We start from the raw sequence: 144179 nt of genomic DNA on the forward strand, positions 1-144179 counted from the left end.
ACCTGCAGAGGATTAATGCATGGTGCGACAGCTGGCAGCTTTCCCTAAACGTAGATAAATGTAATATAATGCGCATACATAGGGGCAGAAATCCATTCCAGTACGATTATGCCATAGGTGGTAAATCATTGGAAGCGGTAACGACCGTAAAATACTTAGGAGTTACTATCCGGAGCGATCTGAAGTGGAATGATCACATAAAACAAATAGTGGGAAAAGCAGGCGCCAGGTTGAGATTCATAGGAAGAATTCTAAGAAAATGTGACTCATCGACGAAAGAAGTAGCTTACAAAACGCTTGTTCGTCCGATTCTTGAGTATTGCTCATGAGTATGGGACCCTTACCAGGTTGGATTAATAGAAGAGATAGACATGATCCAGCGAAAAGCAGCGCGATTCGTCATGGGGACATTTAGTCAGCGCGAGAGCGTTACGGAGATGCTGAACAAGCTCCAGTGGCGGACACTTCAAGAAAGGCGTTACGCAATACGGAGAGGTTTATTATCGAAATTACGAGAGAGCACATTCCGGGAAGAGATGGGCAACATATTACTACCGCCCACATATATCTCGCGTAATGATCACAACGAAAAGATCCGAGAAATTAGAGCAAATACGGAGACTTACAAGCAGTCGTTCTTCCCACGCACAATTCGTGAATGGAACAGGGAAGGGGGGATCAGATAGTGGTACAATAAGTACCCTCCGCCACACACCGTAAGGTGGCTCGCGGAGTATAGATGTAGATGTAGATGTAGATGTAGAAAAAGAGGATGGAAACAATGTAAATGTGGATACACAGAAGAATGACGAAAACAAGCTGGGTAGATAGAAAAAGTAATGAACAGGTCTTAAGAGAAGTGAATGAGAACAGAACGCTGCTAAATTATATAGGAAGAAGAAAATCAAAAATGCTAGGGCACATAATGAGACACAAGCAGTTTCTGAACAATGTATTTCAAGGAAAAGTTTTAGGGAAAAAACCAAGAGGCAGGGCTAGAGCAACGCATTTTAATAACATCAAAGAAGATATGGGGATAAAATCCTATGAAGAATTGCAGAGGATGACAATGGAGAGAGGGACGTGGCTAAATCGACGAGACATAACCTTTAGTTTATGACGATGATGATATTTGAAATGGAATTCTTTTAAGCCAAAGTCCTTATTATTTGGACACCATACTTTCCTTTTTGCTTTAAAACATATCCATGGATATTGACTTTTTTATTTATGTATACTAAAGACAATAGTTGTTTCTATCATGCACTGTAATCAGTAACACCTGCTGTGTATACATGAATTTAAATTACATTCCTATCACTTTTAGTTTGGGAGCTACAACCCTTCAAAGTTTCAGGGGCAGACACCACACGCTGTATATAACACATGGCTGTGTGATGGGTGATGGATATTCTGGCGGTGGGAAGTTGATTTAAATGAGATGTTCAAATGTGTGTCCATGTTCCTGAATGCACAATGCAGTACGCCTTCTAAAGGATCCGCAGACGAGATGTAACATCGCCGGTGTCACAAAGCAACATGCGTCCTCGATGCACCGTATTAGACCATCTGGGGATGCGGGCTCAGTGATATAAACAGGATCCTTTGGATATCCCCACAAAAAGAAATGTAATGGTGCTAAATCGGGCAATCTTGCGAGCCATGAATGAGGACAATGGCGCCCCAGCCACCTTCCTGCAAACCTGTTGTTTAGTTCTTCCACAACAGCACGCGCAGAATGGGCTGGGTGACCATCGTGCTGCATCCACATATGGACTCCCGTGTGTAAACACACATTTTCAAGGAGACCATCCAAACTAAATGGTTCAAATGGCTCTGAGCACTATGGGACTTAACATCTATGGTCATCAGTCCCCTAGAACTTAGAACTACTTAAACCTAACTAACCTAAGGACACCACACAACACCCAGTCATCACGAGGCAGAGAAAATCCCTGACCCCGCCGGGAATCGAACCTGGGAACCCTGGCGCGGGAAGCGAGAACGCTACTGCACGACCACGAGCTGCGGACCCACCCCAACTGTCGACTATAAATGCGTGATATAACTCACCTGTCAGCCTGCCTGGGAAATAGTGTGGACCGATGATTTCATCCCCAAGGATTCAACACCACACATTAATAGACCACCTACGTAGACAGTCAACAGGTCGCACCCACCGAGGATTGTCTGCGGCCCAGTAGTACACGCTATGGCGATTCACTGCACCATAATTTGTAAACGTAGACTCATCAGAGAACATAACTCCTTGTAAAGACTCCAGCGCAAAATTACGCATGGCCCATTCACAGACTGTAACTCTCGCACGGAAACTGTTCCCATGCAGCTCCCGGGTCAGTGACAGGCGGTACGGGTGTAACCTGTGACTGTGTACAATGCGCCACACAGATGTGAGACTGACACCAGCGACTGCAGCAACGGCTCGTAAGCTGACATGAGGATCTTTAGTGTACTGCAGCTAAAACAAACACTTCTGTCTCGTCACTTCTTGCAGTTCTTCCAGTTCTTCGTCTGTTACTGCGGCGCATTACCAAGCTGCCTGTTTCCCGAAGTCGTCGTTCGGCACGTAAGAACGTAATGACTGCCAGTGCTCATCACCCAGGATATCTTACAGCGTACGCCATGGCTGGTTCAGTGGCATCGCGTTGGCTCTCGCCGAAGATCAGCAACATGTCAACGTACTCGTTCTTTGTGTGTGCCATCTTCACCCCATGTCAGTAACTGTGGTGTGTTGAGCCCCGTTTGTTTGTGTGGCTCGAACTGTCGGTTATACAGCCGTGTGCGGTGGCAGTTGGCAGTCTAACAGCGCATCGAGGAAGCTTCTTGCCCTGTGTCACCGGCGACGTTACAACTCGGCCGCACCACATTTAGAAGGTGCATTGCATATTGTGCAGCGTGTGTGGTATCTGCCCCTGAAACTTTGAAGGGTTGCAGTTCCCGAACTAAAAGTAATAGGAATGTAATTTAAACTGATGTATACACAGCATGATAGAAACAACTTTTGTTCCACTTAAAAAATTGTTTCTTTTTGCTGTAACTCTTTGGATAATAGCACAGTAAACTATGTTCATAGCTCCGCAGACAGTGTAACGTTTCTTATGGTGACGTACTGCAATAAATATTTCCGTCGTCTATTACTTCGTAACTTACGAGTACAGAGGCAAACACATTTAGTGAAACATCCTGTATGTAAGTACAATCTAACTTCTGCGTCATTTCAGTGCAGTAATGTGTTCATTGTAAATACGTATTGTAGCAGTTCTATTATATGTTTGTTAACTTATAAATAAAAAACATTTTTTTAATTTTAAATTCAGTGCATTAATATGATCTTAGTAAATGAGTGCTTATAAAATGATTCTTTCATGTAGTATTTGTAGTGTTGGCAGAAGAGCCAACACTGTGTTTCTAGAGGAGGCCGAAATACACGCGTTTAATTACACGCTGACTGGCGTGAGGTCTGGAACAGGACAATATCTTGAGAATTGCAAATAAAGTACGTAGTTGATATAATACTTAGCTTTAATCCACAATTGTAGAACATCTCTCGTTACGGTACATGCTTCATAATATTAATTATCAATTGAATACGGCACCTTGCTAGGTCGTAGCAAATGTAGCTGAAGGCTATGCTAACTATCGTCTCGGCAAATGAGAGCGTATCGGTCAGTGTAGCTTCGCTAGCAAAGTCGGCTGTACAACTGGGGCGAGTGCTAGTACGTCTCTCTAGACCTGCCGTGTGGTGGCGCTCGGTCTGCTATCACTGACAGTGGCGACACGCGGGTCCGCCGTATACTAACGGACCACGGCCAATTTAAAGGCTACCACCTAGCAAGTGTGGTGTCTGGCGGTGACACCACAGTATTCATTAAAAAAATGACGATCATTCCACTTGGAATCTGTGGAAGGTACATTAGCTTATTTGTTTCAGTTGTAAATTTTGTCATGTATTATTGTTTTTCTGACATGTTCTACATCCTGCAGGACCTCTTCACTATGGATCAATTGAAATGAAAATAAATCTAATCTAATCTATCCATGATTTGGAAATTAATAAATCTAAGTGAATTATCTACTCGAAGGGGTTGTCTTGGTTGTCGAAGACTGACATTATATTAACAAGGTTCTGTTTGGACAAACATGTCTTCATAGGTTATCGTGCCATTCACTTGCCAGATAGCTAGACAAGCGCCACCTTCGTTTGCTTGTTACTCCAAGACTCAATAAAATGAGAACTATGTTACAGTGCCGTCTTACAAACACCAGTGCGGAATGTTTATCCCATTTCATGTGGCGTCAACAGACACAAGACTGACGATTAGTTAGTGATACGAGGCTTCAGTCTCCTGTGCCACAGGCCTCTCCATTTCGGAAGTGAGCAGTTGTGTGAGTGTTGACTATAGCATTCTCTCTGTAGGGATGGAGAAAGACTGTCACAACAGCGAAATGCAAACACTAAAGGTACATACAATGTTCTTATCGCTTATTGTGAGTGGCGTGGGTGCTATTCTGTCATTCTGCACAACGTATTAATCTGAGATGTACCCTTTACCCTGTGGCTCCTGCAATCGCTTATTGTGAGTGGCGTGGGTGCTATTCTGTCATTCTGCGCAACGTATTAATCTGAGATGTACCCTTTACCCTGTGGCTCCTGCAAGATGCAATTTCCACCCCCACACTACTACAGAAGTCAGACAGACGCTCCTAACGTTCTAAAGAGAAATGCCTGAAAAACTTTCAGCAATGAATATCTTCTGGAGTCGTCCGCTGTAAGGAAATTACACAAAAATTCACAAAATTTCTTATGTAACTAGTGAGATACTTGGGTACTGGAGTAGTGCTAGTTAGTGTAAGAAAAACTAACGAAAATTATTATTTATTTTGCAAAAATTCTGAGAAATCACAATGGCACTTTTAGTTATGAACTGAACAAATTATTTCCGGGTTCTTTTCGGAACGTGAAGTTACCTCTTAAGGATAGGATTCGCTAATGAAATTTCTATACAAACTTTAAGATTGTTATTGACTTGGCAGAATAGCTAGGAGCCGCACCTACTCAACTTGAATAATTATCCGTTAGAATGTTGCTAGGTACGATCGAGGCTGTTGCGTGTGAAATGCAGTGAAGTGTACTGTTGTGGGGGAAATATGGGGCTCACAAGAGCTGTAGCGCACAATACCGTAAGCTGCGATGATTGCTGTCTGGGCCGCTCGCTGCTGACAAATAAGATAACTCTCGTTCTATCTGGATTGACCTTCGCCAATCAAACTCTCCCTACGCCTTGATGAAGTCAAGGACTCCTGTTCGCCCCTAGTCTAACTATTGGCGTGGTACACCAGCCAGATAACCACTCCACCGCGATGCCACTCAAAAATTCGCTCACAGGCGTTTAGCTATAACTCTGTCCGGTCACACCACGCAATAAGTGCGGTGGCCAACACAGTGAACAATGCTTAATTGCAAGGACTCAATATAGAGTCGCACTCTGATTCGCTCTCAACAGAGGTGCTCTCCCAGTTAAGTACTGAGGAGAGACTTGTTCCTCGCTCTTTGAGTACACGTACGAGCGCGCACGCTCTCGTTACGTGTTCTCACTCCAAGAGCGACAACGGAACGGCCCCTCTCCACGCCAGATGTTAAGGGGTATATCTTTCAGTCTCTTCCATTACTCCTTCAGCTGAAGGCGTCAGAAATATGTCTGACAATCAGCATTGCTCTTCTAAAATGGGAGAATGACATTTAGTTTAAGGCGACCAATCCGGAAATCTGTATCATCGGCATTTGGTGTTTGCTGTCTCCATGTGAAAATCTCTGAAACTGTGTGCTATGTTGTAAAGAATGCGTAGGCTGGGTGCTCCCACACAATGTAGCGGAATTTGCTATTAAGCCGAACACGGGGTCGTTCTTCCTTTCACTTGGGCAAATGCTGTCTGCTCTATGGGCGGTCACTGGCCGACATAGATAGGCTAAGTCGTCCTCTGAAGGGACCAGCCCCCCGGCATGCAGTTTGCGTCTCCCGAACTAAAAGTCCCTGCGACCATCGTTTCTTGAATGTGTGTGCCAGCCTCAAGTATTTCAAACAAAAAACCTCTGTGACCGTCTTGTCTTGAATGTGTGTGTGTATGCCAGCCTCGAGTATTTCAATCTCGGAGCGCATTTGCGATTTATTAGTTATTTGCATATCGTTTTCATGAATTCATACATTGACTTTATCTTATCGAGTTTGGGTTCGAATGAAGCATCTTGATGTGCGGAATATGATTGTGAGGGCGGAATATGTAAGCAATGAAGGTTAGGAGACCGCGACGTCTTACATTATGTCTAAAAGCGCACTTCCATTTTACAAGCGCTTTTGCAAATTCTGCACGTGTGACGCGTTAGCCACCTGAAGCGGATGTGCATTAGCTGTACTCTACGTTTCACATCGTTTTCGTGAGATATTCTGAAGCTGCAGTGCTCATCTTTGGCACGTTCGTGGAAAAAGGAACGAAAAACCAGCTAAGTTGCAAAATCTGTGGAATTCGCATGGCCGTTTAAATGTACTTACCTTTATACGCTGACTCCGGGAATTTCCTTTCCCTTAATCACTTGCGTCACATAAATTCATTTCGAAAACTTGGGTACAAAAACTTGATGTAAAATTTAAACGTGTTTTCCGTGTTGATTATAGCAAAACTCGTGTGGGTATCGTGATATGACGAGTAGTATTTGTACGTCGATTGTAAACTTAACCTGTTCTTTTCAGGAACGTGATATATTGTGTAGTACTATATCGCCCACTGTAACTTCAGCTGTTCTCTTCATGCACTCTGGCCACAGTATCCTCATTCACAATTAACAGTTTCCAAATTCCATCACATATTTACGTGAAAAAGACATATTTTTGAGAAGTTCTGGGATGCTTGCAAAGATTTTCCTAATTTACGAGTGTGCTGTTTAACCTGTTCCACAATGAATCGGTGTCTGTGATTTAGAGTTACTGCAAATAAGTAACAAATGGTTTCACATTGTTCTCTATTTTAATAGGAGTGTATATTGCCCGCATTTATCGTACATTGCTGCCGTATTGTCTCAGCGTCCATAACGCGAAAAACGTTGAAGAGAAACAATAAAACTTGTACCAATTTTTCAGTTGTTGAAGAGAAACAATAAAACTTGTACCCATTTCAGTTGTGGAAGATATCTCGTTTTTGGCTATAAATCACTTTAGTTCCAAAACGCCACTGGGAAAACTTGTAGCATATCAGACGCACAAATTAAAAGAGAATCGGCAATCCTAGTATAAAGTTTTTTGTTTATTATTCTGCAAAACACTGCACTAGGCATAAGTTATTTGTTTACTGTTCCTTAAGATATTGCAGCAGGTATAATACAGCCCCACTGTGTTTGCTGAGTTGACGGCTGGAAATCGCCCTCACTAACTGCCAGGTGTTCACAGGCTACTTTGGATGGGTGTGTTGGGAGGGCTGCCAAGAGTTGTGTATCAGAAACACCAAAGGTATCTGAAGTACCTCTGCTGTGCATATTGTCTCTCCTGGTGTAAATACAGCACGCATCGCTAAGCGGCTCTGCGAATTGAGTCTTATGATATACTTATAAGCAGTTGGTAGTCCTTAAACAATTCGGAATTTCTCTCCCACTCTTCACCCAGTTTGATGTTTCAGCCATTGCGTCTTCAATTACTTGACTCTGTTACTTGCTGAGATGAGGAACGTTTTAGGCCAGAGGTCCTCCACCTCGCTTAAGGTTGTGACAAGAGAGGTGGCCCTGTACTCTAAAAATATAAAAGAATTTCTTTTCAGAAAAGAGGTCAGCCACTTCTCATGAAACTCTAAGTTGTTTATATATTGCTGACTTCTGGGAGTGCCCAAAACAAACTTCCTGTGAAGCCTGCTTGAACCCGATACCACGATACCTCTTCTTGTAAGAATTACTACGCTCTCCAAGCGATCTTTCCGACACGAACTTCAAGCCTGTACAGCTTCGGTGACTCTGTAAGTGTCCAGCAGCGCAATTCCAGTAACCTGAGAGTGACAGTGATACGACGCTGTTGACTGATACCTCAGAAATCGCAGAAACAACAGCTGAACACTTCACTAGCAGCAATTTGATCCAATCAGGGACGTAAGAAATGCCATAAACTTCATTATAGAGGCTTGCATCAGGCAGAAACGGAGTAAATAAGCACAAGCTGTTATTAAAAAGGAAAAGCACAATAAATTACCGTGAAAGTAAACAAGTGCGAATATGTATTTATTATGCTGATTAAAATTAAAAATATACGAAAATCTGATCATCCTCATTGCATACATTCATGCTGTCTGCAAATACAAGGCCTGATGTATCACTGTTATGTTAGAGATTTTTGATGATAAATAAAAATCGTTTATACAGGATCACGCTATCTGGCCCCTAACAAACCACATAGCAGGTTATATCAAATAAATTATGTGACAGGTCGCATGTCTATTTCACACTTTATTAGTCATTTTTTGTTTGTATTATCTCGTTGATAAGCAAGTTACTTTAATAAAATCTTTAAACTGCTTCGCATACGTCACTGCAGACTTTAAAAACTACTTCATTTGAAGCAGGTACTGAAATGCAAAACAATGACTATCGTAAATGTCTGCTGTTGCTAATAACCAGAGTATTAATGCTAGTCGTTTTAAGGTTATGTCACTCGCCAGTAATTACTGTTCTGCTTTTAAATTTCCTTCTCAGTTGTAATTAGAACCCAGCAAAAAGTGTCAACATACTTGTGTTGAATGCTAAGCTCTAACTTCAGTTCAGTGCTCAGTGTGTTACCTCCACATTTTTCACCTTCAGTACATTTCCCGACATTTTAGCAGAACAAACCGTACCGATACTACAGAATGAAGCGTTTTCCAGTGATCTTTAATGAGGTGTATCACTAAAACGGCGTATTTTGGTAATTCGTAAGCGTAAATACGGAAACCTCCAAATATGGCACATTAGCTTCGCACAAGTACGAATACATTGTGAATGTTAGTCCCAGTTTCAGAGGCAGAATTCTTGGAACCCAAAATATCTTGGTGTCAGCATGGAGCGTACACTATTCTTCAAACAACACCTTCTTAAGTTAGCTCAAAAGTTGAGGACTCGAAACAACATCATCCATAAGCTATGACGAACTACCTGGGCATCTTCAGCAACCATACTGCGATTTCCAGCTCTGGGTTTGGTGCACTCAAGTGCTGAGTATTTTGCACCTGTTTGGACGAACAGTCATCATACAAGGCTTGTTGACACCCAGCTGAAAACGACAATGCGCATAATATCTGGCGCAATCAGATCTACTCCAGTTTATTGGCAACTGTACTGTCCTTACGAGGGAACTCCACAAGATCTCCAGGAATTCTAACCTACCCGTGCATAGCGATCTGCCAGTTTTAAATCGTAAGAGACTGAAATCACGCCATCCAACTCTGTGCGATGCTGCTGACATGGATGCTAAGGATTTCAAACTCCTTAAAGAATGGAAAGTTTGGTGGGAAGCCGTGACAGATGCTAAACTTCCAAGCGGATGCGACCTACCACGCAAGACCTGGACTACTCTCAACAGTATCCGTACTGGCCATGGCTGATGCAGGGATGCTCTCTTTAAGTGGAAGAAGCTGCCTGATCCAGCCTGTGACTGCGGGGCTCCATACCAGACTGTCCACCACATTGTCAGTGAATGCAGGATTCGATCTACCACGGAGCCGAAGACGACTTCCTGCTAGCAACTCCAGATGCAATGCGCTGGATTGAAGGACTGGATATTCAGTTGCAAAGCCAACCTTAAGTTTCTTGTGTGTAAATCTGTACATATGTATACGTAATCTAATTTCATGATATGTCTGTTTTAGCCATACGCTAAATAAGAAAGTCCCAGAATCTGTTATAAAAGGTGAAGATGAAAAAAAAAAAAAAAAAAAAATTACATACAGACTGTTCGGAAATTCCCGTGGCAAACTTCTAGGACTTGCAGAGGGGAGTTAGTACATAATATTTTGAATAAGAACCCATGTCCGGAAAAGTCATCCAACGACGCTGCAGAGCATCAAAGTTACAGCCGCCGGCGCCTGTAAATGAATATGTTTACAGGGTGATTGCGTCATGATGTTACAGACTCATAAAGATGATGGTGACGGATAAATGTATTAATTTGTTGTAAGGGTTCCTGATGTGGAAACGAACGAGTAGGAAGTTACAAGCGAAAATCATCTTGTTACCTCTGTCAGCGGAATACGTGTACCGGTACTATTGTTGCTAATAATGTATGGTAGGCAACTTTCAGATGTGGTAGTACGGAACGAAACAAGAAAAAATGTCCAGCAAACATGGGATCTAAAATGCATCCTTTAGAACCTATGACAACTTGCTCATCTCCAATAGTGTGAAACACCATCTCCTCGATTGAACAGGCGCTCATAGCTCGAAAAGCATTACCATTCGTGAAAGCTGCCAACCCTACAATCTTAGCAGCAACAGTACTGGTACATGTATTCCACTATCAGAGGTAGCAGAACGGTTTTCGCTCGCAACTTTCGACTCATTCGTTTCTGGTACAAGGAATCTAATCTCAAATTCATAAATTTATTCTTCTGCATCAGCTCTGAAAGTTTGTAGCGTCATGACGGAATCACCCTCTACATACATTTACAGGCGCTAACGCCTGTAACTTCATCTACATCTATATGATCACTCTGCAATTCACATTTAAGTGCTTGGCAGAGGGTTCATCGAACCACAATCATACTATCTCTCTACCATTCCACTCCCGAACAGCGCGCGGGAAAAACGAACACCTGTTCTGTTCGAGCTCTGATTTCTCTTATTTTACTTTGATGATCATTCCTACCTATGTAGTTTGGGCTCAATAAAATATTTTCGCATTCGGAAGAGAAAGTTGGTGACTGAAATTTCGTAAACTTCGAGGTTTTGTAGCTCGTTGGATGACGTTCCCACACATGGGATCATATTCAAACTATCATGTATTCTCTCTTCTCTATAAGTCCTAGAAGTTTGTAACGGGAATTACCGAGCATACAGTATAGCTGGACGCGTAGCTACGTCTTTCGATACAATATCTCAACGTCCTTAGTCACATGGCCACTGTGAGCACTTTGGATTTCCAACATTATTGTTTATCTTAAGATGTCCTGAAGCCTTTTATTGCCAATGCGTCATTAATTGACATTTTATTACGAGAAGTTGGTTCATGGGTGATGGGCCTGAGTATAAATCTTCAATGGGCTATTCCCCTGAAACGGCGTACTGCAAGTTATAATACAAAACAGCAAAACACCGTGAAACTAGTATGGCGAATGTCGCATCGAGTATCTTTCCATAGCAGCGTGGCGTACGATAAATACAGGCCTAAACGCACGTCTGAGTGGCGTCAGTAAGGTAGTGTTAACAGCTGGCCGATACAAATGCACGCTTTGTCAAAGATTTCGTGAAACTTCTTTGATAGAACTAATTCAGTGGAGCTATTACACGATCGTAAAATATTTCGTCATAGTTGTTCTGGAACGGATGCCAAACATTTAACAACGCCATAATCTGATGGCGAGCACGTTGCTGGAAAAGAGAGAAATGGAAACGATTGTGGGCGAAACCGTGGATAGGGAGTGTAGGAACTCGAAGTGTTCAGAAGAATTTGCTTCGTGAGCTACAGTGTGAGGACGTAAGCAATAGCGAAACTTATTTGACAATGGGCGAACATACATTTCAATTTGCCTTCATGAAAGTGGCCCCTCATGTTTCTGTACACGATATTAGTTTAAGAAATGCCATTCCTCAATTTCATTCATCATAATCGATGTTTTTGGATAGCCTGGAACAATGTCATTCACAGTTTAAATAACGGAACACAGCACTAGTTCCGCATTTTCTCATGCTTCATATCATGCTTTTCGAGAATTTATTCTCGTTATCAAAAGGAAATTTTCACTCAGGCATTTTATCTGGCGTTCGTATGTGTGATGTTCTGCCTTTCTGGCAGTGCAGTTATTTGATTATGATCAACAGCAATCGGACCGATTTGTTTTCAACGAGTTTCCGAAATATCGCATAAAATACCTATGCAAATATTTGTATTTTATCGAGAGAACGAACTCTCGCAAACCATAATGCAAATTGTGAAAAACTATATATATGATGTTGTGTTTCATTCTTTAACACATTGACTGCCATGGTGAAATTCGGATCATGCATTGCTATACCACATTGAAATCTCGAATATTACGTCTGAAGCCAAATTGATTTTTTGCATCAGATGTCTTCTTTAGAACATGTAGGATTAAGTTACTTGATAAAATGTCAATTTATGACTGATCCGGACTGATAACAGATGTGAGCCATACATGGCTCACGTGGCCCAACAACTACATTTTAACACAATTATAACCTAAGTCCTTTGTTTGACAAGTTGTACAGCGCTGGAGTATTTACAACAGATGTTCCAAAAACGATTTCAGAAACGATCTTTGTGTACCATTAACCATACGCCCTAGTTAGACATCACCATGGCTACCAATTGTAAAAATATTGAGTGCTACGAACATGAGAGTGTTCAGTGGAGCCACAACTCTTAAACCCATAGTTGAAACGCATTATATGTGAGCCCTATGAGGCTCACGAGGCCTCTAATACAACTCTGCATGAGAGCCAGTTATGGATCACGCAGCCCACAGTACAATGTATACGTAAACAAATATGGCTTACGTGGAGTCACAGCCTGAGTAACTGGGGCCAACATTGGCTCACGTGGCAGTCAGTGTGTTAAACCATGAATGCTATTACTGCTAATGAATGTCCCATGGCTAATTTAAGATTTTTAGCTATATGTGAAAGCTATTCCAGCTTTCAACATAGTACTCGAATCGCACAATGTACCATTTTACGTTTTATTCCAGAAACATGTGAACCAATATATCTAAATCACTTAATGAGGAATTTATGAAGATTATGTCAGGTCATTTGGAGTACAAATAAAGACATTTACTTCCCTTAAGTATACTCTGAACACACTTCACATCTCCATCTCCTTCCACATCCTTTCTTTTTATATGTAAGCTTAACGTCACTGGCAGTACACCAAATTCGAATGCAGCTGATTGCTGCAACTATTTCTTCGTAAGGCCGCAACAGCTTATTACGGTTTTTGTAGTCAGCGTCCTTTGTGGTATGAAGACTTTCGTATTTTTCATACTTCGCAACGATCACCGTGGTGGCCGCCATGCACCAAATATACTTCGTCATTTTATAGATTAAATGCACCAACGCAGGCGAAGGAAGTGACATATAAACAATGACCTCACTTTAACTTTTATCAAAGATCTTTGCTAAAAGCTTCTCTACTACATTGTCAAAAGATTTGATCAAAGGGCTTTGACACAGACATACATATGTCTGTGGACTTTGAATGAGTGATTATCATGGGCTACGAACACAACATTGCTGACGTGACACAGGCCTGTATTTATCGTTGGCCACACCAAAGCAGCTGTTGGAAGGCGTGAGGAGTGGGGAGAGCCGCACAGGCTTCAGTGTTTGCTGTCGTTTCTCACATTGTGTTACTGGCCTAGCACATCCAGCTTGACTCAGTATACACTCAGCTGAGCTGCAGAGAAAGCTGCATGCGGAACCTCCTATAGTAAAGAGAAGGAATCAGTATAGAGGAAGACCTCTTACTTCTGGCAATCACTGACTATTCATTACCCATTTTATAAAGCGATGGGAACTATGCACGGGCAGTTATGACTATGAATCCAATTATGATAAGTCTATGAGACGTGGCAGTCGAGAAACAGACTCCCATGCACCTTCACAGCTATCTCTAGTGAAAAATTTGTGCAGACGTAGTTGCAATGGGACTAATCATTGTGACTACATCCAGGAAATTTTTGTCACAGCTTAACACTCATAGCATCCACTCTTTATGAAAGCCACCACATCCATTCACTCCAGATGTTGATGTAAGGGGGCTGAAAACTTGATTTTAGGCAGAACCAGCTTACAAACTTCATTCATCCCATTTACGAAACTTTACAACGTTTATAATATAGACATCTCCCACACTCATCCTTAGATACTCTTACTAATGTGCGTATCTTGCTGTGTCTGACTCGTTCTCCCTCTCACTCCAGTGACGGATACTTGACTACTTACATTCAGTCTTTATTAGAGCAATTATTAACAAATCACTTTCACTCCTTACTTAAAAAGTTTACTCTCTCTACCAAGATTCACGCACATTCCCACTGCACAAGATAAGGCAAATAACATAAGCAGCTATTGGAACTGAGACCTTTAAAAATTCAATTACAGATAAAGTATTGTCAATACATAGTTTCGCCACAAGAAACTGGAAATACAGTCTGAGCTTCATTTTCTCGATGAAACAGAAAACAATTACAAAAGAATGAAACATACTCAACATCAGGATGACATATTGAAAAAAATCGTAAAAAATAGATAATTTTAAACATAATGACAATTAAGTGGCATATCAAACCATCTACATGAAATAAAGGCATTTAGCTAATTGTTTGGTGTGCCCAAAAAGTAAAAATACATAGTTGTAAATCAAATTACGAATGGGAAGTAAAAACATGTGAGAATCAACATAAAAGGTTTTAATGTTATGGAACATGAATTACATTCTCACCATCGGAAGACTTGACATAAAATACACAACAAAGATACCAGACTATACAGTCAATAAACGGCTTATACAGGAATAAAATAATGACTCTAAAATCACACCACAGGCGATGTTGGCAAGAATGTCTTACCAGACTGGTAATCATAATAGTGTCAACAATCACAAAGTAAATCATATACATATACATGTGTCAATGTTAATTACCAAGATGTAGATGTCAGCTCTAGAAATATAAGCAACACACATTATGAATCACCTATTCTAGGTGGCGTTTTCATTATATTCAAGGCCTCTCTTAGTTTGTCACACAAGGGTAGTTCATCGTATTTCACTTTGCATGAGACGACGACACAGTGATCACTTCGATGGGGAGAATTTCACTTTCAGTGTCTAACAGATGAAATTTAGTACAAAATGATTTTCCCAAGGCTCAGTTCTGTTCAATGTTTGTCTAGCTTACTCCCACTGGAGAACAACACCAAGTCATTCAGCACATAGTCTTCACTCTGTATATGGTTATTCAGAATGATCAAGATACATTTAAGTGCCTGTAAAAAATTTTGGTATGGAGGTAAGGTATTATCAGATTATGTGTGCGGGAACAGCAACTCAACACGTCTTCCTACGTTACAGTGACTTCCATCAACATGACTGCTAGACCACTGGCGAAGGCATTTAACAAGGTTACATCTACCAGACAATCCATTTACGAATGGGAAAGACGAAAGCAGAGGGCGGATAGAGGTTCCTCAGAAGTCCACAAAAGTCCAAATCAATGTCTCGTGCCAGTCGCAAACTAGGAATACCATAGTCAGCTGTTTGGAGAGTGCTGAGAAAATTCCTGCAAACGAAACCGTGTCAGATTCAGTTCCAAGCCACTACAAGTAGCGAGACACATTTGCAGAAACAGTTTTGCATTTTTATACTGTCATTGGCTCACTCTTACAGAATTTGATGGCACAAAATGCCTTCTCCATTGGCCTAGCAACCCTGTTGCTGGATATTACAGCAACAAAAAAATTTTTTATTTCTGTTTGAATTTTTTAATTTCTGTTTCCATAGATATAATCACCCAGTACCGTACCTAAATGAAAACTGTTTTTTCAATAACTTGAATATGTCTAGATCATTTTGAATAACCTTGAAGAATACCACAACACCATATGAATGTTATGGAGTTAAAGACAATTTCTGGCATCACTCATCTTTAATACATATACCAAACGTGTGTACATGTGAACAGCACCACAAGGTTTATGAACAGCTCAAGCGAGACATAGTCTTTTCACTTTCTCGAGTTGTACAGCTCGAATTACTACCTCATCTTGAAATGTGTACATGAAATGTTCTCTTAAGTGACAGACCTCTATAGCTTGATCTCTTAATGTCACTAATACTATTCACAGATGCCTTCTTATTGGGTAACAATTGCCTTAAAATGCTCCCCTCGCTATCCCACGAAGTGCACTAGCTTTATCTAGGATTTCCTGTGCAGGAGCAAGATACATTCAATTTACTGAGTCACTGAACAACAACAAAATGTCAGCTGTCCAGTTGAAAGCTGTCATGTAGACATCATAGTTTGAATGAACGTGTCTGGCATTGTCCGTTGTTACTTTCACTTTAGTGCACAGGTGAGTGCGCGGAATGTGATACTCCGTGGTCAACTTCTCCTGACGGTTTTTCCCTCGGGAGTCGCCCATCGCTGGCAACGTGCAGTCTGCTAGTGCTGCCTCAGTGATGCCCAAGAGAAAGACACGTACGTCACAGCACATGATACTCCAGGTCGTATGAGCTGCAGGGACAGTCTCCAACAGCAAACGAGTTGCTATTTGAGACCACTGTAATACTTCGTAGTTGGGCGTTTAAACAGACTCACGTTCTCGATCGTATATGACAAATTTAAACCCGTCGACAAGTGGACCGTGCATCCGAACGTTGAGCGCATCGAGTTTCTGCACTCACAGCGTGGAATACCACGTAGGGGAGTCTTTCAGAACGGCGCATCCATACCACAGCATATCACCGGCAAAGTAACGGGCTAGTTGAGCGCTGGCACCGCACTTTCAAGGCGGCTCTTCGATGCCACGACTCTCTTTGGACGGAGGCCCTTCCCCTTGTGCTACTCGGCACTCGTGCCATCTATAAGGAAGACCTCAAAGGCACAATAGCCGAGTTCATATATGGCCAGAACATTGTTCTCCCTGGCGAACTTGTGAGCCCTTCCGCTTCTCTCCCTCAGTCTGACTTACCATCCTTCGTGGACCGCGTCAGGCGCCACTTCATCAACCTCCAGTCCCTCCGCCCGCCAGCCACGCCCGCCCTAAGGCTCACGTCCCGAAATCTCTGAACAATTGCGAGTTCGTCATGCTCCAAGATGACAATGTCCGTGCTCCCCTGCAACCCCCATATAATGGCCCGTACCGTGTTCTCCGGCGCTCAGCCATCACCCATAACATCCAGATAAAAGATTCAGCTGTTACAGTCTCTCTCAATAGACTTAAGCCTGCCCATGTCGAGCCCGGTTCTACCCCACTTCACACTCCGACCACTCCCTCCACGTCGGACTTACACACTCTTGATTGAGTGACTTCCGGCTCCAATCGTCGATCTCTTCTCCGACCTCGCCTTCTACTCCAGTCTCACGCACTCCGTCGAGTGAGCACATGCTCCCCATGTCGAGCTTACCTAGTTCTGTGTGCGTGAGGAAATGGTAATGTTATTTATTTGACTTCTAAATACTACGGTATTCTCCAACAATACATGAGAGTTGCAAGTCATTGTAATTTGAATTGTACAATATTTGGATGCAGTTTAGAGTGGCATGATTCAATAAACAAAAAGCATTACACATGTATCGTTTATTGACACTAGTACAGTTGAGATAATGAGAAGTTTGCTGATCACAGATTGCATACATTTTATCAGAATGACTTATATTAGCACCTAACACTATTGCTTGGCAAATATCTAATTTTTTAAACCATGTATCTTACTTTTAACCATTTTTTGATTATTCTCTCTGGCCGTATCAGCTGTGCGAAATGTACTGCTTCTGACACATATACAACTGACTGTTTTGGAGAAGAGTTAACACACCCTGAAGAGAGAGGAGTCTGGAGATTCTGTCTGCTCGATTGCTGCTCATATCTCATTGCTGTGGCGTGGAAGACAAGGTCTACCTACGCTGATTCATCAGGCTAGCCCAGTATCTATATCTGCCAACTGTGAGCTTCTGTCATAGTTCTACGGCTTAATGTTTTACATTTTACCATCACACATTTATTATTATATTATTATTATTATTATTATTACTATTATTATTGTAAATAAACAAATACACTCTTGCTATAAAGTGCAATTGGGTGACATTAAAATTTATTTTCGTCCATTAGTACACATACTGGTGCGTTGAGGGATGCTACGCAACAAGAAAAATCACGCCAACCCTACCCCGGGTCCTAGGGTACCCACGTCATGGCATACAGTCAGACAAAATCGTGTAACTGTAATACAATTAAATCTGCACTTAGAGGATATGACTGAAAATGCTGTCATCTTGTGGCTGTACTCACAGTTTTTACTATCCATACAAATAATCGACTAAATTGTGTTTACTGGTGGTGGCTTATTGCAACATATTATCTATCTACTTATAATTTTAACTATTTAATTTGAAACGTATGGTGTTGGTGTACTTGTATAAAATACCATAGAATGATTTATAAACACTCCTTGCAGAGTGCTATTGGTCAAAAATCATTCAAGTTTTTATCATGTTTTTAACACATGCCAGAGGCTAGTGATGTCTTGATAACAGCTGAGCGCCTCTACCTCCAGTCAGCGAGCCAGGCAAGTGCACTACTGGATGCTGCACAGTTCTAAGGTGTCATCTTGCTGACAGTGCGAAAAATTGCCCGCATCTCGTGGTCGTGCGGTAGCGTTCTCGCTTCCCACCCCCGGGTTCCAGGGTTCGATTCCCGGCGCGGTCAGCGATTTTCTCTGCCTCGTGATGGCTGGGTGTTGTGTGCTGTCCTTAGGTTAGTTAGGTTTAAGTAGTTCTAAGTTCTAGGGGACTGATGACCTAAGATGTTAAGTCCCATAGTGCTCAGAGCCATTTGAACCATTTTTTGTGAAAAATTGTTCTGGCTGCCTTTTGTTACTACTATTGCAGACTCAGTGCACAATGTGATAGGTACTGGACTCTGGGCGTCACCAGATGCTTAAAAATGATACTGGTGGCTTCTGAGCTAGTAATCACCTGCAAAAGGCGCGTTTTTAAAATACGTTTGGCATTCTTTGAACAGAGCCAAGGTGGCGTGTGGTGTGTGGATAGTAATCTGCAGATAATTGTCATTGTGTGCTGCAATTCTCAAAGCATCAGAAAATTGTTCTTCTATTTTGTAACTGAGTATGTTGCATTCCACCACTATCCATATGATGGACTAGTTACAATATATGACATAGCTCCATTCAGCAATACTAAACAGTCCTCCAAAGTAGTACGTTCAGTCAACGATTTAACAATTGCAAATTTCAGGGAAAGCCTACAGCAGTTAGACTGGGATGAGGTGTACTGTGAACCTGATGCCAATTTAAAATATAATTTATTTCATGACATTTTTGTAAATGCATTTGAAAACTGCTTCCCCAAGAAAATAGTTAAATATACTTGTAAGAAACCTTGTAACAAACCATGGCTTACTAAGGGTATAAAAATATCTTGTAACCGGAAAAGGGAAATGTATCTGACAGCAAGAAAGAGTAGTGACCCAGAAACTATCAAAAATTATAAAAACTACTGTGTTATATTAAGAAAAGTTATTAAAAAATCCAGGAGTATGTGTATCATGTCTGAAATCAGCAACTCTGATAATAAAATTAAAACAATTTGGAATATTATTAAAAGAGAAACAGGTCAACCAAGAGCAGAGGAAGACAGTATTACCATCAAATTGAATGAAAACTTTACGAACAAAAAGTCAGAAGTTGAAAATATTTTTAATAATCATTTTCTAAATGTTGTGGATATAGTAGGATCCAGGTGTTCATTAGAAGATGCTAGGCTGTTAATGGAAGAGGCCATACCTATGCAATTTGATACAATTGAAATCTCACCCACTTCTCCCTCTGAAATTAGGAAAATAATAAACTTGCTTGAAAGCAAAAACTCACATGGAATTGATGGCATTTCCAGCAAAATACTAAAAGCTTGTTCTCAACAGATAAGTAAGATTCTCAGCCACCTGTGTAATAGCTCTCTGGAACAGGGCATTTTCCCTGATAGACTGAAATATGCTATTGTTATACCTTTGCATAAAAAGGGGGATAGATCTGATGTCAACAATTACCGTCCAATCTCTCTTCTAACAGCTTTATCCAAAATTTTTGAGAAAGTAATGTATTCAAGAATAGCTTCACATATCTGTAAAAATGAAGTACTAACAAAATGTCAGTTTGGTTTCCAGAAAGGTTTTTCAACAGAAAATGCCATATATGCTTTCACCAGTCAAATTTTGAATGATCTGAATAACCGAACACCACCCATTGGGATTTTTTGTGATCTCTCAAAGGCTTTTGATTGTGTAAATCATGAAATTCTGCTAGACAAGCTCAAGTATTGTGGCATGAGTGGGACAGTGCACAAATGGTTTAATTCGTACCTAACTGGAAGAGTGCAGAAAGTTGAAATAAGTAGTTCTCGTAACATGCAAAGATCAGCACATTCCTCAAACTGGGGAACTATCAAGAATGGGGTTCCACAAGGGTCAGTCTTGGGTCCTTTGTTGTTCTTATTATATATTAATGACTTGCCATTCTATATTCATGAAGAGGCAAAGTTAGTTCTCTTCGCTGATGATACAAGTATAGTAATCACACCTGAGAAACAAGAATTAACTGATGAAATTGTCAATACTGTCTTTCAGAAAATTACTAAGTGGTTCCTTGTAAACGGACTCTCACTGAATTTTGATAAGACACAGTACATACAGTTCCATACAGTGAATGGTATGACGCCATTAATAAATATAGACCTTAATCAGAAGCATATAGCTAAGGTAGAATATTCCAAATTTTTAGGTATGTCCATTGATGAGAGATTAAATTGGAAGAAACACATTGATGATCTGCTGAAACGTTTGAGTTCAGCTACTTATGCAATAAGGGTAATTGCAAATTTTGGTGATAAACATCTTAGTAAATTAGCTTACTATGCCTATTTTCACTCATTGCTTTCATATGGCATCATATTTTGGGGTAATTCATCACTGAGGAATAAGGTATTTATTGCACAAAAACGTGTAATCAGAATAATAGCTGGAGTCCACCCAAGATCATCCTGCAGACATTTATTTAAGGATCTAGGGATATTCACAGTAGCTTCTCAGTATATATACTCTCTTATGAAATTTGTTATTAACAACCAAACCCAATTCAAAAGTAATAGCAGTGTGCATAACTACAATACTAGGAGAAAGGACGATCTTCACTATTCAAGATTAAATCTAACTTTGGCACAGAAAGGGGTGAATTATACTGGCACTAAAGTCTTTGGTCACTTACCAAATAGTATCAAAATTCTGACAGATAACCAACAAGTATTTAAGAAGAAATTAAAAGAATTTCTGAATGACAACTCCTTCTACTCCATAGAGGAATTTTTAGATATAAATTAAGAAAAAAAAAGAAAAAAAAACAAAAATATTAAAAAAATAATAAAAAAATAAAAATAAAAAATAAAGAAAAACAACAAACACAAAAAAAATTGTTTTATTAACTTAAGTATGTTGTTAAATTAACCTAATTATGTCATGTATTGGAAAATTCGACTCGTTCCACATCATTACGAAATATCGTATTCATGATCCATGGAACTAGTATTAATCTAATCTAATCTAATCTAGCACATGCAACTGCACTGAAATTAATGTGTTGTAACTCTGGGTCAACTGTGGTAAAATAGTACTGTCTACACACAGATGGGAGCCTGTGCTATCTTGTCTAATACCATGTGAGTAGAGATAAGCGTATTCCTATTTGTTTAAGTAAGAAAAGGAATGTACTGTTCAGCCATAAATATGAGTCATTTCAACAAGAAAAGTCATTCTGGTCTAAGATCTGCCAGCAGCAACTTCAACAGTGTCGACAGAATCAGGAGAAATGAAGCATCATAATGGAAATTTTATGATTACGGTTCATCAAAGCTAATAAACGACACCAATTTGACTCTAGTGACCCTACAGGTATTATTAAGGTGGGGTTTTTCGATATTTGTATGTGTGTGTTCACTGCAGCTCTGATCTGAGGACTAAATTCTTCTTCCTCTGTTGCAGACAGCCTGGTTTGTCAATGATGTATTTGCTGTACCTGTTAGCATCATCAAAGTGGTAAATGCTGATGACACCAGCCTATCTGTTAATGCAGTCATGCTTTCTATCACCTGGATCATTTCACAACCATCATGGATGTTCACGGCATCAGGCATCGTTTCAACATCACTATGTACCTAGCAGCGTCAGCTCCACAGCCCACTCTATTAGGGATCTTCTGGTAAATCACACAGCTGCACTGGACTACCATGTGTTTGCTGGCGTTTTGGGGACAGGACCTCAAAGGGCTGTGTTAACGACATGAATGTGGACAACCGAGATCCTGCAACTTTTCTCAATGCATGCCCAGGGTATTCTGGAAAGGATATGCCCTGAAGCAGTCAACGACCAGCAGTATCCCACCATTAAGTGTAAATCAGTTCTGTATTGTGGGCTGGCACATCCTCTTATGGTGGGCAGTGATGCCACTTCTCCCTCAAATTTAGATAATGTACTTCTGCTGTTTAGCAAAGGGACACTGTCCAAATTTGAGGGAGAAATGGCGTGATATACAGAGCAAGTCAATTGCACAGTGGTATGGAAATTGTGGCAAGAATATCATAATGGGCAATTTTTCTGAAACGAAGGAAATAGGGCCAGTGAATTCGCTGGTTAGCACACTAAACTTGTAAATTTGTTGCTATTCACTGTGAGTGAGAAGCAACCTATATGTGTATGAAAAGCCTACTTTCCTCCCAATCAAGCACAAAAAATGAGCAAGATAGTTGTTCCATAAATGCCTCAACCCTTTTACAAGGAGGGAGGTTCTAGAAAAGCACCTCATTGAATACTAAAGCTAGGAATTGGTACCTGTGGAAATGCCACCAACGATACAAAACTCTTAAAGTTTAAGAACGGTCATGAACAGCAGTGATGTCCTTTCATTGTATATGCAGACTTCGAGTACCACCTGGTTCCTGAGGTGCATTGTGAAAGTGGCACCAATGCCTCTTGTACTACCTTCACAGAATGGCAAGTACCATACCCAGCATCGTATCATGACCTATGTTCGTATGATTCCGATTGTAACAGAATCGAATCATATGTTGGAGGCAATCATATGGGAGAAGTTGATGAGGTTTATTGCAACAATCTTCCTATGAATGAGTCGCAGGAGAATGCTGCATTATACAAGTGGGCAGCTGATAGTTATATCTGTGGACTGCCACTGGACAGAAAAGTGGAAACTCCACAAAGAGACCACTCTAATCTAAGAAGGAGGTTCTGCACGCAGCCCACAATGCATGCAAGTTGAAGTTCCAACTGCCAGGACACATAGCCGTCTACTTTCAGAATCGGAGCATGTTCGACGGTTACTTCCTTGTTGAGCACTTGGGTGGTTCCGGCTTGAAAGATGATAGCATCAGCGTCATTTGTAACACCTCCGTTTTTGTCCCGACCTGATCTGATCGAATAGCAGCCCAATATTTATTATTAACATGACCGTGAACATAATAGGGCTGGTAATTGGAATTGACTGCTACGGAAGTTGTTACTTTCCAGTTCGTTCTGTTCAATACCATCATACTGAATGTATGTTAATTAGGAACACCAACACAGTTTTACTAATTACGAACTTATATTCTTCTCAAAACAACAAAAAGGAGATAGCCACTGCCTTCGTCATACATATCTAACTACGGCTAATCTCAGCACAGGCTTTCTTCATTTTCCATTATCGTCACACGCTAATCCATCACTGCATCCAACACTGCAATCCAAGGTTAGGCTGGCGCGGTAGACGCGAAACCAAATATCGGCACTAGTAACGTCACTGATCACTTTCATAATGATACTTCATCACTTCCCGTTATTAATTTATTATTTAGGGGTCTAACCACGGCGATGGTGACACCCTTTTTGGTTAAAGACCCAGTATTTCAATAATGGCCTCCACACACACACCACTCCCGCCAACCACTCTGGCGCATCTCCACACTCGCTCTCGCAACATGTCACAATCGATTGTTCATCCTATCGACCTGTGCCGAGTGCAAAGTTATAGTAAGGGCCTACGGACCCCTTACACATTCCATTTTATTTTCCGAGTTGATCCATGCCAAAATTAAATCTCCACTTCTGCTTCAAGAATGCGTTTCTTCAGAAACTCACTGAGACAGTGCATCATGAGGATGTGCATATCACCAGAGCTGCATATGCCAATGATGCAAATTTTCAGCTTGTGAATTTGTGGTCTTTCTGTATGACTGCCTGGCAACAGCCTTACTGGACTGGATTCACATATTAAAGATGAATCTGTTTGTGAATCATAGTTTATTTATTGAGAGCTTCTTTTTTTTGTTATGTCTTTTCCTTTAACTTATGAGAAATACATTCTCATGGTTTGTTTACCAAACTACTGTATTTGGCTCCAAATGCCACTTCACTTTATTAAGATGCGCGCTTGCAGTAATTATGACTTTGAACTAAATTTAGTAGTGTGATTAAAACCGAATTTCAATTAACTGTCACCATACTTACTGCATGCTCATTTACTCATGATTTTAGAATTGCATGATACATCTGAAATAAAGTACTGTGCTTACATTTAAAAATTTATGTATTCTGACAGAAGAGTACAAATTACAGAAGACACACAACAAACAATCTGCATTTGAAGAATCTCTAATTTCACAGTGATTGTTACTGAATAAAACAAAATAATTATGTCTTATGATTTGACTGCCATATGCTGCACTGCCATAGTTATAGAACTTGCTAGACAACCGGCTAGATATTACTACAAGGATGCATGTTGTTATTTAACTCAGAATGCAAATAAACCAAATAATTATTTTTATGTAACCACAGTGACACCCATACTGTAAGGCCATGAACCCTTAGGAAACTGTGATGGAGACTTTGAAAACCCCTGCAGTAGACAATGCTACTGCTATGTAAGTCAATAGGTGCAGAAAATAAGTGTACACATTTTTTGAGCTCACTATTTTTTTCCCTTAGGGTAACTTGCCTTAACAGCAATTTGCATGATTCAGTTGCAGGAAAACAACTCTAAGGTGAAGGGTGCTCTGGCATTTGAGGAAGTTCTGGACTCAATTGGTTCCAGAGGGAAATTCCAGATGAGACTGAATGTTGTCTTCGTTTGTTTTGCATCATGTTTCAACCTGATGAGCGTCAATATGTTCTACATTGCTATGCAGACTCCTGATCACTGGTGCCATGTACCTGGTCGAGAACACACCAACCTGTCACTCGAGGAGTGGAAGAACTTCACTGTTCCCAGGTTTGCAGTAGGGACTATGTTTAATTTTTAACTTTCCTCTGTTACAAGTTGTCCTACTGGTTTACAAAAGATGAAACATGCCATAAATATCAAACAAATCGTAAATTGGATCCTAGAACCTACATACCAGAAAAGGAAAGAAAATAATCAGAGATGTACCTGCATTCAGTAGTACCACTAAGAGAAGTTTTTGAAAACAACTATTATTATGTTCTCATTATCAATGAGAATTTAGAGCAACTGCGGAAATGGTAAATCATACATCAATAATACGGCCTGTTTGTGTAGCCTACGAAAATTCAGCCAGATCTTGAAAAAAATCTATCACAAGGCCCTGGTAATTCGTAAAGTCAATGGACAAACCTAACTGCTCAGTTCAAGCTTTATATCAATCTAGTGTTGAAACAGAAGACAATGGATAGAAGTCCAGTACATTAAACTCCATACTTAAAAATACACCCACACTTGTGAATATTATAATATTACGATGTTGCAGTGCCTGTGTTATTCCAAATTATGATGCAAAATTCCCTTGGACATGCTTGCATATTTATTAAAGTATCCTTCATTTCGCTAAAATTCTTCAGTTTGCTTAAGTGATCAAGAATGTTTAGAAAATTATTATTTCAACAGCCAACTTGGAACTATAGCACCCAAATTTATTTATAAAACAAAACTGAACACACAAATACTATCAACTACAGTTTTGGGGTTTTAACATTGGTTCACACATTAATTTCAATTACTCTTCTAAAGCATGTAATGTCATAAATGATTTTATAATTGTCCATCATGATATGACTATACAGACTTTGATGTTAATAAACTCCTCTGTGATGTTCGACATACATTGTCATTCACATGATGTTTATTTACAAATACGTTAGAGTTGTACAGTTGGGCTCACTGTCCCAAGGTTATTACAAATAAGACATTTCACAGTAGAACATCGTTGTTGTAGTAAAACTTGAAGACATGATATATAGTCATTCTACAAGTGAGCCATCTTTGTGTACAGATCCGAGTGCACAGTAAAAAATGGCGATTGCTAGCTCCCTTCCAATATACGGTTTTTATTGCTGGGATCTGGGAATCTCCAAAAGGATGTTCGACTCACCTTCAATGCAGCTCTTTTTGTTTAAGTGGAGAGACTGCATCTATAAAGTAACTGTAATCTGTCAGAAAGAAAGGAATTGGCTGTGTTCCTATATTAATGGACCAAACATGACATCTGCCTAAATCGGAAATGAGAAACCATAGAACATCATTTTCAAGGTTGCTAGCAGATGGATCAAACCACCTCACCTCCCAAAGTAAGTCGGTGGAAAATTTGGAAAAACTTGTCGTAAATTGTTTTGAAATAAAACAGAATGCATCAGAAAAAAATGGAACACAGATATTGCATGTTTTTCCTTTGATTGTGCATGATTCTTCATTTGATAGTGCATAAATTCTATCGCTATTTGAGTGATGATTTTGTTGATCAACACAATTTTTGGGTAACACAGGCAAATCGAAGTCTATTTTTATGCCCTGACTTTAATTTAGTATGATTTGTAATAATTCTGAAGGAAAGACCAATGACAGCTGCAATCGGAAATTGAAATACACTCCTGGAAATGGAAAAAAGAACACATTGACACCGGTGTGTCAGACCCACCATACTTGCTCCGGACACTGCGAGAGAGCTGTACAAGCAATGATCACACGCACGGCACGGCGGACACACCAGGAACCGCGGTGTTGGCCGTCGAATGGCGCTAGCTGCGCAGCATTTGTGCACCGCCGCCGTCAGTGTCAGCCAGTTTGCCGTGGCATACGGAGCTCCATCGCAGTCTTTAACACTGGTAGCATGCTGCGACAGTGTGGACGTGAACCGTATGTGCAGTTGACGGTCTTTGAGCGAGGGCGTATAGTGGGCATGCCGGAGGCCGGGTGGACGTACCCCCGAATTGCTCAACACGTGGGGCGTGAGGTCTCCACAGTACATTGATGTTGTCGCCAGTGGTCGGCGGAAGGTGCACGTGCCCGTCGACCTGGGACCGGACCGCAGCAACGCACGGATGCACGCCAAGACCGTAGGATCCTACGCAGTGCCGTAGGGGACCGCACCGCCACTTCCCAGCAAATTAGGGACACTGTTGCTCCTGGGGTATCGGCGAGGACCATTCGCAACCGTCTCCATGAAGCTGGGCTACGGTCCCGCACGCCGTTAGGCCGTCTTCCGCTCACGCCCCAACATCGTGCAGCCCGCCTCCAGTGGTGTCGCGACAGGCGTGAATGGAGGGACGAATGGAGACGTGTCGTCTTCAGCGATGAGAGTCGCTTCTGCCTTGGTGCCAATGATGGTCGTATGCGTGTTTGGCGCCGTGCAGGTGAGCGCCACAATCAGGACTGCATACGACCGAGGCACACAGGGCCAACACCCGGCATCATGGTGTGGGGAGCGATCTCCTACACTGGCCGTACACCACTGGTGATCGTCGAGGGGACACTGAATAGTGCACGGTACATCCAAACCGTCATCAAACCCATCGTTCTACCATTCCTAGGCCGGCAAGGGAACTTGCTGTTCCAACAGGACAATGCACATCCGCATGTATCCCGTGCCACCCAACGTGCTCTAGAAGGTGTAAGTCAACTACCCTGGCCAGCAAGATCTCCGGATCTGTCCCCCATTGAGCATGTTTGGGACTGGATGAAGCGTCGTCTCACGCGGTCTGCACGTCCAGCACGAACGCTGGTCCAACTGAGGCGCCAGGTGGAAATGGCATGGCAAGCCGTTCCACAGGACTACATCCAGCATCTCTACGATCGTCTCCGTGGGAGAATAGCAGCCTGCATTGCTGCGAAAGGTGGATATACACTGTAGTAGTGCCGACATTGTGCATGCTCTGTTGCCTGTGTCTATGTGCCTGTGGTTCTGTCAGTGTGATCATGTGATGTATCTGACCCCAGGAATGTGTCAATAAAGTTTCCCCTTCCTGGGACAATGAATTCACGGTGTTCTTATTTCAATTTCCAGGAGTGTAGTTTGATGGTAAAAGGCGATTATTTCTGCCAAACTAGTACACACTTCACACGAGCAGTTGAATTAACTGCCTTGGTCATCCAGACATGCTTCCTGGGTGACCGATACTCTCTACTTGTCACACGCTAGTAGCATCCACTGTGCATTCGCCTACTTGCTCGCACTGAGTCCTGTATCCCTGCAAGACGCTCAGACCCTGTTGTGCATCTGTACTGAAATTATCAAGGCAGTCACACCTACAAATATGCTATACACTATTCAGTCAGAACATTATGACTACTGTCCTCCTATCAATATAAGCCTGTCCAGGCCATAGGGCAGCTCTGGTGAGGAATGAATGCTAGTCAGACACACATATGGTGCGTTAGTATAAGTGAGCATACTGTCTGTATGTAGGAAGAGGAAGACGCACAGTCTATCTGAGTTTGACTGTGGGCATATTGTGATGGTCCAGAGGCTCAGTTCTAGCATTTTGGAAACTGCACGATTGGTCAGGAATTTGAGGAGTGCTGTGGTAAGTGTCTTCAAGATGTGGTAAGGTCAAGGTGACACCACATCCAGACATCGTGGGGTTGGGTAACCGTGCCTCATTAAAGATCTCGGACAACGTAGGCTGGGCAGCCTGGTAACACGAGACAGGTGATGAACTGTGGCAGAACAAACATCAGACTTTAATGATAGGCGGAGTACAAGTGTGTCTAAACACACAGTGCTCCATACGCTCCTAATGACACGCCCCGCAGCTGATGACTCCTGTATGTGCTTATGTTAATGCCACAACATCGGCAACTACATCTGAAATGGACACATGACCATAGGCACTGGATGTTGGCGTCATGGCATGACGTATGGTCTGAAGAATGCTCTGCATCATGCCGATGAGAGGGTGCAAATCTGTTGTCTCCCAAGTGAACAGCTCGTTGACACCTGTACTGTTCTCTTTTTTTCTATGTTCTTGTCATACATTGTTTTGTACTATGTATTGACGTAAATAAATTGATTCACATTTGCACCATAATTTTCAATATGTTACTATACATGTCAACATATTATCTTTGTTCTCTTATCTTTGCATGTTCGTATTCCATATATGCACCGTATTCTTTAAGTGTTGTATGACATGATTGATGACAGAAGCAGCGGTGTAACCTAAAATCCAAATGGCGACATCTTGCTTCCTGCGGGTTATGGTATTTTTTGTGGCCTGGTTAATTCCGTGATGTCGACGTTGTGCGGAACTGTGCAGTCAGTTATCGAAAGTCTACTTCGCATACGATCAGTCCAGCTGTACCACAGGTGAAGCTGTGAATTAAGGTGTCCATGTGGCTGCATACTGTACAGGCAGGAGTGGCGCTCAGGTGTTGGTTGGAACTTTGTCGTTGGTTATTAAATACCATGTAGACCGGATGCTTGATGGCAGTACAAAGTTATGGATATTTCGCTAGATGGTATTCCACTTAGTTTGCGAATATTTTTGAATGAGTCTGTTTTCTCTATCATCTGTTCTGAGAAAACTATAGATTTTCGCATCGGTATTAGGTGGATTTTGTCAGTTTGTCGTATGTAACTGAGCTCACTGTAGTAGAGTCTAACATAGCGAAAGGTTATTGGTATCACAGCTTCATTAATTAGGAGCATTACACTGCATGGCCTTAAATTTAGTGTTAAGTTTTTAATTAATCTCGGTGTGTCATTGGTGATAGTTTTATGCATGCGGCTGATCAGAAAGATCCGAGACATGTCGGGCACTGATGAGTAGCTTCCGCCTCGTGAGGCTGGTAAGGCCAACATTTCAAAGCTTGCTTTGAAACTGTGACCTCTGAGGACATACCAACAGAAGGCTTTCTGTATGCTGTCTGCTAGCTGATTTCAGAGTGGTAGGATTTGGCCCAGATAGTACACTCTGCTCGCTGCGGATATTCTGACTGTGTGTAATCTTTGCAGGAGCCTCGTGAGGCTGGTAAGGCCAACATTTCAAAGCTTGCTTTGAAAGTGTGACCTCTGAGGACATACCAACAGAAGGCTTTCTGTATGCTGTCTGCTAGCTGATTTCAGAGTGGTAGGATTTGGCCCAGATAGTACACTCTGCTTGCTGCGGATATTCTGACTGTGTGTAATCTTTGCAGGAGATCTAATTCCCTGTGTGACGAAATGCATGTTGTGGCTCTGACCTTGTGCAGCATGTCTGTCCAGTTTTTTGTCACCATAATGTCTCTGTCTCGTATTGCACCCCAGTATACTCCGAGAGATTTGTGCTGTGCCCTTATTTCACACCAGTTGAGATGGATAGCATCACCAATGCTTCTTCCTACATAAACCTAAGTTGTCTTTCTCTTGTTTAGTTTTGCACCAATGACCGCGATGAAGTCGCTGACGAGGTTCCCCATTTCCGTCAAATTTACTAAGATTGTATCACTAACCACACATCGTCAGCATAAGCAATGCAAGCCACATTCTCCGTTCTGATGGTGATTCCAAGTGACTGCTGGGTTAAGCGTACAAGTAAGGGTTCTACCACGATGGCATACAACGCCACTGATAGAAGGCAACCTTGCCTGCTAGACGTCCTAATTAAAATTTTGTCAGAAGGGTGGCCATTAATCAAAATACGTGATATGGCATTGGAAATGAAGTGCTGCATAGTTTGACAAAACGTTGGTAGAAACACTTATTCGTCAGTACCTTAATCATAAATTCATGGTTCATGTGGTCATATGCTTTTTCGAAGTCTAAAAATAGTAGTGCATCGGGGTCGTTATTGTCTGCCAGAGTACAGATGACATCCCATAGGTTGCAGGAAGCTGATACTACACTCTGTTCAGGTACAGCACCATGTTGGTACTTTCCTAGTATTTTATGTAACAACAGTTGCATTCGCTGTTTCGTAGTCGGTGATATGATTTTAAAGTCTGAATTAAGTAGGGTAATAGGTCGCATTTCATGTATCCTTTTGATGTTTCCTTTTCTGGGTAAAGGCACAACGAAGCCTTCTTTGAGTTCCTCTGGTACCGATTCAAGCTGCCACAATTCATTAGCAAATTGAGTTAATGTTAGGGCCAAGATATTCCAGTAATGTTGATAAAATTCCCTGCCAAGACCGTCGGGTTCAGGAGATTTTCGTTTCGTGGAGCTGAACACAGCCTATTTAACATCGTCTTCACTGGATGGGACCTCAAGCGCATCATTTTCGTGAAACTATTTAATTGAGTACTTCAGTGGAAAGCGCGTCATTGATCTCCTGCCTGCCGTAAAGTTCTCTGTAGTGTTATACACATGTGATGGGATATCGCATTGTCTTGTAACTACAGTCCCTGTCCCATCAACAATGAGATATCGCGTTGTCTTGTAACTACAGTCCCTGTCCCATCAACTACCTCTTCAATTAGCTTCACTTTCTGTCGCCGCATTGTTCGTAAAGTGTGGTACAGTGAGGCTGTTTCCTCTGATTCGAAGTCCTTTGGTTCAGATTTCTTTGCTATACAGGTTCATAATTTTCGCCTTGTACTTCTTTATGCAGTGATAAGCGCCATCAGCTTTGATGTTGGCGGTTCGGTATGGTTCACAGAGACATGAGAAGTAAAATTCTCTCTTTTGTTTGAACCAACAGCGTAACTTTTTACTGTTGATCTAAGTTTCAGTTCAGCTCTGTGTAGCCACCACTCAATAGTCGATCTGTATTGGGTTTTGGAGTGCTTTACTTGATCACACACCCGTTGGATGTCCACATCCAGCTGCTTGCCTTGCAACAGGGTGACGTTCGTTCCCCAGTGGCCTCTCCTACGGAACATTTCTGGGCGTTCGAGGTTACGTAGCATTGATGAGCACTGTGGTCAGAAAAGCTGACGGGAGCAATATCGCTGTTCATTACATTACGGTCAAGAGCGGCAGAGACGTATATGCGTTCTATCTGACTGGCGGAATTGCGGGCTATATGTATGAAAGCGACGTGGTCCCCATGTATTTTTTCCCAAGTGTCAAGTAGTGTCAATCCAGAGACAAGGTGGTAGAGTTCCATCCATTTATTAAAATTCGATGTTTGGTCTTATAATGAGATAACACAGTTAAAATCTTCCCCTACGATAAAATTCACAGCATATCCATTAATTAAACAAGGCAAATCATTTTTATAATAGTAAGAATGTTTCTGTCAGCGGTGACTGCTGGATGGTGCATATAAGTTAACAATCTGAGTGCCATTGATTAAACGGGATATGCCTGTCCATTTGTCAGTCGTATTATGTTCAGGGTGGAAACCATCTCGTAGCAGGATTGCAGTTCCTGTATGATCCTCTTTTCTGATGTTCATTATGGCTACAAATCCCGCTGCGTTTGGTTCTACACACAAACTTCTTCTAACAGCCCGTTGCTTACATTAGTGGTGTATGGGAAATCTGTGACTGCTCTGAATTTTCTATCACTCTGAATTCCGTTAATATTAATTGTTGTTCTGTTGTACGTCAAAGTATCAGTCCTTAAGAAGGAGATATAGCCGACCTGCTAAATGCCGCTCTGTCCATACACACACATTCACACTAAGATTTCAGTATAAAGCTGCCATTGGCCCTCATTTCTGTCCCTTTCATCGTCCATCCATCAAGGACCAACCGGTGGTATGTTTAGATTGTTGCCGGAGTCCATGGGTTCTAATGAGGCAGTTCACAACGTTGCCGTTGTTTCAGGTTGACTGTTTTTCAGTTTTGCAGCCTAACTGGACTACTGGCCTCAATTTTTGTGCTGCCTCAATAGCTTCTCCGTGAGCAATGCAAAGTTTCTTTTTGTCAGGCGGCATTTGAAATCTTTCTGGGACTCCGATACGAACTTTTTAGATTTTTTTAAAGTAGGAATTGTTTGTACAGTGGTGTCCGAATGTTCGTCACGCGTATCAGTGTATCTGTGACGTTGTCTGTAAGGTGTAACGTCATTTATCGGTCGTTGTCGTTAGTGCTATTACATTTATTCAAAGAGTCAGTTGCCAGAATGTTGCATATGACAGTAGTGTTGTCCAACTGTGAACAAGATGTGCCTTCTTCCCCTGCGACAGATTCTTTCAGAACTGAATCATACACGAAGCTGCGTGAGGACAGAGTAAGTTCAGGAACTACATTAGACTGCGCTGTCATTGCAACGTCTGTTTGAGTGTGGGAGATTTCCTCGTCAGTGCTCAAAGGGGGTGCACTGGTTGGCGACACTTCAGTTGTTGCTGCTGTGGCAGTGAGTGCTACGTCATCGGCAGGGTACACAACACTGTCGCTGCACGTAAACAAACAGCTGACGACTGTGGCATACTGCGCCCTAGGCCTACCTTCCACATCTACCTCGGCAGAGAGCTGTATCGGTCGTCTTCGCAGACATTCCTCCCTAAGGTGACCAGGTATGGTACAGGCAGAACAAGTACTTGGTTGCCTCTCGTAAACTACGAGAGCTTCGAAGTCATTGATAAAAGACAATATGTGACATTGTAAATCAATTTTAGCGGTTTTCACGCCATTATTATCGACTTTGTAGCGCATGTTACCCCCCCCCCCCCCCCCCCCCCCCCGCGATTGCCAGTAACTGTGTACACGGTACCATATTTACCAAAGGGCCCGACCGAAACCAGTGTAGGTCATAGTAACACGGCTCAACCTCTCCTGTGCTTGTCTTGTACTCCGCACTGCCGTTCGTCATGTACATAATCCTTTGGCAGATTTCCTCGTTCCTCAATTTCACAGTGTATACGTTATTCAGGAAGTCATATGCCATTCCAAAAAGTCTTTTTCTGGTTCTTCAAACGTTCCACAGAACCAATCATCAAATTCGTAAATTTTTGGATGCTCAATACCAAAAATGAAACTGAACTTCAATTTATACTTTCGCTCTTGACACTCCATTTCAAATTAGACAGCAAATATCAAGTTTAAATCTATCAATGGTCTAGTTGACTATTGATATGACATTTCCCCTTCCCATCATATGACTGGAAATCAAAATATAGGAGGGGATGAAAAATTTTCTGTTTGATTGCCATACAGTCCAGACTCGATACGCCACTCAGGAAAAACTACCAACGCCACTGAGGCAATCATCCGATCGCCGCACTAGGCTGAAGGTACTCGTTTGGTAAAACAATGGCTCCTGCTGCATGAAGAAATCTGTAACTGCTTGCCACACATCCACATCCCACAAAAATTGTTGACCCTTCAAGGGCTTTTTTAACGGACAGAAGCATGATAATTGCATGGGAAGAGATTAGGACTATAGCGTGGGTGCTCATGTGTCTTTCATCTTAGTCGGCTTAATTTCTGAGTTACATTCGCGATATGCCGACATGTGCTATCATGAAGCAACAGCACTCCTTGTCGCACCATTCACCAACGGTGCTTTTTGACAGATATACTGCCCCATACACATACATGGAAGAAGCCTGGAGATACTGGAAGATCTCAGATAGATTATATAATGGCAAGACAGAGATTCAGGAACCAAGACATTTATTTGTAAGACATTTCCAGGGGCAGATGTGGACTCTCACCACAATCTATTGGTTATGAACTGTGGTTAAAACTAAAGAAACTGCAAAAAGGTGGGAATTTGAGCAGATGGGGCCTGGATAAACTGAAAGAACCAGAGGTTATAGAGATTCAGGGAGAGTATTAGGGAACATTTGACAAGAATGGGGAAAAGAAATACAGTAGAAGAAGAATGGATAGCTTTGAGAGATGAAATAGTAAAGGTAGCAGAAGATCAAGTAGGTAAAAAGATGGGGGCTAATAGAAATCCTTGGGTAACAGAAGAAATATTGAATTTAATTGATGAAAAGAAGAAAATACAAAAATGCAATAAATGAAGCATGCAAAAAGGAATACAAACGTCTCAAAAATGATATCGACAGGAAGTACAAAGTGGCTAAGCAGGGATGGCTAGAGGACAAATGTAAGGATGTAGGGTCACATATCACTAGGGGTAAGATAGATACTGCCTACAGGAAAATTAGAGAGACCTTTGGAGAAAAGAAAACCTCTTGCAGGAATATCAAGAGCTCAGATGGAAACCCATTTCTAAGCAAAGAAGGGAAAGCAGAAAGGTGGAAGGAATATATAGAGGGTCTGAATGTAGATGAAGATGAAATAGGAGATATGATACTGCGTGAAGAGTTTGACAGAGCACTGAAAGACCTAAGTCGAAACAAAGCCCCGGGAGTAGACAACATTCCATTAGAACTACTGACAGCCTTGGGAGAGCCAGGCCTAACATAACTCTACCATCTAGTGAGCAACATGTGTGAGACAGGTGAAATACCCTCAGACTTCAAGAAGAATATAACAATTCCAATCCCAATAAAAGCAGATGTTGACAGATGTGAAAATTCCCAAACTATCAGTTTAATAAGCCACGGCTGCAAAATACTGACACGAGTTCTTTACAGATGAATGGAAAAACTGGTAGAAGCTGACCTCGGGGAAGATGAGCTTGGATTCCGTAGAAATGTTGGAACACGTGAGGCAATAATGACCCTATGACTTATCTTAGAAAATAGATTAAGGAAAGGCAAACCTACATTTCTAGCATTTGTAGACTTAGAAAAAGCTTTTGACGATGTTGAGTGGAATACTCTTTCAAATTCTAAAGGTGGCAGGGGTAAACAACTGGGAGCGAAAGGCTATTTATAATTTGTACAGAAACCAGACGGCAGTTATAAAGAGTCGAGGGGCATGGAAGGGAAGCAGTGGTTGGGAAGGGAGTGAGACAGGGCTATAACCCCTCCCTGATGTTATTCAATCTGCATATTGAGCAAGCAGGAAAGGAAACAAAAGAAAAATTCGGAGTAGGAATTAAAATCCATGGAGAAGAAATAAAAACTTTCAAGTTCGCCAATGACATTGTAATTCTGTCAGAGACAGCTGAAGATTAGATGGGTAGATCACATAACTAATGAGGAGGTACTGAATAGAACTGGAGAAAAGAGAAATTCGTGGCACAACTTGAGTAGAAGAAGGGATGGGTTGGAAGGGCATATTCTGTGGCATCAAGGGATCACCAATTTAGTATTGGAGGGCAGCGTGGAAGGTAAAAATTGTAGAGGGAGACCAAGAGATGAATACACTAAGCAGATTCAGAAGGATATCAGTTGCAGTAGGTATTAGGAGATGAGGAAGCTTGCACAGGATAGAGTAGCAAGGAGAGCTGCATCAAACCAGTCTCTGGACTGAAGACCACAACAACAAACAACACATTCTCCATTCTCCTATGAATGTAACCTGATGTTTGCCTTTTGGCAGCCAAGAAAAATATAACCCCACATTGATCCTGTTTTGACGCATTGTGTAATGCCATTGCCACAGTTCACACTTCCGCATTTGCCACACGCTCATCGGAAAGACATGAGTGTCATACTAACCCCTGTCATATGTCGATTCTTATAGTCCTGCAATGTAACCGCGCTGCATTGCATTTCCATTGCAGCAACACGCTTAAACGGAAACTTTTTGATTGTCCCTTATATCTTTCAATTTCACTAAAAGGCATCCAGTTCATGCGTAATTTTATTTAGGTTATTGGTGGTTGTCAGAGCACTGAAAGACCTGAGTTGAAACAAGGCCCCCGGAGTAGACAACATTCCATTGGAACTACTGACGGCCTTGGGAGAGCCAGTCCTGACAAAACTCTACCATCTGATGAGCAAGATGTATGAAACAGGCGAAATACCCTCAGACTTCAAGAAGAATATAATAATTCCAATCCCAAAGAAAGCAGGTGTTGACAGATGTGAAAATTACTGAACAATCAGTTTAATAAGCCACAGCTGCAAAATACTAACACAAATTCTTTACAGACAAATGGAAAAACTAGGAGACGGCGACCTCGGGGAAGATCAGTTTGGATTCCATAGAAATACTGGAACACGTGAGGCAATACTGACCTTACGACTTAGACTTAGATTAAGGAAAGGCAAACCTACGTTTCTAGCATTTGTAGACTTAGAGAAAGCTTTTGACAATGTTGACTGGAATACTCTCTTTCAAATTCTAAAGGTGGCAGGGGTAAAATACAGGGAGTGAAAGGCTATTTACAATTTGTACAGAAACCAGATGGCAGTTATAAGAGTCGAGGGACATGAAAGGGAAGCAGTGGTTGGGAAGGGAGTGAGACAGGGCTATAACCCCTCCCTGATGTTATTCAATCTGTATATTGAGCAAGCAGTAAAGGAAACAAAAGAAAAATTCGGAGTAGGTATTAAAATCCATGGAGAAGAAATAAAAACTTTGGGGTTCGCCGATGACATTGTAATTCTGTCAGAGACAGCAAAGGACTTGGAATGGACAGTGTCTTGAAAGGAGGATATAAGATGAACATCAACAAAAGCAAAACAAGGATGATGGAATGTAGTCGAATTAAGTCGGGTGATGCTGAGGGAATTAGATTAGGAAATGAGAGACTTAAAGTAGTAAAGGAGTTTTGCTATTTGGGGAGCAAAATAACTGATGATGGTCGAAGTAGAGAGGATATAAAATGTAGACTTGCAATGGCAAGGAAAGCGTTTCTGAAGAAGAGAAATTTGTTAACATCGAGTATAGATTTAAGTGTCAGGAAGTCATTTCTGAAAGTATTTGTACGGAGTGTAGCCATGTATGAAAGTGAAACATGGACGATAAATAGTTTGGACGAGAAGAGAATAGAAGCTTTCGAAATGTGGTGCTACAGAAGAATGCTGAAGATTAGATGGGTAGATCACATAACTAATGAGGAAGTATTGAATAGGATTGGGGAGAAGAGAAGTTTGTGGCACAACTTGACCAGAAGAAGGGATCAGTTGGTAGGACATGTTCTGAGGCATCAGGGGATCACCAATTTAGTATTGGAGGGCAGTGTGGAGGGTAAAAATCATAGAGGGAGACCAAGAGATGAATACATTAAGCAGATTCAGAAGGATGTAGGTTGCAGTAGGTACAGGGAGATGAAGAAGCTTGCACAGGATAGAGTAGCATGGAGAGCTGCATCAAACCAGTCTCAGGACTGAACACCACAACAACAACAACAATTGGTGGTGGTGGGGGGGGGGGGGGGGGGGGGGGGGGAGGGGTGTCCGGACCCCCTGAACAGCCCCTTTGGCTACGTACTTGATCCATCGCAATGAAATATCAGTAAGTTTGTTAATATTTTCTTAGAACCCAGTCTCACTAAATGCAGTCATGCCACTATTATGAAATTCTCTCTTTCTTCAATAGGCCAGTCTGAAGATGCCTAAATAAAGATTATATGAGTCATTGGGAAATAATAAAAAAAAAAAAGGTTCTAACACTGGAAACAAGACTGCTTGTTTCTTCATATCATGCATACTTATTGCTGCACCACCCCCATTGTGAACTAGAAAGAGCTTTACTTTTAGTGTCTCATGTCCTAATCTAAATCCCTCGATATCACCTGATTTAATTCGACTACATCCCATTATTCCAGTTTTTCTACTGTTGATATTATATATGGCTAATTTTTTGGCGATAAGTACCAATAAAATTCTCTCAAGCTTCCAACTGCATCAAGTGGTTTAAAATATATGGATTTTAAACCACTTGATGCGGCTGAAAGCTCGAGAGAATTTTATTGTTGATATTACTTTTTTTCAAAAAAATGCCATCCATTCTGTCCAACTGCTCTTTGAAGTCCTTTGTAGTCTCAGACAGAATTACAATATCATCAGTCAACCTCAAAGTTTCGTACCTCTTCTCCTTAAACATTTATTCCCTCTTGAAATTTTCCCTTGGTTTCTTTTACTGGTTGCCCAATGTACAGATTGAACAACACCGGTGATAGGCTACAACCATGTCTCACCCCATTCTGAACCGTGCTTCCTTTCATATCCTTCATCTCCTGTAACTACAGTCTGGTTTCAGTACAAGTTTCAAAGATCCTATTCCTCCCTGTATTTTATCACTGCCTCTTTTCAGTACTTTGCGAGAATGTACTCCAGTCAACATTGTCAAAAGCTTTGATTAAATGCTATAAACAAAGGTTTGTTTGCTATTATTTAACCTATCTTCAATGAGAAGTCGTAGGATCAGTGTTGTCTCACGTGATACTACATACCTCCAGGAACCATACAGATGTCCCCCAAGGTCGGTTAAAATCAGTTATTTTATTCGTGTGTAAACAATTTGTGTAAGCATTTTGTAACCATGAATTATTAAACTGATAGTCCAGTACTATTCCACTTGTCAGCACTTGGCTTCTTTGGAACTGTAATTATTATATTCTTCTTGAACTCTGTGGATATTTTGCCTGTCTTGTGTATCTTGCACCTAGGGGCTTTTTATGGCTGACTCTCCCAAAGATCTCAGTAAATCTGAGGGAATGTCATCTACAACAGGGTTATTATTATTATTTATTTTCACTTTTGTCTTTCAGTTTTCTGCAAATTCTCATCTCTGAATAGTATCACTCAAACCTCATCTACATCATCTTTCCTTTCTGTAATACTGCCTTCGCATATGTTTTCCATGTATAAACTTGCTCTAAATTCCTTCCATCTTTCTGTGTTCCCTTCTTTGCTTAGTACAATGAGGTGACAAGTCATAGGATGCCTTCTAATATTGTATCGGAACTCCTTTTGTTCAGCGTAGTGCAACAACTTGACTGCCATGAACTCAACACATTGTTGGTAGTTCCCTACAGAAATCTTGAGCCATGCCACCTTTATAGCAATCAATAGTTGCAAAGGTGTTACCAGTGCAAGATTTTGTGTGTAAACTGACCTCTCAGTTACGTCCCATAAATGTTAGGTGGGATTCATGTCAGGTGATTTGGGGGGCCAAATCACTCACTCCAATTGCCAAGAATGTTCTTGAAACCAACCGCAAACAATTGTGACTCAGTGACATGACATAGGTGTGAACATGAGTTCTATAAATGGCTATAAATGGTTTCCAAGTAGCCAAAGACAGTCATTTCCAGGCAACGACCAGTTCAGTTGGACCAGAGGAACAAGTCCATTCCATGTAAATACAACTCACACCATTATGGAGCCACCACCAGCTTACACAGTGCATTGTTCAACATAAGCCCACGGCTTCGTGGGGTCTGTGTCACACTCAAAGCCTACCATCAGTTCTTACTAACTGAAACTGGGACTCTTCTGACCAGGCTATGGTTTTCCAATCGTCTAGGACCCAACAGATATGGTCACAAGCCCAGAAAAGTCACTGCAGGTGCTGTCGTGCTTTTAGCAAAGGCACTCGCGTTGGGTGTCTGCTGCTATAGCTCATTAGCATTGAATTTTGCCACACTATCCCAACACATACATTCATCATACGTCCCGTGTTGATTTCTGCGCTATTTCACATAGTCCTTGTGGTCTTTTACCACTGACAATTTTCACACATACACAGCTGCTCTCGATCGTTAAGCAAAAGCTGTCAGCCACTGGGTTGTCTGTAGTGAGAGACAATGCCTGAAATGTGCTATTCTTGGCACACTTTTAACACTGCGGATCTTGGAATACTGAATTCCCTAACGATTTCCAAAATGGATTGTCCCATTCATCTAGCTCCGACAACCATCCCACGTTGAAAGTGTGTTAATTCCCATCATGCAGTGATAATCACGTTGGAAACCTTTTCTCGAGTCACCTGCCCTTTATACCTTGTACACACAATACTACTAGCGTATGTATCTGCTTGCCAATTAAGCTGCTGACATTCATACAGCTGTTTCTCTGTTCCCAAAGGCTTTGTTTAAAATACATAGGCAGCATCTGTCTTTCTACATCCACACCTTCACACATACTCTGGAAGCCACCCTACAGTGCTTCGGGTAAGGTAGCCTGTACTACTATCTGTCATTTCCTTTCCTGTCCCACTCGCAAACGAGCAAGGGAAAAATGACTATATGTATGCCTCTGTACGAATCCTAATTTCTCTTATTTTATCTTCGTACTATTTAAGCAAAATTGATGTTGGCAGTAGTAGAATTGTTCAGCAGTCAGCTTCAAATGACTGTTATCTAAATTTTCCCAATAATGTTGCTTTAATAGAATATTGCCTCCCCTCCTGGGATTCCCATTAGAGGTTCCACAGCATCTCCGTAATATTTGTGTGTTGTTTGAACCTGCCAGTAACCAGTCTGTAAGCCCACCTCTGAACTGGTTGTCTTCCTTTAATCGAACGTGGTGCGGATCCCAAACACTCATGCAGTACTCAAGAATCAGTTTCCCTAGTGACCTATATGCATTCTCCTCCACAGATGAATCACATTTTCTAAAATTCTCTCAATAAACAGAAGTCAACCATTCATCAACCCCACTACAATCCTTATATGTTCATTCCATTTCATATCGCTTTGCAGCGTTATGCCTAGACATTTAATAAATGTGACTGTGTCAAGTAGGACACTAGTAGTACTATATTTGAACCTTGCAGGTTTGTTCTTCCCTAATCATCTGCGTTAACTTACCTTTTTCTACATGTAGAGCTAGCTTCACTTAATCACACCAACTAGAAAATTTGTCTAAGTCATCCTGAATCCTCCTACAGTCACTCAATGATGACACCTTCCTGCACATCACAGCTTCGTCAGCAAACAGCCGCAGATTGCTGCCCATCCTGTCCTCATGAACATTTATGCATATAGAAGATAACAGTGGTACTAACGCACTTTCCTTTGGCATTCCTGACAATGCCTATTTCCCCCGGTTAAGTTAGTTTGTACAGTTGCATTATTTCCAAGCCTTTCGTTTTTCCATATTGTATAAACACCATTGTTTTGGAATCAAAATGTTATTTTTTATGTAGTTGGGTTAGACCTATTTATCCATCTAGTTTCCTCATCTAGGCTCTGCACACATTATCATCGCACACACTCTCAGGGGCTGTAAATTCAATTCAGTATTCAGTAAAGAAGAAAAGGAAAGAAAGAAGTAGTAACAGACTATCGTGAAGATTCAGATAAATGTAATTCTATATATATGTAACATTCCTTTGTTGTCATCAGGAAAATGGGTTATGATAAATAAATAAATGCAGACTTTTTGTGAATCGTGTTTTCTTTGTCTCACAATGTACATAACCTAAGTCATTTGATTGAGATACAGGAGACATCTCAAATTGTGGTAAAATTTCACCATAAACAAAAAATAGCTGATGTTAACAGACAACTTCATAATAATCTTATAATACAATTTTGTTATCCATACATACAATAGAATCTAACACTTAACTACCCCTTTCGCAAATGATCATTTCACTCTATGAATCCTTCTACTAAATAGTAGCATTTCTCCCACAGAATTTGCTGCAGCCTCATTTTTAAAATTTCTGACTTCATATTAAATATGTGTTTCCTTGTTGAATATTGTCGTCCCCATATACTGTGGAATCCATGCACATAATTTCAACTGGTGTGTGGGTAGCATAAAATTACTTTTATTTCTTGTGTTACATGTGTGGTTAAAATGATTCTCCTCAAATAAGTTTTGCCTGCTGTATAGGAAGATTACAATTTCATAAATGTAACAGTTAGGATTTGGAGTTTCCAAAATAATGGGCAATAAGACTCTGTTTGTTGTGCAGTACACATGTACTGGACAATTTTCTTTTGCAATTTCAGTATTCGAGATACACTACTTAAACTTTCCAAAAAATTATTCCATACCTAATGACAGATTCAAAATAACTATGATCAGAAATTTTTCGTGTTCTCAAGTCAATCAAATTTGCTAGTATTTGCATTTGAAAGTCCCAAGTGCTTAGTTTATTTTTATAGGAAGTCAATATGTGTATTCCAGCTTAGGTTCTTGTCCACGTTTAGTCCCAGGAAATTGACCATGTCAACTTCTTTCACAAGTTGATTCTTATGTTGTATTTAAGTTCCACACATTTCGAATGTTTGGTTTTGAAATGTACCATATGTATTTTTGCAATGTTCAGTTTCAATCCACTTAACTAAACCAGTTTTCTAAGGTATCCAGTGTGCTTACGATGGAGCTCAGAATTTTTTCTGCATCTTCATCTTCAATTAAAACAAAATAATCATCTATAAACAGAACTGAGGGGGAACTTATATTTATGGGTAAGTCATTTACGTAGAATAAAAACAGGGCTTGCCTCAAACAGAGCCTTGAGGCACACCTTGTGATATTATACTCCATTTACAACAATAATTCACTGTATCTGAGGTGAGAGTTACCCTTTGTTATCTGTTGTTACCCATTGTTTTCTGATGTTAGCCCTTGTCCTTAATCCTGTATTTGTCTAATTTGTATAACTGCAAGTCATAGTTCATGGGGTCAAATGCTTTTATGAGATCACAGAAGATACCTGCAACTTTACTCCTCTGATCCAATGATTTGCCTATCTTTTCAATAATGTTATTCACTGCATCCAGAGTGTTTTTGCCTGGTTGAAATCCAAATTGGTTACTTATAATAATATCATTTTTAATATAAAGTTTTTCATCTGATTTCGAGTTACCTCCTATAACACTTTTGACAAGACTGGAAGAATAGAAATAGGCTGATAGTTTCCTATGTCTTCCCTCAACCCGTTCTTGAACAGAGGTCTGACTTCAGCATACTTCAAAACATCGTGAAAGCATCCCTGTTCAAAACACAGGTTGAATATTTTAGTTAGGGGAGGTACTATTATGCCACAAGCTGTTTTAATCACTTTAATGGGTAACCCATCCCACCCAGCAGAGTTTTTATTTTTTAATGATAACATTTTCCATGGTAAGACAGAGATTTAGGAACCAGGTTTTAAATTGTAAGACATTTCCATGGGCAGATGTGGACTCTGACCACAATCTATTGGTTATGAACTGTAGATAAAAACTGAAGAAACTGCACAAAGGTGAGAATTTAAGGAGATAGGACCTGGATAAACTGACTAAACCAGAGGTTGTACAGAGTTTCAGGGAGAGCATAAGGGAACAATTGACAAGAATGGGGGAAAGGAATACAGTAGAAGAAGAATGGGTAGCTCAGAGGGATGAAGTAGTGAAGGCAGCACAGAATCAAGTAGGTAAAAAGACGAGAGCTAATATAAATCCTTGGGTAACAGAAGAAATATTCAATTTAATTAATGAACGGAGAAAATATAAAAATGCAGTAAATGAAGCAGGCAAAAAGGAATACAAACGTCTCAAAAATGATATCGACAGAAAGTACAAATTGGCTAAGCAGGGATGGCTAGAGGACAAATGTAAGGATGTAGAGGTGCATATCACTAGGGGTAAGATAGATACTGCCTACAGGAAAATTAAAGAGACCTTTGGAGAAAAGAGAATCACTTGTATTAATATCAAGAGCTCAGGTTCTAAGCAAAGAAGGGAAAGCAGAAAGGTGGAAGGAGTATATAGAGGGTCTATACAAGGGCAATGTACTTGAGGACAATATTATGGAAATGGAAGAGGATGTAGATGAAGGTGAAATGGGAGATATGATGCTGCGTGAAGAGTTTGACAGAGCACTGAAAGACCTGAGTCGAAACAAGGCCCCGGGAGTAGACAACATTCCATTAGAACTACTGACGGCCTTGGAAGAGCCAGTCCTGACAAAACTCTACCATCTGGTGAGCAAGATGTATGAGACAGGCGAAATACCCTCAGACTTCTAGAATAATATAATAATTCCAATCCCAAAGAAACCAAGTGTTGACAGATGTGAAAATTACCAAACTATCATCCCCCAGGCTGTGGCTAAGCCATGTCTCCGCAATATCCTTTCTTTCAGGAGTGCTAGTTCTGCAAGGTTCGCAGGAGAGCTTCTGTAAAGTTTGGAAGGTAGGAGACGAGGTACTGGCAGAAGTAAAGCTGTGAGAACGGGGCGTGAGTCATGCTTGGGTAGCTCAGTTGGTAGAGCACTTGCCCGCGAAAGGCAAAGGTCCCGAGTTCGAGTCTCGGTCCGGCACACAGTTTTAATCTGCCAGGAACTTTCATATCAGCGCACACTGCGCTGCAGAGTGAAAATCTCATTCTGGAAATATCCCCCAGGCTGTGGCTAAGCCATGTCTCCACAATATCCTTTCTTTCAGGAGTGCTAGTTCTGCAAGGTTCGCAGGAGAGCTTCTGTAAAGTTTGGAAGGTAGGAGACGAGGTACTGGCAGAAGTAAATCTGTGAGGACGGGGCGTGAGTCGTGCTTGGGTAGCTCAGTTGGTAGATCACTTGCCCGTGAAAGGCAAAGGTCCCGAGTTCGAGTCTCGGTCCGGAACACAGTTTTAATCTGCCAGGAAGTTTCATATCAGTTTAATAAGTCACGGCTGCAAAATACTAACACGAATTCTTTACAGATGAATGGAAGAACTGGTAGAAGCCGACCTTGGGGAACATCAGTTTGGATTCCATAGAATTGTTGGAACACGTGAGGCAATACTGACCCTACGACTTATTTTAGAAGCTAGATTAAGAAAAGGCAAACCTACATTTCTAGCATTTGTAGACTTAGAGAAAGCTTTTGACAATGTTGACTGGAATACTCTCTTTCAAATTCTGAAGGTGGCAGGGGTAAAATACAGAGAGCGAAAGGCTATTTACAATTTGTACAGAAACCAGATGGCAGTTATAAGAGTCGAGGGACATGAAAGGGAAGCAGTGGTTGGGAAGGGAGTGAGACAGGGTTGTAGCCTCTCCCCGATGTTATTCGTTCTGTATATTGATCAAGCAGTAAAGGAAACAAAAGAAAAATTCGGAGTAGGTATTAAAATAAAAACTTTAAGGTTTGCCAATGACATTGTAATTCTGTCAGACACAGCAAAGGACTTGGAAGAGCAGTTGAATGGAATGGACAGTGTCTTGAAATGAGGATATAAGATGAACATCAACAAAAGCAAAACGAGGATAATGGAATGTAGTCGAATTAAGTCGGTTGATGCTGAGGGAATTAGATTAGGAAATGAGACACTTAAAGTAGTAAAGGAGTTTTGCTATTTGGGGTGCAAAATAACTGATGATGGTCAAAGAAGAGAGGATATAAAATGTGGACTGGCAATGGCAAGGAAAGCGTTTCTGAAGAAGAGAAATTCGTTAACATCGAGTATAGATTTAAGTGTCATTTCTGAAAGTATTTGTATGGAGTGTAGCTATGTATGGAAGTGAAACATGGATGATAAATAGTTTGGACAAGAAGAGAATAGAAGCTTTCGAAATGTGGTGCTACAGAAGAATGCTGAAGATTAGATGGGTAGATCACATAACTAATGAGGAGGTATTGAATAGAATTGGGGAGAAGAGGAGTTTGTGGCACAACTTGACTAGAAGAAGGGACCGGTTGGTACGACATGTTCTGAGGCATCAGGGGATCATAAATTTAGCATTGCAGCGCAGCGTGGAGGGCAAAAATTGTAGAGGGAGACCAAGAGATGAATACACTAAGCAGATTCAGAAGTATGTAGGCTGCAGAAAGTACTGGGAGATGAAGAAGCTTGCACAGGATAGAGTAGCATGGCGAGCTGCATTAAACCAGTCTCTGGACTGAAGACCACAACAACAACAACAACAACAGCATTTTCCATGTCCTTTATTGTGCTTTTTCTTAAATCCATAAGATACTCAGCTTCTTGGAGGATTCCAAAGGGATTTACTTTACTCTGATACTCTGCTATATCAACATCTGACTTTGCCACATTTATGAGGAATTCATTTAAACACACTGATATTTGAGCCAGGTTTACAATAAAGCTATCATCTATTTTAATCCTAGATATTTCATTACTACTAACTCTAATAGCTAACTTTGATTTGACAACAGACCACACTGCTTTTGTTTTACTTTTATGTTGTACCATGAACAGTAGCATGTTAATGTAACACGAGAAATAGTTCTTAGTAATGTGGACAGTTCCCTTTTTTGGATAGAGTCAAGTATTTCCGGTATTTCCTTTTCCACTGCTTTCTCATTCCTTGAGTATGAAGTGAGCACCTCACTGATGCCTCATGCTCATCCACAAATTTCTGCCTTGTTGCAGGGAAGGAGCCGCATTCAGCAAGTGCTTGATGTATAACCAGAGTGATGTGAGGGACTTCAGCAACAGGAGGGAACCTGTGAAGTGCCAGCATAGCTGGGAGTATGACAACACCTGGTTCTCACTTACAGCGACATCACAGATGAATTGGGTCTGTGACAACCAGCAGACTGTTAATACCATCTTGTTCTACTCACAGAATATTGGAGTGGCATTAGGCTTACTCTCTGGCTATGTAAGTGACATGTACGTAACTATTTTTCTCTTTCTCATTCCACTCATCATAAATAAACACTACTCCATTTGACAATAGTAACATGTATATACGCTAACCCAACAAGAAATGCAGGGTATCCACAAATGTCTACCCTGAAAACAAAACAATATAAATATTTCTTCATTGAATACAATAAATGAAACATGTGTTATACCACATATGCCTCTACTTATTAAGTTTTAAACCTTAGATAAACATTTAACCTATATAATACACTTCAACAATTAAGTCACTTCATGTGCACCCCTGGTAACATTCAAAATATCAAGCCAGTATTTAATCTCTTGCCCCACATTCTGCAACATGACTCGTGTGATTGTGCACATGGCATATCTGACATCAGAAACTGCTGTTTTGAACAGAATACCTTTCACATTTCCTCAAAGAAAGAAATCTCAGTGGGTAATGCCAGGTGATGTCGGGTGCCACAGAAATGGGCCATCACTGCCAATCTACCTGTTAGGGAAGATCACATTAAGAAAAATGCAGACTTCTAGAGCCTGATGAATGGGAGTTCCATCTTGCTGAAAGATGATAGTATCTTCCATATCCTATAGCCGCGAATGGTGTAATTCACCAACATGCCTAGGTAAACATATCCACTTACATTGCTTTCAAGGAAGAAAAATGGACCAGTCACAGATATACCCGCATCACACATTAACGTTTGGACTGTCCCAAATATATGATAAGAGTATTTTTCTGATACCCTGTTCTGGACATCAAGGCAGTTAACTGAGTCACAAACATGAAATGTGAGCTCATTGGAGAAACACACCAGCTTCGAGAAATCATTGTCATTATTCAAACAGTTCAGCATGTCCACTGCAAATTGATCATGTTTTGAGCAATCACCTGGTGGTAATGCCTTATCAGTTTGGACCTTGTACACATACAATTTAGGACGTTTACAAAACACTTTATGCACTGTACTCTTTGGCACTTGAAGCTCCCAGGATAGCTTGTCTAATCGAATTCTGTGGCAACCTCATGAATGCGGATTGAACTGCCTGCACTGTCTCCTCTGTCTTGAATGAGACACAGCTGTGCAACTTCATGGTGTCTCCAGTAGACATGTAACAAAAACAACATCTACCATCACAAATATAACTAACGTTTAATCTAGAAATCAGTGTGAACATTTATGGACACCCGGTACTATGCTAAAATATAATAGCGTGCCTAATTATAAATTAATACAATAGCTGAATTAATTTAAACTTACAGTTAGCTCTCACATAATGTCCACTGTCATGACATCTATTTGTGTATAGTTGTTTACTATTTATTTTGTCCCCTTTCTATACCACAGTATTTACATAATATCTATTTCAGCAACATTTTGTAACAAACAATCTTCTTTATTTGTTTGTTTTAATTGTAGCCAGTGCTCATTCAGTCTAAACTGCAGATAATGAAACATGTATAATCGTACATTTTCTGCTGTCTCATAAATGTATATATTGTAACAATTCTGAGAGACAAAGTCTTTGCATTGTTTCATCCATAATATGGCCATCTTTGTGAACAGTCTCCTATGTAGCAAAAACAGTTTGGTATCTATGCGGTGCTCTAAACTGTAGGCACACACACACACACACACACACACACACACACACACACACACACATATATATATATATATATATATATATATATATATATATATATATATATATATATATATAATGGAAGGAAACATTCCACGTGGGAAAAATTATATATAAAAACAAAGATGAGGTGACTTACCGAACAAAAACGCTGGCAGGTCGATAGACACACAAACAAACACAAACATACACACAAAATTCAAGCTTTCGCAACAAATTGTTGCCTCATCAGGAAAGAGGGAAGGAGAGGGGAAGACGAAAGGAAGTGGGTTTTAAAGGAGAGGGTAAGGAGTCATTCCAATCCCGGGAGCGGAAAGACTTACCTTAGGGGGAAAAAAGGACAGGTATACACTCGCACACACGCACATATCCATCCACACATACAGTATGTGTGGATGGATATGTGCGTGTGTGCGAGTGTATACCTGTCCTTTTTTCCCCCTAAGGTAAGTCTTTCCGCTCCCGGGATTGGAATGACTCCTTACCCTCTCCTTTAAAACCCACTTCCTTTCGTCTTCCCCTCTCCTTCCCTCTTTCCTGATGAGGCAACAATTTGTTGCGAAAGCTTGAATTTTGTGTGTATGTTTGTGTTTGTTTGTGTGTCTATCGACCTGCCAGCGTTTTTATATATATATATATATATATATATATATATATATATATATATATATATATAAAAAATGTCTGCTTGTGTCTTTGTATGTGCGGATGGATATGTGTGTGTGTGCAAGTGTATACCTGTCCTTTTTTCCCCCTAAGGTAAGTCTTTCCGCTCCCGGGATTGGGATGACTCCTTACCCTCTCCCTTAAAACCCACATCCTTTTGTCTTTCCCTCTCCTTCCCTCTTTCCTGACGAAGCAACCGTTGGTTGCGAAAGCTTGAAATTTTGTGTGTGTGTGAGTTTTTTTTTTTTTTTATTGTGCCTATCTACCAGCGCTTTCTCACTTGGTAAGTCATGGAATCTTTGTTTTTAATATATTTTTCCCATGTGGAATGTTTCTTTCTATTTTATTTATATAATTAATTTGAACCCAACAATTACGTTTGTTATTGTCACTGTTGCATTTCGAAATCTTTTCTGTCATCTTACTTTCTCTTTTTGTTTGTACAAGTAGTTTCACTTTGTATTCATCTTCCCTTTTTCCGTAATCTACCATACATTTTATCCTGCCTAAATATACTCAATAATACGTAATTTACTTCCAAACCATTAACTAAAAATTTTTAACGCCTTCAACATTACCGCTGCTATAAAATCCACTGTTCCCAGTTTACAAACATTTCGTGGAAACTCGTGAATACTATTTCACAGCTTCAGTTCCTTTCACCCATTAAACAACCATTTCAGCTATTTCCAACAACTTTCGTTTTATTTCCATTCCCGTGTTTTCCCACATAACCGATCATTTTTTAGCAGCTTCCCACAGGTTTTAACGTTATTATTTCTTCGTCAGACAATTGTTAGCCTCATTTTCATAATCTGCCAGCACATAACCAGTCCTTTGAATACATTTACACGCAGTTTTTTCGAAATTTTCCTGAATTTCCCCACCATTTAACGTGTTTTGGAGGCAACACAAGTACCTAACCTTTGTACCCATCGTTGTTCACCAACCTAAGTTCAGCACAGGATCAACATAGCTCATCTCAAACCAACACTTTTTCGACTTTTTTCACACCTTTATCTCTCCCTATATATTTTTATTTTTTTATTTTCACTTTAGCCTCATGTTACCCTTTCCACCTTCTAATACCATGTCAACCTCACACCATCCTTACAACGACCCCATTAAATTTTATTTACATTCCCTCCGCAAACATGCCTTCACCCTAGCCAGATTACGCTCCCATATTTTATTTACTCAGGCTTGTCTGACATTTGGCATTACCCCCAAAGGCCTTACACTTAAAGTTCCCATCTCTGGCTGTAATCCTTCTTTCCATTAGTCCCTAACCAGTTCCAAACTGCACAATCCATAGCCCTCACCCGCCTAATCCTTCACCTATACATCGACTCAGCCAATGAACACACCCGTCAACTCCTATCCCTAATTAAAGTCCTCAATCTTTCCTCTCCCACATCCACACCGGCTGTTCATAGCATCCTCCTACAGGCCAACCGCAAATTAGAACAGCATGCCACCCTCCACCTCAAAAAACTATCCAATCTCCTGGTTTCCCACCTCTGGAAAGGCAAGTCACTCACCCTCCACAACCTTTCCAACAAATCTCAACATCCTCTCATTGCACACAGACCCAGTCTCTCCCATCTACTTAATCTCCCACTTCCAGCTCCACTCCCCCCAACACCTCAAAAACTCTAGTCAACACAATCTAGAACCACAACACCACAATTCAGTAGTTAACCTTTCCTCCAAACCTCTCTCCCAATCCGAAACCTCTGTCCTATCCAAAGGCCTCACCTTCAGCCCCACTCCCAGATTCAACCAAACTGCCCTTGTCAAAGATTTACTGTCCTACACTCGTAGTCTCTGCTGGAAATATCACTTTGCCACGAAGAAAAATAATCCTGATCCCACTCCTAATGATCCAACTCCCCAAGACACTATCCAAATTGAACCCTGCCTGGACCAGTTCCGTCCTCCATCACAGTGGGACCTACCTCCTCTTCCTCAAAATCACCCTCTCCAAACCTTCCAGGAATTTCTCACTTCCAGCCTTGCCTCTCAATCTTTCTTGAAAAACCTTAATCCTACTCCCAACATCACCACAGCCAAAGCCCAGGCTATCCGTGATCTGAAAGCTGACCGATCCATCATCATTCTTCTGGCTGACAAGGGTTCCACGACTGTGGTACTTGATCGTCGGGAGTATGTGGCTGAGGGACTGTGTCAGCTTTCAGACAACATTACATACAAAGTTTGCCAAGGTAATCCCATTCCTGATGTCCAGGCGGAGCTTCAAGGAATCCTCAGAACCTTAGGCCCCCTACAAAACCTTTCACCTGACTCTATCAACCTCCTGACCCCACCGACACCTCGCACTCCTACCTTCTACCTACTTTCCAAAATTCACAAACTCAAACATCCCGGCCGCCCCATTGTAGCTGGTTACCAAGCCCCCACAGAACGTATCTCTGCCTACGTAGATCAACACCTTCAACCCATTGCATGCAGTCTCCCATCCTTCATCAAAGACACCAACTACTTTCTCGAACGCCTGGAATCCTTACCCTGTCTGTTACCCCCGGAAACCATCCTTGTAACCATTGATGCCACTTCCCTATACACAAATATCCCGCACGTCCAGGGCCTCGCTGCAATGGAGCACTTCCTTTCACGCCGATCACCTACCACCCTACCTAAAACCTCTTTCCTCATCACCTTAGCCAGCTTCATCCTGACTCACAACTTCTTCACTTTTGAAGCCCAGACATACCAACAATTAAAGTGAACAACCATGGGTACCAGGATGGCCCCCTCGTATGCCAACCTATTTATGGGTCGCTTAGAGGAAGCCTTCTTGGTTACCCAAGCCTGCCAACCCAAAGTTTGGTACAGATTTATTGATGACATCTTCATGATCTGGACTCACAGTGAAGAAGAACTCCAGAATTTCCTCTCCAACCTCAACTCCTTTGGTTCCATCAGATTCACCTGGTCCTACTCCAAATCCCATGCCACTTTCCTTGACGTTGACCTCCATCTGTCCAATGGCCAGCTTCACACATCCGTCCACATCAAACCCACCAACAAGCAACACTACCTCCATTATGACAGCTGCCACCCACTCCATATCAAACGGTCCCTTCCCTACAGCCTAGGCCTTCGTGGCAAGCGAATCTGCTCCAGTCCTGAATCCCTGAACCATTACACCAACAACCTGAAAACAGCTTTCGCATCCCGCAACTACCCTCCCGACCTGGTACAGCAGCAAATAACCAGAGCCACTTCCTCATCCCCTCAAACCCAGAACCTCTCACAGAAGAACCCCAAAAGTCCCCACTTGGACAGGATACTTCCCGGGACTGGTTCAGACTCTGAATGTGGCTCTCCAGCAGGGATACGACTTCCTCAAATCCTGCCCTGAAATGAGATCCATCCTTCATGAAATTCTCCCCACTCCACCAAGAGTGTCTTTCCGCCGTCTACCTAACCTTCGTAACCTCTTGGTGCACCCTATGAAATCTCCAAACCACCTTCCCTACCCTCTGGCTCCTACCCTTGTAACCGCCCCTGGTGTAAAACCTGTCCCATGCACCCTCCTACCACCACCTACTCCAGTCCTGTAACCCGGAAGGTGTACACGATCAAAGCCAGAGCCACGTGTGAAAGCACCCACGTGATTTACCAACTGACCTGCCTACACTGTGACGCTTTCTATGTGGGAATGACCAGCAACAAATTGTCCATTCGCATGAATGGACACAGGCAGACAGTGTTTGTTGGTAATGAGGATCACCCTGTGGGTAAACATGCCTTGGTGCATGGCCAGCACATCTTGGCACAGTGTTGCACCGTCCGGGTTATCTGGTTACTTCCCACTAACACCAACCTATCCGAACTCTGGAGATGGGAACTTGCCCTTCAATATATCCTCTCTTCCCGTTATCCACCAGGCCTCATTCTCCACTAATTTCAAGTTGCCGCCACTCATACCTCGCCTGTCATTCTACAACATCTTTGCCTCTGCACTTCCGCCTCGACCGACATCTCTGCCCAAACTCTTTGCCATTAATATGTCTGCTTGTGTCTGTATATGTGCGAATGGATATGTGTGTGTGTGCGAGTGTAGACCTGTCCTTTTTTCCCCCAAGGTAAGTTTTTCTGCTCACAGGATTGGAATGACTCCTTACCCTTTCCCTTAAAACCCATATCCTTTCATCTTTCCCTCTCCTTCCCTCTTTCCTGACGATGCAACCGTTGGTTGCGAAAGCTTGAAATTTTGTGTGTGTGTTTGTGTGTTTTTTTTATTGTGCCTATCTACCAGCGCTTTCTTGTTTGGTAAGTCATGGAATCTTTGTTTTTAATATATTTTTCCCATGTGGAATGTTTCTTTATATATATATATATATATATATATATATATATATATATATATATATATAGAGAGAGAGAGAGAGAGAGAGAGAGAGAGAGAGAGGGGGGGGGGAAACATTCCACATGGGAAAAATTGGTGATGTCTGGTGTCTGTATATGTGCGGATGGATGTGTGTGTGTGTGTGTGTGTGTGTGTGTGTGTGTGTGTGTGTGTGTTTGTGTGCGCAAGTGTATACCTGTCCTTTTTTCCCCCTAAGGTAAGTCTTTCCGCTCCCGGGATTGGAATGACTCCTTACCCTCTCCCTTAAAACCCACATCCTTTCGTCTTTCCCTCCCCTTCCCTCTTTCCTGATGACGCAACCTTGGGTTGCGAAAGCTTGAAATTTGTGTGTGTTTTTATTGTCTCTATCAACATACCGCTTTCTTGAGTTCTGGAAACGAACTGAGTCTCACAGGTTAGTGTTAGGACTGTAGGGTTAATGTGGAAGACTTTTCCTCAACATGTAGAATGTGGACTTCAACTGCGAAAATTTCAGTTGTCTTAGGGAAATCATTGACCATGAAACATTTTGAAGAAAGTCCATGTAGTATTGGCCTCCTACAATTGTTACCTGGGGTATTCTGTCTGTTGCTATTAGTTCATTCTTGCCATAACCTATAATCAGTATTAGGTTGCCTTGGAACTGTTGGCATAGGCATTATCTGGCCAATGAGAGAGCCAGGATGTTTCCATTGAGAGGACTGATATTTCAATTCTGCCTCAAAATCTTGAATACTTGTTTCACCTGTGGCAAAAATCTTATTTAAAACTAATCTTCCTCTATCTCACAACACTGAAGCAATTTTTGTACGATTTTCTTGACATTTGCTTTTTTGCTCTTTACTCAGATGATGAGGAACCCATTTTGCAGCGACTTCGCAGTAGTTTCTTAGTTATAGTTCTGAACAATGAAGAGTCAGACATGTTTGCTTCTTTTGCAATTTTGCTTCTGATATGTCGTGATATGTGATGCATGCTACTAACAAATAGATGCATCCAGGCAGTCAAAGAGCAGTGGAATTTTATTTATTATTATGAATGCTTACAGTAACAGCCACCTCCATGTATACTATCATAGTCACTAAGCAGTGCTTAGTTTGTTGTAATAGAATGACTCTGATGTAGTCGAAAATGTTCACATATGAAAATAGTCCATGACTGATGCACTCACAATGACTGGGCGATTTGGAAACGGTCGTTAGGCAGTGCACTATAACTGGCAGGTCACAGGCAAGGCTGCACTAAAGCCCAGTGTGTACTGTGCAATTGGAACATAGAACTCTGAGGAACTGTTTGGTGGTCAGAGTTAAGCTGAGAGAAACCATGAGCAGTGTTGTCATGTCAATGGATACTGAGCAGGTGGCATCCTAAAAAGCCATCCCATAGAAAAATTACAGGAAAATGTGGTGGTGGTGGTGGCATGCGACTGATGGAGGCAAGATGGTGCCAGCAGTAGCTGTGCTGTGTATGATAAGCATAATGCCCCCTGGTACCATGGTGGCTGCTGGGGCGTGGCCTCCATTATTGTGTTGCTGGCACATTGGTAGCGTGGCAACCAGCAATACATTGCTGTTTTGTGTTTGGTGGCTGGGTCATAGGCGACAAACAAGATGCGGTATCTCTCTTTCGTAAGGAGGAGCTGGTAGAGGCATCTCACTGTATGGATGCTGACAACAGCTGAGGGTGCAGCATCCCATCTTCCTCAAAGGAGAGATGGTAGAACCATCCTGGAGAACAAGTATGTCCTGAAGGGAGGAGGCATCACGTGGGCAGGATGACAAATCGAGGAACGGGTGCCAGCACCAGAGACCTAGACATGGAAATGGGGCCGAGGCATGGTGGCACCGAGGGAGCCACATAAAACCCTAGGTCTGCTGAGAACTGAGAACAGGGATGAGTGAATGGACCAAATAGACATGCATGGATGTCATCAAGAAAGGGCAACCAGGCCAGTGAAGATGACAGGACCTGGTGTGTTCAGGCATTTCAGTGCATGGTTTTCCCCGCAGCGTTCAATTTTTATGTAAGACTGCTAGTCACTACCTGTTTCATTTTCTCCCTCTATTTCATCTACATCTATATCTACATGGATACTCAGCAAATCACATTTAAGTACCTGGCAGAGGGTTCATCGAACCACCTTCACAATTCTCTATTATTCCTATCTAGTATAGTGTGCGGAAAGAATGAACATCTATATCTTTCCGCACAAGCTCTGATTTCCCTTATTTTATCGTGGTCAGCGTTCCTCCCTATGTAGGTCAGTGTCAACAAAATATTTTCTCATTCGGGGGAGAATGTTGGTGATTGGAAGTTCGTGAGAAGATTCCATCGCAACAAAAAACATCTTTCTTCTAATGATTTCCAGCCCAAATCCTGTATCATTTCTGTGACACTCTCTCCCATATTTCACAATAATACAAAACATGCTGTCTTTCTTTGAACTTTTTCGATGTACTCCATCAGTCCGATCTGGTAAGGATCCCACACCGCGCAGCAGTATTCTAAAAGAGGATGGACAAACGTTGTGTGAGCAGTCTCCTTAGTAGGTCTGTTACATTTTCTCAGTGTCCTGCCAATAACACTCAGTCTTTGGTTAGCCTTTCCCACAGTATTTTCTATGTGTTCTTTCCAATTTAAGTTGTTCGTAATTGTAATACGTAGGTATTTAGTTGAATCTACGGCATTTAGATTAGACTGATTTATCGTGTAACCGATTCAAATCATAATATCTCATCAAAACACAAATTATGAAAACTTGTGACGTTAGTTGAAAGCCTGGCTCACAACTTTTTCTTAACGCGTGGGAGCGATTCTGTTACAGATGCACATGCAGTCTGGGCAGAAGTTGTGAAATGGCTCTTGTATACATCAAAATAATGTTTTATGTACCTTTTACTATTTTGTGATCACAATCAGTCGACAGTGCAACATAATAATGCAGTAATTCCAATGTAAGTAACCTTCAACTAATCCAGTTTTATCTCTAAGATAGGTTTACATTGTTTTCATTTGTTATTGGCTACAATTACAGTTAAATAGATCATTCCTCACATTGGTTTTTGCTATAGGGCACCACCACCCCAAGGAACTTTCGCCACAAGGGGGGAAAAACAGCCAACACCTTGCGTAAACAACAACAAATGTAGTCAAAAAAGGAACAGCCGACTGAAGGTAAACCAGTCGATCAAAATTGATAGTGGCACTATTTCTGTAAATCAAAATCATTATTAACAGTGAGTGGTTGCTGTTTCTTGTGAGAAGCAACTTGTATTTATAGATATGTAGCTTAAGGTTCCACTGAACAGACTACCTGCAGGAAACTGAGTCTTGGAACGCTACATGAGGTAAATACATAGGTGTGATACTAGTTCAGTGCCTGTAAAAAGAACGTTCGATACCATGGTGTCATGTAGTTCTGTTACCTATCAATCATCAAGAATTGAAAAGCATTCATAATATATTGTAACAATGTAAATTATCTGAACTTTGCAAAGTTCTGTACATAATTCACCACTTAACGAGAATAATAAACTATTCTGAATACAAATATTTCACTGTACACTGTGGAGGACAAAAACCTAATAATAAGTTCAGACCAGGGTAGAGCTGTCTAACCCACTGACATATTTCAAATAACCCTAAGTTGGGAATGTCTGCCTGCATATCTGAGTGGTGAGCACTGCTGAGGAATTGGGTTCGATTCCTAGTACTGACAGGGATTTTTTTGTTGGTGGGAGGACTGGTACAGGATGCACTCAACCTCTTGAGGCCTACTGCAGAGCTACTCAACTGATTAAGTAGCAGTTCCAAGGTCTAGCAACCCGAAGAGAGATGTGCTGGCCACACGTTCCTCCATATAGCATCCAATTACACCAATGGCAGAGGATGACACGGCGGTCACTTGAGCCAAATTGTCCTGTCCAGAGCCAGAACACGGAATTTTACCTTTTTATAGGTCAGAAAAGCACTATTGTGTGACTACAGCTATAAAATGACAGGCGCCCAGTGAATGGAGTACGGAAGTGTTTCCGTCAAGTGAACGTGTTCAGTTATGTCTAGCCATGTGGTTTTGTCTGCCTCACATGCTGCTGTAGTTTGCTTACTAGCTTCAGAAATCAGTTTCAATATACGACTTTTAGCCTACTTTAATAGTGTAGTTTTACACTGTAAGCACTACAGAAAATTTTGCATTTCACATAATCAGACATGTACAGGAATTTAAATGTTGCCTGTTCTGCTGAAATCATACAGTTAGTATCAGACTTTTTAGCGTGACTGGTATTAACTGGAGCAAGTGAGTTAAAGCTATTGTTTTATGGCTGCATCCCCACAACACTGCACTTCTGACCTGTGGTCATCTGGAAAATTTTGATTCATTCGACTTTTCCCACCCTCTCTGACTTTACTGTCAGGTTCTTATTCTCCATACTATATCATTACCAACATGTTCCAGAAAACTGTGTGCAAAAGTGCAATTTTTCAAAGGGTCATATCTCAGGTTCTATTGATCACAGAAATAATAGGTCAGGTGTTTTCATAGCCCTTGGCCTAGCGGCCATTTGTATGACTATTGGAACAGTGGCTACAGTGCAGCTATCCTATAGCACAAGATCAATGTTAAAACATTTCACACTTCCTCCAGCCAAGGTACTTTTGCAAATCAGTTGCCCTTTCGAATTACGTGTGGCATAGGGTGGGCCTTAGGCGGCTTATAATAATTTCTATTTGTGGCAGGTCACCAAAATTTTTACCATATATTCTTAAGATAGTATTCTCAAGGAATATCAAAACTTTCTTTTATATCATTATCCCTTACCGAGGAGAAGAGGTTCAAAGTTACTGTACTTATGTAATATCCATATAATGAATACGTGGCAAGAGTTTAAGGGTCATCGCAAGGGTGCAGATGCCACCAAACATGATGTTTTTGATCAGCATTTTTTCACTAATAAAACTTCATGACGTGCAGCCCCTGTATAATGGGCACTTCTCACCTCTACAGATATGCCCAGGGTGGTACAGTAGATTCAAAAAATAGGCTAAAGAAGGTCTTAACATGCCTAAAAAGAACTTAAAATGACTGCCAAAATTATTTAAAACTGGAAAGACAGAAAATTCATTAAAATATTTCTAATAACTTTTTTACTCTTGTACAATGCAAATCATAAGCTGGGCATTTTCGACGACTTTTGATCAATGAGCAAATTATTAAGAAAAAATGTAAAGCAAACAATTTTGGGTTAACCTTATATTCTGCATACTTAATTACTTTTAATATGTGTCAAAGTATGTAAATGTGTGGAACTATAGAAATAAACTGTCAGAACATCACTGACCTACAGAATTCATTTTATGTAAGTTGCATATACTGCTGTAGCAGGGAAAGATGGGAACCAGCGGAAAAATTTCCTGCCTGAGCACAAAAAAGGTGAATATTTTCCTCTTAAAAAGACTCTGACAGAAAACTGGGAAACCAACTGCCTCAGACATTTCTCACTAAAAATTTTGGCATACGAACATATTCGCGCTTTTTGTGCTGAATGACAATAGCAGAGAGAGATGGGGACACCGAAAGAGAGAGGAGACAATGCCAGTTGGAGAAAAAGAGGGATGAGACATTGATGGTGGGAGAGAAAATGTGGCAAGGAAAGAGAAAGAGAGACTGATAAAGACAGTAACAGTGGGTGTTAAAGAGAGGAGATAATACTGGTCAGTAAGAGGCAGTGGCAGTAAGAGAGAAAGAGAGATGGGTTGAGATAGATGTAGTTGGAGAAAAAGAGAGATGAGACAGTGGAAATGAAAAATACAGTTAAGTGAGGTCCGTCCATACATAGGCTTGGGGGGGGGGGGGGGGGAGGGGGTCTACACCCTCTCAGACTGGTGACCTTTAACAAGCAGGTGTAGGGAAAGGTACATACTGTACCAAAATTTTAAGCATGTGGTTGCATGGGGAAAAGTAAGTTGAAGCCCTCTCTCTCTCTCTCTTCTCCCTCTCTGTCTGTCTGTCTGTCTCTCTCTCTCTCCCCCCCCCCCCCCCCCCCCCCCTCCCCAGAACTTTTTGAGCTGTCGAGATATGGTGGAGACAGAAGTAGTTGGGAAGAAAGACAAAAAGAGGCAGTGAAAGAGAGAGAGGAGACATTGGCAATGGGATATGTTGTAAATTAGTGGGAGAAAAAGGAGACAATTGGAGAGAGACATGTTTATATAGACAGTGAGAGTGAGAGCGAGATGGGACTACAAAGGCTTAACTTAAATACAAAGAGAAATGGGGTAAAAGGATTCAGAATGTTCCATGTCAAAGAGGCGCAAAATGTATGCATGCCAAAATTTTTTGTGAGGAAGGCAGAATGAGGATTGTGGCAGCTGGTTCCCAACTTTGCTGTGAGAGTCTTTTAAAGAGGAATATACTTGTCTCTTTTGTTATAACAAGAGCATTTTTCTGCTGGTACAGAGGTAAGTCCAAATTCTCCGATGCCCAGTCTAAACCCGCTTTCCAACATACTCTTTCTGAATAAAATTATCTGAACACCTCCACATAATACAAAATTGATGACTAGATGTCACGAGAGGTGGGCCTCCAGTATAAAGTACGGCTAGCTGTATCGTGTTGTCAGTAGAGAAACAGTAACAGCAGATGAGTCTGTAAGGGGAGGGCTCGGTGACTTCGATCACGGTCCAGTCAGTGAATGACATCTGTAACAAATCCATGAGGGACATTTCAGTCCTTCTAAGCTACCACAGTCAACTGTGAAGTGGAAATGCGAAGGAACATACACAGCTAAACCAACACCAGGCAGACCTGTACTGAGGGACAAGGACCATTGAGCACTACGAAAGGTGGTTGTAAAAAAATCGCATGAAATCAGCAGAAGGAATAATTCACGAGTTCTGAAGTGTACCAGCTGTCCGGCTAGCACAATGACTGTGTGTAGGGAGTTAAAAAGAATGGGGTACAATGGTCAGGCAGGTCCTAATAATCCGTACATTCCTGTAGTCAGTATTAAGCGAAACTTGAGGTGGTGTAAAGAGGTGTGTCATTGAGCAGTGGATGACCGGAAGCAAGTGATTTGGAGTGATGAATCATACTATATACTGTGGCATTCTGATGCAAATGTCTGGATATGGCGAATGTATGAAGAACGTTAACTGCCAACCATAACGCACGAAGCAGGTGGTGTTACAGTGAGGTGACGCCTTTTATGGAAAGAGTGTGGTCTCCTTGTTGTGCTTAAGAAACCACTAGATTCAGATGGATATGAACATATTTTACACCATTGTGCATTTCCTACAGTTAAGAAACAGTTTACAGTTGATGGACCCTGTCATAAAACATCGTCTGTAAGGCAATGGTTATGCACAATAACATTCCTGAAATAGACTGGTCTACACAGTGTCCTGATTTGAACCCAGTGGAACACCTTTGTGATGAGTTTTCAAGCTAATAAAGAGCCTTGATTTGACAATGGGCTGTGTGACAATTAATAATAAAGCAGTGAAAGTGACTGAACAAACGTCCCTCCATTCTGATTTTTATGTATTTGTTGGTTGGTAAGTTCTCTTTCAGTGGATGTCATACAGGTCCAATTGGACATAGCAATGCTTGGATTACTTTTGCTGTGATGTGACATATATCTGCATTTGTGGCTTGTCTTGAGTGTTTTAGGCTCTAGACCCCCAGCATCCAACATTACTTCTCTGGTTTTGGCTCTTGAGGACGAATCGCATGCCATTCCTCCACAGATGTTCAGACACCTCACAGAATTTGTTCACACCAGAGTTAAGTCGTTATAAAGGCAAAGCATTGACACAAGACAAATAACGTACATTACTAATAGTCAGCAGTCTCAAACACCATACTGCCTGGTGTGGTTTCATATATAACCATAGCCATTCTAGTAACCCTTTAGTACTACTGAGTTACTTACACATTAACTCTAAAAAAACATAACTGACAAGATCGACAAATTCTGCCTTGCATATTTCACAGCAGTAGCAGTTTGTTAACTTTAAAATCATGACTACTTTAACAACATATTTTTGCATTCAGTAGCACCTTTCAGCCGGCCAGAGTGGCCGAGCGGTTCTAGGCGCTACAGTCTGGAACCGTGCGACCGCTGTGGTCGCAGGTTCGAATCCTGCCTCGGGCATGGATGTGTGTGATGTCCTTAGGTTAGTTAGGTTTAAGCAGTTCTAAGTTCTAGGGGACTGATGACCTCAGAAGTTAAATCCCATAGTGCTCAGAGCCATTTTTTTTAGCACCTTTCCTGCTAATGATCTGTGGTTCCCTATGATATCTGGCTATCTGATAGATCACTTCCCGTGTTGCTATTCGTGGTGCACCCTTTTCATCCTCACCTTCTGTTCTTAATCATCGGTGCCTAGGAAGGCTTTGGCAACAATGTGCGGGCAACGTTTGCCAGCTAGGTGCATTGCCAGCTGTAGTTCTTGAGAAAATTAATGAAAATTCTGCAAGTATTGTGACCAGTGCAGATGGGCACACCGCTACCTACTCTGCCGTGACAAAATAAAAGTGTAAACGTAGGTTTGATTAGGTGGGCTGTGAATTATGGTTGGTTTCAGTTCTTCTTCAGTCTTCTTAAAAAGGTTTTGCCAAATAGATGATAACTACACAACTGTGTTCACTAAGACTCTCATTCTCTGTTCAGCATCATGAGTAAACCTTATACAACTATATTATCCCACACTGTTTGGTCAATCAACATATAAATAGGATATTTTCTTTATAAATTATAATCATATGATTAATGATTGTATCTACCAGTTGTACACTGCGGAAAAAAAAAATATTGCACTAGCAAGAAGTTTTGTGACATAAACAAAAAGTAGTAGGCGTGTTTCACACATCTGTTAAAATTTTATGATAGTTGCATAAGAATGGCACTAGTAGTATGAGGACGCAAATTCAAGTTCACTTTAAATATGTGCTGTAATCGTAGTGATCATTATTTACCTTTGAGACTCTGAGATTGAATGTGGTGAGTTGATTTTTGACAATAATGCCTTCAAGACAATGAAGACACCATTATCAACAGTCCATTGAGTTTGAACAAGGTCGTGTAATACGGTTACAAGAAGCTGCGGTATTGGAGAAAGACTCGGCAGGAGTGTAGCCACTGCACATTACTGCTAGCAGCAGTGGTCACGAGAACGTAAACTTGTAAGAAGACGGGGCTCCAGATGACGACGTGACACTACCGAGGAGGAAGACCAGTGTATGGCTCTGGCACACCGTACTACATCTGCGGCAGCAGCTGGCACCACAGTGACACAATGAACTGTTACAAATTGGACTCAGACGCTATGCAGCATGCATTGTGTTGATCCCAAACCAATGCCATCTGCAACTTCAGTGGTGTCAAGTGAGAGCTCGTTGAAAGGAAGGGTGGAGGTCTGTTGTGTTTTTTGATGACAGCTGGTTCTGCCTTCGTGCCAGTGGGGCCAGTGTGTTGGACACAAGGAGACCAGTAGAGGCCTGCAACCAACCTGCCTGCATGAAAGACACACTGGACCTACAGCTGATGTTAAAGTCTAGAGGGCGATTTTGTATGACAGCAGGAGCACTCTCGTGGTTATCCCACACACACTGACTTCTAATTTGTATGTCCGTCTGGTGATTTATTGTGCTCCCATTCACGAACAGCATTCCACGGGGTGTTTTCCAACAGGATAATGCTCACCCACAAACCACTGCTGTAACCCAACATGCTCTACAGAGTGTTGACGTGTTGCCTTCCCTTACTTGATCACCAGATCTGTCTCCAGTCGAGCACATGCGAGACATCATCCGTCAACCACAAACAGCAGTAACCATCCCTGCACAGACCGACTGAATGTAACAGGCCTGGAACTCCATCCCACAAACTTACATCTGGCACCTGTACAACACAATTCGTGCACATTTGCATGTTTGCATTCAAGAGTCTGTTGATTACACCACTGATTAATGTATCAGCATTTCACACTTGGAACGGCTTATCTCGCACTTACATTAACTTGTGATCCTGTAGTGTTAATCAGTTAAATGTGCTATGTACACAAATATATTTCCAAAATTTCATTACTCCTCATTAATTATATTTTTGGTGTTGTGGTTTTTTCTGTCTTTGTGTTGTCAAACACTTACACAGGTGGTTCAGATGACTCTTGCTGCCGACAGGTACGGCCGACGCCCCCAGCAGCTGCTGTGCCTGTCAGCCCACGTGGTCAGCAGGCTGCTGGTCATGCTCGCTCCGCACGTGCTGCCGCTCTTCATCCTGGCAGAGTCACTCGTCTCTGGTGTGGCCGGGCCAATGGAGGAGTCTTTATTGGCTGTCGGTGAGTGCCAAAGCATCACACATTTCTTAATGGTGCACTTCCAGGCATTCAGATGAGTTACTGTTTCCCAAATATTGCTCTAAAATGGAAAAAACTACTCTGATGATCATCTGGATGCACACCATTGATAAATCTCAGAAAATCTGAGATATCACATCACACATTTAACTTCACAGGAATTTCAGCAATGTCGCTATTGTTATGATCCGAAGACTGGTTTGATGCAGCTCTCCACGCGAGTCCATCCTATGCAGGCGTCCTTATGTCTGCACAACTTCTGCTTCCTACACCCATTTGAACCTGTTTACTGTAATAAGTCCTTTCTCTCTCTCTTCAATTTTGTTCTGCACTTTCTTCCATTACCAAACTAATGATTCCTTGATGTCTCAGGATCTGTCCTATAACCTGGTCCATTTTTTTAATCAAATTGTGCCATAAAATACTTTCTACCTATTTTGATTCAGTACCACTTCATCAGGTGTTATATCTATCCATGTAATCTTCAATATGCCTTTGTATCCCCACTTTTCACAAGCTTTCATTTTCTTCCCCTTCAAACTACTCCTCGTCCACTGTTTGCATCATCGTAGGATACTCTCCAGGCAAAGATCTTCAGAAAAAATCCCCAACATTTAAATTTATATTCGACAACAGATCAGTACCCTGGTACGTATTTATTTCATTTCTATTAGTCCACTCATCCATCCTCCTCTTTCTATCCGCCTCCACTATCCCTTCCCCTGTCCATTCCCTCCTTCCCCTTCTCTCTGTCCACCTCCTTCATTCACCACTCTCCATCCAACTCCTGCCTCTCTCTCTGTCCATCTCTTCCTCCTCTCCCTCTCTCTGTCCATCTCATCCCCTTTCATTCATATGTCCATTTCCTCCCCCCCCCTTCCTCCACCCCCCCCCCCCCCCCGCCCTGCCTTCTCCTCCTCTTTCTTTCTATGTTCAGCACCGCCTCCCCAACTCTGTCCATCTACTCCTTCCCTCAAATCTTCTGAACTATGGGTCTTACAATGATACAATTTTGTATATACTTTCAGAGACACATGTTGATACTGTCTGCTAAATGTGTTGTGAATAGAGTTAGTAGTAAAGAAGTAATAAATATAAATGTATTGAGATGTGGTAATTACTGGTATGGCGGGTGTTATACTTATAACACAGAAAACACCATTTACTTTCACTACGTAATATTTTATTGGCACACGATAAATCAAAACACAAAGAAATAGTTTTCGACAATCATGGTAACAGTCATAACGAATGTCTCACACCAACTGGTCAACAACCAAAGTAAAGTAAAACGAAGTACAAAAAAGGCAAAGATCTTAATATTTTCTGGCAGTTCTACCACAGAGCCCCCCCCCCCCCCCCCCCCCAGGAAGCACGGAGCGCATATGACGAGGAGTGATGAGGAGTGATGAGGAGTAAGTGATAAAGGGAAGGTAAACATTTAAGGCATGACGTAATCTTGAAGTCTGAGAGGTGGCCGTACGGTGCAGCCAGCATGGGTGATAGCAATAGGGGTAGGAGGATTCGGGGAAGATGAAGGTGAAGGGGTGGTTACTCTTATAAATAAAACATTATTGGAGTCTACATAGGCTGAAATGTCATTTTGTGAAGTACCAGGAGCCACATTGAAGCACTGTAATAGCTTAATGTCTTTCTGGTCAGATGGCACAGAATTGTTTTGAATTTCAAATAAAAAAAGAAAAGTGTCCACAAGTTATATTTTTATAGAGTCCACATCATAGTCACTCAAGTTCACTTGAAACACTAGTTCATTACTGCTGGCACTCGGAGGCGTGAAGTACAGAAGAGGGGGGCCTTGACTTACAGAGAGTGTTTGATTAGCTTGTGGAGAAGGGTTAGGACAGGCCTCTGAAGTTTCTTGCAAAACAGATTCATTATCGTGTGTGTCTGTGTTGTTAAGGATCCATGCTGGTTTCAATCGCTCAATGGACACGACAGATGGTTTGTCCTTAAGGAGGATCGTATAAGTATTTTCAGAGCGTGACAGGAGCCGGTATGGGCCAGTGTAGGGTGGAGCAAGGGGTGGACGCACGGTGTCTTCTCTAAGCATCACATAGTTACAAGAACTGAGGTGTGGGTGAATGAAAACCGGAGGGGTAGCATGCGATCGAGGTTACGGAAAACGTAACTTGGTGATATGCTGTCGAACCTGTCGTACCAACTCGGGAAGTTGATCCTCGGGAAGTAGAGGAGGATCATCAAGAAAATCCGCCGGAAGTGCGAGGTTTTCTCCGTATACTATCTCAGCAACTGACGCTTTAAGGTCTTCTTTGAAAACCGTCCTCAACCCTAAAAGGGCCCAGGGGAGTGCCTCAGTCCAAGAGGAAGAATGACACATGAGAGCGACCTTCAGGGTACAGTGCCATCGTTCTATTAGGCTGTTAGATTGCGGGTGATAGGCTGTAGTTCTGAATTTGTTGATACCACACAGTTGACAGAGGCGACTAAACAGATTAGATTCAAATTGTCTCCCCTGGTCTGTGGTAAGTGAAGTAGGGCAACCAAAACGAGAAAGCCAATGGTGGACAAAAGCGTTAGCTACAGTGTCGGCCATAATGTCCGCGATGGGGATAGCGTCGGCCCAACGTGTGGTATGATCTGTCGTGGTCAGTAAATAACGGAAATTGTTATATATCGGTAACGGACCGACAATGTCCAAGTGGACATGACGGAATCTACCTGAGGGCACAGTAAATTTGCCTAATGGGGGCTTAGTATGTTTGTGTATTTTGGCTCTCTGTCAAGGTATACATGCTCTCGCCCACCGATTACAATCTCTTTTTACATTAGGCCTAACGTATCTCTCCGTAATGAGGCGTGTACTCGCGCGAATGCTCGGGTGAGCGAGATTGTGGATTGTGTTGAAAACGTCTCTCCTAAGAGCTTTAGGGACTATAGGACGAGGATGACCTGTTTTAATGTCACAATACAAAGAGCAATCATCATTAGGGAAGGGAAATAGAGCAATTTGTAAGGAAGTATCAGAGTCAGAGAGAAGGTGCTGTATATCTGGGTCGGATAGCTGGAGCTCGTGTAAGCGGTGAGGATCAATAGCTGTCTTTAGGGAGGACAGGCGTGACAGGTAGTCCGCTGCAACATTGTCATTACCCCTGATATATTGAAAGTCTGAAACATATTGTAATACTAAATCCATATGGCACAACCTTCTGGGTAGTACATCTAATGCTGGTTTGCGGAGAGCCTCGACAAGGGGCTTGTGATCTGTGTAAACTGTCACAAGTCGAGCTCAATATCTGTACAAAAGTACTTTACAGCCCCATAAATGGCATAAAGTTCATGATCAAATGCGGACCACTTTCTTTGTGTTTCGGTGAGCTTTTTTGAAAAGAAATGCGGGGGTGTTGTACCTGTTGGTAGGGTCTGTTGCAAAACTGCGCCAATGGCATTATCGCTAACGTCTGTGGTTATTGTCAGGGAGGCATCAGGGTGAGGGTGAGACAGGGTAGTAGCGTTCACTAGGGCGTACTTAAGCGAGTCGAAGGCTCACTGCATGGTCTGATCCCATTCTATGTGTCTGTCGCCTGTGGTATTCTTTCCCTTTAAGGCCTCAGTGAGAGGGGCTTGAAGAGATGCCGCATGTGGAATGTGGAGTCTAAAAAAATTTACCATTCCGAGGTATCTACGTAACTCTTTATAGGTTTGAGGGAGAGGAAGGTCAAGTATTTGTTGTACTCTATCTGAGGTGGGACGAATGCCCTCATTATTGACCAAATGTCCCAGGAAAATAACCTCCGGCTTCTCCAGTTGGGATTTGTCACGATTAATCTCAACTCCGTGTTGTGCCAATCTATCAAAAACCTGTTGGAGGTGTTGTTTGTGTTCCTCTGCACTTGTGGAGAAAATAATAATGTTGTCTGGGTAGGCATAGCAAAAATTAAGGCCACGTAGAATGGTGTCAATGAATCTTTGCCAGGTCTGAGCGGCATTCTTCAATCCATAAGGCATAAACAAATATTCATATAGTCCAAATGGGGTGATGATAGCGGTTTTGGGGATATCTTCTGGGTGCATCGGAATCTGATGGTATGCCTTTTTGCAGTCTAACACAGAGAAAAAGTTGGCACCAAACATGGATTGTGAAAAGTCGTGTAGGTGTGGGACAGGGTAGTTATCAAGTATTGTTCTGGCGTTCAAATGCCTATAGTCTCCACAGAGTCGAAAGCAATTGTCCTTTTTGGGAACGACATGTATTGGGGAAGACCACGCACTGTCCAAGGGGCGGACTATACCCAAGCGTAAAAGTTCATTAATACATTCTTTGGCAGTGATCAGTTTTTTTGCATTGAGGCGACGGGGGCGAGAATGGACAGGCGGTCCCTCAGTTGTGTTAAGCCGGTGACAGACGCCCGTAGTAATGGCCATGATTTTGTGAAAAGGTGTGGCTGAAATAAGTGGAGGGACGCAGGAAGGCGCGACGTTATCGTCGGTGCGCGGTAAGTATGAAGACCCGCCTCAACAGCTGTCGCCTCTGTGTTTTGATGAGAGGCGGACGGCGAAGGGCAGGGAGGGGGGTTGCTGGGCGGGTTGCCGTCTTCGCTGTCTGGGTCGTGGCATGCGCTGCTGTGGCTGCGTATAAACAGTGGTGCGGTATGCAGGTCCCATGTAGTTTCGTGCGTGTTATTACTTTTAATCTTGATCTCCTCTCTAAACCCGCGCAATTCATCAGTCAGGGCATCACAACGCACTATGACTCCGTTGCGCAACGGTAGCGCTTCTGACTCCAGATCAGAAGGTTGCGTGTTCAGATCATGTCGGGGTCACCAGAATGGTGGGTGTTATACTTATAACACAGAAAACACCATTTACTTTCACTACGTAATATTTTATTGGCACACGATAAATCAAAACACAAAGAAATAGTTTTCGACAATCATGGTAACAGTCATGACGAATGTCTCACACCAACTGGTCAACAACCAAAGTAAAGTAAAATGAAGTACAAAAAAGGCAAAGATATTAATATTTTCTGGCAGTTCTGCCACACTGGTATTAAGGAAAACGCGGAAGGGAGGACCTACCACTGTAACTTTATTTTCATGCAACCTCTTTGTTTAACAATATATAATCATAAATTTGTTTTTTTTTTTTTTTTTTTTTTTTTCAAATAACACATTTGTGAAATGAATAAGCTTTTACAAGAGAAATCAAAACAAGAACAACATGATAATAATTACAGGGGCCCAGACCCGCAGCCCCTATGAAGGCTGTGGCTCAGAAAGTCAGTATTAAAATCTCCACACATTATCACTGTTTTCCCAGTTGTCTTGAGTTTGCCTAAAGCAAGGTCCAGTTTTTTGAAAAAAATACTTATTTTGTTAACAGATCTATAGACACACAAAATAATAAGTCTTTTCAGACATTAACTCAACAGCTCAGATTTCAAAGACTGTTTCACACCCTAGTTTGCAAAAAGAGACTCTACTCTTATAATCTACATTTTCTTTTACATATATACAAGTTCCCCCATGTTTCGATTCCATTTTACAAAAGCAGTTTGCAAAATTAAAATGCAATATTAACGATTTAACAATTCAAAATTTTAGGGAAAGGTTGCAACACTTAGACCTGGTTGAGGTGTACAGGGAACATGATGCTAATTTAAAATTTAACCTATTTCATGATACCTTTGCGAATATATTTGAAAACAGTGCCCCTAAGAAAACAGTGAAATATGCTAATTTAAAATTTAACCTATTTCATGATGTTGTTGTTGTTGTCTTCAGTCCTGAGACTGGTTTGATGCAGCTCTCCATGCTACTCTATCCTGTGCAAGCTTCTTCATCTCCCAGTACCTACTGCAACCTACATCCTTCTGAATCTGCTTAGTGTATTCATCTCTTCGTCTCCCTCTACGATTTTTACCCTCCACGCTGCCCTCCAATGCTAAATTTGTGATCCCTTCATGCCTCAGAACATGTCCTACCAACCGGTCACTTCTTCTTGTCAAGTTGTGCCACAAACTCCTCTTTTCCCCAATTCTATTCAAAACCTCTTCGTTAGTTATGTGATCTACCCATTTAATCTTCAGCATTCTTCTGTAGCACCACATTTCAAAATCTTCTATTCTCTTCTTGTCGAAACTATTTATCGTCCATGTTTCACTTCCATACATGGCTACACTCCATACAAATACTTTCAGAAACGACTTCCTGACACTTACATCTATACTCTATGTTAACAAATTTCTCTTCCTCAGAAACGCTTTCCTTGCCATTGCCAGTCTACATTTTATATCCTCTCTACTTCGACCATCATCAGTTATTTTGCTCCCCAAATAGCAAAACTCCTTTACTACTTTAAGTGTCTCATTTCCTAATCCAATTCCCTCAGCATCGCACAAATTAATTCGACTACATTCCATTATGCTCGTTTTGCTTTTGTTGATGTTCATCTTATATCCTCCTTTCAAGACACTGTCCATTCCGTTCCGCTGCTCTTCCAGGTCTATTGCTGTCTCTGACAGCATTACAATGTCATCGGCGAACCTCAAAGTTTTTATTTCTTCTCCATGGATTTTAATTCCTACTCCAAATTTTTCTTTTGTTTCCTTTACTGCTTGCTCAATATACAGATTGAATAACATCAAGGACAGGCTACAACCCTGTCTCACTCCCTTCCCAACCGCTGCTTCCCTTTCATGTCCCTCGACTCTTATAACTGCCATCTGGTTTCTGTACAAATTGTAAACAGCCTTTCACTCCCTGTATTTTACCCCTGCCACCTTCAAAATTTGAAAGAGAGTATTCCAGTCAACATTGTCAAAAGCTTTCTCTAAGTCTACAAATGCTAGAAACGTAGGTTTGCCTTTACTTAATCTATTTTCTAAGATAAGTTGTAGGGTCAGTATTGCCTCACGTGTTCTAACATTTCTGCAGAATCCATACTGATCTTCACCGAGGTCGGCTTCTACCAGTTTTTCCATTCGTCTGTAAAGAATTCGCGTTACTATTTTGCAGCTGTGACTTATTAAACTGATAGTTTGGTAATTTTCACATCTGTCAACACCTGCTTTCTTTGGGATTGGAATTATTATATTCTTCTTGAAGTCTGAGGATATTTCGCCTGTCTCATACATTTTGCTCACCAGATGGTAGAGTTTTTTCAGGACTGGCTCTCCCAAGGCCGTCAGTAGTTCTAATGGAATGTTGTCTACTCCCGGGGCCTTGTTTCGACTCAGGTCTTTCAGTGCTCTGTCAAACTCTTCACACAGTATCATATCTCCCATTTCATCTTCATCTACATCCTCTTCCATTTCCATAACATTGTCCTCAAGTACATCGCCCTTGTATAGACCCTCTATATACTCCTTCCACCTTTCTGCTTTCCCTTCTTTGCTTAGAACTGGGTTTCCATCTGAGCTCTTGATATTCATACAAGTGGTTCTCTTCTCTCCAAAGGTCTCTTTAATTTTCCTGTAGGCAGTATCTATCTTACCCCTAGTGAGATAAGCCTCTACATCCTTACATTTGTCCTCAAGCCATCCCTGCTTAGCCATTTTGCACTTCCTATCGATCTCATTTTTGAGACATTTGTATTCCTTTTTGCCTGCTTCATTTACTGCGTTTTTATATTTTATCCTTTCATCAATTAAATTCAATATTTCTTCTGTTACCCTAGGATTTCTACTAGCCCTTGTCTTTTTACCTACTTGATCTTCTGCTGCCTTCACTACTTCATCCCTCAGAGCTACCCATTCTTCTTCTACTGTATTTCTTTCCCCCATTCCTGTCAATTGTTCCCTTATGCTCTCCCTGAAACTCTTCACAACCTCTGGTTCTTTCAGTTTATCCACGTCCCATCTCCTTAAATTCCCGCCTTTTTGCAGTTTCTTCAATTTTAATCTACAGTTCATAACCAATAGATTGTGGTCAGAGTCCACATCTGCCCCTGGAAATGTCTTACAATTTAAAACCTGGTTCCTAAATCTCTGTCTTACCATTATGTAATCTATCTGATACCTTCTAGTATCTCCAGGATTCTTCCACGTATACAACCTTCTTTTATGATTCTTGAACCAAGTGTTAGCTATGATTAAGTTATGCTCCGTGCAAAATCTACCAGACAGCTTCCTCTTTCATTTCTCTCCCCCAATCCATATTCACCCACTATGTTTCCTTCTCTCCCTTTTCCTACTCTCGAATTCCAGTCACCCATGACTATTAAATTTTCGTCTCCCTTCACTAACGGAATAATTTCTTTTATCTCATCATACATTTCATCAATTTCTTCATCATCTGCAGAGCCAGTTGGCTTGCCCCCCTTCTAACAGCCGTGTACCGCAAGTCTCTATAGGAACAGAAGGTTCCAAATGATTGGAAAAGAACACAGGTAGTCCCAGTCTTCAAGAAGGGTTGTCGAGCAGATGCACAAAACTATAGACCTACATCTCTGGCGTCGATCTGTTGTAGAATTTTAGAACATGTTTTTTGCTCGCGTATCATGTCATTTTTGGAAACCCAGAATCTACTCTGTAGGAATCAACGTGGATTCCGGAAACATCGATCGTGTGAGAACCAAATCGCTTTATTTGTTCATGAGACCCAGAAAATATTAGATACAGGCTCCCAGGTAGATGCTATTTTCCTTGACTTCCGGAAGGCGTTTGATACAGTTCCGCACTGTCGCCTGATAAACAAAGTAAGAGCCTACGGAATATCAGACCAGCTGTGTGGCTGGATTGAAGAGTTTTTAGCAAACAGAACACAGCATGTTTTTATCAATGGAGAGATGTCTACAGACGTTAAAGTAACCTCTGGCGTGCCACAGGGGAGTGTTATGGGACCTTTGCTTTTCACAATATATATAAATGACCTAGTAGATAGTGTCGGAAGTTCCATGCGGCTTTTTGCAGATGATGCTGTAGTATACAGAGAAGTTGCAGCATTAGAAAATTGTAGAGAAATGCAGGAAGATCTGCAGCGGATAGGCACTTGGTGCAGGGAGTGGCAACTGACCTTTAACATAGACAAATGTAATGTATTGCGAATAGATAGAAAGAAGGATCCTTTATTGTATGATTATATGATAGCGGAACAAACACTGGTATCAGTTACTTCTGTAAAATATCTGGGAATATGCGTGCGGTACGATTTGAAGTGGAATGATCATATAAAATTAATTGTTGGTAAGGCGGGTACCAGGTTGAGATTCATTGGGAGAGTCCTTAGAAAATGTAGTCCATCAACAAAGGAGGTGGCTTACGAAACACTCGTTCAACCTATACTTGAGTATTGCTCATCAGTGTGGGATCCGTACCAGATCGGGTTGACGGAGGAGATAGAGAAGATCCAAAGAAGAGTGGCGCGTTTCGTCACAGGGTTATTTGGTAACCGTGATAGCGTTACGGAGATGTTTAGCAAACTCAAGTGGCAGACTCTGCAAGAGAGGCGCTCTGCGTCGCGGTGTAGTTTGCTGTCCAGGTTTCGAGAGGGTGCGTTTCTGGATGAGGTATCCAATATATTGCTTCCCCCTACTTATACCTCCTGAGGAGATCACGAATGTAAAATTAGAGAGATTCGAGCGCGCACGGAGGCTTTCAGACAGTTGTTCTTACCGCGAACCATACGCGACTGGAACAGAAAAGGGAGGTAATGACAGTGGCACGTAAAGTGCCCTCCGCCACACACCATTGGGTTGCTTGCGGAGTATAAATGTAGATGTAGATAAACTTGAACTACCGTAGTAGGCATGGGCTTCGTGTCTATCTTGGCCACAATAATGCGTTCACTATGCTGTTTGTAGTAGCTTACCCGCACTCCTGTTTTTTTTCTTCATTATTAAACCTAATCCTGCATTACCCCTATTTGATTTTGTATTTATAACCCTGTATTCACCTGACCAAAAGTCTTGTTCCTCCTGCCACCGAACTTCACTAATTCCCACTATATCTAACTTTAACGTATCCATTACCTTTTTTAAATTTTCTAACCTACCTGCCTGATTAAGGGATCTGACATTCCACGCTCCAATCCGTAGAACGCCAGTTTTCTTTCTCCTGATAATGACGTCCTCTTGAGTAGTCCCAACCCGGAGATCCGAATGGGGGACTATTTTACCTCCGGAATATTTTACCCAAGAGGACGCCATCATCATTTATCCATACAGTAAAGCTGCATGCCCTCGGGAAAAATTACGGCTGTGGTTTCCCCTTGCTTTCAGCCGTTTGCAGTACCAGCACAACAAGGCCGTTTTGGTTAGTGTTACAGGGCCAGATCAGTCAATCATCCAGACTGTTGCCCCTGCAACTACTGAAAAGGCTGCTGCCCCTCTTCAGGAACCACACATTTGTCTGGCCTCTCAACAGATACCCCTCCGTTGTGGTTGCACCTACGGTATGGCCATCTGTATCATTGAGGCACGCAAGCCTACCCACCAACGGCAAGGTCCATGGTTCATGGGGGTAGGTATTTCATGATAACTTTGTGAATATATTTGAAAACAGTTCCCCCAAGAAAACAGTGAAATATAACCGTAAGAAACCATATAAAAATCCATGGCTTACCAAAGGGATAAAAATATCTTGTAAACAGAAAACGGAAATGTATCTTACAGCTAGGAGTAGTAGTGATCCCAAAACAGTGAAACATTATAAAAACTACTGCATTGTATTAACAAAAGTTATTAAAAAGTCCAGAAGTATGTGCATTATGTCTGAGATTAGCACATCTGATAATACAATTAAAACAATTTGGAATATTTTGAAAAGGGGAACTGGGCAACCGAGAGCACAGGAAGACTGTATTTCTATCAAACACAATGAAAAATTTGCTAACAAGAAGTCAGAAGCGGAAAACATTTTTAATAATCATTTTAATTGTTGTAGAGAAACTAGGATCCAGCTATTCATTAGAAAATGTAAGGCAGTATATGGAAGAGGCAGTACCTATGCAATTTGATAAAATTGAAATTCAACCCACCTCTCCTACTGAAATTAGGAAAATAATAAATTCACTCAAAAGTAAAAGCTCACATGGAATTGATGGCATTTCCAACAGAGTACTTAAAGCTTGTTCCCAGCAAATCAGTAGGATTCTCAGCCACATATGTAGTAGCTCACTGAAACAGGGCATTTTTCCAGATAGCGTATTTCAATATGCTATTTTTAAACCATTGCATAAAAAAGGGGATAGATCTGATGCTAACAACTACCGCCAGTCTCACTTCTGACAGCTTTATCCAAAATTCTTGAAAAAGTAATGTATTCAAGAGTAGCATCACATACTTGTAGAAATGAAGTACTAACAAAATGTCAGTTTGGTTTTCAGAAAGTCTTTTCAACAGAAAATGCTATATATGCTTTCACTGATCAAGTATTAAATGCACTGAATAACCGAACATCACCCATTGGGATATTTTGTGATCCCTCAAAGGCTTTTGATTGAGTTAAACATGAAATTCTTCTAGATAAGCTTAAGTATTGTGGTATGAGCGTGACAGTGCACAAATGTTTTGATTCATACTTAACTGGAAAAATGCAAAAGATTGAAATTAACAGTACAGATAGTCTGCAAAAATCAGCAAAGCCCTCCAATTGGGGAGGTACCAAGAATGGTGTCTCACAGGGTTTAGTCTTGGGTCCCTTATTGTTCTTAACACATATTAACGGCTTGCCACTGTATATTCATGAAGATGCAAAGCTAGTTCTTTTTGCTTATGATACAAGTATAGTAATCACACCCAAGAAGTAAGAATCAGCTGAGGAAATTGCAAATAATGTCTCTCAGAAAATTATTAAGTGGTTCTCTGCAAATGGACTCTCACTAAATTTTGAGAAAACACAGTTTATACAATTCTGTACAGTAAATGGCATAACACCATTGATAAATATAGAATATGAACAGAAGTCTGTTGCTAAGGCAGAATACTCCAAATTTATGGGTGTGTGTACTGATGAGAAATTGAATTTGAAGAATCACATTTACGATCTGCTGAAACGGTTAGGTTCAGCTACTTATGCTATTAGGATTATTGCAAATTTTGGTGATAAACATATCAGTAAACTAGCCTACTATGCCTATTTTCATTCACTGCTTTCATATGGCATCATATTTTGGGGCAATTCGTCATTAAGAGAGAAAGTATTCATTGCACAAAAGTGTGTAATCAGATAATTGCTGGAGCCCACCCAAGATCACCTTGCACACACTTATTTAAGGAACTTTGGATACTCACAGTACCTTCACAATACATATATTCACTAATGAAATTTGTCATTAATAACCCATTGCAATTCAAAAATAGCAGCGACGTGCGTTGCTGCAACACTAGAAGAAAGGATGATATTCACTGCTGTGGATTAAATCTCACTTTGGCACAGAAAGGGATAAATTAAGCTGCCACAAAAATCTTTGGTCATTTGCCAAATAATATTAAAAGTCTGACAGATAGCCAACCAACATTTAAAAGCAAATTAAAAGAATTTCTGCATGACAACTCCTTCTACTCAATAGATGAATTCTTAGATATGAAGTACGAACTGTAAAAAAATTATTAATTATTTTGTGTAAAGAAAATTATTGTTAAAGTGACACGTTCCACATCATTCCGAAATGTCGTATTCGTGATCTGTATGACCCATTTGTCCAAAGTACTTTGGACTGCTTCCATACTATGCCTGTTATGGCTTAAATTTGCTAAACGACAGATTTCTTCAACCAAAAATTGTTTCCCACTGTGATTTAAATGCAGGCCATGGCTGGTATGCATGGATCTAACATACATACATTTATTAAGTTCACATACAGAAATTTTGTACTCCTCTTTGCCTGCTTTATTTACAAACAAACGACTCAAAAAGAGATCGACAGGATGTGCAAAATGGCTACGAAGGGATGGCTATAGAACAAATGTGAGGATCTCACTAGGGATAAGATAGATACTGCTTACAGGAAAATTAGAGAGACCTTTGGAGAAAAGAGAACCACTTGTATGAATATCAAGAGCTCAGATGGAAACCCAGTTTTAAGCAAAGAAGGGAAAGCAGAAAGGTGGATGGAGTATATAGAGGGTCTATACAAACTCCGCCATTGCCAGTCCCAAGCCCGGGGCCCCATCTTGCAATTCATGGGGAAGGAGGAGGGGGAGGAGTAACAGCTTTGTAAAATAACCTGGGTACATCTGGCTCCGGATGGTAGCACCCAGTTAGGGCCCCTACGTAGGGTTACAGGTGAATCCCGGCCAATGGTCTCAAAGGCAGAAGAGGAACGTCACTTCCCAACGGCAGAGAGAGCAGAATGGCCACTGAAACATATCAGGTAGCAGCTGTACTCCATGTTAGGGGCGGCTACCAAAGGCGTCTGTATCCCCACACATCTTCTGGGTCTAACAACTTCAGTTGCATAACTGGACGGACACGAGCCGTCCCATCAAAAAAAATTTTTTTAGCTCATGGAATGGATCGCACTATGGAATCGAGATTACCCCAAGGGGACAATCCCCTGTTGACCAAGATCAACACAAGCAGGCATTTGGATTCTGGGGGACCTGCCAAAAAGTGCATAAGGGAAGAGTCGGAGCTCCCAAGAACCTCAAAGAAGATTAAAACTAAAAAGACTTTCAGAATTGGAACCATAAATGTACAGACAATGATAAAGACTGGTAAACTTAAACAGGTAATAGATGAGATGAAAGAGAAAAGCAATGGAATATTAGCGATGCAAGAAACAAGATACACTGATGAATATACAGTGGAGTCAGAAGGCTCCATAGTACTGAAAGGGAAACCGAGAGTTAGAATGGGAAAGGAAAGACATGCACCTAGACACTTTGGTTCAGGTAGAAGACAAGAGATACGAGGATGGCATAACTGAAATGAAGAGCAGGTCAGAAAGGATATCAACACTGACATTTCTAGCAGGGACCAAAAAGCATACAATAATACACGGACACGCACCTACAAATGACAAGAACAGGAAAGACAAGAAAGTTGCATACAGTTTCTGGGAGGAGCTAGATGATACACTGAATAACAAACATTTAAAGATACTCGTAGGAGATTATAGTGCACAGATTGGAAGAGAGAAGCAACATAAAGGAGTAGTGGGTGAGTACCCTGTGCACCAGTGAATAAACAAAAATGGAGAAAGACTAATTGAACTGTGTCGAGAACACAAAATGAGATTGATAACAATACACTTCAGGGCCAAACCGTGTAAGAAAAAGACAGGGGCAAACCCATGCACCTGCCTCGGCAAATTCCAAATTGACCACATAGCAGTCAGCTGGACAAACGCTAAAGAGATCATGAACACAAAGGTCAGGAAGAACACAAGAATAGAACCGGATCACTATCTTACAGAAGTTAAGTGCCTTTGGATTCCAAACAGGGACAGACTGCCACAGATGAATAGAAGAACAGAAAACATAAAGGTAGGCAGAGGCAAATTAAGACACAATCGATCCAGATATGAGAAAGGAATTGAATCATTCAATGAATGGGATGACATGAAGCAAAATATGGCAAAACAGGCTGAAGTATGGGGAAAGGAAGAAAAGAAACGGAAGAACTGGTGGTGGAACAAGGAATGTGAGGAAGCGATATACAGACTCACAGGAAAGCCTGAAGAGACTGGAGCAGCAAGAAGGACCTGGAAAAATGGGAAGTTATCTTAGGAGCAAGAAAGGAAGCGACCCGAACAATAAGATGGACCAGAAGACAGAAGATGAAGTAGGAACTGGACGAGATTGAGACCAACGTCAGGAAAAACGACAGCAGAGACTTTTTCGGGAAATTCAAAAAGAGTCTGATTGGATACAAGGGTAGAGAACTGTTTATAAGAGATAAGAAAGGGGAGCTGGCTGTTAGTGCGAAGGAGAACTGTAAGATTTTTGCAGAGTACTTTCATGACCTGCTGAACTGTGAACCACCTGAAGACGAACTGGAACTGAGTACTGACACAGAAGAGAGAGAGCCGTGCCCTCCAACCAGGGATGAAGTCGCTCATGCCATAAGCGATCTAAAGAATAATAAGGCAACTGGAGAAGATGGTATAGCAGCCGAGATGATAAAGTTGGGAGGCAACAAAGCAATAGACAACATGACCAACATAATCCACCAGATCTGGAGAACAAATAAGTTGCCAGAAGGATGGAAGAATGCAATTGTTGAAGGTGGACAAGAGAGATGCAAACAACTACAGAAGAATATCGCTACTAGAGGTTGGATACAAAATGCTCAAGAGAGTAGAACAACAGGTAGAAGGTACAATTGGTGACTACCAAGCGGGATTCAGGAAGGGAAGAGGTTATATAGAACAGATATTTATCCTGAAGCAACTGATCAAACATAGGGCCTTAAAAAACAAAAAGACAGTAATATCCTTTGTGGACTTCACAAAGGCATACGACTCCATCGACAGGCAGACTCTTGATAGGATCCTGAAGAACAGAGGACTTGATGGAACTACACAAGATCTCATAAAATAAATTCCGACAGACACAAAAGCAAGGGTGAGATTCAGAGGAGCACTGTCAGAAGATTTTGAGATCAAGACTGGTGTTAAACAAGGAGATGTATTTGTCACCATTGTTGTTCAATATAGCACTGGACAAAGCGATCAGGCAGTGGAGAGCAATACACGAGGAAATGGGAATACCAAAGACCCATGTGGGGGACAAAAAGGACAACAGCGCTCATGTGGACTGCCTAGCCTTTGCAGACAACATAGCAATAGTAAGTGAGACGGAAGAAGACTCAAAGACACAACTCGACAACTTAAGTAAGGTAGCCAGAAAGATGGGACTGAGAATCGCCTATAACAAGACAAAGACATTAAACACCACTGCAGACTGGGAAACACCGGAAGGCACTGTGCAAATGGTGGACAAATTTAAATACCTACGAGAATTTATAACAGGAAGGAACAGGAGCATGGAGGGAATAACAGAGAGGATAAAGAAGATGAGGTCGGCCTCCTGTATGACAAGAGAGAGATACAATAAAAAGAATATATCCACAGAAGCAAAGATAAGCCACTACAAGGCAACAGTGTGGAATGCAGTATTATATGCTGCTGAGATAATGACACTAGGAAGAAATGGGGCAGAAAAACTAGAGAAAGAACAGAGAAAAATATTGAGAAAAATACTAGGTCCCAAAAGAGGTGGAGAGAGGTGAATGCGAAGACCTAGGGAAGAATCGTACCGGAAGTTGAGAACAATATCTGGGGAAATCAGACTCAAAAGAGCAAGGTTTGCTGGACATGTAGTTGGGATGAGTATGGACAGAATGATAAAGAGAGTCTGGGAAACAACAGGGAGGACACGGGGCAAGACAGAACAAAGTGGGTTGTTAAACTTCGGAAGGACTGGTTGGAATTGGGGATCAAGGTCAAAGGAAAGGAAAATTGGAGGAACAAATATAAACCGACCAATATGCCGGAGATCAGTGACAGAGAAGAATACAGGAAAAGATTAGAGTGTCACCAGTGGAGCCGACAGGAGAAAAGGACACTGAAGATCTCGGAAGAAGAGCGGGAGAGAAGAAGAGAAAGAATGACGAGGTTCTGGGAGAAGAAGAGGAAAATACAGTCCATGAAGGGGCTACCCAAGGTCCTGTAGAGGCCGTAATGCAAGAAGAAAAAGAAAAGGGTTCAAGAAGAAGAAGAAGAAGAAGAAGAGGGCCTATGCAAGGGTGATGTATTTGAGGACAAAATTATGCAAATGGAAGAGGATGTAGATGAAGATGAAATGAGAGATATGATTCTGCTTGAAGAGTTTGACAGAGCACTGAAAGACCTAAGTTGAAACAAGGCCCTGGGAGTAGACAACATTCCATTAGAATTACTGACAGCCTTGGGAGAGCCAATCCTGACTAAACTCTGCCATCTGGTGAGCAAGATGTATGAGACAGGCGAAATACCCTCAGACTTCAAGAAGAATATAATAATTCCAATCCCAAAGAAAGCAGGTGTTGACAGATGTGAAAATTATCTAACTATCAGTTTAGTAAGACACAGCTGCAAAATACTAATGCAAATTCTTAACAGACAAATGGAAAAACTGGTAGAAACTGACCTCGGGGAAGATCAGTTTGGATTCTGTAGAAAGGTTGGAACACATGAGGCAATACTGACCCTACGACTTATCTTAGAAGATATATTAAGGAAACACAAACCTACGTTTCTAGCATTTGTAGACTTAGAGAAAGCTTTTGACAATGTTGACTGGAATACTCTCTTTCAAACCCTGAAGGTTGCAGGGGTCAAACACAGGGAGCAAAAGGCTATTTACAATTTGTACAGAAACCAGATGGCAGTTATAAGAGTCGAGGGACATGAAAGGGAAGCAGTGGTTTGGAAGGGAGTGAGACAGGGTTGTAGCCTCTCCCCGATGTTATTCAATCTGTATATTGAGCAAGCAGTAAAGGAAACAAAAGAAAAATTCAGAGTAGGTATTAAAATCCATGGAGAAGAAATAAAAACTTTGAGGTTCCCCGATGACATTGTAATTCTGTCAGAGACAGCAAAGGACTTGGAAGAGCAACTGAACGGAATGGACAGTGTCTAGAAAGGAGGCTATAAGATGAACATCAACAAAAGCAAAACAAGGATAATGGAATGTAGTCGTATTAAGTTGGGGGATGCTGAGGGAATTAGATTAGGTAATGAGACACTTAAAGCAGTAAATGAGTTTTGCTATTTGGGGAGCAAAATAACTGATGATGGTCGTAGTAGAGAGGATATAAAATGTAGACTGGCAGTGGCAAGGAAAGCGTTTCTGAAGAAGAGAAATTTGTTAACATCGAGTATAGATTTAAGTGTCAGGAAGTCTTTTCTGAAAGTATTTGTGTGGAGTGTAGCTATGTATGAAAGTGAAACATGGACAATAAATAGTTTAGACAAAAAGAGAATAGAAGCTTTCAAAATGTGGTGCTACAGAAGGATGCTGAAGATTAGATGGGTAGATCACATAACTAATGAGGAGGTATTGAATAGAATTGGGGAGAAGAGAAATTTGTGGCACAACTTGACTAGAAGAAGGGATCGGTTGGTAGGACATATTCTGAGGCATAAAGGGATTACCAATTTAGTATTGGAGGGCAGCATGGAGGGTAAAAATCGTAGAGGGAGACCAAGGGATGAATACACTAAACAGATTCAGAAGGATGTAAGTTGCAGTAGGTACTGGGAGAGCTGCATCAAACCAGTCTCTGGATTGAAGAACACAACAACTACAACATGATACTCTAATAAGCATTCATCCAGATATACGCTATAACCGTTTTTAATGCATCTAATTGATGATATGAATGTAATAGAGGGAAATATTGCATGTGGGAAAAATATATCTAAAAACAAAGATTATGTAACTTACCCAACGAAAGCATTGGTATGTTGATAGACACACAAGTAAACACAAACACACACACAAAATTCAAGCTTTCGCACCAACGGTTGCTTCATCAGGAAAGAGGGAAGGCGAGGGAAAGACGAAAGGATGTGGGTTTTAAGGGAGACGGTAGGGAGTCATTCCAATCCCGGGAGTGGAAAGACTTATCTTAGGGGGAAAAAAAGTACAGGTATACACTCACACATACACACATATCCATCCGCACATATACAGACACAAGCAGACATTTGTAAGGCAAAGAGTTTGGGCAGAGATGTCAGTCGAGGCGGAAGTACAGAGGCAAAGATGTTGTTGAATGACAGGTGGGGTATGAATGGCAGCAACTTTAAATTAGCGGAGGTTGAGGCCTGGTGGGTAACGGGATGAGAGGATATACTGAAGGGCAAGTTCCCATCTCCGGAGTTCTGACAGGTTGGTGTTAGTGGGAAGTATCCAGATAACCCGGACGGTGTAACACTGTACCAAGCTGTGCTGGCCGTGCACCACGGCATGTTTAGCCACAGGGTGATCCTCACTACCAACAAACACTGCCTGCCTGTGTTCATTCATGCGAATGGACAGTTTTTTTCTGGTCATTCCCACATAGAAAGCTTCACAGTGTAGGCAGGTCAGTTGGTAAATCATGTGGGTGCTTTCACACATGGCTCTGCTTTGATCGTGTACACCGTCCGGGTTACAGGACTGGAGTAGGTGGTGGTGGGAGGGTACATGGGACAGGTTTTACACCGGGGCTGTTACAAGGGTAGGAGCCAGAGGGTAGGGAAGGTGGTTTGGGGATTTCATAGGGATGAACTAACAGGTTACGAAGGTTAGGTGGACGGCGGAAAGACACTCTTGGTGGAGTGGGGAGGATTTCATGAAGGATGGATCTCATTTCAGGGCAGGATTTGAGGAAGTCGTATCCCTGCTGGAGAGCCACATTCAGAGTCTGATCCAGTCCCGGGAAGTATCCTGTCACAAGTGGGGCACTTTTGGGGTTCTTCTGTGGGAGGTCCTGGGTTTGAGGGGATGAGGAAGTGGCTCTGGTTATTTGCTTCTGTACCAGGTCGGGAGGGTAGTTGCGGGATGCGAAAGCTGTTATCAGGTTGTTGGTGTAATGGTTCAGGGATTCCGGACTGGAGCAGATTCGTTTGCCACGAAGACCTAGGCTGTAGGGAAGGGACCGTTTGATGTGGAATGGGTGGCAGCTGTCATAATGGAGGTACTGTTGCTTGTTGGTGGGTTTGATGTGGATGGATGTGTGAAGCTGGCCACTGTCCTACTCCAAATCCCATGCCACTTTCCTTGACATTGACCTCCATCTGTCCAACTAGGTCTTCGTGGTAAACGAATCTGCTCCAGTCCGGAATCCCTGAACCATTACACCAACAACCTGATAACAGCTTTCACATCCTGCAACTACCCTTCCGACCTGGTACAGAAGCAAATTACCAGAGCCACTTCCTCATCCCCTCAAACCCAGAGCCTCCCACAGAAAAACCCCAAAAGTGCTCCACTTGTGACAGGATACTTTCCGGGACTGGATCAGACTCTGAATGTGGCTCTCCAGCAAGGATACGACTTCCTCAAATCCTGCCCTGAAATGAGATCCATCCTTCATGAAATCCTCCCCACTCCACCAAGAGTGTCTTTCTGCCATCCACCTAACCTTCGTAACCTGTTAGTTCATCCCTATGAAATCCCCAAACCACCTTCCCTACCCTCTGGCTCCTGCCCTTGTAACCGCCCCTGGTGTAAAACCTGTCCCATGTACCCTCCCACCACCACCTACTCCAGTCCTGTAACCCGGACGGTGTACACGATCAAAGGCAGAGCCACGTGTGAAAGCACCCACATGATTTACCAACTGACCTGCCTACACTGTGAAGCTTTCTATGTGGGAATGACCAGCAACAAACTGTCCATTCACATGAATGAACACAAACAGACAGTGTTTGTTGGTAATGAGGATCACCATGTGGCTAAACATGCCTTGGTGCACGGCCAGCACATCTTGGCACAGTGTTACACTGTCCGGGTTATCTGGATACTTCCCACTAACACCAACCTGTCAGAACTCCGGAGATGGGAACTTGCCCTTCAGTATATCCTCTCATCCCGTTACCCACCAGGCCTCAACCTCCGCTAATTTCAAGTTGCTGCCGCTCATACCTCACCTGTCATTCAACAACATCTTTGCCTCTGTACTTCCGCCTCGACTGACATCTCTGCCCAAACTCTTTGCCTTACAAATATCTGCTTGTGTCTGTATATGTGTGGATGGATGTGTGTGTGTGTGCGAGTGTATACCTGTCCTTTTTTTCCCCCTAAGGTAAGTCTTTCCGCTCCCGGGATTGGAATGACTCCTTACCCTCTCCCTTAAAACCCACATCCTTTCGTCTTTCCCTCTCCTTCCCTCTTTCCTGATGAAGCAACCGTTGGTTGCGAAAGCTTGAATTTTGTGTGTGTGTTTGTGTTTACTTGTGTGTCTATCAATATACCAACGCTTTCATTTGGTAAGTTACATCATCTTTGTTTTTAGATATATTTTTAATGTATCTAATATATATATTTATTTATTTAATATATGAAAGGTGAAACGTTACCAAAAGTCTCAAAATGTTCTACTCCAATTTTTACTGACACTTTAATAAACTTTCAAACAGGTATACACTGTACATTACTCCAGTTTTAAATGACAGTGTACAGGTTTAGAAAGACGAATGTGAGAAATAAAATGCCACACTGTGCTGCAAAATTTGCAGTTTCGATTTATTTCTTGCAGTGCTTCAACTATGAAACAAGGGCATGTAAAACACTAGACAAATTGTTTCTCTTGTATTTATTCTCTGTCCTTACACATATTTTCAAACAAAAATGGTATACACAGTGATGTGCTGTTTGTTTCCTCCCTCACCACTGGTTTTACAGAAAACAAGAAAGTTGTATTTAAAGCTTACCAGCTTATGACTAGAATGCTACTGCAGAATCTAAATCATCCAAACCTTTGCAATCCTACCCATTCAGAGATTAAACTATGTGAAAACTACCATTGAAGCTACTTCCCTCACGGATCCAGAAGGGAGACAGAGGGAAGGGAGTAAATGGATATAGAAAGTAGGCAGAGGGAATGAGGAGGAGATGGACAAGGAAAGAGGGGACGAGGAGAGAGGCAGAGAGAAAAGGGGAGGGGGGATTTAATTATGTATATCCAATTCTCATATGTATTTAGCAGTTGTGAAGCGTTGCCGAGTTGATTAGTTTGTAACAATTATTGGAAATCCAAGTAGCCTATACTGTAGGTGTGTAGAACTGATCAACAAATAAACCAAAAAGAAGACGGAAGAATTGATATGGAGTTCAGTTGTGTTATTTTTTCTCTTAGTCAGTTTTCCTATTTATATATTATGTACATTTACTAAGTTTAGTACAATTCACTTCCAGCTGCTTGCATACCTTACAGCCTTGATTTTCTCTTGTGTTGTGATTCTTGAGTTTCTCCCAGCATATTTGATAATCAAAATATCCACGGGTGTGCTGCCGGTCTATAGTGTCCAACGGGCACAATATTTCGGCGATCATACATGTCGCCATCATCAGGTGAACTGATGGACTGAGCTCCTGTGAACGTGCAGGCACGGAGATCCGTGCGCTACGGCTGCTCAGAGGGAACTGGGTTCGGTCGTGGCGGCGGCCGATTTAAATACCCTCCGCCCTCGGCGCGCTCCCTCCGCCGGGTATTTAAATCGGCCGCCGCCGCGACCGAACCCAATTCCCTCTGAGCAGCCATAGCGCACGGATCTCTGTGCCGGCACGTTCACAGGAGCTCAGTCCGTCAGTTCACCTGATGATGGCGACATGTATGATTGCCGAAATATTGTGCTCGTTGGACACTATAGACCGGCAGCATGTCTGCATCAGCACTGTCCCTACGCCTGTCGCCGGCCACACTTCCCATGCGCCAAACATACTCATACAACTGACTAGGGCAGTTCCCTTTCCTGAAGCCATCCATCCAATTGGCTACAGCTTATTCTACATTATACATTTACATTTTAACATATCATATTTAAATAATCAAAGCTTGACCACTTTCACATTCTAAATAAAGTAACAATAATATCCATTACATAAGAAACATTAAATTCTTTTACATAAAACCAATATAATTTCCTTCTTAACTTTGAATGGCACGGCCAGTAGCCTTGCACCAATGTGCTTTCCGATAAATAAATACAGAACAAAAGTAACTATTACACATTAAGCTTTACAGTAAATATTCTGTTACCTAATGGTTCAGTACGGTGTCATGCTGTCATTGTTCAATGTGTTTTGTGTGGAGGAAATAATGATCTGATGCTTAACTGTAAATAATGATAATTCAAATTTGCTATATCTGTTAAACAAATAAAGTTACAGGGTTGATGTTTACACCATTTGTCATTTTAATGATGCGCTTCTATATGAAATGTTGATCATTAAGATTGACCAAAGCATTCAGTTTTTAGCATTCAGGTCTTTGTTACAAAACTTGTTGATTTCACTTTAACAGTAAATCCTAAACTATTATAGATACAATCAACGTTCAAGTTTTATTGGGATCACCATGAAATTTTATGGAGGATGGCAGATTAAAATTACTGTGGCTTAATTCCCTGCATTACTATAGAATCTTCAATAGATAATTTGCCAGTTTACATTACTTACATTATCCTCCAAGTTTTTGGAACATTATTAACAATCTTCTCTGGCTAATACTGTAGCAAACTGCTCATAAAGAGTGAACTAAACTTCATTTTTCACAACTACATCCATATTGCTGTGAATTCAATGCCAGCTCTGAGTCAGTTCGTCAATATACATTTTAAATGGGATTGGATCAGGACACAGCCTTGCCTTAGTCCTTTTGTTATGAGAAATTTCGAAGAAACTTTGACACAAAATCTGTAATGTTTGATACCTGGTACCTGAAATAATTTAATTTTGTTCTCACCTGTTTCAGGCCTGGAACTTACAGACATCAAGCACCGCTCTGTTATCAACCGCTACGCATCCTGTAGCATGGCCCTTGGAATGATGCTTGCTGGTCTGGTGTCTTGGGCACTGCCCAACTGGAACTATTTCATGTCATTTGCAGCCCTCAGTTGTTTTGCCCTGTTCTTCTTCTTCAGGTGATGCATATAAAATGAAAGGTGTGAAGGAGTACTTGTTTTTTAATACAATGATGATAAAAATGTGGGCAGTTTATGTGTGTGTCAGCGAATATTGTTTGGAAGCGGCAGTTCATCGGGAGACTGATTTTCAAGAGCAAAGAATGCATAACAATCTGACACAAAGCACAAAACCACATGAATGGCCAGTCACTTCAGAGACCTTTATCGTTGCTGTTCACAATACACTGGAATAGTACAATGGTTAAAAAGCAGCTGCATTATCGTGAACTTGGTATTACTGTTGCACTGTGATCAGAAACAATCTGAACAGCTGGTCAGGTTATTGCAGGTTAGGTTATGCCAAGAAATAACTGTTACAAATAAATAAATAAATAAAATAAACTGATAGGTTGAGCAATTTCTGAGTTAATTGTCATTGAAGTTAGACAATCAGACCATTATGTGCACAAATTCAAGTGGCCTGGTAGACACAGAGCCACCAAATGTGTGCTTCATTTGGTTTCCTAAAACTGAACAAGGCAGCAGTACAAACATTGGAAATGGGATGGTAGTAAGGATTGAACCTGAGCCAAAGGCTGAGCAATCTCATGCACTGTTATCTAAGCTATGAGAATAATGACACTAATTGCATCTGGTAGGCCACATGAATTTTCGTGCGCAATTGCCTAATTGGCTAACTTCAATGCTAATTTATTCAGAAACAATGTGACATATCGAATTTTTTTCTTAACAACTATTACTCAGTGCAGCCCACACTGCAAAACTCTCACAAACTTTTCAGACTTTCTTGCCACCACTAACTTGCTTAATACAATTCAAATGTCAACAAGAGTGGAGTTGAGTTCTGGAGTTGAATGAGAATACAAGAAATGGAGCGGATTCAAACTCACCCAGTAGTTCCATGAATCAGACGTCATGTAACAGCAGGATGAGCAACACAGCACAGTAGACAAAACTTGTATGACACATAGATAAACTCTTGATGTACGTTAATAAAAAACATCAACAAAAAATGCAATTATAAAACCCATAAGCAACATGCTAAAAACCCTCATAGGCTGCAAAATGCAAATTCTTAGTTTCAATAAAGGTGTGGGGGGACTCTGTTTATAATGAGGTTTAAATTAATTAATTAAACTTTAAAACTACATTTTGGTAATCTGAATGTATAAATCTGTGGGAAACAAAATCTTACGAAAAACCTGAAAACAATCACTAAACTCTCTCTCTCTCTCTCACACACACACACACACACACAAACATTTATAGTAAATCAGTGTTTGTGGTTTAGTTACTGCAGCAGATATTCTAACTAACATACTGTGTTACATCTAGCTGTTTCCTAAAAGAGGAGTAGCAGTATTTATTATCTGCATTGTAAAAGGAAGGAAGGAAGATTGGATTAACGTCACTTCGACATTGAAGTCATTTGAGACAAGCTCGAATTGTATCAAGGATGGGAAGCAAGTCAGCTGTGCCCTTTCAAAGATACCATCCAGACATTTGCCTTAAGCAGTTAAGGGAAATAATGGAAAACCTAAATCTAAATGGCCAGATGCTGGTTTGCATTTATTGTGAATTAACTGTTTTCAAGTTTGCTAACAACTGTAGGCAACCTCAAAACGTTTTAGATACTAGTAATTTTTAACACAAGTTTTTGTGTTGCCTTAAAAGAAATTTTGTTTTGGGTATTTGCTTCAATTCTTACAGGAAATTCGCACAAGTTTTTAGCTCAACAGATTAAAAGATAATCAGCAGACTTAATTTAAAGTTGTTTGTTCACTGCCAAAATGCAGCCCCACTGTGAATGCTGCTCTCAAACATGGGATGACTTGGCTGACATTCATAAACAGCTGGAAACCGCGCTGACTACTGTCAAATGATTGGCAGCTGCTGTGAATCATTGCGATGGAAGATCTCCCAAGATTTGTGTACCTGTGCTACCGGTACCAGAGCTACCTCAAGTACTATCCTTTCCTGTGGATCCTGTCTCCTCTGCAGAAAGCACAGGATCTGTCATTACTCATCCATTTGACCGAGAGTGGCCTGTCAACAGTAGATCTAGACATCCTGTGGAGGTTGGACGGGAACCATGGAGGACTCAGGGTGTTGTACTCATCCCTCTAGCCAATAAGTTTGAGGTGCTGTCTTTCACTGAAACTGAGTCAGTGGTACTCGCTTCACCTGTCTGGTGTCAAGAGCAGGCAAACATGAAAGGGTAAGGGGTCTATTAATCACTGGCAATTCAAATGTATGATGAATGATGGTGCTCCTTAAGGAAATGGTAGGAAGAGACAGGAAAGGACACCAAGTGCCTCAGTGTGTATGCCTGGGGGCCTCGTTCAATATGTTGAAGAGGCTATTGCAGCAGCCATTGAGGGAACAGGGTGCAACCAACTGCAGATTGTGACACACATTGCACAAATAATGCCTGTCGTCTGGACTCTGAGGTCATTCTTGGGTCATTGCAGCGACTGACTGAGGAGACAGAAGATCAGCCTTGCACATGGCGTTTCAATGAAGCTCACAATTTGCAGCATTGTCTCCAGAACTGATCATGGCCCTCTGGTTCTGACTTGAAGCAAATAACAGAAGCCGAGACTTCAGAGGTTATGTGGCAAGCTAGGCTGCAACATCCTGGACTTGCACCATGGGGTTGAGAATTGTAGGGTCCCCCTAAATGGGTCAGGTACCTGACTGTGTTTGGGCTGAATACAAGGGTTTTCTAGATTAGGCAACTCTCCATACAATACAGATGATGATAGCAGCAGGATTCATGGAAGTATCAGTGTAAGATCGAAAGAAATGCCTCCCACAGCTGAGAGTATTAAAATCCTAATGATAAACTGCCAAAGCATTCACAACAAAGTGCCTGTGTTTGAAGTGCTCTGGAACAGCTATGAAGCTCACTTAAACACTGGATACGGAAAGCTAGTTGAAATCTGAAATTGATAACAGTGAGATTTTTGGGGAATAATTAAGTGTATATTGAAAGAATAGGCAAATGGAAATGGAGGTGCTGTACTTGTCACAATAGACAAGAAACTGCAGTCCAGCAAGGTAGAAACTGAAACTGCATATGAGATTGTTTGGGCAAGGCTCAGTATTAGGGCTGGGCATAATATGATAACTACATCCTTCTATCACCCACAAAACTCGTTTCCTGATGTACTGAAAACTTTAGAGAAAACCTCAGTTCACTTCTACAGAAATTCCCCAATCATACTATAATCATCTACAGAGACTTTAATCATATAACAATTAACTAGGAAAATTATAGTTTTGTTAGTGGTGGTCGTGATGATACATCCTTCAAAACATTACTAAATGCCTTCTCTGAAAACTTCCTAGAACAGACAGTTAGGAACCCCACTCATGGGGAAATGTATTGGATCTACTAGCAACAAACAAACCTGACCTCCTTGAGGCTGTCCACATCAAAATTGGTATCAGTGACCATGACACAGTTGTGGCAACAATGATTACCAAAGTACGAAGGACAACTAAAGCAAGCAGAAAGATATATATGTTCAGTAAACATTATATTCCAATGAAGAACTTGGAAGTTTCAGCACAGGGCAGGAGCACATAGAGAAACTATGGCTCGAGTTTAAAAGACTAGTTTACTGTGCTCTAGATAGGTATGTACCCAGTGGAACAGTTCATAATGGGTGGGACCCTCCATGGTATACAGTCACTGTAAAGAAACTTCTAAAGAAACAGAGATTACTGCACAATATGTGTAAAACAAAGTGTAGGGCTATAGATAGAGACATGCTGAATGGAACATGTCTGGCTATTGGAACATGTCTGGCTATCAACATGACAAAGTGTGATGCCTACAATGACTACCATAGCAGAATATTATCAAATGATATTTCATAAAACTCAAAGAAATTCTGGTCATATGTGAAGGTTGTTAGTAGCACCAAAGTTAGTGTCCATTCCCTAGCGAATGAGACAGGAACTGGAATTGGGGGTAGCAAAGCAAAGGATGAAATGCTTCACTCCATTTTCAAAAGTTCCTTTAGAATTGCCCCAATTTAATCCACCACTGAAAAGATCAATGAAATAAGTGTGTTAGTTTCAGTGGTGTTGATAAAAAGCTGAAATTGTTAAAACTGAACAAAACTTCAGGCCCCAATGGAATCCCTGTCAGATTGTATACTGAATTTATGGTTGAGTTATCCCCTCTTCTAACTACAATCTGTCGTAGTTTTTGGAAAAAAGCACAGGTCACACCCGTCTACAAGAAGGGTAGTAGAAGTGATCCACAAAACTACCATCCAATATCTTTGATTAGATTAGATTAGATTAGATTCAGTTTTTGTTCAGTGTTTGTTCCATAGACCCAAAAAATGAGATGATGCTTGTGGGTGTGGAACATGTCAGAAAGTATAATATGAAAAATGTAAAACATTTGAATATAATACTACCCTGATCGTTTGTCCGGAGATTGTCACAATAGGTGAACAGTGAACTGGAACTGATAATATTTACAGAATTAATACATAGTCTGAATGAAACATTGTTATGCGCTTTTAATAAATTTATCATACACAAAATACCTAATCTTCACTGTTGTGACCAAGTGCTGTCAAAACTGAAATCTAACTGACATTTGGGTCAATGGAAGTGTCCAATTCCACCCATCTGCTTTGACGTGACACAAGGGTGTTGTGATATGTTACGTCATTACGGCGCGGAGTTTATGAGTTTGTTGTGTTTGTAGATGTTGTCTTGTAGTGTTTGCTGGTGCCCTCTGGTGGTGTGTGTGTATGTGCTGAGTGTAATGTATTGTATTGGGTTCATTTAAGCTTTGGTGTTGGATGTGTGAACTCATTAGCAGTGTTTGTAGTTCAGGACATAAGGTTTAGAAGTTTTTTCTGTGAGTTATCAATAATTTTTTGATTATGTGTTTGGTGTTTCCGTTAATGTTATTGGTTTACTGTTTGTCGTGTGGTAAGACAATTTATTTATTGTGTGGCTTCTGTTGTTGGGTACAGATATGATGAAATACACAATGCCATGTTACGATCGGACATGGGGGAGGACATGTTGTCTGTTATTAAACTCCTGCAGTTATTTGGACTAATTGTTGAGATTGTGAAGTGTAGTATTTGTCCCAAGAACATTAGGTTAACCAGAATTCCAACATCTTGGACCAGGGACAGGTACATGTGGCAGTTTTTGTGTGTGTGTGTGTGTGTGTGTGTGTGTGTGTGTGTGTGTGTGTGTGTGTGTGTGTGTGTGTGTATGAGGGAGTGGGGGTGGGGGTGGGGGGGTTGACCTAGTTTGCACTGCCAGAATTTGTTGGTAGTAACTATTTTTTGTGTCTATTCTACTCGAGTTGTGATGTTTTGTGTATTTACAGTGTATTCATTGTGTTTTAATTTATGTAGGAATGTTTAATTATTGGGTTTTTGAGGTCCTGTGGTTTCCGTTTTATTTTTTTGTAGTTGTAGGTGTTGGTTTTCTAGTATTAATAGTTTTTGTTGACCTATGTAGGTCAGGGGAAATGACGAATTCCAATTTTCGTAGTTGTAGCCATTGGTGTTTTGGTATTGTCAGCTATGGTTGACCTAAATAGGTCAAGGGAAATGACCGATTCCAATTTTTGTAGCTGTAGGTATCGACAGTTGCGGTTGAGCTATATAGGTCAAGGGAAATGTCCAATACCAGTAGATTTTATTGGTGTAGCGGAATGTTGTAATTTTTTCCATCATTTTGTGTGTTTTGGGATCTTAGTGTGCTTTTTTACTGTTATATTTCATTTGTCCCCACCCTAAAACCCCCCATGTCTTATTTACATGTATTTTCGTATTTGTTGCCCTGTTTATGTAATGACGTCATAAGCGCCACATTGGAGACTCTTAGAATGGCCATTTCTGCCATATTGGTGATGTCATGGGTCAAAGCAGATGGGTGGAATCGGACACTTCTGTAATTCCCATGACAACCAATATGAAATATTCACAAGTCAGTAAACCATATCAGTCCTGATGCAGTAAGGATGGGTACTCAGCTGTCCCAAAATAAATATTGTTGCTCACAACAAGCATGGTGTCATAGTTCAAATTGACCAGTTGAAAAACTGATATATTAAAAGTGCATTTACCTACAATGAAAAGAGCAAAACAAGAAAAGGTAAAACCCCCAACTAGCAACAGTGACAGCCCATGGTTAAGAAAACTCACTTCAGACTACTTCAGTTGCAGTTGCCCTCAACAGAAAATTATTTGTAGGAAATGAATGTTTAGTAAACAAAGGCTACAAAGTGCATATATCTTAAGAGATATGAACACTTTTCCATCTTCGATATTATGAAACACATCTCTTCTACTGCCAGCAGTTCTTTGCTTTTCACACCCTGGCAGGAGCTAGTATGGACTAAAACAAGGAAAAAATGTCAAATAAATATAGACTAAAATATATACCTTAAGAGCTATGAGTATTTGTTCAGTAGAAGCAATGTGCTGCACACTAGTGAAGATGAACAAACACTCATACCTCTTACAGCATGCACACCTTGTATAACTGAAGACATTGGCTGTAAATAATGGTAGGCAACATTTTGGTTGCTTGAGGAAATCACACAGAAAAGATTCAAGATTTTCCCACAAGTAGGTACAAGTGTAATATTTTTTCAGATACGTCATTGTTTCACATATATCTACTATAACTACATATTTTTAAAAGGATAAATTCTACCTACAAATCCATTGTTAAAATTTCGTCAATGGGTACTTAAAAATGTTTACTTGCAAACCGAATGCACTTTACATCAGTTGTCATTAACTTACCACTGTTTATACACCAGCCAAGTTAACGAAACATTACAGTTGAACCTCTCCAAAATACAAACTTAAAAGATCACTTTCCAGACAACACTTCTTGACTGTAAACTATCTTGGAGGTATCCATTTTGCGTATCATAACAATCCAGCTGCCAGAAATTCCGGACTTGCTATCTTTATCCCACATTCGAAACACTTTCTAGAGCATTAGTATGTTGATCCTATACAGGGTGTCCCAGCTATCTTGTCCACCCAAAATATCTCTGGAACAATAACAGCTATTGGAAAACGACTTTCACCGGTATCAATGTAGGGCTGGGGCCCATGAATGTAAATATTTGGAAACATTCTAAAACGAAAGCATATGTGTTTTTTAACACAAACTTATGTTTTTTTAAATGGACCTCCTATATTTTTTCTTCAGCAATCCATAGCATGACAAAGCACATACACAATGGTGTTGATTGCATCGCAATATTCCCATTACATCCCGAGATATTAAGACGCAAAGTTGACGCTTGAAACACCCGACATGCACTGCTAGCGCACGTCCTGAGGCTCAGGCGTGAACCCCACGCTGCCCATAATTGCGATGTGATTGACATACGTAATCACACTTCCATACTTATCAAGAGGTCCGAAAAAAATAATACGGTCTGCTGCCATCCTGCATTAACGTCGTACATTCCAGCAGGTATTTATCCCATAGGCTAGGGGTGATGCGGTTCTGTAACATATCTGTGTACCGCAACGTTAGTCACAAAGTTAACTTCGCTTATCGTTAATCCGTTACTAAAAAGGTAATGCCGTTCAACGTTAAAACTTTACTTTACTGTAGATCTAGCGCAAGTGACAGTTAACCATTCACTCGTAATAGTAAAATTCATGTTGATGGTTTTAGTGAAACGAGCAAGTGGACTAAAAGTTTAAAATTCATGTTGATGGTTTTAGTGAAATGAGCAAGTGGACTAAAAGTTTTATCATTGTTTAGGTAAAAATGTTTTGATTTGGGAAGTCCAGGTAGGCATAGAAGATGAATGTAAACATGTTTAACCAATTAGTTTTATTATCACATAATTATCAATGTTATGTTTATCTAATGCGTTAAATGACAAATTGTTGCAAACAAATGTTTCTTAACATCACTGGGTAAAATGGCCCTTTGTAGAAACTTCCACTGTGATACTAGCACTACATACTAAACATAGCATTCACATCTCATGCTCAAAGTGATGCCCATTGGCTTGCATACATAGGGTCACTCTGCGGATGAAGGATGCCCTACTTCGTGCTACTGTTTCCTCCTTGATGGCTGTACAAGCATCAATAATGCGTTGCTTCAAGTCCTCTGGTGTTGTTGGTTCATGTTGGTAAACAGCATCCTTCACTGCTCCCCAAAGAAAATAATCCAGCTGTCTAAGATCCGGAGATAGGGCAGGCCACCTAACTGGGCCACCTCGTCCAATCCACCTACCAGGGAACTTACGGTTCAGAAATCGTCGTGCTCGTAAAGCGTTATGTGCAGGGCATCCGTCATGCTGATACCACATGACCATTCTCCGGTTCAGAGGTACGGTGTCCAAGAGAACAGGAAGATTGTGTCGTATAAATCTGGAGTATTGTCTGCCATTTTGGATGCCATTTATAAAGAAAGGTCCGATAATGGTATCTCCAATAATCCCACACCAAACATTAACTTTCCACAGACGTTGATGCTCTAACTGACGGAGCCATTTTGGATTGTCTGCGGACCAATAATGCATATTCCTTATATTGACAATTCCTTTGTTGGAGAATGATGCCTCGTCGGTAAAGAGAAACTCTGCAAAAAAATTTGGATTCGTCAGAAGTTTTTGCTGAGCCCACCGACAAAATGTTACCCTATTGTGGAAGTCATTTCCATGAAGATCCTGGTCTATCTTTGGTGTGACGTCATAAGCGCGTGACTGCGTGTGAGATCGCTCTCTAAGTTTTCATCTATTTTTAGGTTTCAGATATATATTTTAACTGTTTTTGTGATAATATTTACTATATAAGTGACTTATTAGTGGTTTCTTCATTCACCTCTGCATTTCTTGTGTTGTGGCCTGATATTTGTGAGTGTTTCGTATCGAGCAACTTAACCTCTTACCCGTGTTTACATTCCGCGCTGACCAGTTGCAGCTGTAGCGGCGCATCGAAAGCTAAGTACTAATTAATTGTTTGTGTATAGTAGTTTATTTAGGAACTTTAGTAGTCTTCAACCGGTGTTCTTGGTGTTTTCCGGTGAAATAACTTCAGAAGAAATTTTTGCGAACTGCTTTCAGTTTCGTTACTGTCATTAGACGTTTGATTTTCTTTCTGTGTTAGTATTTTGTTATATTCTCCTTTGTTGTTGATTAATACTGTCAATAATAGTAGTTACTTCCCTTGTAGAGCAAGTTTGTCATTATTGTAGTCAGTTTTTAACATCTTATTGTAGTAGCGGAACTTAGTTAAAGTTGTTTTCTTGTTTCAATAATTGTAAAATTTTACCATGAGTGAGAAGTGTGGGCTTTGCCGTAGGTTCGTGAGTAGTGGATTGCGGTGTGAGACTTGTTCGAAGTATTTTCACTGGGGGGAATGCAGTGGGGAAGCCAGTGGGCATTCTGGTGAGATCCTCTCCTGGAACTGCAGGTTATGTAGCAAGAGTAAGTTGATAGAGGAGCAGGAGCGTAAGATCTGTGCCCTTCAGGTGCAGTTGAAAAACGAACAGGAGGAGCTAGATAGGATGAGGAGGGAGAAGGGGGTTGGGGAATGGGAGCTGGCTGTTGGCAAGAGATCTGCTAGGAGAAGGAGATTTTCAGATAGTTTTACTATTGGTGTTTGTAATAGATATGACCAACTGTCAGAGTCTAGTGGAGAGGAATCTCTAGTAGCTGTAGATGTAGGAAGTATGCAGCAGACCTCAGCAGTTACGGTGGCTAGGACAGTTGCAAAGTCTAAGAGAAAGAAGAAGGTTCTGCTGTTAGGTAGTTCTCATGGTAGAGGTGTAGGCCAGCAGTTGCAGGAAGTTTTGGGGAGTGAGTACCAGGTCACCAGCATTGTGAAGCCTAATGCAGGATTGGCTCAGGTGACTTTTAACATAGGGGGGTTATGTAGGGATTTTACTAAAGAGGATCAGGTAGTGATTGTGGGTGGGGCTGGTAATAGTATTGATAGGGGTGGGGAGTATGACATAGATGGTGACCTGGAAAAGATAGCCACTCAGACTGGCAACACGAATGTGCATTTCGTGGAACTGTTTCAGCGTCACGATCGACCTCATCTTAATACAGCCGTCAGGCGTAATAACATGAGACTTGGGGGTGCGCTGATGACAGAAGGCATGAGTCACATTTCAGTGGTGTCGGTGGAGTCTATCAGTAGGACGGGTTTCACTAGACATGGCCTGCACCTCAACAGGTATGGGAAGGGGAGGTTGGCAAAACTTATAGGTGACAGCATAGGTGGGGGTGGTGGGATCACTCATGGGAAAATTCCGGTAGTTGTGGGTGTTAGAGCTGTACCTTTTTTAGATTGAAGTCAGCTGATAGGTATTCCTGCTTAAGGGAAGTCTCTCTAACAAAGAAACCACTCTCTACAAAGCTTGGGTATCCGATTAATGAGGGAATTAGTATATTTCATCAAAATATACAAGGTATTAGAGATAAAGTTAGTGAACTGCTTATAGATGTTGACTCTGAAATTATTGGTATATCTGAACACTTCTTAAATAAGGAGATAATTCAGAGGCTTCCTTTACCAGGATACAGGTTGGCTGGCAGCTTTTCTAGGAGCTCTTTGCGGTGTGGGGGAGTAGCCATGTATGTGAAAAACGGTATCCCATTTGAGTCAATTGATGTTTCAAAGTACTGCACTGAAAAGGTGTTTGAATGTTGTGCAGGTGTGGTTAAATTTAGTGGAGCTAAACTTCTTACTGTTGTTATTTATAGATCCCCAGACTCCGATTTCACAACATTTTTGCTAAAGCTAGAGGAGGTTCTTGGTTCACTTTATAGGAAATACAAAAAGTTAGTTATATGTGGTGACTTCAATATTAATTGTATAAGTGATTGTGCAAGGAAAAGGATGCTGGTAGACCTCCTTAATTCATATAATCTTATGCAAACCGTATTCTTTCCAACGAGAGTGCAAGGGAACAGTAGAACAACCATAGACAATATTTTTGTTCATTCGTCATTATTAGAAGGGCATTCTGTTAGCAAAAAGGTGAATGGCCTTTCAGATCATGATGCACAAATTTTAAGTCTAAAAGTTTTTTGTGCTGCAACACATGTTAAATATAGTTACCAACGTTTTAGGAAAGCTGATCCAGTTGCTGTACAGACTTTTGTAAACCTTATCAAGGAACAAGAGTGGCAAGATGTTTATAGTGCTGATACAGTAGACGATAAATATAATGCTTTCCTCAAGACTTTTCTCGTGCTCTTTGAAAGTTGCTTTCCGTTAGAACGTTCAAAACAGGGTACTAGCACAAACAGGCAGCCTGGGTGGCTGACTAAAGGGATAAGAATATCTTGTAGAACAAAGTGGCAATTATATCAAAACGTTAGAAGCAGTCAAAATCTAAATGCAGCAGCCCATTACAAACAGTATTGTAAGGTGCTTAAAAAAGTTATTAGGAAGGCAAAAAGTATGTGGTATGCACATAGAATAGCTAAGTCTCAGGATAAAATTAAAACCATATGGTCAGTCGTAAAGGAAGTGGCTGGTCTGCAGAGACAGGTCGAGAATATAGAATCAGTGCGTAGTGGGGATGTCCGTGTTACTGATAAGTCGCATATATGTACAGTACTTAATAATCACTTTCTGAATATAGCAGGTGAACTAAATAGAAACCTAGTCCCAACAGGGAATCATATAGCGCTCTTAGAAAAAAGTGTTCCGAGACTGTTACCTGAAATGCTCCTCCATGATACTGACAAGAGGGAGATTGAGTTAATAATTAAATCACTAAAGACCAAGAACTCTCATGGATATGACGGGGTATCTAGCAGAATACTGAAGTATTGTTCCACGTATGTTAGCTCAGTACTTAGCCATATCTGTAACTTTTCCTTTAGGAGTGGTCGGTTTCCTGACCGATTAAAGTACTCGGTAGTGAAGCCACTTTATAAAAAGGGAGACAGGGATAATGTTGACAATTATAGACCTATTTCTATGCCATCAGTGTTTGCTAAAGTTATTGAGAGGGTTGTATATACAAGGTTACTGCAGCATTTAAATTCACATAATTTGCTGTCAAATGTACAGTTTGGTTTTAGAAACGGTTTAACAACTGAAAATGCTATAGTCTCTTTTCTCTGTGAGGTTTTGGACGGATTAAATAAAAGGTTGCGAACGTTAGGTGTTTTCTTTGATTTAACGAAGGCTTTTGACTGTGTTGACCACAAAATATTACTGCAGAAGTTGGAACATTATGGAGTAAGGGGAGTAGCTTACAATTGGTTCGCCTCCTACTTTAAGAACAGAAAGCAGAAGGTAATCCTCCGCAATATTGAGAGTGGTAATGATGTTCAGTCCCAATGGGGCACTGTTAAATGGGGCGTTCCCCAAGGGTCGGTGCTGGGGCCACTGCTGTTCCTTATTTATGTAAATGATATGCCTTCTAGTATTACAGGTGATTCAAAAATATTTCTGTTTGCTGATGACACCACCTTGGTAGTGAAGGATCTTGTGTGTAATATTGAAACATTATCAAATAATGTAGTTCATGATATAAGTTCGTGGCTTGTGGAAAATAATTTGATGCTAAATCACAGTAAGACTCAGTTTTTACAGTTTCTAACCCACAATTCAACAAGAACTGACATTTTAATCAGACAGGATGGGCATGTTATAAGCGAGACGGAACAGTTCAAGTTCCTAGGCGTACAGATAGATAGTAAGCTGTTGTGGAAAGCCCATGTTCAGGATCTTGTTCAGAAACTAAATGCCGCTTTATTTACCATTAGAACAGTATCTGAAATAAGTGACATTTCAACACGAAAAGTAGTATACTTCGCATATTTTCATACGCTTATGTCATATGGTATTATTTTTTGGGGTAATTCTTCTGATTCAAAAAGGGTATTTTTGGCTCAAAAACAGGCTGTTCGAGCTATGTATGGTGTAAGTTCGAAAACCTCTTATCGACCCCTATTCAATAGTCTGGGAATTTTGACATTGCCCTCACAGTATGTATTTTCTTTAATGTCGTTTGTGGTTAGCAATATTAGCTTATTCCCAAGAGTTAGCAGCTTTCACTCAGTTAATACTCGGCAGAAATCAAATCTGCATGTGGAATGCACTTCCTTGACTCTTGTGCAGAAAGGAGTGCAGTATTCTGCTGCATCCATTTTCAATAAGCTACCACAAGAACTCAAAAATCTTAGCAGTAGCCCAAACACTTTTAAGTCTAAACTGAAGAGTTTCCTCATGGTTCACTCCTTCCATTCTGTCGAGGAGCTCCTGGAAGAGATACAAAATTAAGCAAATTCCAGTGTACATTTTTGATTTTCTTTATTTAAACTAACGACTTGTCGCCTGAATATGTTTCTTATATTTCATTTTATCTGTTTCTACAATCGTGTTATAATTTCATGTATTGACTCGTTCCATGACCATGGAGACTTCTCCTAAATGTGGTCCCACGGAACAATAAATAAATAAATAAATAAATAAATGAACATGGTAAGGATGAAATTTATGATGTTTAAGAATACGCTATGCACTTGATTTTGACACATCAACTTCACGTTCAATTTGACGTGTGCTGATTTGAGGATTCACAGCTATGGTAGCGAGCACAGCAACTTCAGCACGTTCATCTGTGCGTGTTCTAGGGCGATGTCGAGGTCTTGGATTTAAGCTTCCCGTTTCATGTAGACGAGATGTGAGACGACCAAACACCCGGCGTGAAGGCGATGGCTTGTCAGGGAATCGTCTTCTGTACAGTCGTTCTGCCTGAACAGCATTTCGTCCACCTACAACAGGGTACAGTACAGGTGTGTAGAGTAGGGTAGAAAACAGACATATTAACTTAATAATCATAATGTTCGCTAACAGTACTATCAACAAACAAGCAATCTCATAACGTATTTCCCGTCAATGTACTTTCTCCATAGATCAGCAGCATTTCTACCATATCTTCATGTGTGTACATTATACTGTACAGTATAAGTTTCACAACACAACATTTATTCACAACGTGTACTACCTCCGTGCCGTCACTAGATTACTCTGATGCACGACTGCACTGGCAAGCGGTGTACTGCACGCCAAAGCAACAACAAATGGGATGCTCGGAGGGTAGTGGAGTACAGGAGTTTGCATGGGTCGCAAATCATAAACAAGGCGAAGTAGTAACTGTGGCAGTAGTGGGAACTACGTTGGACACTTGACTAGGTAGAGCCAGGCCCTGCGCGACAGGCACAATGGGTCATATAACGCATTAGATAAACCTTATTTTGGGTGTGCAGGATAAATAAGACAACCTGATGGGTGTACACTGCTCGGTAATGGTTCATACTGTGTACGTAGATACGTAAAACGTGCAAGAGGGAAACCATTATGTGCTTATGAGAGTTGATGGCAGCAGACCGCATTATTCGTTTCGGACCTCTTGATAAATATGGAAGTGTGATTACACATGTCAATCACATCGCGATTACGGGCAGCATGGGGTTCACGCCTGAGCCTCAGGACGTGTGTTAGCAGCGCATGTCGGGTGTCTCAAGCGTCAACTTCGCGTCTCAATATCTCGGGATGTAATGGGAATATTGCGATGCAATCAACACCATTGTGTATGTGCTTTGTCATGCTATGGATTGCTGAAGAAAAAAATATAGGAGTTCCATTTAAAAAAACATAAGTTTGTGTTAAAAAACACATATGCTTTCGTTTTAGAATCTTTCCAAATATGTACATTCATGTGATACCGGTGAAAGTCGTTTTCCAATGGCTGTTATTGTTCCAGAGATATTTTGGGTGGACAAGATAGCTGGGACACCCTGTATATTTTCACACATAAACATCTATCTGTCCCTGTATATTCTACAGGGAGGTTGTAATTAAACTCCTGCTACTTAAGTCAGTATAAACAGAACCTATTTAAGATTGATGTTCAGACTGTGCGCTGCAGAATTTGTGTTGTTAGTAGTGTTCATGTTATACAACTTGCCATTAGGCACCAGTACTGATACGACAATATAGTGTTGAAACACAAGTACTGTGCATTAAAGCTGAAGGTAGTCAACACAGGTCTGGACAAGATGTGCAGGGCTTTACTCGCAAAGCAGTTTTATTAAAACACCAGTAATGGGCTGCTGCTGTTCATGAGTATGGATACATTACAGGAATACAGAGACATCCTCTTTTCACACCAGTGTTGAAAAACAGGATTTGGAAGTTTGAATTAACTAGCAATTTTGGAATTGCTCCTTATTCAAGGCCGACAGCTAATTGTTCCACAAATTGTTGAGAAAGCTATTGTTGCTTGAGAGAATACTGGATGCAGTGTACAGTCTTCAAGCAATGCATGAGCTGTGTCATGACAACTAAACATACCATTGTCCACTGTTCAAAAAGTGCTGTGAATAGTTGTGAAATGGCATCTCTAGTATGATTCCAGGCTGACTTGCATGCAAATGGTCATCACATTGAGCAACATTTGAACCTGGAAAAAAAACTGGAGAAAAATGAAATAATGCCAGGCCATTTAAAATTAAGTTTACTTGAAATAAAGAAACAATTGAAATAGAATACTACTTTTGTTTTAAAAAGTCAAAACAAATTTCACTTTTCATCTCTGTTAAATTAAATTTCACTCAATGTTCATTTTTTAAATTTATACTGGAAATCATATAAACAAGATGTTTTGTAATACCACTGTTCTTTTGTCTTCCTAATCTCAATGTATCATTCAACGCTGAGGGGTACTTAATCAGTTCTTCAGAGGGACAGAGAGAAAATTAGCTCATATATAATGGGATGCATCGTAGCTCCAATGCTTGGTGTGTGTGTGTGTGTGTGTGTGTGTGTGTGTGTGTGTGTGTGTGTGTGTGTGTGTGCGCGCGCGCGCGTGTGTGTGTGCGTGCGTGCTTTGGCCAATGATGAGATATGAACAAATAGTGTGACATTAGTTTTGTTACTATAAACTCACTTGGTTTGCATTGATACAAAACAGCGACATTGCAAATATTTTCCTTGAGTGTGACATTTTAGTGCAAGCAATTATGATATCTGACAAAAGAAGTGGAGCACCCAGAAGACATGGAGGGATGTCAATGTTATTTCGGAGATGTGCACACCATCTGCTGATATTTAAATTATTAGACTTTCAATTCTGTGTGAGATGTAGAACGGCCACAAGAATGCACTAGTGTTCATGTTTAGCATTGTTACCATGCCTGGTAGGGTTAAAAGGCATGTCAGATGTTCGATGATCACTGTGAAAGACACAGAGATTTGACATACTAGAGTTAAACAGCGTTATCAGTATCTGACAGAGTTAGAAACTCCTCCATTGTGGGGCTCCATTTGGGTGGCTGGACAAATCCTTGTAATTTCCAGATTTGTGGGGCATTCAGACGTGACAATGGCTTGATACTGGATTGCATGGAAATGTGAGGGCAAGCATACTTGTCATCAAGGTTCACATCTGACCACTCCAGGGGAGGACCACCATGTTGTGCTCCAATCACACTGTAAATCCTTCACAACTGCACATCCCATCCAAGAGCAATATTCTGTGTCATTTTGCACAATTTTTTGGAGACTACCAGCAGCCAGAATAGGGAATTACTATCCCATAGACAGGCTGTCATTAACACAACAACACAGATGGCTGCCTTTGAAGTGTTGCTGTGATCAGTAATCACGGTCAACTGATGAATAGTGTTATGTTGCATTGAGTGATGAAACACAGTTCTGCACTGTCCTAGATAACCATAATCAGTGAGTAATGCAGTGACATGGGGAGAGGTACCATCCTTTTAGTGTTTTGAAGATGCATAGCAGTGTTCCCGCTGGTGCCGTGTCGAGGAGATCCACAGTGCATGACTTCAGGTCACAGTTGGTACTGACTGAAGGAACTCTGATGATACATCCACATGTTATGGACATCCTGTAACCCTATGTTTTACCTCACATGTGGCAGCATTGTGCTGCCATGTTTCAACAGGACAGTCTTCTACAACACATGGCTCATGTCTCTATGAACTGTCTGTGTGGTGTAGAAGTACTCTTGCGGTCAGCAAGACCCTAGATCTGTCGCTAATAAAATGTATGTGGGACCAGCTATCCTTCTCCATCCTAGTGTCAGTATCGATGATATCAAGAATGTGTTGCAACAGTTGTGTCTCAGCCTGCATGAAAAGAGGATAAAACAGATTTATGACACACTTTCCAACCAAATAATTGCATGCGTCCAGGCCAGCGGGGATATCACATCAGACTGTAAGTTGGCTCTTACCGCCAAGTTCTTTGTAAATGTGACTTGATTTGGTAATCACTAAAATAACATCACATACTCTTTCAATTTGTAAAGTTTCATTTCGTTTCCTCATTCCCTTTTGTGTGCCACACATTTTTTTTGTCAGGCAGTGTACATCCCCAAATGTATGGATTATGTAACTTTTCATTCTGACTCCTCTTTATACTTATCTGACACCTACAGCATTGTTGTAAGACTGGTTTAAGAATAAACAAATTACTAGCAGTAATTACAGGAGACTTGTACTTTCTTTCTGGTGCAGATGGTTTCCACAGTCTCCGCGCTGGCTGGCATGCAGGGGTCGCGAGCAGGAGGCACTGGCAGTGTTGCGTGACATCGCGACCACCAACGGCTCCACTGTGCCTGCATTTGCCTTGCAGGTTATCCAGACCGTGGGCAACAACAAGGCAGACAGAACAGGCTTCCTGAGTATATTCTCCAGCTGGAACGTCTTTAAGAACACCGTGATCCTCATCATCGCCAGGTGACTTACTCGAGAACGGGCTGCCTCTTGTTTGTTCTGCTAGAAGCAAGCATGTTACTCTCGGTAATCCTTGTAAATCTCTTCAAGTTGGTGCTACAAGGGAGAGTCTGATTGTCATGAAAACCATAAAATCTTAACTTTTTCCAGTATATTCTGCATAAAAATGATTGTGAAATGCAGTGCTATAAAATTTTTATCAAATACTGTTAAACCATTTAAACTCGATGATGTCGTATTTTTTCTCAAATTTCTTACCCTCTCTTTATTGTTTATTCAAATCATCTCATCTGCACTGTTAGACCACAGAAAGAAATTCTCAGTGAATGTCAAAATTTTAAAGCCTTTTCCCTGGCAAGTGCAGGGCTAACCCAAGACAGGGCGTGCAGTGTCACAATGAGAATATAACTATGAAGAAAACCCATTGTAGCAAACAGTGAGGAACATAACTGGAGCACAGCCACACCACATATGAGCAGAGAGTGAAGCATGCGACCACAGCAGAATGATCACTTCATAATGTCATTCTGCGTGAATCACACACAAGAATGACTTTCAGCCAGCTAACATGGCAGAAAGTGTGAAGCTAAAGAATTAAAAGCCACAGATGGGATACCACAGAACAGTTAAAAGTGCTGACAAGCTTACAAAACAGGGTCAAATCCACTAATTGGAATAGCTCAATAACATCACTGGCATGAGCCAACCAGCATACATTCTGGGTCTTATGAGACGCACATTTTATTCTATTCTATTCAGTTGCTAGCAGCCAATCGTCACTTGGTGTGAAAGTCTTGTGAATTAAAGCAAATCCATGTTGAGGCTGTTCTATGACTAATATTTTTTGGTGACTTCAGCCACGACAGACATGCCACCCGGATGAACTCCACTGCTGTGGAATGCTGATGCCACTGATGAGAAGACCTGAGCATTTCAATCAGCACCCTGCTGGGGATCAGTCGAGGTTGACCTGCTAGCTGCTGGCCAGACACACACACACACACACACACACACACACACACACACACACACACACACTGTTGTCTGGGAGAGATGCATTCATGCTGCCCCCATGGCCCATGGCAGCATCTGTGTGCAGCTACTGGAGTCTTGGCCACCTCTTGTTGGGAGGCCAGGACATAAAACAGCATGGATACCATCAGCCTTTGTTGAACTGGCAACCACTGACCTGGTTGTGAAATCTGACGTCTTCAAGGGTACCTCAGTAAAGTAGTGCGCCACACCACTGGCAACCAGTCAGTCACTGCTGACTGTGTTCGCTTCTGTGTTGTGGTGTGTTTGATCAATGGGACGAAGAAGCCATGTTCATTGAATGAATCCTAAAAATAAATGTATTTACAGAGAATGCTGTATCACAGATGCCCTACAGCATTTCTGCAGATCACACTCCCTCGTGCTGAGTCTGGTTGCCAACACCCACTGAGACCACAGTACATAGCCTGCATAACAGTCAGATTAGTATAGTCTTTTTACATTCCAAGTCTGATAATACTAAACCAGAGAACACTACACACATATGCTCACACTATGTTTCATAAGTTCTAATACCTGAAATGTTCCTTTCATTGTGTCACATGAAATCACACTCATAGGCATGGTCAGAATCCACCCTCTCACGTCAATGTGTGGCGTGTGATACAAACTAACGGCATTAATCAAAAACGTCTATTTGCCAAGTGGAATTAAATCTCTTCTCTACTACTCAATTAGATAACTATAAATAAGGGTCACCAGTCTCGTTTTGACCTGTGGGACACAGTTAAGCTTCTAGTTACTTCAATGTCAAAAATCAAAACTCTACAACAATCCCACTGCTTTAGAAAGAATTCGAGGTCCAAGCACTGAACTGGAATTCTACACCATCTCCATCTGGTTCTTAGCAAATTCTGCAATAATCCCCGCATAACAAAACCAGAAATGCATTTGACTGTCAAGAACAGAAAAGATCTCACAAAAGACAATGCTCAAATTTCCACAGAAACAAATGGAAATTATCTGCTTAAATTAAAACCTCAACAAATTAGTTACCTTCAGTGAAACACCAACATCAAGCTAGCTACTGGTTCCATGACCTGATGTAAGGGCTCTGCCTACTGGGCATGTGCATATGCACTTGAAGGCAACACTCTCCTAAAAAAAACCTGAAAATGTCTGAGGAGAAATCCACATTGGCTTAGCCAATTCTTGTAGACTTTCCATACTGGAAAAATAGCTCAGCTGATCACCAGTTACTGACATCAGAAACATACGTTAGAATACCACCTCCACTCCAGAGGGCACACAACTCTTACAGCCCACAAGGGTACCTGGTCAACTTCTGAAAATCACCAGTTCCAAGTCACTTCATGAAATTATTTAACACTAGGCTTTTCAGCCAATCAGATTTGAGCTCTTCATTGGCCACTTCCTGTTTCCGCTAATAGAGCTTCTATAAGGTGCTGTTTCCTAAGAGAACTGTAAGACATATTGGAAAACACTGGCTGTTTTGGGAAAAATATTTGTCCTTGAAATCGGCCTAGCTGGCTCTGACTTGTGAGTTTACAAACTTGGTTTGGTCTTAGCTGGAATACGGGCAAGTCACATGGCACATCGGGATTAGGTGACATAGGTGACAGGAAACAGAAGAGAAATTCCAGTTATGGAGGAGACATGCATGCCTGTCAGTGAGTGACACTACCAGGTACTGAATATAACTGGAAGTACATAAAAAATACTAAAATTGAATATAATGGGCTCTCAAAGAATACGAAGATATTAATTTTACATCCTGATGCCATGAGTTCATAGCAACAGTGCACTTAATTTTATGACCACTAGTACACTAGTAACAAAGCTACTTGTAAACTATAATTTAACAGACATTTAAAATTATACTGCTGGAAAACCAAGGCAACTATACCCTTCATTGTTATGTAAATGCGAAGCTTATCTGCAGGGCGTTAAAAAAAGTGTTGAATATTTTGAGGTGTGGTACTACCCACCAAAACAAGAAAAAAAAAAAAAACAAAAAAAAAAAAAAAAAAAAAGCCATCAAGTAGACATGGACCCTAAAATGCAACAAAAGAGATGTATTTCACAGAAGTCAAGAGGAACAAATGCTCATAGCTCTTAAGGTATGCATTTTGTAGCCTATGTTTACTACACTTTTTTCCTTTTTTTTTTTTTGGGTAGTACCACCTTTAAAAATATTTGACACTTTTTTCTACACTCTGTACACAGTAACCACATAATAAACTGGTTACCTGAAACTCTTGTGTTAGTAGAGTAATGATGACTTTAATTAACATGTTTCGGTCACGTGAATTAAAGCCAGCTGTAATCCACCGAATACATAGCATGATGTCAGCATGTGTCCCCTCTTACCTTTAACCTTTCCTAAAATATGTTCAATATTTGTGGAATTTATCTGCCAAATTATTTATTATGTTCATAGTTTAAATCATATCATTATATGTAAATCATTCACAATCTAAATCTGGCGTGTCTTAATTCTCAACTGAATGTATCATATGGAAGGGCAGAAGTGTGTTTATATTTTTCGTGTGACATAGTCATTTGAATATCTATGTTTCTTTACATTTCATTCATCTTAACATAGTGCATGATGCCACCACTCAGTGTTTTTTTGTTGATAACTGCTATAATAGTCATGATAGAATGATTTGAAAGGTGGAAGAGTAATCAGCATGAGAAAATGCTTATATTTTATATGTTGTATCTTAATGAAACACATATGTTTATTGATGATGCTCATTTTAACAATTTTACCAGCATAACCTGGTTTCTGAGGTTTGAAGTAGGTGATGTTGGAGCACCTCGTTATCTTTTGTCTTTTGCTGGTGTCTCTTTCTTGAGGAAGGGCTCTGGGAGTCAGTGGTGTATGGAGACAAAAGTTAGAAAAAGGGGGGGGGGGGGGGGGGAGGAAACTGGGGAAGACTTGAGCATGCCCAATGTCAGAGCACATTTATCCACTGGCTGTCCTCTGTGGAGCATACATGTTGGGAATTCTCCAGGCTGCCTGTGTGATGGGACAGACAATGGGAGCAGCTCTGCAGATGCAACCAAATGGCTGAAACTGTATGATGTATGGATATTAATGTGTTTGTTTGTTGAAACAAATACATGGAAACCTTCATGAAATGTTCGTATGGCATTGTTGCTGGGAGGCCCCATCCAGAGAAGTTCAGCCTCCAAGTCATATTTCAGTGACACCACATTGGGTGACTTATGTGCCAGTGATGAGGATGAAATGATGATGAGGACAACATAACACCCGATCCATGAACAGATAAACTCTCCAACCCAGCCAGAGATCGAACCCAGGCCTGCCGCATGGGAGGCAAGCACGTTACCAATCAGCTAAGCATACGGACTGTTTAATGATGCCAATGCCAAACTTGTTATAATGTCTAAATAAATACAGCCTGCAATAAGCATATACAACACATACGGGAGTCCTTGAGCAATTTGTTACGTTAATACACTAAACTATTCCTTGTCTGTGTTTAACAACTGCAATGTAATAAACACGACCGTAATTGTTTTAACAAGTAAACTATAATGGGATAAGTGGGCTGCTTCATTTTTACTTTGCACAATTGGGCTATTTTTAATTTTGAGTCATTTTTACTTAGCAAAAGTATGCTAGTTGCCTCCTCCATTTTCTATCATGTAACAATAATGAAACATGGTATCAGGTACAGAAGGCAATGGCCTTGCCACAGTGGATATACCGGTTCCCGTGAGATCACCGAAGTTAAGTGCTGTCGGGCATGGTTGGCTCTTGGATGGGTGACCATCCAGGCCACCATGTACTGTTGCCCTTTTTTGGGGAGCACTCAGCCTCATGATACCAATTGAGGAGCTACTCGACCAAATAGTAGTGGCTTCAGTCAAGAATAACATCATTACGACCAGGAGAGCGGTGTGCTGACCCCACGCCCCTCCTATCCGCATCCCCCTCTGAGGATGACACGGCGGTCGGATGGTCCCGATGGGCCACTTGTGGCCTGTAGATGGAGTGGGTATCAGGTACAGAAGCTGATTCCTCTTTGGGTGAGGGTGAGGGGACGGGAACTTATAAGGGCAAGTTAAGTCATACAGAGCACCATCTTCTGATCAGCCACCATATTGAAAACATTTTGACATATTGGCTGCCATATGATGTGATAGTTTCGCCATCTTGGAAAAATCAGTCAATTGTGCAGGCTGTGCCCACATCCCCAACCACTAGCACAATGACCCATCACCCATTTTTTAATTCCTGTGATTTATATGGAGGGCAATAGGTTTCGAGCAGTGGGTGAGGAGGAGGGGAAAAGTACTGCATCTTGTGAAAGAAAAGGGAAATTTATCTGTTCATAAAGGCAAGTAAGAGATCCAGTAGTAGTTGCACACTACAAAACCAACTCAAAATGAGTAACAAAAGTTATTAAAAAATCAAGGAACATATAGATCACATCAGAAATTAGTAATTCTGACAACAGATTTAGGGCAATATGGAACACAGTGAAACGAGAGACAGGACAACCAGCCACAGAACAGGATAACATCACTACTGAAATGCATGTAAGGGCTATAAATGATGAGTCACAGGTAGCAAATATATTTCACAATCATTTCTTAAATGTTGTAGAAAGTACAAGGACAAACAGTTCAAGAGAAAAATGACAGCAGTATGTCGACAAAGTGGTCTCATAAAATTCATTCGCATCAATGAATTCCAAATTCTTCTTCTGAAATTAAGAAAATTATGTATTCTCTCAAGAACAGACGTTCATCTGGTTTGGAGTGTGCTTCCAATAGATTACTAAATATGTTGTTGTTGTGGTCTTCAGTCCTGAGACTGGTTTGATGCAACTCTCCATGCTACTCCATCCTGTGCAAGCTTCATCATCTCCCAGTAGCTACTGCAACCTATATCCTTCTGAATCTGCTTAGAGTATTCATCTCTTGGTCTCACTCTATGATTTTTAACCTTCACGCTGCTCTCCAATACTAAATTGGTGATCCCTTTATGCCTCAGAACATGTCCTACCAACTGATCCCTTTCTTCTAGTCAAGTTGTGCCACAAATTCCTCTTCTCCCCAATTCTATTGAGTACCTCCTCATTAGTTATGTGATCTACCCATCTAATTTTCAGAATTCTTCATTTTTAAAGCTTATATTCTCTTCTTGTCTAAACTACTTATTGTCCATGGTTCACTTCCATCCATGGCTACACTCCATACAAATACTTTCAGAAAAGATTCCTGAACTTAAATCTATACTCAATGTTAACAAATTTATATGTTCCCATATAACAAGCCCTGCTTTATTTGAAATACATTACACGTCACTAACTCAGGGCATTTTCCCACAGAGACTGAAATATGACATTGTTCAAAATGTTCAAATGTGTGTGAAATCTTATGGGACTTAATTGCTAAGGTCATCAGTCCCTAAGCTTACACACTACTTAACCTAAATTATCCTAAGGACAAACACACACACCCATGCCCGAGGGAGGACTCGAACCTCCGCCGGGACCAGCCGCACAGTCATGAGGTGTCAGTTACTACTGACCTATTTAACTACTGACATCATTTCCCAAAGGTTTTGAGAAGGTGGTGTATTCTATAATAGTATCTCACCTAAACAACAACAATATCCCCAGCAAATCATAGATCACAGGATTTCAGTAGAGTTGCTGCTCTGAGAATGCCGTTTACCTGTTTGCTCAATGAATTTTACAAGTCTTAAATAACAAAACAACGCTGGTTGATACTTTCTGTGACCTTTAGAAGGCATTTCACTGTGTAACTCGCAATATTCTCCTAGACAAACGGAAGTTTTAGGGGATTGACAGTGCACACAGCCAATGTATAATGTCATACATAACCAAAAGAATGTAGAAAGTTGTTCTTAGTAAATCAACCAATGTAGTTTGGGAACTTTATTGTGACTGTGGAGAAATCATATATGGAGTTCCCTAAGGCATAATTTTAGGTCCACTATTGTTCCATGTATATCTAATGGCCTTCCATCTAATATAAAACTACGAGAATTAGTTCATTTTGCCGATGGATCTAGTATTTTAATCAGTCAAGGCATACATAGTGTAACAGAAGAAACAGTAAACAATTTTCTTCAAAGTGTCATTGACTAGTTTTCTGCGAATGGTCTCACCATCAATTTTAAGAAAACACAATATGTTCTGTTCTGCACATCTAGGGGTACAAAACCAATGATAAGTGTAACGGGTGGATAAGAAATAATTTATTGGATGGAAACTTCAAAATTATTTTCTGTCCCTATTAATGAGAATTTAAATTGAAAAAGCACATTTTGGAACTCCCAAAATGAGTTCATCCACATTTGCACTTAGGATCATTGCAAATTTTGATTAGAGGCAAATAAGTAAGATGACATATTTTGGTATTTTCATTCAACAATGTTATGTGAAATTATAGTATAGGGTAACTTTTCTTTAAGAAAGAAAGTCTCCATTGCTCAAAAATGTACTTTAAGAATAATATGTGCTGATCACCCACAATCATCTTTGGACATCTGTTTAAAGAGATGGGCATTCTGACTACAGCACTGCTTCACAGTATATTTATTCCTTTGTGAAGTATGTTGTAAATAATCCACTACAGTTCAAAACAGACAATGCTGTACATAATTACAACACCAGAAGGAAAAAGAACACTCATTACTCCACATTAAGGTTGTCTTAAACACAAAAAGGGGTGTAGAATGCCGCTATTTAAAATTCTAATAACCTACCCAGTGATGTTAAGTGCCTGACAGATGGCAAAGTAAAATTTGCCCTTGACTACTCCTCCTACTCCATAAAAGAATCTGTATTATTGTAATGTGCAAAAGGTATTGGATAGGAATTACTAACTCACATCTGTGGAGTTAACATTTAAAAAAAGATTTACAAGTGTTCAATATGTAGCCATATTTACAATTTAATTTGTAGTGTAAATGTAAAATGACTTATTCCACAACATTAAAATTTATCATGCAAATGATCCATGGAACATGGGACTAACTAACTAACAACTAACAATACTTAAATGGCCTCTCTGCTCATTATTCTTTTTGTTACAATTACTCAAGATTTTCCATTTCTAAATTCCCTTTCAAACATTGTCTTCTTTTATACAGGTTTCTGCTTTGTCTTTATTAGTTCCACATATAGCAAATCTGTTATTATATGCACCTAGTAAAACAATATTCCCATGAGATTATAAAATGTAAGCTATGCGTACAATTCTGTGATATCAAAATGTATGTATGAAGTCATCATTAATGTAAGGTTGCAGTATCTCTTTCGATCTGAAGATGCAAATTACACATCAGTCTCAAGCTAAGATGTGGATCACACATAATCTGAATCCACACCTATGCTAGCACAACATGTAAACTTTGACTGACACATTTTTCACAGTACTCCTCACAGACTACCATTGTAGCAACACTTATTTACTGTGTAATGTACCTTTTTGGAAACAGTAGCACTGCATTCGCACATGATGGCTCATTTCTTCTGCCTTCTTTTACTCCCAGTCCTATTCACAGAATAAATTATCTGAGTTTGCTTGCTAGCCCTCAATCCTAATTCTGAATGACAAAAGCGGTCAAGTTTTTGCACAATTGATATTTGTATTGTGAATAATAGTGTAGTAATTGCTGCCTAATGACACATTCATGCATATAGTCATTTGGATAACTATTGTGTGCACTTTGCTTCTGGATGCTTGGATCCCACTCTGCTGAGCACTGAGTGTCTACTGCTGTGCGGTAACTTGCATGCTATCAACTTTCAAGGATGGTTTGATAAACACGGAAAAAAAAAAAAAGTTTGTTTCATAAAGAATTCACCTTACTTCTCAAAATAGTCTCCTTTGAGGAATATAAGCTTGTTCCAGCGATCCTCCAGCTTTTTCATCCCACTGGAAGAAAAGGCCCTGTCAAACGCTGTACAATACCCATTGATTCTTCCCAGAAAACCAAAGTTTTAAGTAAAGGAACATGAAGACATCACTTAGGGCAGTGTCTGGTGAACAGCGTGGATGAGGAACCAATTCAAAGCCTAATTTGTGCACTTTCATTATAGTTATTGCTGAAGTGTGAGATGGTGCACTATCCTGGTGAAAGAGCACTGTTTTGTATTCTAAGCTTGGTCTTCTTTTCAGCCAATGATACAGTAATGAAGCATATTGGGTCTAGGTATGGTCTGCCTTTTTCCAAGTAATCTATCAGGATTATTCCTTGTAAATCCAAAAAACAGTGGCCATCACCTTACCAGCTGACAAAGTTGTCTTTGCCTTCTTTCACCCACCTTTGGCCGGTGTTTTGACTGCAGTTTTGACTCTTGTGTGTAATGATGGATACAGGTTTCATCAACAGTCAATAATCAGTGCAAAAAGTATTGTAGATTGCAATTATACATCTCCAGACATTGTACTGAAATGTTGTGCCAGATGCACTCTTGGTCAACTGTAAGTAATTGCCACACCCAACTCGCACACAGCTTCTTCATAACCAATTCTCCATGCTGGATATTATGCACTAACACAGTTGAAATGCCTAGAGTCTCAACAATCTCATGAATTTTCATTCGGCATTCTTGGACTACCATATTGTGGATTTTGTCAATGGTTTCCTTTGTAGTGACCTCAACTGGATGGCAGGAGGGTACTTCATCTTCTGTGCTTGTCTGGCCACGTTTAAAATCATTACCGAGTATTCAATGATGGTTCAGAGTCCATGTCAACTTCATCCAATTCTGTTTTGATTTGTGCGGCAGTCCAATCCTTCAAATGAAGATGTTAAAGCAGCACGAAACTTAAGTTTTCTCCTCCTTCAATTGTAGTCGATACACTGACCAATTCAGACAGCTGTCAACAATGAACTGTGTGCAGTACATTGTTGAAATTCTTTATACAGTCCTTGGAATAGTCAAGCTTACCACCCCGAAGGTGCAACAAAAATATTCCATTCTTTTACAGAAATTTAGATGGTATATCAAACCACCCTTGTACTCAACATTTTGCTTGCACATCTCATTACATTTTCCATCATCACTGTTATTTCTTTCTCCTTCTCATTGTTAGTAAATTTAATGACATTACTAACAAGTCATCACAGCTGCTCACAAAGGAATATTCTGTGATCAACTTTCAGTGCTGGAAATGTGATGCAAGAATGTGCACTACATGCAGCTGGAATCATTATACCTACTTAGGAGACTTTGTTAGTTTCCAGTACAGCTGTGTCCACAGCTCGCTTTGTGGGGCGGAAAGGTCACTGTAGAAGTTCCATCTTTAAAATAATGCTAAAACAGTGCATTATGTTTACTGTTGCTGTAAATTTAGCCTTATAATAAATTGTAATTCCCGTTTCTAATAAAGTAAATGTTCAAAATGTGTTGAAAAGAGTGTCATCGTTTTGAAATTTGTTGAATGAGACCAAATAATGTTTTGGTTGTTACTAGGTCGGTGCACCTGCTGACCATGTACTCACCGGTGATAGCAGTGAGCCAGCTGAGTGTGAACCCTTTCCTGGGAATAGTGGCGCAGGGTGCAGCCCAGTTCCCCGCCTACTACATAGTGAACTACTGTGCAGCAAGGTTTGGCCGCCGTTGGTGTGGCGTGGCCAGTGCACTGTTGGCTGCGGCGACCAGTGCCATCATATTCTGTCTGCTAACCGGTGAGCTGTACCTGATTTGTCTCTGCAGTCTTAATCTACATCATACTACACTGTTTTCTATGAACTAAGACAAGGAACTAACTGCCCTATAAAGAGTCACCAGAAAAATGCCTGTTTAACAAACAACTATCTGTTCTAGGTAGTTTTCAGAGAAGGCATTTAGGAATGTTTCACAGGAAGTCTTATCACAACCACAACTAAGAAAGGGTCATTCCATGTCAAGTCACCCAGGCCTTGACACCAACCATGTCAGATTTTGATGAAACTTGGTACAATTACTTCTTTTATCATCCTGAAAGCACTTGTAAAATTTTTTTGGTCTATCTCTTATAGTTTTTTATGTAAATTTTTAAAGTTTTTAGATTTGGCGTTGTTTCAGCAGTCGGAAATCGTAGCTTAAACGTGTCCTCACAACTAAAAAAATTTGTATATAAAAGAATACTCAAGATATCAGTATGAAATTTCAGAATAAGTTTGTGTATTATATCTAAATGTTAAAAAAAATTACCATAAAGATATATTAAAATCTTCCAAATGAAAAAAAAATTTACAAGTTTTTTAATATTTTTTTTAGCTAACAGATGTTTAGTTTTACAAAAACTGCAATATCTAGAGTCTCAGACCTGATAGAAAGCTCAAATTTGTTTTAAAATACTCTTAATTGTATAGGATATTAGATAAAAGAAAAATTATGTTGGCTTTTTAACCTGTTTAATAGTTATCTAATTTTTAAAATAATATTAATTATATTTTAAAAATAAAAAGTACCAAGTGACTTAGACACCGAAAATAAGTTTTTGTCCTCTTGGAGTAACAATGTACGCTTGGATTTTGTTTTGTTACTCCTGTGTTTTGAAGTAAAAAATTATTACAGTGTTAAATAGTGCTTGGATAGTATTTTATTAAGTTTATTCGAACTTTCAGTAAGTACTGTTACTTAGTTTACAGAGATTCTTTTCCAATATCCTATAAAAGTAACCAGAACAGTAATCAGACCAAAAGTGAAATCAATACTAACAAAGAGATAGAGGGGCTGGCCAGTACTTACCTCAGCTCAGTACAGCCGATAGATACACATAAAACAGAACTGAAAATTTACAATCCTAGCTTTCAGAACTTTGTTCCTTCATCAGGGAGGAGAGAGGGGAAAAAGGGAAGAAGGGAAAGTGGATTCAGTTACTCACAACCCAGGTTATGAAGCAACAGGGAAAGGTAAACCATGCCTCCATCCTTGCTACCCTCCCTGTTTACCTTTCCCTGTTGCTTCATAACCTGGGTTGTGAGTAACTGAATCCACTTTCCCTTCTTCCCTTTTTCCCCTCTCTCCTCCCTGATGAAGGAACAAAGTTCTGAAAGCTAGGATTGTAAATTTTCAGTTCTGTTTTATGTGTATCTATCGGCTGTACTGAGCTGAGGTAAGTACTGGCCAGCCCCTCTATCTCTTTGTTAGTATTTGTTTCACATCTCTATGAGATTTTCCATTAATCATTCAAAAGTGAAATCAGTATGTCAGATATTCAAACCTGTAGCATAGGGTTATCTAAAAAATCTGACTGTTTCCAAACAACTTACCCACCTTCAAAAAAGTTACAACCAGTATCTGAATTGAGTGAGGAAGAAAAGGATTTGATCCACTTACGATCTGGAATTAATCTGTGTGAATTTAAGAATATATGTTCACATCACAGCTACTACTTTTTAAATGTTTTTGAAAAGTATCAAACAACATGTGCAGACCCACTAAAAAAACACAAAACGCCCATCAAAAAATCATTGAGAAGTGTAGGCTTGGATCTTTCTAAACAATTACTGACAAAAAATATTAGCATAAAACCTGGAAAAAAGCTTTGCTCAACATGCTGTAACTTTTGTGAGGAAAAATTAAGAGTTGATGTCAATGAAAGTGAAACAGATGATGAAGTCATTGTTGAATTAGAATCATTGGAATCCAGAAATGAATCCCTCATACAAACAAGCATTGCTCTTGATAATTTAGGTTTAACACCGATAAAGCTTTATGGCTTGTCAGAACAAAGTAAAGGGTCTTATTTTAAAAGGGAGGTTAGCAGTATTGAAAAAGACTGCAAAAAAGGCGGTTTCAAAAGCATTAAAATATGATGCACCAAGTTCTGATGATGACGAAGAAGATACAAGTGTGATTGAGAAAGCAAAGGATTTTGATGTAATGATTTCTCTTATGAAAGAGAAGATTTCATCTGTTGGGAGGTCTAGAAAAATCCAGATTCTGACCTTGGCTCCAGATTCTTGGAGTCGAAATAAAGTGATGAAGGAATTTAATGTAAGTGAGTACATGGTGCGACAAGCTAGAAAGCTAAAATCTGAAAAGGGTATTTTGGAAACTCCTGGTCCAAAAAAAGGTAAAACTCTTTCTGAAAATACAGTATGACTTGTAACAGATTTTTATGAAAAGGATGAAAGTTCCAGAGTGCTACCTGGAACAAAAGACAAAGTAAGTGTTCAAAAAAATGTGTACATGCAAAAAGACTCATTTTGTGTAACTTGAGAGAACTCTACTATTCTTTCAAATGGGAGAATCCTGAGGTAGAAGTAGGATTTTCAACATTTTGTTTCTTGAGACCTAAATGGTGTATCCTTGCTGGTGCTGCAGGCACACACATTGTATGTGTATGCAGTATCCACCAGAATGTTAAACTATTAGTGGATGCTGTGAAAATTGAAGAATCTTATAAAGACCTAATTAAGATGCTTGTGTGCAACACGGAAAACCAAAACTGCATGCTACATCATTGCCACAGCTGTCCTGCAAATACTGCACTAACTAAGCACTTAACTGAAAAACTAAGTGAAGATTATGATTTAGAAGAAGAAATTGTAACCAGTCAGTGGGTTAACACAGACAGGGCAGAAATGATCAAACAGTCTATCAGTGTTGAAGACTACATTTCTTTATTGGCTAGGTCATTGGAAAAGCTCACCCCGCACTCGTTTATAGCAAAATCCCAATCAGCAGCCTTTAAAAGATTGAAAGAAGACCCACCACCCTAAACAGCAATTATTGTGATGGATTTCAGTGAAAATTATTCCTTTGTTATACAAAATGAGATCCAAAGTTACCACTGGAATAGAGGTGGTTGTACTCTACACCCAGTTGGAGTTTTTCTAAGAAATGAGGAAAACAATGTTTTTGTTTCCAACCACTGTTTTATTAGTGATGACCAAGAACATGACACTAGTTTTGTTAACTTTGTACAAAAAGAAATTACAAAGTGGCTGTCATTACATCACATTGACATTGACTCAGTTCACTACTTTACAGATGGTTGTGCTGGGCAGTACACAAATAGAAACAGTTTTAAAAATTTGACTGAACACTTGAGAGACTTTAATTTGAAGGCCCAACACTCTTTTTTTGCAACAAGTCATGGGAAGTCAATTTGTGATGGCCTAGGAGGAACTATTAAAAGAATTTTAAGGAAAGCCAGTCTACAGATTTCAGATGAAGAACAAATAATGACAGCAATCGATGTGTACAAGTTTTGTGAAAAAAATATTGAAAACATTCATTTCCACTTTATTGACAAAAAAGAAGCTGATTTGCTATGGCTAAAACTAGAAAAACGTTTTTCAGCAACCCGAACCATTTCTGGAACAAGAAGTTTTCATAACTTGAAACCACTTCCAACAAACAACCTTGAAATTAGAAGGACTACAGATAGTGTAAAACCCTCCTTAGTCTTTTCTTTCCATTCTTCTTCTAATTGGGTTCGTGTTGAACCATCCATAAATAGCTATGTGGCTGCAAATTATGATGGTAACTGGTACTTTGGACTGGTAAAAACAATATTCAATGATGAAGAAGATGCAGAAATTCTGACAAAATTACTCAAAAAATTCAATGTTTCAAGCAATCAGATTATACATAAGTGTTGTAAGTACACTATCTTTGTACATAATTCTAATGTAATCTACTATAATTATTAAACATGTTAAAAAGCCATCATTATTTTTGTTTTATCAAGTAGCCTATATGTTTAAGAGTAAATTAAAACAAATTTGAGCATTCTATCAGGTCTGAGACTCTAAATATTGCAGTTCTTATAAAACAAAACATCCTTCAAAAAAAAAAAGAAAAAAAATACATATATAATTTTTTTCATAGAAAATATTAATTTATTTTAATAGTATCATTTTTATTTTCAAATATGTATAATAAATAAACTTTCTGCAAAAATTCATGATGTTAACTTAAAGAGTTTTTAAGATAAGCCATTTTAAAGTTTTGAATACAAATTAAATTTACCATTTCCGAAGGTTCGGAAAACGCAAAACATAAAAACTTTAAAAATTTATAAAAAAGCTATAAGAGATACAGCAAAAAAAATTTGCAGGTGTTGTCAGGATGGTATTAGAACCATTTGAGCCAAATTTCATGAAAATCTAAGGAGGTGGGTGTAAAATTTATTTTTTATTGGGTGATTTGATATGGAATGACCCGAAACTGTAATTTTCCCAATTGATTGTTGGATTGTTAAAGTCTCCATCATTGATTACAATATGATAGGGAAACTGAAGTACAAGTGAAATAAGGTTTTCTTTGAAGTTTTTGGTTACATCAGAAAGTGAGTCTGGTGGGCGGTAGGAAAACCCGATTATCATTTTATGTACACCACTAATACTGAGTCTTGCCCAAACAGACTCAATTTCCATCTTGGTGAATTTGAGTTTCTTGTCAAGTGCAACAAATACACGACCTCCACTTCCCGTTTGCCTATCCTTTTGATATACACTCAACATTTTCCCAAAAATTTCACTGCTATCAATTTCAGGTTTCAACCAGCGTTATGTACCTACTATTATGTGGGATTCACTGCTTTTCACGAGCACGTCAAACTCTGGCACTTTGTTGGGAATGCTTTGGCAATTTACCATTAGGATTTTAATACTCTCACCTGTGAGAAGAATTTCTTTGGATCTTACACTGATGTTTCTGGGTATCCAACAGCTACTGTTACTGGATTGGACGGAGAGTCACCTAATCTAAGAAGCCTTGACTGCAGCCACACACCGTCAGCTACCTGTGCACTGGCTTCTGATGTGTAGTCCACATTTGACCTATTTACGGGGACCACACAGTTGTCAACCCCATGGAGCAAGTCCAGGAAGCTGCATCCTAGCTGGTCACAGAATCTTTGAAGTATCTCGTTCCATCCTTCCACTCGATTCAGAACCAAAGGGCCACGATCAGTTCTGGGGACAATTCTTCAAACTGTGGGCTTCGTTGGAACTCCACATGCATGGCTAGTCTTCTCAACCTTCTCTGCCAGACACTGGAGCAACCCAAAATGACTTTGGAGCTCAGACAACACGCATCATTTGTTCCGATGTGCGGCACTAACTCCAGTTGGTTACACCCAGTTCCCTCAATGGCTGCTGGAGTAGCCTCTTCAGCATGTTGAATGAGGCCCCTAGGTATGTGCACTGACTGCACCTGATGTCCTTTCCTACCCTTTGCTGCCATTTCCTTAAGGGATACCATCATTTGCCGTATGTTTGAACTGCCAATGATTAATAGACCCTACCCTTTTGCATCTGCCGCCTCCTGACACCGGGAAGAAGAGTTTTCCCCAAAACAGGTAAAGTGATTCCCACTGGTTAGTGTCAGTTTCGGTGAAAGCACCTCAAACTTGTTGGTTGGGGTTTTGGCCCCCTTCCACCCTGTGCACAATGCATATATATACCACTGACATGCCACTCACAGGCAAGTGGATTAGTAATGGTAGATCCTGTACTTTCTGCAGAGGAGACAGGATCAACAGAATAGGATAGTACTTGAGGTACCTCTGGTACGGGTATCACATACACACGACTCTCGGGAACTCTTCCAGCAGCAATTCGCTGCAGCTGCCAATCATTTGACAGTAGTCTGGACAATTTCCACCTTCTTACGAGTGGCAACCAACTCATCCCATGTTTGAGAACAGTATTCACAATGGGCTGCATTCTGCTAGTGCAATATGTTACTAGGCAGTGAACAAATAACTTTAAATTAAGCCCGCTGTTTATCTTTTAATCCGTTGCATTCTTATAGGGAATTAGCAACCTTTTATCTAACGGATTAAAAGTAGCAAATAATACACAAAACTAGATTTCTTTTAAGGCAAAACAAAAACGTGTTAAAAATTAAGATTAGTTATAGTTGTTAGCCAACTCGAAAACAGGGATAATTTATGACAAATGCAGATTTTATATATATATATATATATATATATATATATATATAGAGAGAGAGAGAGAGAGAGAGAGAGAGAGAGAGAGAGATATGCAACGCAACTTGTTAGTTAGAAAATCTGCTACAGTAACTAAATCACAAACGCCGATTTGCTACAAATTTGCTCGTATATTATGCAACGGACAAGGGTAGCTTCCGCATATTCTCAAAAACGCACGTTTACCTGCGTTGACAACAATGAAATTCATGTGTGATGTATTCTTTGGCTGAACTGTGAACCACAAACGCTGATTTGCTACGAAATAAATTACGTATCCAAAACACTCGTACCGGTAAATTACGGAACTATAGTTTTGTAAGCGTCCGAAAATTCTCAAAATAACCTATTTCGCAAGTAATTGTACAATGAAATACGAGAACGATTGTTTTGAACGAGGATATGCCTACTACTGTTCTCACAAATTTTACAACAGCACAATTAAGTTTAAGCCTACAAATGACGACAACAGTACGAGTTTATCGCGGCATCCGCGAATGCTCGAAACTTCGGAATATTTCACAATACAGACAGTTATTAATACAATCAATTAAAGATTTCGCAGAAGCGACTCGAACAGTAAACACCATCTTAGACACGCGGTGTTACACAAAGCAATAAATGTACCTCGGTTTTTACATACATAAACAAACGTGCGTATTGCACAAATTTTTCACGTACCGAAGAAGAACACTGCAGCGTGAGTTTACCTCAATCAAAATCGCTAAAATGTCAGCACCAACAAAGCGTTAACTGTTACGTTCACTGCGTCTTTTGTTTAGCTTATCGTCTGCGATACCACTATTTTTAATCATCATCGTCATCATCCTAACAGGGTAGTTGTGAAACGTATCTTTCGCGTCACAAGTATTTGCCTGTTTCTTTAGAATATGTTGCAATTTTTTTATCATAACACATGGCGGATTTCGCTTCTAAATTGACGTGAGAATGTTACAACATCTTTTGCTACAAAAGTATATCGTCAGCCCTCCGCCATCTCATTACCTGCGAATAAACAGTATCTGACGCCGCCCCAGATTTTGCGTCATACGTCAGTGTGAGCGTCAACACCATTGCTGCACGAAACACGTAAGCACGTCACTGGCCCCGGTTTAGCTTTTAGCATCTCCTGCAGAAATATATGCTACTGTTGAGTATTTGTCCAATTTTAAAGTCAAATCGATTGCGAGTACAAATGGATTCAGGTAAACTGCAGTTTAAAAATAGCAGATGTTGCTAATAAGCAGAAGTACGCAATGACGATTTCCATGGTTGGCAGCAAGACGAAATTAGCTGCCGCTCAAACTCCTCACCCCACCCGCATTACAGCTCTCAGCTAAGTTCGTGGCATCCACATCTCAGGAGAAACAGTTGTTAAATGTAGAAATTATAGTGATAGCAACATAAACAACTTTGTACTTAGCTTAGAGAAAGAAGACTGGCAAAGTGTATTTACTTCCTCAACAACAAATGAAAAATATGATAATTTTCTGCAGATATTTGAATTTTACTTTAATTGCCATTTCCCAGAGAAAACAAAGACTATCACTAACAAAAAACAGAATGCTTGGGTCACAAAAGGTATTAAAACTTCACCAGAAAAGATGAGGCTGCTGCACAGACTTAGCAAACTGGACAGTGGCAAATCCAGAGAGTTCAAGGTATACTATAAAAATTACAAAAACACATACAGGAGAGTTATCAAATGGGATAAAAAGGTCATAATGATAAAACAATTACGTGCTCTTCCAACAAATGTAAGACCATATGGGGTATAGTAAATGAACAGATTGGTAGAAAGTTAAGGATAGAGGATAAAATCACACTAAATATAGAAGGACAAAAGGTTGAAAATGCACATAAAATTGCCAATAAATTCAACAGCTATTTTTCAGAAATTTCCACAAATCTCCTAACCAACTCTTCAAATACTGTTCACTCTCCTCCCACAAATCTCCTGACTAACTCTCCAAACACTGCGCACTCTTGTCTCAAAAATAATACTCCTCTGAACTCCTTTTTCTTATCTCCTACAACACCATATGAAATTGAAGATATTATTTAAAAAAAGAGTCAAAAAGATTTATTCTGCAGGGCATGATCTGATAACGTGCGTCTCGCGGGCCCCGAGGAATCGCTTCATGACGTCATCAGTAAGGCTGAAAGCGTGACAGCGCTGCCTGGTGACTAGACCTGTAAACAACTCTGTTGACGTAAGTGACGTCACACATTGGCCACAGCGTTTATACAGACTTGCCATCAGCTATTGTTTTGGAACGTCATATCAATCCAGATTGTTTGAATGAAGCTTCCATTAACAGAATTAAATGTAGAAAGAAGGTTTGAATGCGAATAATCTGGATTATGGTGACATAATAATCCGCAGCGTAGTCAAAGTTACACATTAGAGTCGTACGTGATTGATTGAAGCCAACTGATAAATTATTGGTCGAAAGGCAGAGCGATTTATAGCATAACACATATTACGCATTGAGGACAATGTGTATAAATGTTTTTAACGCATTAACTGCAGCTTTGAGCTTACCAATGTAGGCTAACTACCACTGAGACGTTTGCAGCACGAATTTGTCTTTGAACCCATACCAGCAGTAGCAAATGCGGAAAAACAAATCAAATATGGTAAAGGATACGTAGTGGAACGCCCATTGCATTTTTCCAGTTTGTGTACGATATCTGTAAGTAATATGCATCAAAACACGTCGGATGGTTGTTCATTTTCTAATATATGTTTTTTGGGGATGACCCAGTAGTTTTATTTTTTTATTATGATAAATGCATTAAATGTGGGAAAGTGCATTTAAATACGCCGCAAACAAATATTAGGCAAAGCCACACGTCTGTCTGTTATCATAACCGTTATTTCTCATTCGCTGTGTTCCACAACTGTCGAAAAAATTATCGCTTTTCAACCTAATGTAGACCTCAGACTATGCTACAAATAGTTATTACTCCAGCCAAGGTTTCTAGGGAAAGGGGGGGGGGGGGGGAAGGGGGCGAAATCCAGTATAGTGCTCTAGCCCAGATATGTGCTCTTGCCCAGTGTGTGTTACCAGTATGCTTAAATTTTGATCGCTGTTTTTCTGTAAACAAACAACTATATGCCAATCACATCTCCCTGTATGTAGTTTCTCAAAAATCCAGTTTATGTGATCTTAAGATAAAAAGAGCTCAATGAGGGAATATTAATAGATCTAAGCAGTAAGCCTACTGACATCTCCAAATTGTAATACTGCTATAGATGCAAGTCACTGATTGTCAGAGTGTATCAGTGGGACAAAACATTTGAAGTAAATCACAAAGCTTAGGTTAGTTCAACTATTAATTCTTAATGTAGTAGGCAGTCACAATTTTCTTCCGTATTTTGATGTACATAATATTACACAAGCAACCAAATGGTACCTGGTGGAGGGTACCTTGTACCACTACAAATCATTTTCTTTCGTGTTCCACTCGCAAACAGAGAGAGGGAAGAAAGGCTATCTACCATCCGAGCCTAGATTTCTCATGCCTTCTAAATTTTCTCAATAGTGTTGTACAAAAAGAACATTATTTTCCCTCCAGGGATTCTCACATGTGTTTGCCAAGCATCTTCATTATACTCGCACATATTTTGAAACTACTAGTAACCTATATAGCATCCAGACTCTGAGTTGCTTCATTGTGTTGCTTAAATCTGACCTGGATCTCAAACATTGGAGCAGTACTCACGAATGTGTCACATAATTGTTCTATACGGATGGTGTAAGTGATCTTCCCCTCATTTCCAGTCACAAACTATATTCATCTTCCCAGAGGAAGGAAGTAACAATCCTGAAAGCTAGAAAGGTTGTGTTTTTTTTTAATTCAAGTGCTGTTTTTCTCTCATACTTTGAATAAGTCATTTCATAATTTTACAATGAGTACTGTCAGCTGTACATGTAATGGTTACATTAAAACCCTGTTTATTTGAACCTTACTGTTAACATTAACTAGCAATTGCATTCGTGAGTCGAAACATTATGTTTAATTATAATTATGGAAGGAGAAGCTAATGAACTATATTTTTTTTTAGTTTGTATTTTTTTATTACCTTAGGATTTTCAGTTTTCTGCCTGATGTCTAGCAGCAACCTGTTAAAGACTTTCGATCAGAATGTGATATTCCATTCTGAATCGTAGGCAGGGATGTATAGTCTACATGGACATTGTTTTTACTTCCAGTATTTTGCAAGTTCATTTCACTGAACAGAGTAAAATTACCCCTATTATGAACAACAAATACTATTAGGGAGTAAATATGTTGACATGTAAGTGAAAGACTCCGAAGGGCCCTGAAAAGACTCACTGCGCTATCAATTTTACACAATAATTTTACTCACATGGATAAAAAGTTTTGTTAACTTGCCACATCAGATTTGAATAAAATCGCAAGCTTTTCATAGCAGCCTCCATCACCGTCACTAGTAATGGTACTGGTGTGGTGTACTGTAGCAGCACATTAAAAGTGAAACTTCCTGGCAGATTAAAACTGTGTGCTCGACCGAGACTCGAACTCGGGACCTTTGCCTTTCGCGAGCAAGTGCTCTACCATCTGAGCTACCGAAGCACGACTCGCGCTCGGTACTCACAGCTTTACTTCTGCCAGTATCTCGTCTCCTACCTTCCAAAATTTACAGAAGCTCTCCTGTGAACCTAGCAGAACTAGCACTCCTGAAAGAAAGGATATAGCGGAGACATGGCTTAGCCACAGTCTGGGGGATGTTTCTCATTCTGGAAACTTTAAAAGTGTTTCAGTTGAATTGATTCTGCATTATTTCTCTTCCTCATGTCCTTGACATTAATGCTACCAAGTTGTGTTCTTGTACAGTAATTAGTTTCCATGTTATAACATGTTAAATATAGAAAGTTTAACTGTAACCAAGCAGTAGTTTTCTTTGATGACAATATCAGTTCCAGTGCACAACTGAATTTCAAAATCTGTCTTGTGGGGTGAAAATCCATTACTGCTGCTATCTTGTGCTGACAATGAGATGACTTTCATAGAAGTACTGAATTATTTCATTTGTAATACAGTTTCATAGTTTTTGTAGTTGCTCATGACCTTTACACTTGCATGCAATGGATGTAGCATCAGCATACAGAACTATCCTTGAATTTGGGGAGCATTATTTTGTCATTTACATAGATCGACAAAAGAAAGTATCCCAGTACTAAGTCCTGGGTACCCTGTATTACATATCAGTAATGTTAGATCAGTGTGTGCCACTCGCCATTCTTAAGAGTGAAAACTGATTTGTGTTAGATAAGGTTTTATTAAACTGTGAACAATTATCAGCACTATTACCCAGCCGTTTTCCCAGAGTATTTACTATCTCTCTCTACAAGCAATTGATAGAGATTAGCTTTCCCATCTATAGCTTATCGCAGAAAGTTCAGTAACACCTTCAACACATAAGGAATTGAGCACCAACTATTGGCACTTTTTACAACATCACCATAAGGTTTGATATCCCTACTGAAAGACGAGCAGAAATTTTTTGTTAATTGGTACATAATAAGGTTCTTTTTTGGTATACCAGTGCTCAGTAATAACTGAAACATCTGGTTTATTAAAATATGCTATTATGTCCAAATCATTGTGCTTACTTCCTAGGCTCGTAAAGTTTTGGAGGATGATCTTTGTTAGCAGGTTGCATTGTCACCACATGTTTTTTCTTTTTTCTTTGTAACCATAAATATCCTCATTAAGTAAATCAGATGTACTTGTCAAACTGGGAAGAGGACACAAAAAGGTCACACATGTACAAAATAATAATAAAAGGAAAGATTCCAAACGAGTTTCTTACAGCAAAATGTAAAACTTAATTGTTTTTGGATATATTACTTACTTATATCCTTCATTCAAAAACTTAAGAAGGCTGTTAGTTTAGTGTCTTCAAGGCATAATGCTGTTTCATTGAGCATCGCAACAATCAAGCCTGAGATAGTAGTGTACTATGATACTACCTATGAAGAAATTGATGCACTGGATGTGAAGTGCACTGTTTAGTCTACCCAGCAGGTGTTCCAGAAGATGGCCCTGCACTATTCTATAGCATCATGAATATTTGTGTGGTATATACATTAGTGATATATTCATCACTGACAGAAAATTCAATAATCACATTTTTGCTAGACGTTTCTGAAATGGCAGTTGATGAGATCATATCTGAAGAGACTGCTATCAACCCACACTTTCAGCATGAAGTAGGACTACAATTACCAGAATTCTGAAATGTGGATCTAGTAAACCTAGAGTTGCTCTAGGAAAATAAGTAAGATGTGACATGTGTCCCAGATCAAAGATGAGAAAATGAAAGGTTGCTGTATTAGTTATAGCACACAAATATGCAGTGACTAAGAAGTGTGAAATGACTGTGTTCAAAGCTATGTAGACTTCTTTAATTCCTGGTTTAAGTCATTCACATTATTTCATTGCTGTGTTAACTGCTGCCATCCATTAATACCAGAATGTCAACAACTACTTGGTTACTTTAAAATCTTCAACATGTTCACTGTGGCTGACACAAAGGTCAATAAGAGCTACTAGCCACGAGCTTTTAAGTGTCAGCTGCAGTGAATGTGCAAAACAAGAAAATTTTTGCAATTTAATTTAAAGTCCTATTCAGCTTCCTTTTTCAGGCATGTTTATTTTTAAATATTAAAACTGATGAGAGTTTCATTACAAGACCCCTAATTTTGAAATCTGGATGACATCATCCCAGCACTGCAACAAAATATTCACCATACACAACAGGTTCAATGCAATCTCTCCTCTCCACAAATTTGCACCTCAGATGTGTTATATGTCATATATATATGTTATACATCATATAATACTACAGTTAATTTTCCATATATCTGAGCAAAATGAGTTATTGTGTGTCCATGTTTATCTCATCTAGGCATTGCATCTTTCCCTTAACTTCAGTGTGCTTTACAATACAATTTGTATGAAAAGTTTTCTGTGTAAATTACCTATTCTACACCTACAGCTAATGCTTGTGTAACCCAGTCTGCCATTCAGGTGGGTTTACTGGTGTGTCAATATTGTCAGGTTTGGTTTGGAAGGGTTTCTTGAAATATATTCCCACATAAATTTTTAAGTATCTATTCTCGGTTGCAAAATATCTTACACACTGTCAGTGCCATTTCAATGCAAAGATTTTAAATCATGCTGGGGAATATACCAATAACACAGTTCCAGCATACCTCAGAAATTTAATTTTAGTTGCTTCAACCAATGACAATTATGGACTTGCCAAGTCTTGCACTGCCCTGTTTTGTGTATTAACCCGTTGGCTGGCATGAAGGTGCCGGTGGTCACAGCAGATTGCTCTGCTGGGGCCAGCGCTGATCTCATGGTAACAACCAGGTATCAGCAATTTTACACTTTAATCTTACCGAGGAAAAATATTTACTTATATTTGATATCCCTTACCATTTCAAGACGATTTTTCGGTTTGCGGTATTTTTATTTAAATGACTACAAAGTTATTCATGAATTCAGTTTTAGATACATATTTAACATATTATATTTAACTGTGTAAAGGATAATTCCTGAAACAGTAATTAGCATTCTAGCTGTATCTTTTTAGCCAAGGCTGTGCAGATGCATATACTTCACACTAGTTCCTAAACGACTGCTTAACACATTGACTACCATGCTGCTGACAGCAGAGCAGCACACTTAATGCTGTATTCCAGACCTAATCATGTCAGGGCCAAGAAATGCAGAAGATAATCTCTCAGGGACTACTATAATATAATAAACTTATAACTAAAAAGGCCATTTCCAATTATGTCTACCAAGCAAATTATGCTTTGAGTCAGTGATTTCTTTTGCCATAACTGACTAGTGAACACACATGCCAGAATATGGTGAATATTTATACTTTGCCTGTGAGAAGCAGCTATGCACATAGTCCAATTTATGTTGAAATTATCACCTGGGTATTTTAATTAAATTTGGTCTACTATAAGCAACATGATAAAGGAATCAAAAGAAACACACACACACAATTAATTTATTTATTAACAATGCTCAGATTTCCACATCACCATAAAGGTACCAAGCTGGGTGCATTACTCGTTTTTCTACATGGCGAGTTTCCCCAGTAGGCCTATAAACCATGAAACAGACAAAAAAAGCTACTTCTCGTTGTCTTCTCTTCCTTGGACTTTCACTTCAGAAGCTCTGAAACATCCATTACAAAAACACATTGCACCACTCACAAATCTGGATTCAGTCACTGCAATTCATATCTATTTTACTGTCAAAAATACTGACTATGATCAATGATTAATTGTGAACATTCAAAAGTTTTCAAATGTGCAGGTTACTGTTAGAATACAGTTACTACACAATTTTTGATCAGGAAAAAGTTACGATGATTGCAACTTAAATACCGAAGCCATTTGTTATGATAATACGCCGTTACCACAAATAATCCACATGTTGTTGTTGTTGTGGTCTTCAGTCCTGAGACTGGTTTGATGCAGCTCTCCATGCTACTCTATCCTGTGCAAGCTTTTTCATCTCCCAGTACCTACTGCAACCTACATCCTTCTGAATCTGCTTAGTGTAGTCATCTCTTGGTCTCCCCCTACGATTTTTACCCTCCACGCTGCCCTCCAATACTAAATTGGTGATCCCTTGATGCCTCAGAACATGTCCTACCAACCGATCCCTTCTTCTGGTCAAGTTGTGCCACAAACTTCTCTTCTCCCCAATCCTATTCAATACTTCCTCATTAGTTACGTGATCTACCCATCTAATCTTCAGCATTCTTCTGTAGCACCACATTTCGAAAGTTTCTATTCTCTTCTTGTCCAAACTATTTATCGTCCATGTTTCACTTCCATACATGGCTACACTCCATACAAATACTTTCAGAAATGACTTCCTGACACTTAAATCAATACTGGATGTTAACAAATTTCTCTTCTTCAGAAACGCTTTCCTTGCCATTGCCAGTCTACATTTTATATCCTCTCTACTTCGACCATCATCAGTTATTTTGCTCCCCAAATAGCAAAACTCCTTTACTACTTTAAGTGCCTCATTTCCTAATCTAATTCCCTCTGCATCACCCGACTTAATTAGACTACATTCCATTATCCTTGTTTTGCTTTTGTTGATGTTCATCTTATATCCTCCTTTCAAGACACTGTCCATTCCATTCAACTGCTCTTCCAAGTCCTTTGCTGTCTCTGACAGAATTACAATGTCATCGGCGAACCTCAAAGTTTTTATTTCTTCTCCATGAATTTTAATACCTACTCCGAATTTTTCTTTTGTTTCCTTTACTGCTTGCTCAATATACAGATTGAACAACATCGGGGACAGGCTACAACCCTGTCTTACTCCCTTCCCAACCACTGCTTCCCTTTCATGTCCCTCGACTCTTATAACTGCCATCTGGTTTCTGTACAAATTGTAAATAGCCTTTCGCTCCCTGTATTTTACCCCTGCCACCTTTAGAATTTGAAAGAGAGTATTCCAGTCAACATTGTCAAAAGCTTTCTCTAAGTCTACAAATGCTAGAAACGTAGGTTTGCCTTTCCTTAATCTTTCTTCTAAGATAAGTCGTAAGGTCAGTATTGCCTCACGTGTTCCAGTGTTTCTACGGAATCCAAACTGATCTTCCCCGAGGTTAATCCACATAGATGCATTGAAAGAAACTTTACTGAGTAACATAATGCATCAGAATACTATAGGCACAAAGAATGAAATTTCTGTAGATTTACCATACATTTTACTTTTCTTGCGCATGATAAGATTACTAACGGAAGTTACTTACCGTCCATTGTCTGGAATATAAACTATCCTTTCTCCTCTGCAAACATGTGCTTTTGCAGCAAGTATTATCAATTTTTTTCCGTGATTGAAAAGCTTTAACGCGCACAAATCCCGCAATCATACACAAATCCACAAGGCATCAGCATGCCATGTTCAAAGAATATCCGCGTTTCGAAAACTACCAGCGATATTGGCTTGCATAAGAGACGACGTCATGCCATGATATGACGTCATGATTCCTCGGGGCCCGCGAGACGCTTCTTGATCTGATACCCTGCTTCTTACTTCATAAGTGTTCAAATTACATCAGTGGACCCCTGTCAAATATCATAAATACCTCATTTCTAGAGGGAACATTTCCAAACCAGCTAAAACTTGCTAAAATTATACCTCTCTACAAGAAGGGAGAGAAAACGGACATGACAAACTATAGGCAAATTGCTATACTATCTGCCTTCTCAAAAATATTTGAATACTGTATGTTAACTAGATTAGAAATGTGTTTAAATTCTAACAACATAATCACATCTTCCCAATATGGATTTCGGAAAAATAGGTCCACCACAAATGCTCTGTATGCATTTCTAGAAAAGTGCTCTAGTTTTGTTGTCCATAAACAACCTGCTGTTGGTATATTTCTTGATCAGTCCAAGGCCTTTGACATGGTCGACCACAAGCTGCTGCTTATGAAACTCCATAAGTATGGGATTAGAGGTGTAGCTCACGATTGGTTCCATAGCTACCTTAGTCAAAGAAAGCAATATGTAGAAATAAGAAAATCAGAGACATTCAGGCACTGCAGGTCAGATGTACTACATACAGAATGGCGTCCCTCAGGGATCCGTCCTTGGCCCTGTTCTTTACATATTGTTCATAGATGATCTCCCAGAACACATACCAAATGCCAGCTCCTTTCTGTATGCAGACGACATAAATATCCTGATAACCAGTAGAGGTGATACATTGCAAGATGCAGTTAATGAAACTACTTGTCATTAACAATCGTGGTTTGAAGCAAATAGACTACTCATAAATACTCAAAAAACTGTAAGTATGAACTTCCATACTACACAAAATCTAACCCCCAAAAAACTGTAAGCATGAACTTCCATACTACACAAAATCTAACCCCCAAAAAACTGTAAGCATGAACTTCCATACTACACAAAATCTAACCCCCTTCAATGCAGTTATAGTTACCACAAAGATGACATTACGTACAGGCAGGACACCAAATTTCTTGGACTTACCATCAGTAACACACTAAATTGGAAACCACATATTGAGGCATTGTCACAAAAGCTTAGTAAAACCTGCTATCTATTACGATCATTAAAAGACACAGCAGGTGTAGATACCTTGAAGCTGGTGTACCATGCCCTGTTTGAGTCTGTCTTCAGCTATGGCCTAATCTTCTGGAGAAAGAGCTCTGATTCTCTCACAATTTTCAAGTTACAAAAAAAAGTAGTAAGAATAATGAAATGTAAAAAAAGAACTGAACACTGTAAACCACTATTTCAACAGCCAAAAATCCTGCCACTGCCTTGCCTCTATATATTGGAACTAGCTTGTTTTACAGTACAGCATTTGAACGCCATCAACAGAAATGCAGACCGCCACACACATGACACCAGAAACAAAACAGTTACAAATTATAGCCCACAACAGAAAATTATATGCGAATGGGGTTAGATGTATGGTCATTAAAATATACAACCTCCTCCCAACAGGCATAAAAACAAGCAAAACCCCAAAAATAATGAGAACTAAATTAAAGGAATTGCTACTAAATCACTGTTTCTATTCCGTGCATGAATTTCATGAAACAAAATTCTAATTACTTGCAAGAAGCTGTTTATTCAGTTGTAGATGTTTCTACTCAGTAAGATAATTTAATTATTGTATCTTATCTATATTCTGTCTATCTCATATAGGTCTATGCATTCTGCTATGTGAACTATGTACCACAATATTTTAATTACTTGTAATAAGTGTATATGCACTTGTAGATATTTCTACATCGTAAGATAAAGATCGGATCTCCGGGCGGGGACTACTCAAGAGGATGTCGTTATCAGGAGAAAGAAAACTGGAGTTCTATAGATCGGAGCGTGGAATGTCAGATCCCTTAATCGGGCAGGTAGGTTAGAAAATTTAAAAAGGGAAATGGATAGGTTGAAGTTACATATAGTGGGAATTAGTGAAGTTCGGTGGCAGGAGGAACAAGACTTCTGGTCAGGTGACTACAGGGTTATAAACACAAAATCAAATAGGGGTAATGCAGGAGTAGGTTTAATGATGAATAGGAAAATAGGAATGCGGGTAAGCTACTACAAACAGCATAGTGAACGCATTATTGTGGCCAAGATAGATACGAAGCCCACACCTACTACAGTAGTACAAGTTCATATGCCAACTGGCTCTGCAGATGACGAAGTAATTGAAGAAATGTATGATGAAATAAAAGAAATTATTCAGATTGTGAAGGGAGACGAAAATTTAATAGTCATGGGTGACTGGAATTCGAGTGTAGGAAAAGGGAGAGAAGGAAACATAGTAGGTGAATATGGATTGGGGGAGAGAAATGAAAGAGGAAGCCGCCTGGTAGAATTTTGCACAGAGCACAACGTAATCATAACTAACACTTGGTTTAAGAACCATGAAAGAAGGTTGTATACATGGAATAACCCTGGAGATACTAAAAGGTATCAGATAGATTATATAATGGTAAGACAGAGATTTAGGAACCAGGTTTTAAATTGTAAGACATTTCCAGGGGCAGATGTGGATTCTGACCACAATCTATTGGTTATGACCTGTAGATTAAAACTGAAGAAACTGCAAAAAGGTGGGAATTTAAGGAGATGGGACCTGGATAAACTGAAAGAGCCAGAGGTTGCACAGAGTTTCAGGGAGAGCATAAGGGAACAATTGACGGGAATGGGGGAAAGAAATACAGTAGAAGAAGAATGGGTAGGTTTGAGGGATGAAGTAGCGAAGGCAGCAGAGGATCAAGTAGGTAAAAAGACGAGGGCTAGTAGAAATCCTTGGGTAACAGAAGAAATATTGAATTTAATTGATGAAAGGAGAAAATATAAAATTGCAGTAAATGTAGCAGGGAAAAAGGAATACAAACATCTCAAAAATGAGATCGATTGGAAGTGCAAAATGGCTAAGCAGGGATGGCTAGAGGACAAATGTAAGGATATAGAGGCCTATCTCACTAGGGGTAAGATAGATACTGCCTACAGGAAAATTAAAGAGACCTTTGGAGATAAGAGAACGACTTGTATGAATATCAAGAGCTCAGATGGAAACCCAGTTCTAAGCAAAGAAGAGAAAGCAGAAAGGTGGAAGGAGTATATAGAGGGTCTATACAAGGGCGATGTACTTGAGAACAATATTATGGAAATGGAAGAGGATGTAGATGAAGATGAAATGGGAGATACGATACTGCGTGAAGAGTTTGACAGAGCACTGAAAGACCTGAGTCGTAACAAGGCTCCCGGAGTAGACAACATTCCATTGGAACTACTGACGGCCTTGGGAGAGCCAGTCCTGACAAAACTCTACCATCTGGTGAGCAAGATGTATGAAACAGGCGAAATACCCTCAGACTTCAAGAAGAATATAATAATTCCAATCCCAAAGAAAGCAGGTGTTGACAGATGTGAAAATTACCGAACTATCAGTTTAATAAGTCACAGCTGCAAAATACTAACACGAATTCTTTACAGACGAATGGAAAAACTAGTAGAAGCCAACCTCAGGGAAGATCAGTTTGGATTCCGTAGAAACACTGGAACACGTGAGCCAATACTGACCTTACGACTTATCTTAGAAGAAAGATTAAGGACCGGCAAACCTACATTTCTAGCATTTGTAGACTTGGAGAAATCTTTTGACAATGTTGACTGGAATACTCTCTTTCAAATTCTAAAGGTGGCAGGGGTAAAATACAGGGAGTGAAAGGCTATTTACAATTTGTACAGAAACCAGATGGCAGTTATAAGAGTCGAGGGACATGAAAGGGAAGCAGTGGTTGGGAAGGGATTAAGACAGGGTTGTAGCCTCTCCCCGATGTTGTTCAATCTGTATATTGAGCAAGCAGTAAAGGAAACAAAAGAAAAATTCGGAGTAGGTATTAAAATTCATGGAGAAGATATAAAAACTTTGAGGTTCGCCGATGACATTGTAATTCTGTCAGAGACAGCAAAGGACTTGGAAGAGCAGTTGAATGGAATGGACAGTGTCTTGAAAGGAGGATATACGATGAACATCAACAAAAGCGAAACAAGGATAATGGAATGTAGTCTAATTAAGTCGGGTGATCCTGAGGGAATTAGATTAGGAAATGGGGCACTTAAAGTAGTAAAGGAGTTTTGCTATTTGGGGAGCAAAATAACTGATGATGGTCGAAGTAGAGAGGATATAAAATGTAGGCTGGCAATGGCAAGGAAAGCGTTTCTGAAGAAGAGAAATTTGTTAACATCCAGTATTGATTTAAGTGTCAGGAAGTCATTTCTGAAAGTATTCGTATGGAGTGTAGCCATGTATGGAAGTGAAACATGGACAATAAATAGTTTGGACAAGAAGAGAATAGAAGCTTTCGAAATGTGGTGCTACAGAAGAATGCTGAAGATTAGATGGGTAGATCACGTAACTAATGAGGAGGTATTGAATAGGATTGGGGAGAAGAGGAGTTTGTGGCACAACTTGACTAGAAGAAGGGACCGGTTGGTAGGACATGTTCTGAGGCATCAAGGGATCACAAATTTAGTATTGGAGGGCAGCGTGGAGGGTAAAAATCGTAGAGGGAGACCAAGAGATGAATACACTAAGCAGATTCAGAAGGATGTAGGTTGCAGTAGGTACTGGGAGATGAAAAAGCTTGCACAGGATAGAGTTGCATGGAGAGCTGCATCAAACCAGTCTCAGGACTGAAGACCACAACAACAATAACAAGATAATTTAATTATTGTTGTTACTCATATTCTCCCCCCCCCCCCCCCCCCCATGAACCATGGACCTTGCTGTTGGTGGGGAGGCTTATGTGCCTCAGCGATACAGATAGCCATACCGTAGGTGCAACCACAACGGAGGGGTATCTGTTGAGAGGCCAGACAAACGTGTGGCTCCTGAAGAGGGGCAGCAGCCTTTTCAGTAGTTGCAGGGGCAACAGTCTGAATGATTGACTGATCTGGCCTTGTAACACTAACCAAATCAGCCTTGCTGGCTGGTAATGTGAATTGTTGAAAGCAAGGGGAAACTATAGCCGTAATTTTACCCGAGGGCATGCATTGCATGTATGGTTAATGATGGTGGTGTCCTCTTGGGTAAAATATTCCGGAGGTAAAATAGTCCCCCATTCGGATCTCCAGGCGGGGACTACTCAAGAGGACGTTGTTATCAGGAAAAAGAAAACTGGCATTCTACGGATTGGAGCGTGGAATGTCAGATCCCTTAATCAGGCAGGTAGGTTAGAAAATTTAAAAAGGGAAATGGATAGATTAAAGTGAGATATAGTGGAAATTAGTGAAGTTCAGTGGCAGGAGGAACAAGACTTTTGGTCAGGCGAAGGACAGGGTTATAAATACAAAGTCAAATAGGTTTCATAATGAACAAAAAATAGGAATGTGGGTAAGCTACTACAAACAGCATAGAGAATGCATTATCGTGGCCAAGATAGACACAAAGCCCACGCTTACTACAGTAGTTAAAGTAAATATGCCAACTATCTCTGCAGATGACGAAGAAATTGAAGAAATGTATGATGAAATAAAAGAAATTATTCAGATAGTGAAGGGAGACGAAAATTTAATAGTCATGGGTGACTGGAATTCGGTAGTAGGAAAAGGGAGAGAAGGAAACGTAGTAGGTGAATATGGATTGGGGGTAAGAAATGAAAGAGGAAGCTGCCTGGTAGAATTTTGCACAGAACATAACTTAATCATAGCTAACACTTGGTTCAAGAATCATAAAAGAAGGTTGTATGCATGAAAGAAGCCTGGAGACACTGACAGGTTTCAGATAGATTATATAATGGTAAGACAGAGATTTAGGAACCAGATTTTAAATTGTAAGACATTTCCAGGGGCAGATGTGGATTCTGACCACAATCTATTGGTTATGAACTGTAGATTAAAACTGAAGAAACTGCAAAAAGGTGGGAATTTAAGGAGATGGGACCTGGATAAACTGACTAAACCAGAGGTTGTACAAACTTTCAGGGAGAGCATAATGGAAAAATTGACAGGAATGGGGGAAAGAAATACAGTAGAAGAAGAATGGGTAGCTTTGAGGGATGATGTGGTGAAGGCAGCAGGGGATCAAGTAGGTAAAAAGACAAGGGCTAGTAGAAATCCGTGGGTAACAGAAAAAATATTGAATTTAATTGATGAAAGGAGAAAATATAAAAATTCAATAAATGAAGCAGGCAAAAAGGAATACAAACGTCTCAAAAATGAGATCGCCAGGAAGTGCAAAATGGCTAAGCAGGGATAGCTAGAGGACAAATTTAAGGATGTAGAGGCTTATCTCACGAGGGGTAAGATAGATACTGCCTACAGGAAAATTAAAGAGACCTTTGGAGAAAATGGAGCCACTTGTATGAATATCAAGAGCTCACATGGAAACCCAGTTCTAAGCAAAGAAGAGAAAGCAGAAAGGTGGAAGGAATATACAGAGTGTCTATACAAGGGCGACGTACTTGGGGACAATATTATGGAAATGGAAGAGGATGTAGATGAAGATGAAATGGGAGATACGATACTGCGTGAAGAGTTTGACAGAGCACTGAAAGAGAGTCGAAACAAGGCTCCGGGAATAGACAACATTCCATTAGAACTACTGATGGGCTTGGGAGAGCCAGTCCTGACAAAACTCTACCATCTGGTGAGCAAGATGTATGAGACAGGCGAAATACCCTCAGACTTCAAGAAGAATATAATAATTCCAATCCCAAAGAAAGCAGGTGCTGACATGTGAAAATTACCGAACTATCAGTTTAATAAGTCACGGCTGCAAAATACTAACGCGAATTCTTTACAGACGAATGGAAAAACTGATAGAAGCTGACCTCAGGGAACATCAGTTTGGATTCCGTAGAAATGACCCTACGACTTATCTTAGAAGCTCGATTAAGGAAAGGCAAACCTACGTTTCTAGCATTTGTAGACTTGGAGAAAGCTTTTGACAATGTTGACTGGAATACTCTCTTTCAAATTCTAAAGCTGGCAGGGGTAAAGTACAGGGAGCGAAAGGCCATTTACAATTTGTACAGAAACCAGATGGCAGTTATAAGAGTCGAGGGGCATGAAAGGGGAGCAGTGGTTGGGAAAGGAGTGAGACAGGGTTATAGCCTCTCCCCGATGTTATTCAATCTGTATATTGAGCAAGCAGTGAAGGAAACAAAAGAAAAATTCGGATTAGGTATTAAAATCCATGGAGAAGATATAAAAACTTTGAGGTTCGCCGATGACATTGTAATTCTGTCAGAGACAGCAAAGGACTTGGAAGAGAAGTTGGACGGAATGGATAGCGTCTTGAAACGAGGATATAAGATGAACATCAACAAAAGCAAAACGAGGATAATGGAATGTAGTCGAATTAAGTCGGTAGATTCTGAGGGTATTAGATTATGAAATGAAACACTTAAGTAGTAAAGGATTTTTGCTATTTGGGGAGCAAAATAACTGATGATGGTCGAAGTAGAGAGGATATAAAATGTAGACTGGCAATGGTAACGAAAGCGTTTCTGAAGAAGAGAAATTTGTTAACATCGAGTATAGATGTAAGTGTCAGGAAGTCATTTCTGAAAGTATTTGTATGGAGTGTAGCCATGTATGGAAGTGAAACATGGATGATAACTAGTTTGGACAAGAAGAGAATAGAAGCTTTCGAAATGTGGTGCTACAGAAGAACGCTGAAGATTAGATTGGTAAATCACATAACTAATGAGGAGGTGTTGAATAGAAGTGGGGAGAAGAGGAGTTTGTGGCACAACTTGACTAGAGGAAGGGACCGGTTGGTAGGACATGTTCTGAGGCATCAAGGGATCACCAATTTGGTACTGGAGGGCAGTGTGGAGGGTAAAAATCGTAGAGGGCGACCAAGAGATGAATGCACTAAGCAGATCCAGAAGGATGTAGGCTGCAGTAGGTACTGGGAGATGAAGAAGCTTGCACAGGGTAGGGTAGCATGGAGAGCTGCATGAAACCAGAGTTAGGACTGAAGACCACAACAACAACTACACTCATATTCTGTCTGTTTCTCGTATATGTTTCTGTTAAGCTGTATATTCACTTGTAGATAATTCTACTTAGTAAGATAATTTAATTATTGTTTGTTACTCATATTCTGTCTGTATCTCTTATATGTATTCTGCTATGTGCAGTATGCACCACTGTCATCTCTCATCGCACACCACCTTTTTTTTTATATTTTGTCTAGATATCCTGTATGTATTCTGCTGTGTGAGCTATGTACCACTACTGTCCTCTCTCGTCATATACCATCTTAACACGATTTTTGAAATTGACTTGTCCTATATCATGATGTGCTTTGCTGTACAAATTGTATGATCTACAGGACCAATAATAAATCAAATCAAATCTACATCTATATTCTGCAAACCACTGTGAGGTTCATGGCAGAAGGTATGCCCCATTGTACCATTTGTTAGGGTTTTTTGAAGAAACCCAAGAAACTTACTGTTTCAGTCACGTATGGAGTGCGGGAACAATGATTGTTTGAATGCCACTGTGCATGCAGTAATTATTCTAATTTTATCCTCACGATCCCTATGTGAGCGATACATAGAGGGTTGTAGTATATTAGTAATCATTTGAAATCGGTTATTGGAACTTCGTTAATAGACTTTTTCAGGATAGTTTACATCTATCTTCAAGGGTTTTCCACTCTAGTTCCTTCAGCATCTCTGTGACACTATCCCACGGATTAAACAAAACTGTGGCCATTCGTGCTGTCCTTGATAGTCTACTTTCAATAGCATGAGCCAGTCCTATCTGGCATGGGTCCCACACATCTGAGGAATATTCAAAAGCCGGTCGCACAAATGATTTCTAAGCAATCACCTTTGTAGACTGATTGCACTTCTCCAGTTCTCTACCAATAAACCGAAGTCTACCACCCGCCTTACCCATGACTGAACCTATGTGATCATATCGCTAGAAAGTGTTGCACCCTGATATTTGTATGAGTTGTCCGATTCTAGCAGTGACTCACTGATATACTATGTTTCTTCGTTTTGTGAAGTGCAAAGTTTTATATTTCGGAACATTTGGACCAAGTTGCCAATCTCTGCACTGTTCCTCCTTCAAGCTATTCGTAGTAACGCGCTTTAGCAACAGTGAAACACGGACGGCTATATTTTTTAGGGTGCAGGTCATATGTAGCAACTGCAACTAATACATAAGTATAAGATCGCAATCACGATTCAGTCCATTTCTCGAACTTTCACTGCCGGCCATTGTGGCCGTGCGGTTCTAGGCGCTTCAGTCTGGAACCGCGTGACCGCTACGGTCGCAGGTGCGAATCCTGCCTTGGGCATGGATGTGTGTGATGTCCTTAGGTTAGTTAGGTTTAAGTAGTTCTAAGTTCTAGGGGACTGATGACCACAGATGTTAAGTCCCATAGTGCTCACAGCCATTTGAACTTTCAATCCTCCCGCGATCTAGTGCTGTCTGGTGCTATCTCCACAAGTAGTCTTGCTGCCAAAATTTCCTCTTGCGATAGCAATTGCAGTCAGTTTACTATGATTTGTTTCGTTTGTTAGAGATTTAATTCTGGATTTACCTGTATATTCTTTCTGGATTCATGTGAATGTCATCATCGTATTCTAAATCTGATTAAAAGCTGGTAACGTATTCCCCGGTATTCTAATAGGTAAACAGCTACTGGATTTTCATTTGCATCGCACTTCATAAATCACTAGTTTCTCATAACAGAAGAAAATACTGATTTGGACTCGGAATCATGTACTGGTTTTTGGACTTGATTTTCGCCTTTGAATTTTACCTTTACTTAAAAAGCAGCGTAAATGTATGTATGCAGTATCGACACACGTGTAGCCGGCCGGTGTGGCCGTGCGGTTAAAGGCGCTTCAGTCTGGAACCGCGTGACCGCTACGGTCGCAGGTTCGAATCCTGCCTCGGGCATGGATGTGTGTGATGTCCTTAGGTTAGTTAGGTTTAAGTAGTTCCAAGTTCTAGGGGACTGATGACCACAGAAGTTAAGTCCCGTAGTGCTCAGAACCATTTGAACCATTTTTGACACACGTGTGAGACCTTCTACTGTCACCATTTCAGATACAACAAAACTTAGTGAGTTGATAGAATTTTATGCTATTTCCTCCAGTGTTTCACAAAACTGTCAATTTTTTAAGCAGAGCATTAGATTATTGTAGTGCCTAGTTCATGGCAGGTAACTCTAAATGTGAATAAAATGTAAGTTAATGTGGATGAGCAGGAATAACAAACCTGTAACGACACAGTCAAGTCGTTTAAATATCTGGGCATAATGTTGCAAAGCGACATGAAATGGAACGAGCAAGAGGGAACTGTGGTAGGGAAGGCGAATGGTCGAATTCGATTTATTGGGAGAATTTCAGGAAGGAGTGGTTCACTTTTCCATATAGGACGCTGATACGACCTATTCTTGAGTACTGCTCGAGTGTTTCTGATCCCTACCAGGTCGGATTGAAGGATCGAAGCAATTCAGAGGCGGGCTGCTAGATTTGTTAGCAGTAGGTTCGAAGAGCACGTGTGTGTTACAGAGGTGCCTCGGGAACTCAAATGGGAATCCCTGGAGGGAAGGCGATGTTCTTTTCGAGAAACACTACTGAGAAAATTTAGAGAACGAACTTTTGAAGCTACCTGCCAAACGATTCTACTGCCGCCAACACAGGCCTGCCCGCGGCGCGTTTGCTGGTTGTTGTTGCTCCATCCATAGAGTGGTTCAAATGGCTCTGAGCACTATGGGACTCAACTGCTGAGGTCATTAGTCCCCTAGAACTTAGAACTAGTTAAACCTAACTAACCTAAGGACAGCACAAACATCCATGCCTGAGGCAGGATTCGAACCTGCAACGTAGCGGTCCTGCGGTTCCAGACTGCAGCGCCTTTAACCGCACGGCCACTTCGGCCGGCGTCCATAGAGTAAATATCTCTGGAGTGAGCATTCACATACGCCTAACAGGTTTTGTGTTGTCAACATACATTGCCGGCCTGGTCACGTGTTCTCGGGACGTCGTGTGTTTGTCCGTATAGCGCCCTGTATATTTCGAATGTCACTACATCCCTAGTACAGACGGATTCTTTTCGTACGTGTCGTGGATTATTTGTATATGTTGCGGAGACACTTTAACAGTATCCATTTGATACCGAGAATAAACTTTTAAGGGCAAGTGATATTGCATTCCGCTTCTTTGCGGTAGATGTCACACTTCAGATGCACTCGATTTTTGGTAGTTTTCGGTACG

The 144179-nt window shown here is 40.5% G+C and overlaps 1 protein-coding gene and 1 pseudogene across 1 annotated transcript; both read left to right on the forward strand.

Moving 5' to 3' along the window:
* The first annotated feature begins 25056 nt into the window (after positions 1-25056).
* Positions 25057-105875, forward strand: LOC126473680 (solute carrier family 22 member 7-like). Its single transcript, XM_050100915.1, has 5 exons — positions 25057-25313; positions 47272-47503; positions 64348-64534; positions 87924-88092; positions 105650-105875. Exons 1-5 carry the CDS (start codon positions 25057-25059, stop codon positions 105873-105875), a joined length of 1071 nt encoding a protein of 356 aa, XP_049956872.1.
* Positions 105876-110594: 4719 nt separating this feature from the next.
* On the forward strand, positions 110595-110712 carry LOC126476765 (5S ribosomal RNA; annotated as a pseudogene).
* The last annotated feature ends 33467 nt before the right edge of the window (positions 110713-144179 follow it).

This window comes from Schistocerca serialis, chromosome 4 (assembly GCF_023864345.2).
Source record: "Schistocerca serialis cubense isolate TAMUIC-IGC-003099 chromosome 4, iqSchSeri2.2, whole genome shotgun sequence".
Lineage (NCBI taxonomy): Eukaryota > Metazoa > Arthropoda > Insecta > Orthoptera > Acrididae > Schistocerca > Schistocerca serialis.

What these genes read in the sequence shown, in the direction of transcription:
- LOC126473680 (XM_050100915.1), top strand. Translation starts at nt 25,057, where the DNA reads ATGATTCAGTTGCAGGAAAACAACTCTAAGGTGAAGGGTGCTCTGGCA. An exon ending in AAGAACTTCACTGTTCCCAG is followed by an intron (nt 25,314 to 47,271) that starts GTTTGCAGTAGG and finishes GCCTTGTTGCAG; the next exon opens with GGAAGGAGCCGCATTCAGCA. An exon ending in GCCCTGTTCTTCTTCTTCAG is followed by an intron (nt 88,093 to 105,649) that starts GTGATGCATATA and finishes TTTCTGGTGCAG; the next exon opens with ATGGTTTCCACAGTCTCCGC.